The sequence below is a fragment of the Akebia trifoliata genome, chromosome 11 (genome assembly GCF_017979445.1).
Source record: "Akebia trifoliata isolate Shusen 1 chromosome 11, ASM1797944v1, whole genome shotgun sequence".
Classification (NCBI taxonomy): Eukaryota; Viridiplantae; Streptophyta; class Magnoliopsida; order Ranunculales; family Lardizabalaceae; genus Akebia; species Akebia trifoliata.
In genome coordinates this window covers 7361413-7505591 of record NC_141385.1, presented here as the reverse complement: position 1 = coordinate 7505591, position 144179 = coordinate 7361413, and the positions used below count along the sequence as shown (strand labels likewise).

The 144179-nt window shown below is 35.1% G+C and overlaps 7 protein-coding genes across 13 annotated transcripts; 1 reads left to right on the top strand and 6 right to left on the bottom strand.

The window, feature by feature from the left end:
• The first annotated feature begins 1108 nt into the window (after window positions 1-1108).
• Window positions 1109-20912, top strand: ARF6 (auxin response factor 6). Its single transcript, XM_086458472.1, has 14 exons — window positions 1109-2063; window positions 2379-2491; window positions 6016-6114; window positions 6202-6258; window positions 6339-6494; window positions 6585-6669; window positions 14787-14877; window positions 15477-15641; window positions 15715-15837; window positions 17093-17168; window positions 17329-17476; window positions 17667-18856; window positions 19044-19234; window positions 20456-20912. The coding sequence occupies exons 1-14, from the start codon at window positions 2021-2023 to the stop codon at window positions 20640-20642; spliced, it is 2724 nt and encodes a 907-aa protein (XP_086314598.1). The 5' UTR covers window positions 1109-2020; the 3' UTR covers window positions 20643-20912.
• Window positions 20913-38183: 17271 nt separating this feature from the next.
• On the bottom strand, window positions 38184-44603 carry LOC147390668 (Remorin family protein). Of its 2 annotated transcripts, none has more exons than XM_086458764.1 (6): window positions 44389-44603; window positions 43109-43289; window positions 42078-42791; window positions 40572-41031; window positions 40387-40468; window positions 38184-38535 (listed from the first exon to the last, which is right to left on the bottom strand). In XM_086458764.1, exons 1-6 carry the CDS (start codon window positions 44416-44418, stop codon window positions 38329-38331), a joined length of 1674 nt encoding a protein of 557 aa, XP_086314890.1. In that variant the 5' UTR covers window positions 44419-44603; the 3' UTR covers window positions 38184-38328. The 2 variants fall into 2 exon arrangements, with proteins under 2 accessions (XP_086314890.1, XP_086314891.1); XM_086458765.1 differs by having other exon boundaries at window positions 42078-42788; window positions 44389-44600.
• Window positions 44604-55736: 11133 nt separating this feature from the next.
• LOC147390667 (uncharacterized) lies at window positions 55737-60323 on the bottom strand. Its single transcript, XM_086457335.1, has 3 exons — window positions 60052-60323; window positions 57959-58024; window positions 55737-56290 (listed from the first exon to the last, which is right to left on the bottom strand). Exons 1-3 carry the CDS (start codon window positions 60223-60225, stop codon window positions 55757-55759), a joined length of 774 nt encoding a protein of 257 aa, XP_086313461.1. The 5' UTR covers window positions 60226-60323; the 3' UTR covers window positions 55737-55756.
• A 4103-nt stretch (window positions 60324-64426) lies between these two features.
• LOC147390666 (CASP-like protein 1B2) lies at window positions 64427-70261 on the bottom strand. The gene is made up of 3 exons (XM_086458032.1): window positions 66414-70261; window positions 65598-65721; window positions 64427-64965 (listed from the first exon to the last, which is right to left on the bottom strand). The coding sequence occupies exons 1-3, from the start codon at window positions 66650-66652 to the stop codon at window positions 64726-64728; spliced, it is 603 nt and encodes a 200-aa protein (XP_086314158.1). The 5' UTR covers window positions 66653-70261; the 3' UTR covers window positions 64427-64725.
• Window positions 65705-88252, bottom strand: GPS1 (geranyl diphosphate synthase 1). Of its 4 annotated transcripts, none has more exons than XM_086458030.1 (13): window positions 87949-88252; window positions 85393-85485; window positions 79551-79631; window positions 79343-79414; window positions 78392-78523; window positions 77818-77904; window positions 76555-76626; window positions 75667-75752; window positions 74945-75077; window positions 74442-74531; window positions 73196-73294; window positions 71000-71212; window positions 65705-65721 (listed from the first exon to the last, which is right to left on the bottom strand). In XM_086458030.1, exons 1-12 carry the CDS (start codon window positions 88072-88074, stop codon window positions 71033-71035), a joined length of 1251 nt encoding a protein of 416 aa, XP_086314156.1. In that variant the 5' UTR covers window positions 88075-88252; the 3' UTR covers window positions 65705-65721; window positions 71000-71032. The 4 variants fall into 4 exon arrangements, with proteins under 4 accessions (XP_086314156.1, XP_086314155.1, XP_086314154.1 ...); XM_086458029.1 differs by lacking the exon at window positions 65705-65721 and adding an exon at window positions 70399-70621 and having other exon boundaries at window positions 87949-88250; XM_086458028.1 differs by lacking the exon at window positions 65705-65721 and having other exon boundaries at window positions 70639-71212; window positions 87949-88245.
• Window positions 88253-90273: 2021 nt separating this feature from the next.
• LOC147390664 (IAP-like protein 1) lies at window positions 90274-116510 on the bottom strand. Of its 2 annotated transcripts, none has more exons than XM_086458025.1 (8): window positions 116350-116510; window positions 105420-105669; window positions 104660-104783; window positions 98742-99088; window positions 96882-98643; window positions 95667-95914; window positions 93538-93628; window positions 90274-90638 (listed from the first exon to the last, which is right to left on the bottom strand). In XM_086458025.1, the coding sequence occupies exons 1-7, from the start codon at window positions 116436-116438 to the stop codon at window positions 93557-93559; spliced, it is 2892 nt and encodes a 963-aa protein (XP_086314151.1). In that variant the 5' UTR covers window positions 116439-116510; the 3' UTR covers window positions 90274-90638; window positions 93538-93556. The 2 variants fall into 2 exon arrangements, with proteins under 2 accessions (XP_086314151.1, XP_086314148.1); XM_086458022.1 differs by having other exon boundaries at window positions 90274-90590.
• Window positions 116511-121978: 5468 nt separating this feature from the next.
• Window positions 121979-131795, bottom strand: CIPK23 (CBL-interacting protein kinase 23). Of its 2 annotated transcripts, XM_086458026.1 has the most exons (15): window positions 130994-131793; window positions 130293-130355; window positions 129894-129965; window positions 129658-129765; window positions 129484-129564; window positions 129244-129297; window positions 129012-129137; window positions 128448-128537; window positions 128167-128286; window positions 127922-128038; window positions 127251-127367; window positions 123149-123205; window positions 122923-122997; window positions 122688-122763; window positions 121979-122227 (listed from the first exon to the last, which is right to left on the bottom strand). In XM_086458026.1, exons 1-15 carry the CDS (start codon window positions 131162-131164, stop codon window positions 122208-122210), a joined length of 1347 nt encoding a protein of 448 aa, XP_086314152.1. In that variant the 5' UTR covers window positions 131165-131793; the 3' UTR covers window positions 121979-122207. The 2 variants fall into 2 exon arrangements, with proteins under 2 accessions (XP_086314152.1, XP_086314153.1); XM_086458027.1 differs by lacking the exons at window positions 121979-122227; window positions 122688-122763; window positions 122923-122997; window positions 123149-123205 and adding an exon at window positions 124958-125276 and having other exon boundaries at window positions 130994-131795.
• Between the last annotated feature and the right edge of the window lie 12384 nt (window positions 131796-144179).

Genomic DNA, 144179 nt, shown 5'->3' with positions numbered 1-144179 from the left:
TGATTGAGAAGATGAAAAAAAATTGATTTGAGTGAAAAAATATAGGGTTGAATACGTTTAACTTAGACGAGATTTTCGAAATCTCGTCCGAAACGCATCGTTTAACTCGTGATTTATTCATTGTTGTGAGGTCTCGTTTGTCTTGGACGAGATATTGAAAAATCTTGTCCGAGACGTCTCGTTTATCTCACGATATGTGGTTGTCTCAAATTACTTTGTGAGTTGGTTTGGTTCAGTTGTAATATCGAGTTAACTTGGGTGATATGTCTTGGTCTCAGACGAGTTTAAAAACCATGCTTGAGATACCAAGTTTTAAAACCCTGGGGAACGAGAAGCTTATTTTTATCAAAGAATCGCGCCAGTTGTACCCACATTTTTGCTCATCTTACCTACTTATTACTTTCACCCACCTAAAAAAGTGGTGTAGCGCAATCCCATTTTTAGTCATAGGCCCACAATCCCAATTGAATCTCATTCGGTCTCTTCATTTTCTTTCTTCTTTGCATCTAATTAAGTTTTAACTAGGGTTTCAACATGAATTTCGTGATTAAAGAACCACTCTCCTCAAAACTTGCAAAATAGGTTAGCAATGATCGTGGAAACCTCAACTCCTAATTTAAGGGTTATTAGAAAATCTTGACAATGAAAAAAAATGTATACTTCATTCGATAGGTCTATCGAATTCACCAACATAAATTTGATAAGATTCTACTGAATCTACTTTAAAGGACTCAATAGGTTCCTAATCAGTAGGTTTCTATTGAGTCATTTTAGATAGATTTAATATGATCCCATCAAGCTAATGAAAGCTTTTATAAAAAAACATATTTTAAAGAGGGTGTGGTAAGTAATTTCATTATTTATTAGAAAATAATGTTTAAGTGGGTGTAATGAGCAAAAACAAATGGGTGCAAATAGCGCTACCTTTTATAAAATGATGGTTTTAGATCGTTACTTTCCTACAAACTACAACTGGACAAAATTTGAAGATTGAGGATAGTTTCGTAAATATGGGCATATCTGAGGTTGTATGAGAACATCGCCTCCTTTATTTACTTTTATTAAACAGCACGAAAGCAAATCAAATTAGCAAATAAAAACTAGAACCCATAGATCAGTCCTTTTCTCTCTCCTCTCACTCATAAAAACCTAACTCTTTCCTCTCTCCTCTCTCTACATATAAATGCCAGCGAAGAATAATGGCGGTTGCATCGATTGATTGAAATAAGAGAGAGAGAGAGAGCAGCTTACTGCTTACCTCACTGAAGAAAAGCTAGAAAGCAGCTTAAAAGGGAAATTTCAACCCTAAATAGTCTTCAAATGCTATGTAAAATTCTTTATTCTCACCTGAAATTAATTTCTGAAACAGAATTCGTGACCTAATCTTCTCTTTAAGACTGTAATCGAAGAATCTGGAGCTCTTTTGATGTTTCAGTCATGGCGATCTGGAGTATCTGAGGTTCAAGATTGAGTCCTTCTCGTTATGAAGCTCAAGTTTAGGGTTTTCGTGGATTTTGCTTCGTTTATGCTAAAATGAGAGGTTTTTCTGGTCGAACATCGTTGGGAGAAACTTTTGGCTGAGATCTGGATGTTTTGTGTGTCTCTTGAGCTTTAGATTTTGATTTCTGCTTTGATTTAAGATTTTGAGTATTTTGAAATCCTAGGTGCTGTAGAATCGAAGAACTGGAATGTAGAGGTTCTCTTTAGTTGGTGTTTGAAAATTAGGGCTTGATTGAAGATGATCTGGACCTGATGAAGCAGAAAGCTGTCGTCTTCTTTAGCGGAACTGGTTTTGGTTGAATCTCTGAACGAATTTTTACAAATTCGGTGGGTTTTTGAGGTTAAAAAGAGAGGGAAAAGTGAAATTATGGTAGTTTTTGTTCAGAAGGAAATGGTTGGTCTCTGGTTGGTGTGTCTTCTTGCCGATGTTTTGTTCCATTGTTGAGATTAGCTGCAGATTCTGTTCTGGTGTTTGCTCTTCGTGTAAATTTTGGGCGAATTTGTTGTTCAATCTGCGCAAATGAGGCTCTCTTCGTCTGGTTTCGCTCATCAAACACAGGAAGGTGAGCTCACTGTTTACATGCGCCATTGTTTTTTTTTTTTTTTTCTTTTCTCCGGATTTGAATAAGATCTCAACTTTTTCTGTCTTCTTCACTTTATTCTGTTCTTTTGTTAAACTGTCTGTTTCTGAGATTCTGTTCTTTCCACATCTTCAGTTACTTTTATTATTATTTTTTTAGAATAATTGGAGATATTTGGCAACCTTTTACAGTTGCAAGTAATGATTGATAGCAAACAAAAATGGGTTGTTAATCTTATGTACATAAAACTAGGTGTTTTTCTTAATGCAAATTTCTGTTAATTGGGTAAATTTCCAGGGGAGAAGAGATGCCTGAATTCTGAGCTTTGGCATGCATGTGCGGGTCCTCTTGTTTCTTTACCTGCCATCGGAAGCCGAGTAGTTTACTTTCCCCAGGGTCATAGCGAGCAGGTTAGTTCTCATAACACATGTAATCTTCACTAATTGGATAAGATAAATCACTCCTTACGATCTTGTGGGATTTGAGCAGATAAGACTCCATAATGTTTTCCATCATAACAAAAGGAAGTGGTCTAATTCATATGATAATGGGTAATGGTGTTCTTGGTGTGAATTATATGAGAAAATGATGATGGTGTTCAGATCAAGAGTTTTGTTTTTGTGGCCATTAAAAAGGCTAATGGTTATTACAATGACTACTATGGAAGGGACTCATGTTATGCACTTGCTGCTATGGTAAAGACTCCTCAAAGCCATGTGCTGTTGCACATTTTATTTTTAACCAAGATAAATTTTAGTCTTCGTAATTAAAAAAGTGATTTTTATAATTTCTTTTTAATAAGTATACATAAATCACCAAAATGACCCGTTTTGGAGTAATGTTCAATACGGGCCTTTTGATAAAATATTGGAGTAATGCTACAGTAATTACTTTCCCCTGGAATGGACCCTTCCACTCACTACTGCTTCTCTTGTCTTGTATTCTCAATGCCTCTCGTCTCTATCACCTCTCCTCATAAATGAAACCTCTCTCTTTCTCTCTCTCTCTCTCTCTCTCTCTATATATATATATATATATATATATACATATATATATATATCTTTTCTTACTCCCTCTTATACAAAAACCCCAATATAATCGAAAGCCAAATGTTCTAACATTCCAAGGAAAGAACATCTTAAGGACTTGAATATGCTTGTCATATTTTTAATTGATACATCATGGGTGTTATGTGAATCTATAATGAGTAAGTTTTCTATTAAATCTATTCACCAAACTTATTTAAAAAGTCATGATTAAGTCGTGTCTTTTTTCCTTAAACAATTTACTTATGAAATTTTTAATAAGTTTCAACTTTTACGAACTTCATGATTAAATTTTGAACTTCGCAATTTAGTCGGGGAAAAATAGAAGATGACTTTGATGCACTAGTAAGAGGAGATAACCTTGATGAAGATGATCGTAACCATAGTACCAATGAAACACCATTTGATGAGGATGAAGTGGAATTTGTTGATTTTGACCTGTTGGTGGAACTTAACTTGGAGTCATTATTGTATTCTTTTTATATTTTGAACAATAAACATTGAATGTGTCACATACTCGTGGTTACTTTTTGGGGTTGTATGGATGATATCAAAATAGGGTTTGGTGATTTATTATAGTTTAATATGAGAATTGATGATAAAATATGAGAATACCACTTTGCACCACTTAGTAGGAACAATTACACAACCTAATCCTAGCTCGATTCTTTTTCCCGATTTTATTGAATTTTCCCTTTGCCAACTTATTCCCGAACCTCTCATGGAATCATCGTTGCTTCATGGAATCATCGTTGCTTCTTGAAGTATTCTTTGTTATGGCAACTGAAGGTTGATTGCCCAAGATTGTATGTAAATTAATGAAATCCCATAAATCCAATTTTATGTTGATAAAGGAACAATGTTAGCGTTAGCAATAGTATTATCGATGAGGACATATTACTATGGGTAAGTTAGATTTGAACCCACGATCTCAAAGTTGCATTGCAATGTTTCAACCAACTGGGCTATGAATCCAATCCCCAAAGACTAATCGGAGATGATCTCTCTCTCTCTCTCTCTCTCTCTCTCTATATATATATATATATATATATATATATATATAAAACAGGTTGAGTCAAGGGTCAACCGGAACCTAGAGCGTGGCCCCAAGGAATTAATTGCTTCGTGGGGTTTTGAACACTTGACCTACCCTTTTGAGGAGATAATTTCTATATGTTTTATAGAAATTGAATGTTTTTAGAGGATTTCTGTTGTGACACCAACCTTTTCTTTTCTTATGACACTAATTATACGGCAACACCAAATATTTATAAGACCACACTATTCCTCACTCTCTGCTATGGTGTCTATATCCCCCTCTATCTTTCATCTTTCTCCCTCTTTCTATATCTACCTATCTGCCTCTCCCACAAACAATTGAAGCATCACTGAGCACCACATAATGAAGAGGAATTTGTTTTATTTAAAATCCCTATTCTTATCAAAGAGAAGGAACGAGATCCTTTGTTCTAGATTTTTGGGTTGAAGGCCTTAGGTCACATGGGTGGCTGTGATAGTTGGTAACAACGACAATGCTACACTGACCACTGTTGATAGTAGACAGTCATGGCAGTTGGTGATGGTGTCATCCCTCTCCATCTATTTCTCTCTCACCTACGTGCTTTCCAATTTTTTTTTTTGGATCTCTCCTTCTATGCTCACACCTTTCCTTTCTTTATTGTTGTGTTTTTTTTTTCTTTTTCTTTTCTTCCATTGGTTCTTTAAGGAATCCTCAAAGAAGACAACCCTAAGAGATGAAATAATAGAGGAAAAATTCAACAGACCTAACCCTAATCGCCGTCACCGAATTTTTAATTATCCCTCTCCCGCTTTCTGCTTCCCCCTCTTTCTTTTCTCCCTCCTCCTTCCTCTCATTGGTTCTAGCTGCAGAGGATGGGATGTGAGTGATTGAGGAGGAATTCAAAGGTGGCTTCTGTTTGATTACCATTCCAACTACTCCTCTTTCTTCATTTTGTTTTAGAACCCCTTCGCCCTTTTTCTTTATCCTTATCTAGTATATCATATACACTTGCAATTGTTTCGTTTGCCTTTATCGCTATTAGGTGTATTACATGTAATTTCATTAAGGGTGTGTTTGATTACATGGAAAGTCATTTTCCATGGAATTTGAAATCCATGGAAAAATTGAAGTGGAAAATGAGTAGGTTGGAAGCATCAAATTCTATTGTTTGCATTTAAAAAATACCAGGGAAACAAAAAACAGAGAGAGAGAGAGAGAGAGAGAGAGAGAGAGAGAGAGAGAGAGAGAGAGAGAGAGAGAGAGAGAGAGAAGGTGGTCAACAATGGTGACAACAGTGGCGGCGACGATGGTGGTGATGGTGACGACGACGACGGTGAGGTTGAGTGTGATGGTGGAAGTGGGGAAGAAGAAGATATTTTGGGGATGAAAAATTTAGATGAATTTCACTTTCCCACCTATATGGGTGGGAAAGTGAAATCCATGATTTGATGGACTTTTTGATTGGGGTGGAAAATGAATTTCCATGGACATGTGCAATCAAACATATGAAAAATGTCATTTTTCATGGAAATTGATTTTCCACCCTATTTTCCATGTGCAATCAAACATACCCTAAATGGTTTGTTATTAGAAAAAGTGTGGCAATATAAGCTTTCTTCTAATATTATCTTATGGGGCACCTCCCAAGTGGTTCCTCTCTATAACCTTTCAAGGGCTGTTCTCTTCTTCCAGCTCATTGGTATAGTACATTAATTTGTTATTCACTTCCATATTGGTCCTGTATGCATTGAGCAAGTCAAGCTAATGTCTATGTGAAAATCTTTTGGGAGTCGCCTGATGTTTAATCTACGATCTTTTGTTATCAGTGAACTCATATAATTGAGAATTCTCAATGTTTCGTGTGCAGGTAGCTGCATCAACCAACAAGGAAGTTGATGCTCATATACCTAATTACCCAAGCTTACCTCCACAATTGATCTGTCTGCTCCACAATGTGACTATGCATGTAAAGTTGACTCTGTTTAGTTATTATCAGGTTCAAGTTATCTTACAAATCACTCTTTTAAAGTCTCGAAAATCTTTCAACTTTCAGGCAGATGTGGAGACGGATGAAGTATATGCACAAATGACCTTGCAACCATTGAGTCCGGTAGTCTATTTTACCTTGATTGCAGTTATGACTTGCTGGCTGTGTAATTTCATCCCTTTCTAACTAGAACTTTTCTGTAGCAAGAGCAAAAAGATGCTTACCTACCTGCAGAGTTGGGTACCTTGAGCAAACAGCCAACGAATTATTTCTGTAAAACATTGACTGCAAGTGATACAAGTACACATGGAGGATTCTCTGTTCCTCGGCGAGCAGCTGAAAAAGTTTTTCCTCCGTTAGTACGTCATTTTTGCTCATCTGTAACTTCACCCTCCATGTCTAATCTAATCTCCTGTTGTGTAATCTCACATGTTTGTTTATTTTTTCAGGACTTCTCCCAGCAGCCTCCTGCTCAAGAGTTGATTGCTAAGGATCTTCATGACAATGAATGGAAATTCAGGCATATTTTTCGTGGTGAGTGTGTCAAATACCATGTTAGATAATGAGTCTTATTTCAACAAATTTCTGAATGTGCAAACTTCTTTTGTCTGTGAGTTGTTCTACCATAAATATATATCTTTTTTTTTCTTCTCTGGATTGACTATCCCACCTGGCAAGAGCCATTCCTCTTTGCTTTCTTTACAAGGTGGATACCTAATATCGATGTTTAGTAGTCACTTCTTTTTGTTATTGCCAGTTCTAGTGTATGAGTGGAATGGATCCTTGGCCCCTTGTAGGATGGAAACAAACTTAAGACTAAGAAAATCTATGAGTACAACTTATTCCTGTTGACTAAATCCATATTTTTTTAGTTCATTCATTTTTAAATTTTTAGTTAGCTATCTATAAAAAGATATCTTTAACCTGTTAATAATATTCCTAAGACATGCCATATATAAATTCATTTTGTCCTCAGTTTCTTATTTGTTCCCAGATTTTAATTTTTATGTATTTGTCAATGAATAATATGTTCTAATTATAAATAATTGTTAAACTAATAAAATTTAGAGTATACTTGCACTTGAATTTTTTATAAGTTATTTTGTATGCATACTAACTTGCTGAAAACATCAAGTTGCTTGCTCAAGGGTTTTTTTTTTTAATATCTTAAGATAAATTTTAAACATGTCAATATTTTGATCATTTTTTTTATAAATTTTTTATTCATAGCTTCATGGAATTAAATCTGACATACTTCCATCGAACATCCTATGATGTTTTCATTTTCGTGTGAATTAAATGAACTACTAGAATATTTCCATTTTTGAAAATATATTTAAATCATTAATATTATAGATAGTGTGAAAAATGTAATCAGTTAGTAGTACCTCTTACTTACACTTTCTAATTGTAATGCCCCAAGCCCACAACAATACAATATTGTTCGTTTTGAGCCTAAGTCCTCACAGCTTTAAAACACGTTGTAACATGTAAGGTCTAGTGTGTCATTATAGCGTACGTTCTGAACATTCTCCTATCCGATGTGGGACTAGTCGCACTTCTCCCTGTCATTCCATCTTGCAATGTGACGGTTCCACTTTGACGTCGTGGTTTCCGTAGCCCTTTCCATGTCCGACTAGTGGTCCACTGGTGAGGTCATGACAACCTCCCCACCAATTAGGAAGAGTCGTTTTCCGCTCTAATAGCATTTGTCACGATCGAGCTCGTGAACTCGTGATAATTCGTGTTTCAAAGCAAACAAAATGATAAACCTTTCATTGATTACAAACATATGTTTATATACAAGCCTTTACAATAATCTTTCATTATCAACACTCAAGATAAATCTAAAATACTAATCTCATTGAATCATGCATCACTAAGTTTTCTAATCCAAAGTGGGGCCTTCTTTTTCCTCATCATTTACTGACAAAAATTGTCAATAAGCATTGAACTTAGCAAGGCAAAAATAATCATATAGGAATTCTAAGTTTAAGTATAGAAAACATCGAACAACTAATAAATTTTTTGTAATAATTCTTTTTGGTATTTGTGGAAACGTTTTTAAAAGCCTAGTAATCTATTTTTGTTCACGATTTTTATCCTTTTCATTTTACTGTTTTTACACCTGGGCAAAACCACCTACCATCCATAGAATTCGGAGAATTCCTTGACTCAATCGACTATTGGAACGTCTATCCCTCAAAGGAGACATCTATTCCTTCACCGTTTGTTGCTAGTAATCCGTGCCTGGCTTATCCGACTGTTTGGATGTTTATTCCTTAGAGGAGATACCTTTCTCTTCACAGAATTCATCAGTTGATTGACCTACCTTTTATGAGGTTCACTTCCCGAAAGAGTTCACCCCTTAAGTAGATTTTGAAATCGATATATAGTTTTAGCTTTCTTAGATAATTCGGTTTGTATGTCACATTCCACTCTCAAAGAGTCATTTTTTCTTATTTTGAAAATTTTATTCAAATGTTTCTAGATACCATGCCAATGATCATGATGTTCATCACATAGTATAATACAAAAGTATGCAAAAATATAAAAGCATGACATCTTAAATTAACTAGTTAGAATCAAGTTTACAATCACGTTTTGGTTAAAATCAAGTATTGGTGTAAAGATCCTTCATCATATAATTATAATTAACAAGGGGCATCATTCATCCAACAATCTCTTTCATCATAGATCCTTCCATATAGGATAACGACTATTATGAAGCGGATATTGGATGAATCTCCCATTGCAAGTCAAATCATAGATTTTAAAAGACAATAAAAATAAAATTTAAAGAAATCTAATAGAGAGAGTGTGTCCCAATGTCTCACACATAAACTAAAAAGTGATGTATGAAGACCTTGTCGAAATTCATTTACCTTGATTGACTTATCATACTCAACACCCCTTGTACCCTTCTGACTTTGGGATGATCATGCAGTCAAGTGGTTAGGGGCAATCTTAACCACTATTCGGGAGAGGAGTAATTTTTGAGGTGTGTGATAATGGTTTGAAGGGGGTGTAATTAATGATGAAGAGTAAATGGTGGGATAGTCCAATTTGAACTGTCCAAATTGTGACCCTAATCCTCAAGTTCATCTATAGCATTCATGGTTTAAGAAAATCAAGTTCTTTTCATTCTTAAGTTCACTCAACGTTTAGTAGTTCGTATCCCCTTAGTATCCTATTTTTAATGTGAACCCCACACATGCAACCACCTAAGACATCTCTAACTTGGTGATTCAATTTTTAAATACAAAATGGACCCCATAAAATGGGTCCACAAACATAGTTGGAGTTCTATTGACTTATTTTTGAACAAAAAAAAAAAAAAGAAAGATGCGGGTCCCATTTAGGTCTTTATACATGAAATGACCACCTCAAGTTTCTATAGATCATTATTGAAGATAAAGTGGATCTAACAAACGTTTGGAGCTTGCAGCGATCATATTCACATTAAAGGTATGGAGACATTACCTTTAAGGGAATTAAGTTGACGATATTTTTTTTATCACATGAGCCTAAAATACTTGTTCAAACAAAGGGAGCTAAACATACAACAACGGAGATGATGAAATTTTTGAAAGACTATGACTACACATTGCAATACCACCTTGGTAAAGCTAATGTGGTTGTCGATGCTCTAAGTTGTTAGTCCATGAGCTCTGAGTAAGCACAAAAGTAGAGTTGTAGGAAATAGTCAAAGAATTCCAGAATTTGGCATCGATGTTGGTAAGAAGGCAACCAAAAGATCAATAACTAGCATTGAAGTCCTACCCAACTTAGCATAGAAGATATAAGAGGCACAAACCTTGAGCCAGAACTGGAAGTGATAGGGAAGAATCCCCCAACAAATTACGAAATTTCACCAAAAGGTGCCTTCCTGTTTAAAGACAGGATTGCGTACTGAACAACCCAAGATTGAAGGAGGAACTATTGAATGAGGCTCACAAATCACGATACACGGTGCACCTTGGGATTTCTAAAATGCATCACAACTTGAAATGGTCTTACTAGTGGAAGGTTGTGAAGCAGAAAGTTGTCGAATACGTGGCAAAGTGTCTAGTTTGTCAACAGGTTAAGGCAAAACATCAGAGACTTGTAGGGTTGTTGAAACCATTGGCCATACCAGAGTGGAAGTGGGAACATATTACCATGGGCTTCGTAATTGGATAACCGAGGACATAAAGGAATCACAATGCCGACCGATTGACCAAGTCCGCATATTTTTTGGCAATTAAAGAAACAATCACCCTGGAGAACCTTGTGAGAGTATATTCATGAAATAATACGATTGCATGGTATACCTGTCTCTATAGTATCAAATCGCAACGCCAGGTTCACTTCAAGATTTTGGCATTGCTTAAAAGAAGTACTGGGGACTATGTTGAATATAAGCACTACCTTTCATCCATTGTTGGACAAACACTCTAAAAGGATGATACAAACCCTAAAAGATATGTTGTGAGCTTGCATTTTGGATTTCATGGGTAATTGGGATGATCATTTACCCTTGATCGAATTTTCTTACAACAATAGCCACCAAGCTAGTATCTAGATGGCACTTTATGAGGTGCTCTATGGAAGGAGTTATTGCTGGCCCACCTGTTGGATTGAAGCTGAAAAAGGAAAGTTACTCGGACCCAAGCTTGTTTAGATAACAACAGAGAATAAAAAGGTAATTCGAGCAAGGTTACGGGTTTGCTAAGATAGACAAAAGAGTTATGCAGATCGAAAAAAAAGAGATATAGAATTCCAAGTAGGAGAACATGTCTTTCTCAAAATATCTTCCTCAAAAGGGAATTAAGAGATTTGGTAAGAAAGGAAAACTAAGTCCACGATTCATTGGACCTTTTGAAATCTTTGCTCGAGTGGGTGTAGTAACTTATTGTTTGCACTACACCCTGACCTGGATCGAATCCACAATGTTTTCCATATATCTACGCTTCAAAGATATGTAGTAGACCCATCCCATGTAATTCATTATGAACTTGCTCAGATACAAGAGGATTTGTCTTATGAAGAGTAATTGGTTAGGATCCTTGACCGGAAGGAACACAAATTGAGGAACAAAACAATCCCATTAGTTAAGATACCGAGGAACCATCACAGATTTGAAGAAGTTGCATGGACGAGAGGAGTCTGTTAGGTTATCTCACCCTTAAATTTTTGAAAAAACACTTGGTAAGATTTAATTTCGAGAATGAAATTCCCATAAGGAGGGGAGAATGTCGAGACCCGTAATTTTTTTTTTTATATTAAATAAAAATATCAATATTATAGTTATTCAATATTATAACTCTTAGGATAATCTTATGATAAATATCCTAAACCTAAGATTAGAGTTATACAATATTATATATCTTATACCTAAAGATTTATTTTTATAATTAGCCACGTGATGTTATAAAATCATATGTTAATAATAATATTGCATAGAGTAATTAATATTATCATAAAAAGAAATATATTTTTATTAATGAATGAAAATATAATTGTGTTAAAAAATATTTTTGATTGAAGTATAGGTCTTATATACAGAGGTATAATTATATATGTATACATATACGTGCGAATGAATAAATTGACAAATAGGAATGTGGGATCCACTATTATTATTTGATTATATTATGTATTAATGTTAATTAAACCACATGGATATTGGGTGCCACATGTTATAAACATCAAATGATATATGGTTGTGGGATCCATTATTTATAATGCAAGTAAAATTGTGGAAACCGAATCATGTGTGGAACCACATGTGAGATCCATTTTATATTAAATAATAAGCTATAAAAACTTAAGGTGGTCATTCCATATATGAAGACCCAAGTGAAACCCACGATTTTTATTTTGTTCAAAAAAAAGTTACTAGAGCCGAACCATGTTTGTGAACCCATTTATGGGTCCAATTTATATTTAAAAGTTGGGCCACCAAGTTGACGACGTCGTAAGTAGTTGCATGTGTATGGTCTACATTAAAATTTTGATACCAAGGTGGGACGAACCATCAAAGGTTAAGTGAACTTAGGAAAAAAGAGAACTTGGTTCTCTTGAGCCATGAATGCTATATATGAATTTGAGACCACAATTTGGAGTATTCAAATTGGATTCTCCTACCATTTATTCCCTATCATTAATTGTACTTATTCCCAATACTATAAATACCCCCTCAAGCCATTCTCACACACCTCAGAAATCATTCTTCTCTCCTCTCATCTCTCCTAAAATAGCAGTTGGGTTGCCCTTAACCACTCGACTACTCGATTATCCCAAAATTCAAAGATTATGAGGGGTATAGAGTATTGTAGGCCGATCAAGGGAAGTGGATTTCGACAAAGTCTTCATGTATCACTTCCTAGTTTATGTGTTAAGACATTGCGATACACACACACACTCACTTTCTTATCTCTATTCCATTTCTTTATTTTTATTGTTATATCTAGAAAGTCTATGTTTTGGTTTAACAAAGGGAGACTCATCCAATATCCATCTCCCTAGTAGTTGTCATTTTATATTGAAGGGTCTATGATAGAAGGGATTGTCTAATGAACGACGCCTCTTATTAAGTCAAATCGTATGATGATAGGTCCTCGGACCAATACTTAATTCTAACCAAAATGTGATTGCAGATTTGATTCTAACTAATTTATTAATTTAAGATGTTATGCTTCTATGTTCTTTGCATGGTTTTGTGCTATACTATGCGATGAACACCATGATCATTGACATGATATTTTAGAAACATTTGAATAAAATTTTCTAAATAAGGAGAAATACTCTTTGAGAGTGGAATATGACTTGCAAACCGAATTATTTAAGAAAGTGGAAACTATAAATCGGTTTCCAATTCTACTTAAGGAGTGAACTCCTTTGGGAAGAGAATCTCAAAAAAGGTAGGTTGGTCAACTGGTGAACTTAAAAAAGGGACAAATGTCTCTTCTGAGGAATAGGCGTCCTAACAGTCAGATAAGTCAGGTAAGGATTACTGGCAGCATACTATGAAGGAATAGATATCTCTTTTGAGGGATAGGCGTTCTAATAGTCGGCTGAGTCAGGGTTTTTTTTGAGTTTTATGGACAGTAGGAGGTTTTCCTCAGGTGTAAAAATAGTAAAATGGAAAGGATAAAAATCGTATACAAATATAGATAACTAGGCTTTTAAGAACGTTTCCGCAAATTCCAGAAATTTTTATTACGAAATTTTATTAATTGCTTGATTTTTGTTATATACTTAAACTTGAAATTGTTATGTGATTATTTTTTCCTTGTTAAGTTAAATGCTTTTTGACAATTTTTGTCACCAGATGACGAGGAAAATGAAGACCCCACTTTGGATTAGGAGACTCAACGATGTATAGTCCAATGAGATTAGTACTTTAGGTTTATCTTGGATGTTTGTAATGAAATATTATTGTAAAGGCTTGTATATAAATATCTGTTTGTAATCAATGAAAGGGTTTATCGTTTTGTTTGCTCTGAAGTACGAATTATCATGAATTCACGAGTCTGGGTCGTGTCACTAATTGTTAGTGTATTTGAAATGAAATGGGTTAATTATACTTAGAATCTAACTTCTCTAATTAAAATTAGCTGTAACTACATAATATGAATAATAAAATTTTATAATAGTATGATAGGTGTATATGTTGTATGCTAATGTGGTTATGAATTCCTGAGGTTGTAGGGCTCATGTTCTGCTAGTATGCACTTCAATGCCATAATTTTCAACATTTAGATGTGTTAAGTTTGACTCTTAGATACCTACATCAGCATGTAACAAATGCCATCTAATTTGGTCTTCAACATAAGGGTATACTTTCATGCTTTTTAATAATGATTTCCTCAAATATCGTTGAATCTATCCTATGTTTACCATTATTCTATATTTTTTATATGGTTCATCTGGTTATAATCATTAATAGCTTGTCTTGAATAATTTATGTAACAAGGATTCAACACTATGTTCATATCCAACACTATTACGAAACGTCAAACATACCAATGCATAGGAGCTGATTCATTTCATATGTTGAGATATGTATTTTTAAATACATAGTATGTGGAGACAATGATATTTAGATATGCCAAAATATATTGAAATCATTTGAACAATATGTAAATAATTGTTATGTTTTTGTCATTGTCACACATCTGACTTATGAGCACAATACTATGTCTCACAACAAATTCTTAGAGAATGAAATCTCTTAGTACATGTTATATAAGTAATCTGAAATTATCAAGAGTCGTAAGGTATAAAAAAGAGAAGATAAAAATGCCTTTTAGCAGCAAAGGAGGACTAGAATTGTTCATACAGATAGAATCCCTTAAAATATCATTCATCAACATTAAATTGTGAGCTTCAATGACAATGTAATAGAATGCATAACCAATGTCCTTGCTCTACTTTTTCTACGAATCTTTCCCACTTAATTTTTTATTCCTTGATGGGGCTAATCTTTTGAGTAGTTACTTGTCCAATGATGTCAAAGTAGTTTTGATAGCCGTTTTCCTTGCTCTTATTATGTTTCCAAGGAAAATGATTTCTTTTCTCGTGTGGTCTAAAAATTTTTGGAAGACAGTGCAAGGCAAAAAAAGTTATGTATTAATTTTTTCAAGTTGATTTCATTCATAATGCAGGTCAGCCGAAGAGGCATCTTCTCACGACTGGTTGGAGCGTTTTTGTTAGTGCAAAAAGACTTGTTGCAGGCGATTCAGTCCTTTTTATCTGGTAGACACAATCAAAATCCTAATTCCCTTGTTTAATATCTCTACTTAAATTTTACTTTATTTTCCCAAAGGTCTACTTACAGTGACAAAGTGATGGGTAGGAGAGGCTTACCCAGACAGTGCATGTGCCACACATGCTGTATGTTTGGACTGTTGTTCACTGGGTTCCATAGAAGAAATCCCCTAAGCCAAAAACTGACATGATTGGTTGGACTGAAATATATGGTGAATGGCCAACAAAAAGTTCCTACAAATGGCTGAGAACAGTCCTTTTTTATGAGTTTTAGCTAGATCTTTTTTTTTTGGGGAATTGGGACCTATTATTAAATGATTGATTCCTTCTTCTGTGCATAGTGTTTCGTACTATAATGGACGACAGTTTCTACCAGTCCTCCCATCTTGTCCCTGTAGCTTTTTTATTTGATAGTTAATTTTTTTGGTGTTGCCACCGGGTGAGCCTGTTTTTACTGAAACCAGGACTCGGTGATGGTGGGTTATGAACCCAGGTCTATGGTTTGTCCCTGTCACCTAATTGCACTTAAAATTCAACTCTGGCATATTTTTTTGTCGCTTGCACTGAATTATGTTTGCTTTCATCAGGAATGAAAAGAATCAGTTACTCCTGGGTATCCGGCGTGCTAATCGGTCGCAAACTGTGATGCCTTCATCAGTTTTATCGAGTGACAGCATGCACATTGGGCTCCTCGCTGCTGCGGCTCATGCAGCTGCAACGAATAGCCGATTCACAATATTTTATAACCCAAGGTAGAGTTGCACAGTCAAAATAAATATTAAAGATTAAAACATTTTCACGTTTTGATTCTCGTCTTGCTTTCAGGGCCAGTCCATCAGAATTTGTTATACCTCTTGCCAAGTATGCTAAAGCAGTCTATCACACTCGTGTTTCTGTTGGCATGCGCTTCAGGATGCTGTTTGAGACAGAAGAGTCGAGTGTCCGTCGGTAGGTCTCACCTTCATCTCTGCTTTATCCCAATAATTTTTCGACTGGGTGAATCCTCTTCTTCCATTTAGTACTGTCCAACCATTTGTGTGTTTATATACTATCGATCAAATAAAAGAGACTTTGTGAGTGTTTATATGTTTTGCTGTGTTAAAATTGCTGCATGAGCATAATTTGAGGAAGCCATTCGATGATTTTTTTCCATGTGTGGGAAAGGTTTTGGGTGTGGAACCGGTTATTTGATTGTCCCGAGGTTTTAATTTTCATAATTTGGTAAAATATTTCCTTTCCCCAAGTACCGAATAAGAAGGCACTTTTTTTTTCCCGTACAAAATTTCAAATCACTGTTCATTTTGTGAATCTTTTGATGGACAGTATGTTCTCTCGAAATATTGTAATTGCAGTATAGAAATTGCATTATTTCCTTGGAATTTTGTCAGAATTTTTTAAATTCAAGGAAATTGAATTTTTCTACTGTCTGTTCTACTTATACTTAAAAAACATTATTATTTTCATTTGTTTATGTATAATTATAGTCCTTTTTTGGTTCTCAGGCTCTTAGATACCTAAGCCAGCACCATGGAGATTCATTGCTCACCTCTATATGGTGATTTGTTGTAGTTTGACGGCCTTTTCAAGGTTGTTTTGTTTTCTCCTAAAGTTTAACTGAAATTCTTGATATTTCCACCCTTTCCCTGAAAAGAAAAATGCATTACTTCTCCACTAGATTGAAAATTTTCCCACTTTTTTTCTTTCTTTCTCGGGAGGTCGAATGTACCTTGACATGATATTTAGTATTTCCTCAGTAAAAAAATCAGTCTGATCAGACGTTTCTAACCATTGTTGTCAATTTTATTTGATGGCCAGAAAGAATGATTTAAATTATCTGTAAAAGACTGATTTTGGTTTTGCTATCATCTGATCATTTCTCACATAAATGGGAAATTTCTTAGAAATTAAAGAGACATGGAGCTTAGTTCTAAGAAGAGCACTGGGGGGTTATAGCTCATTAGGATGCCTCTTTAGTTTGACACTTGAATGGTGGGTTGCACCCTCCCTGCTTGTGCTCCACTTGCACGACTATCCTGTTGGTAGACCACACTTGCGGTTATCAGAATTCCTTTCTTAGTCGATCTTCATCTGAAGCATTAATGGATTGTGTTACTTTTATTTTTGTTTATTATTATGAAACTACTATCTAAATGATCCACTAGAAGTGTATAGTTTATTCTAACGCAGTTCCATTTGTGTCCAGGTACATGGGTACGATTGCTGGCATAAGTGACATAGATCCTGTTCGTTGGCCAAACTCACATTGGCGCTCTGTGAAGGTCTGTGAAGTGTATACAGTGATTTCTCTGATAAAGTTACTTCAGTAGCATTGTATTTTCACTTGTAGGTTTTGGTCCAGATTTTCTCCTGGTGGGGCCCTCTAATAGAGAAAGTATGAAACCACATTCTCTTAAATTTTGCTTCTATTAATTAATGCAGGTTGGTTGGGATGAGTCTACTGCAGGGGAGAGGCAGCCGAGAGTATCACTTTGGGAGATTGAACCATTAACAACATTCCCTATGTATCCATCTCCATTCCCCCTCAGACTTAAGCGACCATGGCCGCCAGGACTACCCTCACTCCATGGTAATCTTGCTTACTGCTTTAGAGGCTTGGAAGGCAATTTAAGTGTCTCACCCCTAGTCTTTGGGGATATGGCTATGATGCTGAGACTCCTATCTCATATTGAACATCAAATATATTTATTTATTGTTTCAAAAACCTTCTCTGAAAAGAGAGAAAAGGTTTCTTAATCTCTCCCCATTTTCTCACACAGTGGGCAAGGATGATGATCTGGGTGTTAATGCTCCACTGATGTGGCTCCGAGGAGATGGCGGAGACAGGGGGATTCAATCTCTTAATTTCCAGGGAATTGGAGTTGGACCCTGGATGCAGCCAAGGCTTGATGCTTCCCTACTTGGTCTGCAACCTGATATGTACCAAGCGATGGCTGCAGCAGCGTTTCAGGAAATGCGGACCGTGGATCCTTCTAAATTGGCTCCACCATCTCTGCTGCAATTTCAGCAACCCCAGAATGTCTCCAGCGTATCTGCTTTAATGCAGAGGCAGATGTTACCTCAGTCTCAATCACATCATTCTTTTCTTCAAAGCATTCAAGGAAACCAAGCTCAGGCCCAGGCTCAAGCTCAGGCCCTGGCTCAGGCGCAGGCTCAGGCTCAGGCTCAGGCTCAGGCTCAGGCTCAGGCTCAGGCCCAAGCCCAACTTCTTCATCAACAGATGCAGCATCGCCACTCATTCAACGATCAACAACTTCAGCCTCAGCAACACCAGAAATTTTTCGATCAACAACAGATCCCAAATGTTGTTTCTTCCCTGTCTCAGCTTGCCTCAGTGTCTCAGACACAGTCTCCATCTCTACAGACCATCTCTTCATTGTGTCAGCAGCAGAACTTTTCAGATTCCAATGGGACACCAGTAACCACATCTAGTGTGTCTCCCCTACAGAGTCTTTTGGGCTCATTCGCCCAGGACGAAACATCCAACTTGCTTAACTGTCCAAGAAGCAATCCAGTAATCCCTTCTGCAGCTTGGGTACCCAAGCGAGATGCGGTTGAATCTCTCCTCCCTTCTGGAGTGGTCGAACAATTGGTCCCACCACAGACTAACGTGTCTCCACATTCTATCTCATTGCCACCATTTCCCGGTAGAGAATGCTCAGTGGACCAGGAAGGTAGCACAGATCCCCAAAGCCATCTCTTGTTTGGTGTGAATATAGATTCTTCATCGTTACTAATGCAGAATGAGATGTCAAGCCTTAGAGGAGTCGGCAGCGAGTGTGATTCAACAACTATGCCGTTCACTGCTGCTAATTTTCTGAGTACTGCAGATCATGATTTCCCACTTAACCAAAGCATGTCAACTTCCAGTTACTTGGATGAATCTGGTTTTCTGCAGTCTCCGGAGGATGTGGGCCAAGTGAACCCACCAAGCAGAACCTTTGTGAAGGTTAGTAGGATGCACACATGCAAAGGCATTTGTCTCCTCCTCTTTCTTGTTATTAAGTACTCTGCTTTCACACGTGCTTGATGTGGTCTGTTATACAACCTGCTGCTTTGATTCGATGGAAGTTTTTTTTTTATCTTTTATGGATTTATTGTTGTAGTATATTTTTACTGATATGGGTACTTGGCAGGTTCATAAATCAGGGTGTTTTGGGAGGTCACTGGATATCACCAGGTTCAGCAGCTACCATGAGCTGCGTAGTGAGCTCGCTCAAATGTTTGGCCTTGAAGGCCAGTTGGAAGACCCTTTGAGATCAGGCTGGCAGCTTGTATTTGTCGACCGGGAGAATGATGTTCTCCTCCTCGGCGATGACCCCTGGCAGTAAGATCTTAGCTTCTCTCTTTAACTGCCTTTATGCCTTATAACATGGTATCTATGAAGTTATTTGAGGAACCAAAAGTTCCTACCCGTCGATTAGCTTTTCGGTTTTTCTAGTTCTTTGTCCCAAAATATTTGATCATCCAAAAGTGCAACTAATTATTGGTAGGAGTGTATTACAATCTCGAATCTTCAGCAATTGAAATCTTATAGGTGACCATCAAATCAATGCTTGATCGTAAGATAAATCTACAAACAAAGGGTTATGATAGACACAGGCATCCAGCTCATTAGTTACTGAATTGGGCCCCAAATTCAATTCAATAATAAGCAGTCTGGTTTAGAATCTGGGATCCAAGAAAGACCGGATGCAATAAGGGGATCCGATCTGATATGTTTATCATGTCAGTTCTAGATAAACCATGTCCCAATCATGTGGGGACCCAATCCGAAATTATATCATATGCCATATATATCGCTTACCTAATGCATTTGATCTGTGATCTTGACCTGATCCATTTTTGATGGATCTGATTAGGATCCAAAGTTTGAGCTCTGTTTATGATTCAATTCAATAAGTTATCCAAATTGATTATATTATATATTGAATTGGATGTGATCTGATCTGGACCTGATCTGATCGTTACGATTAAGATTTGGATCCAAAAGTTGAGATCCAATTCAACAAAATTATCATTTCGGATGCAAAGCCATCTGAATCTTTTTTAATAAGTTCCAAATCCACTCCAATCCAAACCACTTAGCTCTATGTTGAACTCATCTATACTACGTTAAATGCTTGTAGTATCTCCACATGGACATGAGCTAATTGACCCTTGGCATTTGCACTGACGTTGTCGAAGCAAGAACTTTTGGGTACCGTCCAAAACCCATTGCTAAGCATACTTCTAGTTAGTGTGAAATTCAAATAGCATTTTACTATATCTAACCCTTCCCCCCCCCCCCCCCCCCACACACACACACACACACACACACAAAAAGGGAAAGAAAGAAGAAAGATACATAGCATTTGGGCGATCAAATATCAGGATGGGTGAGGGATTTTAATGCCTTCTGCATTCATTTTTTAAGTAGTTAAAGAGTTACCGACAACAATGATATCTTAATTCGAGTTTTGACATCTTTTGCTACTTGTTAGAAGGATGATAATTTGAAGAGTTACTGGTCTATGCTTTATAATTCATTCCTTGATAATTCTCCCAGGGAGTTTGTAAACAGCGTCTGGTGTATCAAAATAATCTCGCCACAAGAAATGCAGCAGATGGGCAAACCAGAGCTTCTGAACTCAGTTCAGAGTCTTTCCAATGGAAGCTGCGAGAATTATGTGAGCCATCAGGATCCAAGAAATCTAAGCAACGGGATCATGTCTGTAGGCTCGCTCAACTACTGAATGGATAATTAAGAAAGGCCGTCTGTCATCTTCCACCTTTACCTTTTTTCCTTCTCTGTATTATTAGCTTTATCTGATACCTCTTTGTGGGTGGGCGGAAGTAGTGTCTGTCAAGTAAGTCCCGTACAATCCTTATATATATATATATGAGAACTAATTTACTGTAATTTTAATGTGATACGTCTTTTCCATGTACTGTCTATATATATACATGAAAATATTTATTAGAAGACTATGTTAATGAAAGCATTTGGATAATGTTATGATGTATGAACATATGATTGAAGTTTTCAGGAGAAAGGGGATGCAAATTCTGGGTCGGGATCATGTGGGTGGTTATGACTTTTTTTTAAGATAAGAAGTTTGCTGAAGTGACCTCAAGATTGTACCTTACAGCGCACATCCAGACGTGTAAGTGTATATGAACCAAGTGAAAAACATCTATCGTTCATATACACTTTCACGTCAGGATGTGTGATGTGAGGTACAATCTTGGGGTCACTCAGCATGACTCTTAAGACAATTGTCCAAACTCGATTGTTCTTTGTGAGATGTTTGACAATGTTTGGGTTCTCTGGATTTTGTATTTTGCTGGAGTTAGATTGTGTTTTGTCAAAGGAAAATGCTGGAATGACACAAACGGAGATACAAAGGTGACAAAAATGATGTAGTGGCGTGCACATAACCATCGATGCTTTTTACTCGTATCTTGCGGAAAAGTATCTATGGTAATGGGCATGACACCACATCAATTTGTCATCTTTGTGTCTCCGTTTGTGTCACCCCCGCACGACTCTTTGTCAAGCTAATTTAGACACCCAATCTTTTTGGACATTCAATTAGGGGGTTGTTCGAAAGGGGAATCCCTGTAGTCCCCAAGAATTGGATGATACTAATTTGGCTTTTAGACTAATCATCAAAAGCTCCACAAATCAATGACCCGATTGGAAAGTCACCCATTAAGAGGTAGCCTAGATCATTTCTCTATAGAAAATGTGTTTTTCAACTGTAGACAAGATTAAGCTCACAAGCCCATTTTAGAAGCAAAACATCATTCTGAATCTGTTACCTGATTTGTGGGTTCACCTGGTGTCGGGTTCGTAGTTTGCCTCTTTAGAATGAATCCGGTTTGTAGGGGTTGATAGAGATAATTCGTTTCTTGATTTGCTTTGGTGCTTTGGTTCCGAGATTGGTTCGTTAGCTTGGTTCCCTTCAACTATATATAATTCAAGTGTTTAAGTTATATGAGCCAATTATAATAATGCAAATTTCAAGTTAAATAAAAATAAATTAGTATAATATTTCAAATTTTAAATATAAACAATGAAATAAATATAATAAATTGGTTTGGTTCACCACAATAAAAATTTGGTGGTCCGTTATTATTATTATTTTTTGAATCCAATACAAATCTTACCACAAACTGATTCGCTTCGTATCATTTCATGGTTCGGATTAGTAGCAACAAATTGGATAACATAGTTCTGAATTGATCAAGTGCAAAACCCAGAGAAATAAATCAACACATACCTAGCATAGGGTTGAGGGACCTGTTGATTAGCTCTAATCTTCTCTTAGAAAACAAATATTGCAATACCCTTAGAAGAAGTAAAGCTTCATCCTTGGTCGATAAAGAGCAAAAAAACAGAAGTCACAGTAATCACCAAAGAAGAAGAAGCAACACAAACCTCTCTTGTGAGACAAATTGGTTATTAATCATAATTGTGATGAGATGGTTTTTTAGTCAATCATGTATTGTTAGTTGGTTTAGAACTGTTGAAAAATATAGTTTTGCGTGAGCTTGATTTGCTGTTTAAGTTAGTTGATCCAAGAGGATATTTTAGAAGAATATATATGAATATCAAGAGTTAATTCATATTCATTCTATTAAACCTATTGAGAGAAGTTGACTCTTAAAATTGTTTATCTCTTGACTTTTAATTTAGGTGTTGATCTCATTGGGAAGTGAAATTGAATATAAAGCTGAACTAATTGAATAAAATTCAGAATGTCGAGGTCTGAAATTAAGAATTGAATCTAATAGGATAGGAAACTTTCAATTTCTTAATTGTAGTTATCGATTTGTTTAAAGGAAAATATTTTTGTTTTAAAGTAAATTAGTTATTTCAAAATCCATGTTCAATATATGTACTTTGCAAAAAAATAATCCATGCATGTTAGATTAAAATTTTGATATATCAGTGTTGTACTTATGTTATAGTAGATTTTGTTTATACACCTAAACAATCCTGTAAAATGTTTTAATTGTAAAAGTTTTTTTTTGTTGGTAAAATTGATTTTGAATAAAAAAATCAATAATGTTTCTTATTATTAAACTATTTAGAATAATAGAACTTGGTTTTTAGCTAATTGAGCATAATCTATGATTAATCAGGAACTATTTTGATTAACCATTTAGTTTAGAAATAGAAATATTGTTATGAATAAAAAAAGAGATTTTTGAAAGAATTTTAGAATGAAAAATTATTACAAGTTTTTCTATGATTTTAATTAATTAAGCATAAGAGTTATTTTAGATATTTGATTTTCGTGTATCTCATTGTAATTAAAAAAATGATTTTATTCATTTTGCAATGAAAAACTTAAGTTTTGAATTGATAAAAAAATGATTTTCAAAAGAGATTATAGTTCCTTTATAATAAAGTCATACTGAAAATGTGAGAACTTGTGATGTTATTGAGAATGTGATTCTCAATTGAGTGTGTATGTGGAGTGAATATCCAGTGGTGAGATGCTTCGGTGTACGTTGTGTAAATCACAAATGATTTGATCAGAGAATCGTGTAAGACACGAAGAAAAAAAAAGTGAAAATGCTTCAGCTTATCATCGTGTAAGACACAGAAAAAAAGAAAAAAAAGAAACAGAAAGAAATATAAAAAAGAAAAAAAGAAAAAAAGAAAAATAAAAGATGGTGTATTTATGTTAAGTGATAGACTGAGTATTCAAGTCATATATTTTGTTGTTATTTTTTGTTTCATATTTTTGAAAAATAGAACAAATTTTATATTTATAAAAGAGAGAAAAGTTTTCTGTTTTGATAAAACAATGAAAATGTTCTACTCATATATTATTTTAGTGATCTATTAAATGGCTTGTGAAAACCTACAAAGTATAACATGTTGTGTCATTTATGGAGTAATACGTTATTCTAAGATAATAGTTGTGATGTCTGATTTCTTATGTAATATAGGATGCATAAGAATTTAACATCACAATAGGAATCTGAGAATTTTCTTTATACCTTTAATGAAGAACAAGATGTAAAGATAATTGTATAAATGATAAAGTTTTACTGAAGATTACATGCACGCCAAATTGGCATAGACGAAGATGATTAGTCAATGATCATTAATAATGTAGAGTAGTTAGGAAAGAATGACCTGTTTATTTGACTAATTTTTTAAAGCCTTGGTCAACGACTAACTTGAGTCGAAAAATCAATCACCCAAATATGGCAGAGGCTGGTCATAGAATTAGGAACTAACGGTGGAGTTTCACACCAGTGAAGTATTGGATCAATCGTATCTTTACTGAAATATTCACATCAGTCGTGATCCTTAACTCTCTATTATAGTACTTTGTCATTGTGTATTATATTATGAGTTGATTTGTTGTATGTTTCATATTTCAGACTTATGAAAATGTTTTATTTCATAGTTATTGAAATCTTTTAGAAGGATTTATGTTTTAATAAACTTGCATCGTTTACAAATGAATTTGTGTGATTAATTTACATATTAGGACTATGATTTAGAAATATATGTTTTTTGTTAAGTAACTCTCTTTTTACTCACCCTACCAATCATTTCAATTTCAAGAAGTTACAATAATCAATGATCAACTTCATAATTGTTGCACTTTCGAGATCAGTAGGTTTGTGTGTTGTGAGCGTTAGTAGATAGTAAGTCAGTTTATGTTGAGAGAGCATGTTACCATATTCTTGGCAATATGTGCCAATATTTCCTTATGTTATATATAAATAAAAAGAGTTGTGAGATAAGATTGTTGTTTTATTTTTGTATCGCATAACTACATACTTCTGTTACAATATATAATATCATTGTTTGATATTATTGAGTTATATGTATTTAACTCACACTTTGAAATTCTAACACTTAATCAGGAGAATATGTGTTAGGATTTTGGGGCGTGCCAATTACACCAATAAAACACTCTCTAACAATGATAAGGTCAAGAGTTGAAAACATTCAAGTTGATTAGGAAGCATATTGATTTTGCTTCATGCCAGTGACATTCACCTGCAGCTGCTGGTCCTTATACCTTTTCCATCTGGCTACCGTGTCACCCCTAAAACTCTTATAACTTCTTCCAAATGCAATTGATGTGGCTTCATGATGAAAAGCTTTATGCATCGATTTTCATCATCTTTTAACAATAAAGATGAAAATATAAGCTCATCGATAATTGCCCACAGTTTGCTTCCTCCAAAGTGTCAAAATTTTCAAGTAGCTCATCTTTCCTCATATAATATATCAATTCATTATCGGTAATTTTGTGATGTTTATGGAACAAACAATAAAATAAGAAGTATTTTTTCAGGTCTTCTCTTCAACAACCATAGCTCAACTTTATTTGGGAAAAGATTTTTGACATATCAGGATAAATTATAAACCATTTTAGTTGTTCAAGTACAATATCCCACGATTTCTGTTTTTTTATCTCGTAAATGGCATCCAAGATGAAAAATCGCTAAGGGCAAACCATCAATTTTTTTCAACAATTTCCCTAGCCAATATTGTTGAAATATGTAAGTTTTCATCATAATTCACCTTTTTCACAAAAAAAATTCCACGAATATTGCTACGATAACACTTTTGATTCAATCGTTGTTTTTTTTTTTTTTGCTTTTCCATCTAATTACAAGCATTTTGGCATCTCGTTGTATTTAGAACTTTGCAAACCTTATGATTATTTATGTAATTAGGGATGCTTATGTATTTTAAATCCAGTCTCTCCCACAGATTATTCATGATTGCAAAGATCTGATTGGCATAATCCAATCTGCTACTTGTGAAGCTTGTTCTTACCTATTTAGTTTTCGTTGTAACTAGCATTCCCAATTTTTCTGCAATTTCATTTTAAATCTTTTTCAACTTTGGTTCGCAGGAAAATACTTTCACGGCTACCTTCACAACATTATTGAAAATCCCATCGCTTCTTACTCTATTACATACTTGTTTCATCAAGAAGGTCTTGTCGATCCTTCCTATACCATGCATCACAACTACATCAACATTCCATCCTTCAATGCTTGAATGACTTGTTGTATTACAAATTCTTCAATTCAAAAGGAATAATATCTCCGATGAGACCTAGGATGGGAAAGAGTGACACAAAATTATCAATCTCGTCAATTGAATCTTCAAGCAGATGGTACCGATAGTTGTTTCATAGGGTGGTGTTGGACTTGTTATGATCTAGGCAAAGAAACAACCACGAAGATTGAGCTTTTAGAAGAAGAGAAAAAACTTCGGTAGGAGCCCTGATTTTGTGTCACTCCTTCCCATATACAATGACCTACGCCCATAAGAGATACTTGTACTTTTGAATCCAGAGAATCTGTTATGCATGAGGTCGTTCAGGCATTGAAGGATAGGAATATCAATGTAGTCGTAGTGCATGGCATGGAAGGGGTTTGCAAAACCTCCTTGAGGGAAGAAATGCGGAATAGAGTGAGAAATGATGGATTTTTTGATAATGTTGTGAAGGTAGCCGTGAAAGTACACCATCCTATGAACCAAACTTGATAAAGATTCAAGATGAAATTATAGAAAAATTGGGAATACAACTTACAATGAAAAACATAGAAGTTCAAGGTTTACCTTCTATCGGTCATTTACATGATTGCTGTTGATGGTTCACTTGCTCTTCATTATGGGTTTTTGGGTATTTTTGGCCCAAATATAGAAATATAAATTGTGTTACCTCTTGGATAGGTTGTGCTCTGATAAATTTGGAGTCCAATTCAAAACCAATTGGCAATGAGTGGAGAGCCCCAGGAGTTTATAAGGAGAGAGACAAGGCACGTTGTGTCCAATGTCCCCTACACGTGTGGGCATGATTGGGCCAAAGTATGTGAAAATATGAACTAGGTGATGTAGAGGAAAGAAAGGCCCGCTATGATACCATGATAAATTTGAGGGTCTAATTCAAAACCAATTGACAATGAGTGAAGAGGCCTAGGAGTTTATAAGGAGAGAGACAAGGCAATTTGTGCTTGATGTGGGACTAAACTCAATACTGCTCTCAGGTGTAAGATCTAGGAGCTCAACTGTTCACTTGCTGACCCCCACAAATCCAATGCACATTGCATGAAATGCCATAAACAACTGACCAATAACAATATCCAGAAATCTCATAAATAATTTTGGAGATCTATAGATCTCAATATGATTTTTACCTATTAATCTGAGAAAAATTTTAGTGGAAATATGGGGTACTTATAGAAAAAAGGAGGGAGTGCCGCATTTAAAATATTGAAAAAACTTGCTAAATTTAGTTAGATTTACTAAATATGAAATTTTGCAAATCTTACCAAATCAATCGATTCATTTTCATTAGCCGAAAATTACTTGCTAACGCTATCTGGTGTGATTGGTGAGCTACCCACACTTTCTCAACACAATGATTTTGTTGAGAAAATATTTTCTGCAAATATACACACCCTTTGATTAAGTTTCATCTTCAAAGGACTTAAGGTATGAGTCGAAAACCCATCAATCTATTTCGATTGGATTTGCAAATTTGATTGAAAAGTTCTTCAATTTTTTTATTCGTTTGCGGGGAAGACAATCAAATTATTCATTCTCAATAGCTAAATAGGGAGAGAATGGGAAAGGAAATCTTGTCCATGGATGGCATATTAAAGTATCATAGAGGGTAAGGAAGTTTGTTAAACCAATTCGAAGTGAATTAATCTTGCTTATTCTCCACATGGCTTCTCAAAATCATCTACAATAAATTATGTGCCCTCTAATATTTGATGTAACGTGCATAAATTTTCGCATAACTTGGGAATTTACTCGAAAACATTGATTAATGACAGATTATATTATGTTGGGCTTTTGTTCTTAGATAATTTGCACTTTATAGGGTATACTTTCCTATATTTTACAATTAGATAATAACAAACTTTTGGAAAATAGGTTCGTATATAATGCACCATTAACATTTATAAGAAGTAAATTTTCAAAGGTAAATCAAGGAATTTTTCTATAAATTTCGGTAATCCAATTAATAAAATATACACGTTTTAGAAAAATCATGGAATTTGGTCTAGTTCCTTTGGCGAAAGAGAAAGATTCCATTCTTCTTCAACCCACCTCAAGGAAAGCAACTCTACCCTCCCTTTAATTCATCTACACAAGCAAGGTGTCAGTCCTTTTTTTTGTCTTTTTCTTTAGAGAGCTGCTATTGCCACACTAACTTTTACTAATATCACACCAATTCCTATGTAAATCGCCAGAGAATTGCACACCGTTGGTGTGGTGCTAGTAAAAGTTGGTGTGGCAATAGTAACTCTCTTTCTTTATCATGTTTCTTTGGAAAGAGAAAGTAGTTTTGTTCTTTCTACCACTACAAGGAAAGCACATTCTCGTAGGCCAATAATCTTCTTATCCATGATATATAACTAGTAACTTGCTATTCATTTCATATATTTGCAATCTTTTATCAATCAAGAGTGCAGTTTGTGTGTTAGAGGAAGAAGTGATGGATGGTGTTAGTCAAGATGGTGTAGACATTTTTAGAGGATTACCCAAGAAATGCACAGCTTTAATGGAGAAAAAAATCAAGGAAATCCTCAATTACCTGGATTATCGTTATGTTTTGGCTATTACCATCTCAGGATGGAAGCTAGGTTTCAAGGGTAGGGATTTCTGGGCTAATGACAAATGGAGGGTAATGAAGTATGTGGTGAAGAAAGCAATGAAATCCATGCGTTTTCACATCCTAATATGGAAGATCGATCCGGAAAGAAAATATAAGGGAACTAGGAGTCGAAAGACTTTCCAAATGAGAATATATAGCTGAAAATTTGGGGATTGTGATTCCTCCTCCTTCTAATGGCGATGGTGATGTGGTGATGACGATAATGAGAGTATAATCTCTAGTAGAATCCATTCTTGTTTAGAAAAACGTAAACCATAGTTGGCAATTGATGTACACTTTTTGCTTAGGTATTGGTATGTAGAAGGGTTTATTGGGGCTCCCAACTTAGATCTGGAGACGACTACCGAATCAGGGAAGGCCCAAAAAGCTTAAATTTTTAGTACACAGAAAGTGTGCGAGTTCCTGGCTTGGTATTGTCGTTTTTGTAGGTATCTCATCTCTACCTTCCTCCCTCCCTTGTTTGGCCAATAACCTTAAACTTGGAGATGTGTTAATCCTTTACAAGTTCGTAAACTTGGCAGCTTAAGGTTATTGGCCAAACAAGGGAGGAAGTTAGAGATGAGATACCTACTGAACCAATGATGCCAAGAACTCACACACTTTCTATGTACTCAAAATTTAAGTTTTCGTCTTCAAATCTAAGTTGGGAGCTCCAATAAACCCTTATGCATACCAATACCTTAGCAAAAAGTATACATTTTTTCCAAATATGGTTTACATTTTTCTAAACAAGAATGGGTTCTACTGGAGATCATACTTTTATCGTAATCATTGTTATCATCACCATCACCTTCGCCATTGGAAGTAGGAGGAGGAATCACAATTCCCAATTTCTCAGCTATATATTCTCATTTGGAAAGTCTTTCGACTCCTAGTCCTCTTATATTTTCTTTTTGGATCAATCATCCATATTAGGATGTCAAAACGCTTGGATTCCATTGCTTTCTTCACAACATACTTTATTACCCTTCATTTGCCAATATCCCAGAAACCACTACCCTTGAAACCTAGCTTCCATCCTGAGATGGTAATAGTCAAAACATAGCGATCATCCATATAATCGAGGATTTCCTTGATTTTTTTCTCCATTAAAGGTTGTGCATTTCTCAAGGAATCCTTTGAAAATGTCAACAACATCTTGACTAAACACCATCCATCACTTCTTCTTCTTATACACAAACTGCACTCTTGATTGATAAAAGAATGCAAATGTATGTATGTTAATATATTTAATAATGTGTCTTTGTCATTTTTGGTCTTTTTCTATTTCTATGTAACTCATAAATAGGAAGTAAAGGAATAAAGAAAAAGAACTTTTTCTTTTCTACATGGTATCAGAGCACGAGAACATCAAGAGGGATCGAGAATAAGAGAGAAATGCACTCGAAACGAGCCCTAGGGCTATTACCTTCCTTCTCTAGGGCTGTCGCCCAACCCTAGAGTTGTTGCCATCCATGCTCCGTACAGCAAGGGTTGTCACCTTCCATTTTCCAACCAACAGGGGCTGTCACCCTCCATTTTTCAGCCACCAGGGGCTATAGCACTTGAATCTCCAACAAGTTGGAGCTGTTGCCATCGAATTTTTCTACCACATGGATTGTTGCCACCCAGTTTTTAGCTAGTTGGTATGTTGCCACCATCAATAGGGCTATTGTCCTTTATTCTTTGGCCAATAGTAGACTTGTAATTTTTTTTAGGACTGTTTCCTCCTTTAAATCTCTCAAAAGTCAAATCTCCCCTTCTCGAGTTTTGTCGGGTTGATCTGAACCTTTTTTTCTATAGTAGCCCATGTCGCGGTTGTAATAGCCTTAAATGACAGTAAACAATTTTTTTTGTTACCTAGAATAGAGAGTAGAGCCCGCTTTAATGGTTGAGTAGTTGACCAGTGTTTCCAAGTTGTATTTCGTGTGATCTGATTTTTTTTTTTTGTGAATTTTTATATTCTTGAAATCATGTCAAAAGTCATTTCAGGACAGTCTAGTAATAGTGGGTTTGGATTCTCACAAGCCAGAGATGAAAATCCCAATCAACAGATCACCACAGTCAAACCTGATGGCACAAACTATTTGGAATAGGCTCAATCTATAAAGTTGGCTATTCATGGGAGAAGAAAAATTGATTATCTCAATGGGAAAGAGAAACAACCAAATCTTTCAGATCCCAAATATGAACAATGGGACGCTGAAAATTCTTTGGTTATGTCTTGGTTGTTGCACTCAATGCAACCTCATATTATCAGATGATATCTTTTTTGAAAATAGCCCAACAAATTTGGGAATTAGTGCCTTAGACTTATTCCCAAGCCCATAACAATGCTAGGATTTATTAGTTGGAATATAATATATCCCATCTTAAACAGGGGGAGAAGATATTATCATGTTTTTTTTATGAGTTGCACAGTATGTGGGCAGAATTAGATCATTACTTACCTTTTGATTGAAAAAGTTTGAAAGACTATGCACAATTCAACAAGCATGTTGAGACACGCCATATATTCCAGTTTATAGTAGGTATTAATCCCGATTTTGAGATGGTTTGAGTTCAGATTTTGAATAGGAATCATCTTCCTTATTTGAATATAGTTTACTGATATATTCAAAGTGAGGAAAATCAATGTTTGATTATGAGACAGTTGAATAATCTCGTGATTAAGAGATCTAAAATGGTAGCCAATAGATAGGGTGAAGGACATAATTCAGGGATAAGAAATTTGGTAAATCCACACAAGGATTCAATAGTAGAAAGAGACAGAAATGTGTTCATTGTGGCAAGTTTGGTCACATTTGAGCAAAGTGTTGGGACTTGACAGATCATCCTGACTCGTTCCAGCCTAAGAGTCATTCTTCTGCAGCTCATCATGCTTCTAGTGTAGATGTGACAAATGATTCTTGAGTTTTGATATATCGACTCTGGTGGTACATGCACCGTTTTTCAGGTATTGTTTGTCTTTGGGCTCTATTGGATGGTTCTACTACGACTTCTTTCGCACAGACAAGTACCTATGCTTTCGCTCATCATGTTTTCTTATGTCAGTCTATTTCCCAGATTCTTGACTCAAGAACTTCAGATAACATGACAGGTATATTATCTTTATTACGGTTCAATAGCTCTTGTTCAGGTAAAGACAAAATCCGTCTAGCTGATGGTTCTTTATCATCCATAGCCAGTAAAGGAATCATCACAGTTCTCAATAGTTTTCCTTTGTCTAATGTTTTACATATTCTTAATCTTACTACTAATCTTGTGTCTATTAGTAGTGTGACAAAAAATCTAAATTTTTGTGTTACTTTTTTTCATTCTTACTGTATCTTTCAGGACTTGGTGACGAAGAGAGTGATTTGCAGTGGTCGTGAAACAAATGACTTGTATCTTTTCGACATTCCAATATTTCAACATCTTTCACAAACACATGCATCTCGGAGTAGAATTAGGGGGCTTAATAAATCCTAGATAATGCGATGTCATATTCGATTGGGTCATATTTCTTTTCAGTATTTACAACGTTTATTTCCTTTTATGTTTCAATCAATGTCTTTCTCAGAGTTACAGTGTGAAGTCTATCAGTTGTTGAAATATTGTCGCTCATCTTATCCAACTAGTTTGGATAAAAAGAGTTGTGGACATGGGATTTTCAATGTTTTAAAAACATCCCTCCACTTTGGGGTGTTTTGGAGTCGCCACCATTCATTTTCGGAAATGGGTGTGAATGGTCACCCGAATTTGTATTTTTGAAAAAAACATGTCATTTTGACATTTTTTGTTGACTCTCGTTGGATAATGCATGTTTGGTCCAACCTTGATTCAAGGTAAGGGGGTCCATTTATGGAGTAGGGAAGGTGTTAGGCACCCTACTCCATCCACCATAGGTGGTAATCTCGGATTCGGTTTTTTTGGAATAAAGAAAATAAAAATAAAAATAAAAACATTTGATGTGTACCCTCAAGTGTGAGGGGTTTTCGATGTAGGTTCAAATCATAGAGGGCACCCTTATGAAGAAGGGGCCCTTGGGTGATTTAGACCATAGTGGTGTGTGCAAAAATGTGGAAAAGGGGAGAGTAGAAGAGGGGGTTAGAGGGGATGGTCCTTTTGTTGAACCCACCTTGACCCCTTCCTTGACTTCCTTTGACCTTCCTTGACTTCTTCTTCCTTGCTTGATTTCTTTGAGAGAAGTTGGAGAGTTGAGAGTTATGAGATGCAAAGTGAGTTGAGGGTTAAGAGAGAAAGGTTGAGAGAGTGATTTCTTTTTTTATCTTTTTGAGGGTTGGATGTGGGATTTTTCATTAGGGATTGAGAGTTGAGAGTGATGGGGTTTTATAGAGGTTGTGAGTTATTTTGAGGGATAGAATTGGATGAAATAATGAGAAGTGGTAGAATGGTGTGGGGTTTAAGAGAAGGGTGGGTGTAATTTGATGGGGATTGAAGGGTATTTGTGTAAGAAGGTTAAATGGGTAAGTTTTGACCCAAATGGGTTGGATCATACCCAACCCATTTGGGTTGAGTGTTTGGTGAGGTGAGTTTAAGATGGTGGTTGTGATTAAATGATGTTTGATTTGAGAGAATGGGTGATTTTAATGAGGTGGTTGATGATATTTTGGGAGGGTAAGGGAGATGATGACATGTGTAAAAGTGGGTGAAAATGAAGGGTGGAGATGAGTTGATATGAAAGGATGGGTGTTTGATTTGAGAGGATGGGTATAGGTGTAGATTGTAGAGATAGGTTTTGTAGGGAATGATGGGAGTAGATTAGGGGAGGGTGATAGGTTATAAGTGTTTGATTTGAGAGAATGGATAGGATAGGTTAGGGTAGGGTTATGGGTTGAATTAATTTTTGGAGAGAAGTAATGGAGTTGCTTGGTTGATTAGGTGAGGGAGGTGAGATGAGGTGATGACATGTGTCACACCTTGATGATTGTGGTGATTGGTTGTGATGTTGGATTGGGTTGAGTTGGATTTGGGTAATGGATTGGGCTTTAGGTAATGAATTGGGCTTTGGGTTTTGGGCTTTGGTGTTTTGATGGGTAGGGTTAATTTAGATGGGCTTAGGTGATGGGTTTAGTTTGGATTGGGTTGAATAGGCTTAGACTTGGGTTGAGTTTGGTCCGTGGGCCACGTGAAAAGCCTTGGGCCGTTTATTAAAAATAAGATGACAAAATTTATAGGATTTTTGGTAGGTTTGGGCTTCGGAGCCCATTCCGATTTTTGCTATTTTTGGGGCATTTTGCGTCGAGGGCCCGCTCAAATTTGGGTGTCTACAAGAGTTATTCTTCATTTTCTCTTGTGTATTATGATGTTTGGAGACCTTCTCATGTTACATCTTTACTGAGTTTTCATTATTTTGTTACTTTTGTTGATGACTGTAGTAGATGTACATGGGTGTATTTGAGAAAAACTAAATATTATGTTTATTCACGATTCAAAGATCTCCATGCAATGGTCCTACTTAGTATGGCACGAAAATCAAGGTCCTTCAATCAGACAAATGTAGTTAATACTCGTATGGAGGTCTTCAAGAATTTTGAACTGCACAAAGGATCGAACAACAAACCTCATATGTCTCTACTTCCCAACAAACGGTACTATAAAAAACAAAAAATCATCATTTGTTGGAATTAGGGAGGGCCTTGTTAGTTGGAATGCATGTCCCTAAACATTTTTTAGTTTAAAGAGATCCTTTCGGCTTGCTATATCATTAGTCATACTCCCTCAAGTGTCTTGAACTTTAAACCACTTTGACAGCTCTCAGTCCAGATCGTTCTTTGTTTTCTGTGATTCCATGAGTATTTGGATGTACTTGTTTCGCCCATATATTTGTCCTTACATATACTAAACTTGATCATAAGGCTCTGAAGTGTGTATTCCTCGGTTACTCCAATTCCCAAAAGAGTTATAAGTATTATCATCCATCTACTTTTCACCGCTTTGTAACTATGGATATCATATTCTTTGAGGACCAACCTTACTTTACTAGTTCTGACCCTTATCTTATTTAGGGGGAGTGGTTTCTTCCATCCACTAATTGAGAGCCTCTTCTCGAGGTATCATCTTCAATTTCGTTGCTAATTGTTCCCAACTCTACTGTAGAATATGTTCAACCAATGACATCAGGGCATAATCTATTTGGACACACCTACACTAGGAAGGCGAAACAAGCTACTGCAGATGTACCACGTCACACTCTTGAGGAGCCAAGTCATATTCTTAATGTCAATGTTCCGATTGCTCACCGTAAAGGTAAACGTACTTGTACATCACATCCTATTTCTCAGTTTGTTTCATATCATAGTGTGTCTCCTTCTTATCATTCCTTTGTAGCTACGTCATCTTCTATTTCCATAAACTTCAGTGTGAAAGAAGTTCTCTCTAATCCCAAGTGGAAACAAGCCATGAACAAGAAAATGAAAGCCTTAGACAAAAACCATAGTTGGGGATTAGTGTTGTTACCACGAGGGAAGCAATCTATTGGGCACAAATGGGCTTTCAAAGTGAAGTATAAGTCAGATGGTTCCGTTGATAGATACAAGGCTAGGTTAGTTGCCAAAGGCTATGCACAAACTTATGGCATAGACTATCAGGAAACTTTTACTCTAGTTGCAAAGATGAATTACATTCGTGTTCTGCTCTCTTTGACTGCCAACTTCTCTTGGGAACTTTATCAACTGGATGTGAAGAATGCATTCTTGCATGGTAAGTTGTAAGAAGAAATATACATGAATGTTCCTCCGGGAGTTAGATTTCATAATGCTGATGGAAAAGTGTGTTGGTTAAAGAAATCACTCTATGGTCTCAAGCAATCACTGTGAGCATGGTTTCAGAGGTTCAAATTTGTTATGTAGGATGTGGGCTACAAACAGCGTTAAGACTGATCATACATTAACAAGACTATAGTTCCTATAGTCTACGTTGATGATATTGTTATTATAGGGAACTATACCCTTAAGATACATAATTTGAAAAATCTTCTTGGAAAACGATTTGAAGTTAAGGAACTTGGACCCCTCAAATATTTTCTAGGTATTGAGGAAGCTCGCTCCCCAACGGGCATTTTTATTTTTCAATAAAAATATGTGTTGGATCTACTTCAAAATGTTGGAAAACTTGGAGTTAAACCAGTAGACACTCCCATTGAACTAAATCATCAATTGAGAGAAAGTGATGGTGGAGTTTTGGAGGATATTAGTTGTTACTAATTTCTAATTGGAAAATTGATGTACTTATCTCTTACAAGAACAAATATTATATATACAGTGACTGTTGTTAGTTAGTTCATGCATGCTCCTTGTATGATCCATCTCAACGTTGCTTTACGTATTCTTTGATACCTAGAAAGGGATTATTATTTTGGTCACATGGCTATATGAGAGTGGAGGCATCGACTGATGCATATTGGGCAGGTTCGATTACTGATCGATACTCAATGTCGGAGTATTGCACTACGATAGGTGGTAATTTGGTTACTTGACGAAGTAAAAAAAAAACAGTTTGTGGTTGCTTACTCAAGTGCATAAGTTGAGTTCCGGGCAATGGCACTTGGTATATGTAAGTTGAAAGGACTTCAATTGTAACTTTGTGAGCTAGGATGCTCACCTCCCTAGCCATTCCACTTTAACTGTGGTAACAAGGCTGCCATTAATCTAACTCATACTCTGGTACAACATGATCGTACAAAGCATATTGAGATTAATCATCATTTCATCAAGGAGAAGGTTACATCAGGAGAAATCCACACTATCTTCGTACCTATGTCCCAACAATTAGCTGATGTCCTCACTAAAGCTGCGGGTTGTGCTAGTTTTGACCATCTTATTGGCAAGCTAGGCATGTGTGATATCTTCGCACCAACCTAAGGGGGATTGTTAACATATTTAATAATGTGTCTTTGTTCTTTTTGATCTTTTCCTATTTCTATGTATCTCATATAAATAGAAAGTAAATGAATAAAGAAAACAACTTTTTCTTTGGAATTTTTTCTCTTCTTCTCTTTCTCTCCAAAACCCTAGTTTAAACTTCTACAATGAAATGAATAGCAAGTAACGAGTTATATATCACGGACAAGAAGAAAATAGGAAGATTATTGGACTAGGTGAATATGCTTTTCATGCAGTGGCAGAAACAACAAAGGAGAGACACATTGCTGATAAAGCAGGTTATTATGTTTCATGTGCTTATTTCCACTTATAGATCAATAATTTGAAGGACAACTTTATATCCAATCCAGGTATTAGTTCAAATGCTCATTGTTTTCGAGCACCTCAAGGTTCCTATTTTGGGCCACGGTTATGGTTTCCCATATTAGCAACGTTCAAGCACCTTATGGTTTCCAGGCTTGAACAAACCTCTTAGCAAGAAAAGCCCAACCTCTTGAGTTTGAGATTTTTTTGCTTAAGAACAATTTTCTTCTAATGTCTTTCATTCCTTTTTTTTTTCCTAATGGGTATACACCCATTTTTGTAGATATTTTGGAAATGTACTTGGATTTGTAAGTTTTACAAATCTCATACCCATTTTTGTACAATGGGCGTAAAGAAATTCCAGTAAAATCTATGTAGCAGAAACTTAGAGGCATCTAATAACTCTAAACTATAGTCTGGCCAGAATATATCTTGGTCCAAGTAGCAATTATGTACATTATGAATAGCTTTATTGTGGTTAGAAAACCAAACTGAGTGTTGGGGCATGGGCCATTGGAGTCTTAATGCATTGATAAAAGGGGAGAATCATTGCACTTTGAAATAAAAAATTTATATACTTTTATTATATTTCAATAGATTATTTTTGTTTTTACTACTTGTCGAGAGAGGATTAATTTAGTAAAAGCATCTGGACCCCTACATGTGTCCAGAAATTAAAGTAATAAGAGATCAGAACTGATTAATTTCCTCCCAAGTAGTACCTAGGGCACCTAGCTAGTATAAAAGGCAGAGCTCGAAAGTCAGTTTTACCCAACATATAAACCGAGCAAGGTAGACTTCTGAGTGAACTCCGAACCAATTTAAATCCCATATTTTAAGGGAAGATCCCAAGAATAAAGGGAGTCGGTGACGGAGTCCAGAGAATCTTTCCCTTAGTATCCTCTCCTAAAGGTAAGTAATTTTCATTAGAGATCAGAGATCTCAAGGAGATTCCTTATTCAAAGAGGTCTTTGAGAAAGAACTATAAATAAACAAGGAGACTCAAATGGGAGGGGTTTAAAAGATCAGAAAATGCATTACAAAATCAATTACGTAACTGACTTTATCATCGAAGAGTTTTTGACAAGTACCACACCGATATCACCATCACAAGACGAAGGGGACATGAGACAAACCGAAAAAGCTGTGTTGTAAGAGGTAACATGAAATTGCCTCTACATTATTAATGAAAAAAGTTGTTTTTTAATAGATTCCATTAAAATAAAATGTTCGATGGATGTGGAAGATTATCTTGGAGAAAACCCAGTTGTTTTGGATGGTGAACTAAAATAGTTGTGATTTCTAGCTCTGACATTTATTTCATTTGGATCGTTGTTGAGGTTATCGTCACCCTTGTTCTCATCATGTTATAAATAATGTTGGTATGTGGTCTTACTGATCATACTGAGAGCTACTACAAATTCTATCTTCATTTCACGTATACAATTACAAACACGCCTTTGATGAGAATGAAATCCAAAACAGAGTAGAAAAATATTTAAAAGATAAATAATAAAAAAAGGACAAAAATAAATCTGCTTACATTAAAAGGGTGATTTTGATTTCCTTCAGTATTGTTTTAGGTTTTATGATAACCAACTACAACAGATGAAATTGGATGAAGGAAAACGACCAGTTTGGCGAATGTACTCTGCTCGTGCTGCTGTTTTTTCTGCTTCTCGATTCCTTTTAGCCTCTGCAGCAGCTCGCTTTTCTTCTGATCGTTGTCTTGTAATAGCGATTCTCTTCATCTTCTTCTCTTGAGCTTGGGCTCTCATTTGTTCCACTTGGGCCTGAAAGAATTCATGGAATATTTATTGGATCAATTAAAATGTTGGGAACACTCACAAATGGGATATAAGTACTTAAACATGGGTGTGCGCGCGCACACACGCAAGTGCGAACATAAACATGCACATAGATAGATTTACGTGGCTCAACCGAAGTGGATGAAAATTTTCAAAAACAAGAGGAACAAAATCCATTTTTTTATTTTGTTACAAGAAAATTCCATTTCACCCTTCTTCTATTATTTTAGTTTTCTATCTACTCTTCTCCTTTTTATCGAAACCCTTATAAGAAGCCTAATATGGGTTAAATAGTGGTACTTATAGAACAAATATCAGCAGATCTGACCTTATAAAGAACAAACCAAATGACTCACAAATCCTAATAAACTAAGATTTCTGTTAGAAACATACTAAACTCACAAAATTCTCTGAATTTTTTCCAGAAGTTTGGAATAACTCACCGAAAAAGGGATCAGCCAATTAAATCGGTGACACCATCGTCTTCAACCTACATTCTTCTTTTTCTTCCAAAATATGTTAAATATAATTTTGCTTTTCATTTGCAACATAATGACCTTGATTTTCCACCCAAAATCACATTGTTTTCAACTTATAGGGTAAAAAGTTACCCTTCGACCTCCACATTTTATCTTCTTCAAACTTTAAGTTTTAAGAACTAGATAAGAATTTTAGGGAGGCTGACGTGATGGGTTTTTGTTAAGAAACACGAAAACATCTTTTCTATAGCCCCAAAATGTTCTCGAATTTTTTTCTGAAACTTTGCTGGATTTATATGGTTACTATGCTTACACATAACTTGGATCTCCACAGACGACCCCATCATCAGATGTAGAGTACATGATTATTAGCCCTCATAAATTAGAACATTTAAGTAATGACCATTACACCTAAACGTCATTGACAAATAATATACATGAGTTTGGATCTAATCCAATCATCATTTGTGATTTTAATGTGCAATTGCATATAATTTTATCATAAAATTTTAAAAGGGCCTAAATTAAAATGGGATTCAAATCCTTGGATCTTAATATTTATAAAGGTTTTCGTAGTTCATGAGTTAAATGATACATACATAATATTAAAAAAATTTAAATTCTAATAAATAAACCTAACTACTACATTGAACAAAAGTTCTTTCAAATTAAGTAAGTTTGAATCTTTCACCAATAGTCTTATTTATTAATCTTTCAAACTTCACACTAGGACATGAATTTCTTGCAATCTGTATCAGGTGATGTTACATAATTAGTAAAATATATCCATTAAATTTCTTTGTTGAAGTGTTCAAGGTCTGGGCAAAAGAAAATATAGGAGTCTTTATTTTCACATGGAAAGGTGACTTGTAGGATTCAAATTACTTGAATTAAGATTTTATTTTAACCAAATTTTAAATTGAAAGATATTAATATCCATTGTGTTTAGTCAACTTTGATGAATTTTTCAGTGAGATCTTTAATCATTTTAGTAGTCAAAAATACTTTCTTGCAAAACTAATTACCACACACCAAACAGATCCATTGTGAATAACATAGAAAATCAAATTTCTTTATGTCATCCCAAAAATGGGTCAAGCACTTGATCATGACTTTTACTCATTCGAGTTATTTGGTTCCAAAACAACCAAAGCTTTGGTTTCCCTTTTTTACTTGCCCCTAGTTTTAATCAATGTGAGTGTGCTTGGTAAGTTAACTAAGTTCTCCGAATGGGGTGTCAAACATGGTAAGTACTTCACACCAGTTAAATATTTCGTTCTGATCAAGGTAGAAATTCTTAGCACCATGGAACAAATTGAGACTATTTGAATACAAGCAAAAGAAAAAAGTTAAATACCTCTATTCTTCTCAAATCAGCTTCCAATTTTCCTTTTCGTTGACTCTCCCATGCCTGAATTTTGATCTCCTCGCGTTTATATCTGAAAACAAAAAAGGGGGGGGGGGGAGAGAAGCAACTTGGATCAATATTTGATCTTAATGAACAGTTACTAATTTGAAATAGTTCGGGTTACAAGGAGCAACCTGGCTGCATGTCTAGATTTTTCAGCATCCTCCCATGCAGTTGCACGTTTTTCAAATTCAATCCTATCAAGTTTCTCTGTATCAATGGTTTGATTGGTTTCAATTGAAGAAGCATTGTTTTCCTTCTCATCTTTACTCGCCCAAGCGGCGATATTCATCTTCCCAAGCTGAACACCAAGTGCAACAATTTCTCTTCTTGTCTTAAGCTGCATATCTCGTTCGGATAATGTATTCTGATTGCCTTCTTTCCTCCTTTTGTCTGATTCATCATCAGTGCCAAGCTCCAATGGGGTTGAAGCTGGTGCCCCTAATCTAGGGGTCGATGGGATTGAAGAAGTTGGGCTGCGAAGTGGGGTTGTTGCTCCCACGGGAGTTGAAGTTCTTGAAGGCTCTTGGCTTGTGGCGGGGGTCATTTCGGTGCCCATATCTCTCATTGACACAGATCTTACAGAAGGAACAACTGCATGAATTAAGCGCCAAATCCATTTATTAAAATGCAACTTCAGGAATGATGATACAAATTAAATCTATAGTAAGCAATATCAGCCACACTATTGCACGGTGTGAACATTGGGGATGAAAGAAAACTCGTATAAGTATAATTCTGTATCGAAGAATGTAGATGAAAATCTGTATGAGAGAAATGGGTAAAAAAATTTATGTTTATTAAGTATGGAAGACTTACCCATAAGTGGTCTCCTAAGAAAATTTTGTTCCTCCATTCAATTTTGTGATAAATCGTGTATTCTGTTAATTTTAGTGTATGAATGCCCTTTCTTATGTTTAATTCTACACTTAGGTTGGCAGCCGGTGTGAAAACCCCGCCACCTCCTAACATGAATCTTCCATTATCAACCCCTAAATATCAGATTTATGTAGTCAGATGTGTTGCATCAAATGATATTGTCATTCAGACTGCATTTTAAGGCACCCACCGTATTAATAAGGGCACCCATGAACTGTTGAAAACTTTAGTTTTTACTTAAGTTTTACCATGATTAGAGCACCCCACCTATGTCAACATGAAAGGAGACATTTCGACACAGTGGCATGTTGACATGCCTCCAGAAAATTTTCTTGGCCTATCTCAGCATAAGGAAAAAAAAAAGAATCATAGAAATAAATTAAAAGGGTGCCTTTAACACGGGTCTTCGTTCATGAAAAACTGACATTGCACTATGCAAACATGTGGTACATAATATAATAATTAAAACCACCTTGTCTCAAGGCAATGCCTCTGCCAGGTGAAAAACCGAGACTACATAGAATGAGACATTCCAAGACAAGCCAAAAGAATCTGAAACATTGAATTATTCCATGTCAATTTATTTTTTATTTTGGACGAAACATTTCAAGACGGTAAAAGCCTTTAGAATACTGTTTCTTGAACACCATTTAGGCGGAAAACAATGAACATTTGAACTAATACTTGGATTGGATATATAAAGTTGTCTTTCAAATTATTGATCTATAATTGGAAAAAAAAAACACAAGAAACAAAATTACCTGCTTTATCAGCAATGTGCCTCTCCTTACTAAATCCCTGATCATCCACTTCACTCTGATCTCCACCGAGGGGACACAAATCAACTAATCCATTTTTCTCATTTGCTGATGAATCTAAAATCAGAGACATCCCAGGAGGAACAAAGGAGAACTTTTGCACACCTGTTTGTGAGGTGGGGTGAAAAGAACTCATCCTTTTAGTATCTACTACTGGCACACCAAGTGCCTTTTGCTCTGAGCTGGCCGGTTCAGGGGCTGTTCTCTGCAAATTCGTCGTAATAGGTTGTCGGTTAATTTGACTTTGCGAGATGGGTTTCTTAGAAAGATGAGAGTGCGTATGTTGCCTATTAGCTATCCATTTTTCGGCATCGTTCCACTTGGATGGCACGGGTCGAGAAAAATGTCTAACCATCGGATTGTGTAGGAGTCTCTCCCCTTTGTGAAATTCAAAACTAGATGAACTAGCATTACTGTCATAATCAGGATTATCTTCTTCTGAAGCTTTCATGGGATGAACCGTGCTTGAGTTACCGCCACCATTCTTTGAGAAATGCTGAATTTTGACAAAGCCCATATTCCCCAATTCCTTTGGCAATGTATCACAATTCTCATAGCTTTGGCACGAATTAGACACCCCATTTTCAGATGAAGCTTCTAAGTTTGGTGCAGCAACATGAAGGGTTGAAGCATCTTTAGAGTCTTTTAAATTACCTACTAAGATAGATCAATAATGCCTTATTAAGCTTTACTCATGAATTGATTTGGACTAAACAAGAACCCAAAGCTCAATTGAACTGAGTTCACTAAGGTGGGATTAAATTGATTGATTCTTTGAACTCAAATTCAATTAAAAAACTAATAAATTGATTTGGATTTTGGACTGAAAAAGAAATCCAAATTCAATTGAACTGAGTTCGCTAAATTGGATTAAAATTGCTTCTTTAAACTCATTTCAAATTTTCAATGTTAAAAAATTGGGGAAAAAAAGGAAAAAAGAAAGAAGAAGAAAGATATGTGGGAGACATACTGACCTTCCTCAACAAAATCTCCTCCATTGTTGGAAGCTAATAAGCTATTTTTAGCAAACTCTACATCCTCAAGTTTGGATGGAGATGTTCTAGAAGAATTATTATTTGATCCATCCTTTCTTCTGTTATGGTGAGGCCCTCCTATAAGTTTCAGCCTCAATTTGTTTGGAGAAATTATACCTGTCTGCAAAAAGAAAAAAGAAAAAAAAATCAAGAAAACTAGCTCAAATTAAAATGTTTTAACCCCACTCATGAGAACAAAAATCTCTAAATCTCCATATATTTAGAGATTTTTCAGTTCATAAGAACACAAAATCTCTTCATTTGTAATATCTACAAAACCTCATTTCAGACCCCATATAGCAAATACAAAACAAAACCCACCAACAAAAACTTCTTAGAAACACTTCAATGGAAGGAGACCCAATGGCCAAGACTACCAGTAATTAACAACTTCAAAAACATTAGGAAATATGAAATGGGTTTTTGTTTGTTCTTAATTGGATTCAAGATACCAACAAATTAAATCCAACGCAAATCCCAAAACCCACTAACAGAAACTGCTTAGAAATACTTCAAAGGCTGGAGACTAGAAGCCCAATGACTTCAACTAATTAACAGAATCTTGAAACTGCTTACAAACACTTAATGGAAGGAGACCCAATGGCCAAGACTACAAGTAATTAACAGAAACTTTAAAAACATTAGAAACTATGAAATGGATTTTTCTTTGTTCTTAATTGGATACAAGATACCAACAAATTAAATCCAACACAAATCCCAAAATCCACTAACAGAAACTGCTTAGAAATACTTCAAAGACTGGAGACTAGAAGCTCAATGGCAAGACTTCAACTTATTAACTGAAACTTGAAAAACTCTAGAAGATAAGAAATGGGTTTTTGTTTGTTCTTAATTGGATTCAAAATACCAACAAATTAAATCCAACACAAATCACAAAACCCACTAACAGAAACTGCTTGGAAACACTTAATGGAAGGAGACCCAATGGCCAAGACTAGAAGTAATTAACAGAAACTTCAGAAACATTATAAAGTATGAAATGGGTTTTTGTTCGCTCTTAATCGGATTCAAGAGAACAACTTAGCAAACCCAACACAAATCACAAAACCCACTAACAGAACTACTTAGAAATACGTTTAAGGCAGGAACTGGAAGTCCAATGCCAAGAATTTTAAGTAATCAACAAAAACTTGAAAAACTCCAGAAAATAAAAAAATGGGTTTTTGTTTGTTCTTCAATGGATCCAAGTGAAATCTTACCTGAACTTTGTGAATCCTCTCGTACTCCATCTCTCTCTCTCTCTCTCTGTGCGTGTGCGTGTGCGTGCGTGTGTGTGTGTGTGTGGGGGTGGGTGGGTGGGTGTTTCTCTGTAATTGCTCTTGAGAAGAGAAATCTCATAATCTGCCTTGTTATGTAGTAGCAGACAAGATCACATGTGTGAAAGAAGACAAAGGTCGGCGATCTTTTGACCAGCCAGGGCAACAATATCGGCGAGTTTTTTGTTTTCCTCTGCAGATTTTCCAACATGGGTTTTCTGACAAAATCTGATATTTTTATTATTATTTTCATTCAAATTGGAGTCGGTAGCCGTAGATAGAGAGAGACCTGAGACGTACGAGAGAGACTGAAGACTCTACTCCGTCTGATGAGTCAACTGTGATTATAGTGTGACACGTTTTCAAACTTGACATCTTTCTTGACCTTGGTCTTCTCTCATACACTAATACAAATGGGGTCTTCTTAAAGTGTGGTCAAAGAGAACACGTTAAAGTGCCATAAATACACTTTGAAAATTGAATTTCTTATAAAACCACCCTCAAAAGATTTGTTTTGTCAAAACTACCCTCAAATGATTCATTCAAAAAAATAAAAAAAAAACCCTCAAATCCTTATTTCCAAGGTATATTTAATGCAGCAAAACCCATAAAATGACCTAAGGGTATGTTTGATTGCACATGAAAATAAAAATTCATTTTCCATCCCATTCAAAAAGTCCACTAAATCATGGATTTCACTTTCCCACCCGTATGGGTGGGAAAATGAAATCCACCCATATTTTCCATCATCGATTATTCCCTTCCACCATCACTACCATCACCACCACCACCATTACACTAACCTCGTCGTCGTCACCATCGCCATCGTCGTCGACTTCTTCTCCAACCACCTTCTCTCTCTCTCTCTTCTTCTTTTCCTTCTTCTCCATCCCTCACCTCCTCTACGTTCTCCCCCCCATCTTCCTCACTTACCTCCGTCGTCGCCATCGTTGCCGCCTCCACTGTCACCATCGCCGCCGTCGCCACATCCTCCCCCCTCCCTCTTTCTCGTCATCTTCTTCTTCCTCTCCCTCTCCTCTCATCTTCTTCCTCCTTCTCCTCTTCTTCTTTTTTCTTGTATTTTTTTCATGATTTTATCTAAGTGAAATCAAACAATGGAATTTGATTTTCCAACCCTACCTATTTTTCACAACTAATTTTCCATGGATTTCAAATTCCATGGAAAGTGACTTTCCATGCAATCAAACACACCCTAAGTGTTTATTAATTTCAACTTTGTTTTAATCTTAAAGGTGCAACTTGGTCAAATCGAGAATCGAAACCAATCAAATAGATTTGATTTGGTTTGGTTTGGAATAAGTTTTGTTTTCGTCCAAAGGTAACAAAATGTAGAATCCACAAATTTGGTTTGATTCTTAGTTCAAGATTGGTATAGAACCAAATCAAACCGAGAATCAGACCCTTATGAACTGGAACATGAAGGAAGGTACGTGGTGGATGACTGAATATTTGATTGTGTTGAATACTTAGGAGTTAGTATATATAGTAATGACTTACTATATAAAATATTGAGAAAATTACTAAATACAAGGATAGTTTTCTTATTAATTAATTAAATAAATAAAATTTAAAATTTTACAAAAAATAAACTAAAACTTAGGATTGTCCAACGATTTGTAAAAGACTAATGATGATCTAACCCTCTTTTTTTCCTATGCCCCCATCACAAAATAGTAGATCATTTGCCTTGGGATACATAGAATCACAAATCTTTTTTGTGTATCCTGAGATAATTGATATATGATTTTGTGATGGATTGGGGACGTTTGAAAAAAAATAAAGGAACATCAGATTATCAACACTCTTTGTAAAATTGTTGAATTGTCCATTGTTTAAGATTGAATGTTGGAGATGAGCCAAGCTAATCTAACTAACTTAGTAAGACTTCATATCTTACTAAAAGTTGATGAGCTCACCTTGTGGCCTCCAAAAACATAATCTAAAGCCACAAGTTTGTAGAGGAAAAAATCCTCTGAATTTAAAAAAAAAAAAAAATCATCATTGGATTTTTATTTTAAATTTGGGAGTTCCGTGAAAGTTTGGTAGCCGTCCATTTTTAAAACCTTGGATCAAGTACAAAAAATTATTTTTTGAATTCCAATTTTTCCATAAAATCTAGAGAGATGTGGTGTTGGATTGCCAATGTAATAATCCATTTGATTTCAACAATTCTTACTAAGATTTCAAATGTCATTAAGTTTGTAAGGAGAGTGTTTTTTGAAAAATGGCAGACTAAAAATGTTGGATAGTCCAACAATTTTAGAAAATGATGGACAATAAATAATAAATTTAACATTGTCAATCATATAATATTTGGAGTGATACATGTCAATCACACAATAATTCATAAGTGTTCATCTACCTTATAATTGATGCCAAAATATATAAATGTCTAACTTCTTGCTTTGTTTCTATTTATTTTTTTCTTGCTTTCTAGTTTGATATATTAATGAAAAAGTAGTATGATGTTTTAGGGGTAGGGCATATATTCGTTTCAATGAGAACTCTAAAATTTGGAAAACCCATTAGATCCCCAACGTAGAATTCGCGCACTTTTCGTTTGAAAAAATGATGAACTATCTGCGTTGGATTGTCCAACGTCAAATTTTAAATTGTATCTCGAAGAAAACAAATCTATGATTATCTGTGCATGGCCAAGTCAGTTCAATGTTGAATATCTAATGCACGCAGAACATTTGAATATTGTCAAGCTTCGAAGTTGTTAGTGTAATAAATTGGGTAAAGTCCATGAGAATTGATAGCACGACATGGATTCAAAATCCCCTTAAAATACTAATTATTAACGACTAACTTATTTGCTTATATTAAAAAAAAAATGGTCAAACTTCATATTAGATTTCTTCACGATAAGCCAAATTTTCGAATTCATCTATCACCTAATTCCCCTCTCTAAAGGCAAGTGAGACTCTCTTATTGAATAAAAGACAATCTTTTAAAACAACTAGAAACCTAGAATTCAATCAGGCTGAACCCATGGACCACTACCTTTGAAAATGACTTAATTATGATCGATCGACGATGATTTGATTTCGCCATAACTCAGATGTATCATGATTCAAAATTCAAACTCAATTATGTATTTAAAGGAAAAACAAAATAGAATTTAAATAAACTTCAAACACCTTCACAAAGAATCTATGATGATGACGCACCACCGTCACTCTCTCCAAAATTATCTCTATTTCAAGAGAACATTCTTTGAAAATATTTTTATAATTTAATATTTTCTGAAAAATGGAACAATTTTCTTCTTGAGATACTTAGAAGAAGTTCGGAGGAAATATATTTTTTTTAAAAGCTTCTATAGAATGCCACAAATGTCTTACATTTGATTTGACAAATTGTGCTTCTCAGATTTGAAGAAGTTACTTCCGTTAATCTCGGCCATGTTAAAGATAAAAGTGCCAAGTGTCACTAAATTAAATTTCTTACGTCATTAATACAATTCCTCGCTAAGATTTTGCCGATTAATTAGTGAAAGACAAGATTGAAGGAGAGAGGGAACCCATTTATATTATATACCCCCTCTTTGTTTTGGTGAATATTTAAAAAACCCCTATTGTTCCTAAGTAATGACACTCACTCCTTGTCTTCAAGTCCATAAAATGACTTAAATACCCTCATTATCTTTCTCTAATTAAAAAAATCCTTGATTCTTTTTTTAAAAATTAGTTATCTTCAATTTTTTTAGTAAAATATTATACCTTCTTCTTCAACTTTAAAACATGATGAAATTCAAAATATATATATTAATAAGGTAAAAATATTTTCTAATGATAATTAAAGAACTTAAAAATTATAGATTATTTTTTTAAGAAAAATTTTAGGATAGAAAATGGGTAAGATTTTTAAAGAAGCAAAAGGAAATTAATAAAAAAAATAAACAAGAATTATTTACAAGAGATTAAGGTGTGGTCGAATATATAAAAAAATATTTTTATATAGTAAGTAAAGAGTTTGAAAATGATAGATCCGGAAAGAAAAGTCTAAGATTTTTCTTTTATGACAAAAAATTAAAGATGAGGACATTTAAGTCATTTTGAGATCACCTAGGTCAAGTGGCATTTCATGAGTTTAAAAATATAAGGGTGTCTAAAATATTAATCAAAACGTCGAGGGGTATTTAAAAATAATCCCTTTAGTTTTGATTAAAAAGCTGTTAATATTCCTTAATCAGTCAAACGTAGTCCCCAATGCTCTCACCGAAACTTACGTATGTCAGGGCCCAGAATTCTTTAACGTCAAAATCTATCTTTTTGTTTTTTTAGCCCCCCAACCCTATCCATCCATTGTCTCTCTGTAGAACCCCCACACCTATATTTTATTTTAAGTTTTTAACTCGTCTTGCTCGTGTGGACTCAAGCTCGACTCGGTTTCTGAGTTAATTTTAGAACTCGTTAATTCATTGCCAACTTGGATTCGAAACTCAGTTCATTTTAACTTCTGTTTTCAAAAATAAAAAATATATTTTAAATTTTAAAATGGTGAAAATATTCTCAGAACATTTCATTTATTAATAATTGTTCATAGAGCTTATATGAAAAAAATTAGAGCGCTACTATTGCCACACCATTCCTATATAAATCATCAAAAAATTACACACAATTGATGTGGCACTAGTAAAAATTGGTGAGGCCATAGCAACTCTGAAAAAATAGCCATGCTTGAGTGACATTGGATTTACTACAGTTTTTACATTTCTGACGTGGAGATGCGCACATAACCGTAGATGCTATTTCCTCGTGATACAAGTACATACATCCACGGTTATGTGCGCATCACCATGTCAGAAATGTAAAAATCGCAGTAATTCCAATGTCACTCCAGCATTAGTGAAAAAAATTATTAAAACAACTATGTATTTTGTTAAAATTATTGAATCAATCATATATTAATTATTAATTATTAATATGCCAATGGAAAATAAGCAAACGCCCTCATCATCAACCAATAATTTTTAAAAAAAAAAACCTTGATATTTTATTTTCAGAACCGGCCATCTACAACCTCTTCTTCCCCTCAAACCAACCTTCAAATGACCTCATCTTTATCAACCCTTATGAACCAGGTTGGTTCTAGAGTGGTGAACCACAAACTACGAGCCCGAATTTGAACTGATCGAACCCACAACCTACGCAGATTCATGTAGAAAAATTGATGAATTTTGATAGAAATAAATAATTACGAACTTAAATATATGGATTTTGTAATTTAAAAAAAAAATGTATTCCTTGATCAATGACTTGTGCAAAGTACTTGCATGTTTCCATAACACCCCCAAAATTATATGTACTCTTAATTTTCGGTTCAGAAACATGTAATAATAAGGATTTTTTTTTTTTTTGGCTAAATGTAATTGTAAGGATATATTTTAGTACAATTAATTAGTTTCTTTGCTTGTTTAAAAAAATAAACTCATTCGAGTTTTATTTATAAGTGATTGAAATTACTCGATTAGATGGACATTGTACGTGAATTAAGTTTTCTAATTTTAAATCACAATCTTCTAACCCTAATCTACTTCAAAGATTCACCATCTAAAAGAGAAACCCTAATTTTTCATCTCACATAAATTTTCTCCTTTTCAACTCCAATATAATTAGTTCCTCATTAACTTGTTAGTTAACAAGTAATCTTTCCCTTATTTTTAGGGTTGAAACACTATACCCACTCTTTAAAGCTATCATCAATAAAGTTCATTTTTCTTTATTTATTGGCCAAATCCCTATGTAGAGGAAAATATCATTTCTAAAATGTTGATACCTACCCATCCCCTCCCCCACCTCACAATATAGTGTGCAACAATGTCATACACAAAATCATTCGACGACCAACAAATTTGTGACATGTGTATCTCAAAAACCTCGGAACGATCATTCAAATTTATTTCTTTTCATAAGTTTTTCAAGGGATTTATTTCTCTATACACCTGGCATGATGGTCACAAAAGCATCAATTACCTCTATATGAAGCCATTATATTTATGTATAATTATAGCAACTAACATGGTTGGGCACAATAACATTCAACATGTAAAATTATGCTATTGACCCTAAAGGAATTGATTAAATCTCTCCAAGAATGGAATTGGGATGGGTGAAGATACATATCAACAAACCTATCTTGAATTATTGCCTTATTGGCCATTTGGCTAGACAAGAAAAATTGTTTTGGCTCTTATTAATGAGCTAAGGCGTTGCTCTGACGCTCTGTTTTTCAGACTCCTCCCATACGCTCCATAACATGGTAGTTACAGAATCATAAATCTTTTTCTTGTGTATCCCAAAGCAAAAGATCTATGATTTTGTGATCAAGGCATACAGGAGTGTCTGAAAAAAGAGCGTCAGATTATCACGACTCTTCTATTATTTTGTTTTAATTTTGTTTGTGAGTGGTTCTTTGTACATTAGATAAACCTGATAATTAAAGTAACCATATTTTTTTTCCTCTTTTTTTTTTTTTTCAAAAGTAAATAAAAACATATATATTCTTAGTTCAATATCAAGAAGCATAATTATGTTCAAAGTAAAATAGATTAACATGATTTATTTAAGTGACCCCAAATCTTTGGGATTAGAGATTTTGCTATTGTTTGTTTTTAAAAAGGATGATTGATTCTCAATCAAACCTGGATTATTTATTTATCTTCCCATATTGGACACTAGAGTGTCCAACCACCTTAGAAACTAGAAGACTTTTTTTTTTTTCTTTTACAAGAGAGAGAGTTGGAAATAAGAAAATGTACCCACCACAATTTTTAATTCTCTATACGTACATATTAATTAAAGATGGTTGGGTGGGGATGAGGTTTGAACTTTAAACCCTTGAAATGTTGTGGTTGTCATTGGTCCATGTCCGTCATGTATGGCATAACATGCCGTTTGACCATTTGTAATTTCTTTGACCGCATTGCTCTCAGGGTAGTTGACATGGCGTATATATTTGACCTTAATTTCCTCATGGCAAGACCACTCCCAAATTTAAAATGTGTCGATCAGATGGAAGAATATCTTTTATAATTTTTTTAGAATTCTAAAAATTTTATACAGATCATGTTAGGTACCAAAATCAAAGGCATCGAATCTAAGTCCTTAACCACCGCGCTCCACAGTTGATTTCAATGACCATTGTCAATTGGGCAAGGCATTTTTTAGAGTATTTCTCGGGTCTTTTCTCAAGAATTTTTTGCTCGGAGTCTCCTACGTAGTCTTTTCTATGACTTGAACCCGAGACGTGGAATCAAATTTGATATTAAATGTTAGGTTGTTAAAACAATAGTCCAAAAGATTGAACACGAGATGTGGAAATCAAATTTGATATTAGATGTTAGGTTGCTAAAACAATAGGCCAAAAGACCTAGACCTGCTGGAATGTCTTAGATTAAGTTCCTAACCACTTAGGTACAATGATTATTTGGTCCATTGGGCCCAATCTCTATTTACACAATGTGAAAAGGGCCTTATTCGACGTCCCAAGTTTGTGGAATTTCATACAATTTGAGGGGCTTCGACAAACTAAAGCATTAGATTTTTCGTTGTCAAATATATATATTGACAGGCCGAAATCATCAAATTAATGGAGGATAGGAGTCTTGGGTTTTGGTGATATAAAATCACCGTTCTTTTGTTTCATAAGGTTAATGAGTTTTGTCCAAAGATATTTTGGGTAATATCATTTCATTAGTTTATGATAAACAAAAAGGATTCTTAGATAGTAATTGTTCATAAAAGAGATTTCTCTAAAATGAGATTATTTCGTTGTTAGAAAGTGTGAGAAAACATTGAGTCTCTATGCATGTATTTCTTCTTCTCTTGTAAAATCTAAGAGCTCAAGATTCTTTAGGATGATCTTTGCATGATTGCTACTAGATTGTGATAACGGAAGTAAGATCAATTTCTTGTATTTGTTTTGCAACACATTTTTTGGTGTTTAATTGTTGGAATTGATTGATTTAGTGTTAGAAGAAATTAATTTCAATATTTAGTTTTCGTGTGTCGCTTGGGATCTAACTACAACACATGGGAGAAACTTGACGGCTCTAAGCTATCAAATATGGAGAACATAAAAAATGTTAACTACATATATGTGTATAACTTCCCTTTTCTTTTTTCCTTTTTTATTTTTATGACTTTAACATTTTGTATAAAGTTCTATTCAATCTAAATTTCTATTTTTTGATATAATTGGTTTTCATTTTTAATTAAACTTGTACTAAACTCACATGGCTAAACTTTTATTTTTTTAATATTTTCCCAACATTGAAGATATGTGTTGTCGTTGAGAATCTTTGCATCATTCCTATGTTGTCGGTATAAAGAAATACAAAACAATTTTTCTCATATGTGTAAATCTATGCATCATAATTAATATAAAGATGTCTAATAATCATTTCTGTCCGAGAATTTTTGTTCTCCATATGCCATGAAATTAGGACCTCAAAAAAATATTGCAAGATAAGTTGCACAAATGTTTATGTACGGTTCTTTGCAAGATTAAAATGGTAAGAGACTCAAACTTTGTTTGGATTGGAAGAAGTGGAGAGAAGAGAAACTCGGTTTCTCTCCATCATGTTTGGATTGACAAGAGAGAAATTGTGATAGCTTTGAAATTTTAAAATGTCTTAAAAGAGATCTAAAGGCAAAATTAGAATTATAAAATTATTTAAAAGGATTTCTCTCCACTTTTTTTTTTTTTTAAATTTGCCTTTTTTTCCCCCATTTCTCTCTCCCACTTAACAATTCAAATAAGAGAAATGGAAAGAAATTCATTTATTTTCTCTTCTCTTTTCTCCATTTCTCTGAATCCAAACAAAACGTCAAAGTTAGGAAATGAAACTAACTTGGCACCACATTAAATTGGTTGTTATAATGTAGTTTTCATAATAGGATAATCTTAGTATCATTCATTAAAATATTGACTCCAAACTTACATGTAAATGCATTATCGTACAATAATTTGAATACAAAGAGAATGTCTTTAGGAAAGTATTATTGTCAGTGAAGCATAAGTTCTCTCATGTATTTGATCTCTTAAATTTGGGGAGTTTCGTTCTCCTCATGAACATTTATTAATTATTTTGATTTACTGACCACTGATGCAACCCTTGTGCACATGTACAATGAGTGGCTTGAGTAATATAAAGTTATACTTAGACGTCGTGGTTTACATCCTTTTAAAGTTCAACTTTGTCTCCTTCTGAGTTCTCAACTCAGTTGTGTACCATTGTAAATGAGGATGCCGTTTGCAAATCCTATATGAGATTGTAACTTTCTTTTGTCGGTTGGGGGCCCGCTAAATGCCCCCCATTACCTTCCAAAAAAAAAAAAAAGTTATACTTTGACGGGATGAAATGTCAATATCATACGTAATTCATAATTTTTATACTTAGGTTGGACACAAAAACACAAAAATGCGTCACTCTCGGAGATATTTGATAGAATAATTTTACCAAATTCTTCAATAATACATAATATATTAAAAAATATGGACGATTCAATAATTCTTGCAATAATAATGATATTATTAGGATTACAATATTATTATTTTTTTTAGTAAAAAAAAAAAAGAGTGTCCAAAATGATTTATGTTCAAAGTAAGTGATTTTGATTCTGAAGTCAATTGATTGATAGTTGTTTGGTGTTATTGTCAAATTTGAAGCTTGACTTGGTAGAACAACTTTCTATAGTTTTCTTTCATGGGCCCTTTGGTTTTGGCCTTTCTTTCCATCATTGAAACTTCTGCCTTTATGAAAGGGACCTTTTTGAACAACTTTTTAAATTTAAGCTAAAGATGGATGTAGTTCTTGATCAACTTGGAAATTCAAATTCACATTGAAAATTCAAATTCTCAATTATTGTTGTGTGGGGTCATGAACTTGATGATAGATCATGTGCTTGTTGACCATTGACGATAAATACAATAAATATTAAATATTTTAAAACTAATAATTAGATTATTTTCTCAAAAATATTAAATATAATCATTTAATTAACATGTCAACTTTGCTAAGTTGGTTTAATGTTTGTGTGTTGATACCAAGATCTGGGTTCAAAATCTTTCTTCACCATATAATATTATCATGCACTAATCTTTATTGCTTAGCAAATTAATCTGGATCAAGTGTTTAATCCTACTTAGTGGATTTCCTCATTAATTTGCTGATTCGGCGAGGTGGTTATGAGGTTTGAAGCTGTGTCGACTCGGATTTCAATTGAGTGAATCCAACCCAATTGAGTTATTTTCAACTCAACAAGTTTTAAAACGTAGTTGTATTTGTGTAAACCACCTTGCATTGCTGACAAGGCTAAAACTTCATGGGTGCCTCATAGGGATGTACATTGATTGCTGGAATGGAAGGTTCCCATAAATTGAAACCTAAACGAAAATTTCAAGTTCAAGTTCAGATTGGGCTGAAACCCGAGTTCCCAAACCAAAAACGGACCAAGCCCAAGTTTTTTTTTAAAGGTTTTTTGGATCAAGTTCGATTTCAAAATTATTTAAAATCTAATTAATTTTTTTTATTATAAGAAAGCCATTAAAATATCATAAATCACATTAAAATTTCGATGGGGTGGTGCTATAATTCATAATTTTTAAGAGGTGAGGGAAGGAAATTTAATTGTTTTTAAAAACTTGGGTTGGGATTTGGTTCTAAGTTTTGGGTAATATTTCAGTCTGGGTTCGAGTTCAGGTGTAGTTCAGTTTTCTAAACCTAGACTGAAAAAAATCAGTTGGGCTCTACATTGGTTTGGGCTGGAATTGGTTTTGGTTCAGGTTTCGAGTCGGTTTTGGTTTGGATTTCAGGAACGGGTTCAAATGTACCTCGTTATGCAGAATCAAAGTGTCCAAATCCTGGACCAAGTGTGGTCAGACATGATTCATTGAAGCCCACAATCCTAAAAAGAGGTGGCAATGGGCCCTGGGTGGCCAGGCCTTTAGAAAAATTATTTAGCCCAAGTATGGCCCTCTCTATGAGACGAACTTGTGGGAGAGAGAGAGACTGTCAATGGTGGGCCGAACTGAGTTGGAGCCCAGCCCATTGACTACCAAGTTCATTACAATGGTTCACCAATAGAACGATTTAATTATGAAATCCGATCGAACGTGGTTAGACCATTGGTTCGATCCGGTTTGGTTTTTGAAACACTGATAATTTTTAACACAAGTGGCTTATAAGAATTAAGTTGAAGGAAATACTGAATTAGGGTAATTAAATTGACGATATTAAAAATAAATAAATAAACTCAAATACTTCAATTTAATAAAAACTTCAAAACTCAACTCTTTCCATTTTCTGTCCCTCTTCATTCCCATCTCCTTCATTCTCAAGCATAAAAGCATGAGGACAAAAACGTAAATTAACTTTATCATCTTCATCATTACTAACATAAAGAACCCGAAACACATCATACTTAACATTAACATCGAGAGAGAGAGTATCATACAAGTAAGGTTGAATGGTCTTTCTATAATCTGAATCAAGAATCCAAGAGTAACACGAGTGGAGAGACTTCCACACATGTAAACAAGCAACCCTTGGTCTGTTCTGGCACTTGAAACAAACCCCAGAGATGACTCCATCCATCTTTAAGAAACAAGACTTGAAGAGAGCTAAACATGGGTATGAGAGGTTATTAATACTTAAGTAGTCTTCTGAGGTGAGGACTGTTGCATTCATCGAGATAGTATCACCAGTGGAGAATCTAGCGCCTGAGAATCCATCTTTGGATTCTCCTCCATATGCATCGAAGAAGCTGTGGTCTAGTAAGATGGCCATGCTTGATATGTCACTCAACATTGACACCTATGAGACAAGAAATTTAGAGGGTATATATATATATAGCAATTATAGATACTGTAACTAACTTTGCTACTTTAGATAAATTAAGAAATTTTGTGTTCCCTCCCCCCTTAGAGTAATTAGATGGGTAAGTAAAATCAATCCTCCATCATACATGGACTTGTTCGATGAGAAATGAGTCATTTCAAATAGGTTCATTGCTTGGGCCTAGCATACGCCCACAAAAATTGATGATTTATTAAAAATCTACAATTTACGCGTCCATATTTAGTTTCTAACAAAGGTCTTGGACTATCAAATAAATCAATGATACGTATAACAAAAATTATGGGTATATCCCATGAGTGATTTTATTAAGAAATTATTCCATAAGTGAATGAGATTTTGTGATTGTAGGTAGCATTCATTGACTTATGATGTGATTTTATAATAAAACCACTATGATTTTGTACACACCTCGACATCAGCAAAGTGTGAATTGAGGTCAATCTTGTAGTCACTGCAGCTCTATTCTATGATGTTTGTACATATTTTTTTGGTGCGGTAATATCAAAGTCCTGAGATAATAGATAACGGTTCAATGTTAGAGGGCTCTCTCAAGTTGAAGACGGTGATTTTTTTTTTTTTATATATATATATTTTATATAATTGAACTCGAGAGGTTTCTCAAGGGCTTAAAAAGATATATATTTATATAGGGTCAGGTTCGGTAGTCAACGTTAGGGATGCAACGTTTGTCCTATATAGCGTAAAAGGTTCGGATTGAACTGATTTTTTATGAGAATGATCTCTATGATGAGGAGTTCGTCCTCACAAAAAATTAGTTCAATTTGAACCTTCTAACCCCTTCAAAAGTGACTAGAATAGTTGACTGTTGATTTTTTACCAATAATTTGTAAATCACATTTGATAGACTTATAAGTTTTAGACTGTAATGATTTTTAGATCATCCTCGCAAAAAACCAGCTTAATCCAAAACTTTTAAGTCATATAGGGAAAAATTGGCTCTGTAACATTAGTTGCCGAACACCACATATGTATATATATATTCATATAGGTCAGGTTCAACAACCAACACATTTGTCCTATATGGCTTAAAAATATTAGACTGTGCTGACTTTATGTGAGGATGATCTCTATGATGAGGAGATCGTCCTCACAAAAAATCAGCCCAATCTGAAACTTCTAACCCCATCAAAAGTGACTTAAAATTGTGGATCGTTGATTTTTTACCAATAATTTGTCAACCACTTTTGATGGATTTAAAAGTTTCAGTTAGAGCTGATTTTTTGTGAAGATGATCTCCTCACTCTAGAGATGATCCTCACAAAAAATCAGCTCAATTCAAAAATTTTAAGTCATATAGTACAAATGCGTTGGCTCCCTAACTTTGGCGTAGAAGGCCACCCTATAGATAAATAAATAAATAGATTTTGCTGTCAAGGACCAAAAGTAGCTCTTATGTAAAGTTTAAAATAAAAAATGCAAAATGAAACTTTTGTCTTTAATAAATTTGAATTGGATCTTAAATGATGCTTTTTTTTTTTTTTTTTTTAGTTTGTATTGATAAATTGACGTAACTTTGGTTGTTTTCTCTTCAAATTTAAGCCTTCTTTTTCAAGTAAGCATTTCCTTATGGTGGTGAAATTAAGATCATTTTAATGAACTTACAAGAGTGGCATTTAGTAATTGCTTTTTCTCAATTGACCTCTTCATCCATGCTCCATACCATATGATCTGAAAAAAGAAAAAAAAAATGACAAAGAGAGATACAACCATTTAATTTAATTTTCTTTTAAAACAAAATAAATCAAATCAAAATAAAACTACTTAAATGCAACTTGAAAAATTACTATGTTTTGGAATAAAAATTAAGAATTTCCAAAAAAAAAAAAAAAAAATACTAGGGTAAGAAACATAAAAATAAACTATTCAGAACTAGATATAATAATAAATTAAATAAATATTTAGTTTGTGAAATATTTCAACTATATTTCTTTTCTAAAATTTATAAGAAAACTATAAACTATATAAGAACTTTTATGAGTAAGCCAAATTTTCCTTATCATACAACACTTGATACAATTAAATAAATGCCTAAGGTATTGGGCAAATGCTCTCTTTTTTTCATTAGCACCTCATGTCTTTTTCTTCAAAGTCAAAATCAGTGAATGTGAGCCAAATGAAAGAGAGAGGTCATGAGAGAAAAACAAGACGAATAAGAAGAGTTATTTTCTTTGTAGAAGAAGAAAATTTTACGATAGAAGAGAGAATTGATTTATTTGAAGAAGAAAAAGAATAAGAACATAGTTCTACAAGAGAATTGCAAAGTCAACCTAAATTATGCGTTTAGAAGTACGTCCTTGATGTAATTAGAAGGAAAGGATATTTGATTACTACTTCTTATATTGAATAAAATGAAAAGACAATTAGTTGAATTCCTCCTCTCATACAGTAGATAGATGGGATAAACCTCTTTCTTAGCCCAATTAAAATTTTATGATATTTGGGTAGGATCAATTCTGGATGGCTAATTAAGAAGTGATTTTATGGATTCTTTATATTCAATGTGATTATTCTCTTTCATTATTTTCTAATGTACAAGACTTCATGGGGACATTAACATTTTTTCTCATATTAATTTTTCAACAATAATTCTATTCATTTTGTCTTTTAGTGAAAAAGACAAAGATATGTTAGTCTTTTACATAATAAATATTTATTTACAAAATAAATATTTATCTTTTATATAATAAATGTTAAGAACAGTTTAGTCTTTAGATTTAAATTCTTTAATCGCATTAAAAACTTTGACAATCAATGTCAACAGTTCTTATATAAATATGTCTATAATTTTTTATTCATTTATAAAAATATCATTGCATAAACACTAATATAACCTAATATTTTTCACTAAAAGACAAAATTCTCATATTACATTAACTCTCGTAGAGAACCAACTAACTACCACTGCTTCTTCTTCTCGCCTGTCTAGCTCACTATTATATCATTAGAGCAGTACTCATCTCGTTTTGTCATATATGTTTCTATGAGAGTTTATACACCCATCTGTTAAGCTGAGTCCCGAATGTCTAGCTCATCTCAGGCAAGGGTATCATTAAAAAGGTAATATCTCCATGTATGTGATGCAGAATTCCTTAAAAAAAAAAGATCTTGTAAACTTTATGGATTGAAATTGGTTAACACCCCCACCCTCATAATTGATAATGATATAATGCTAAATTAACCTCTCCAAAATATAATATATTATAATTTTCTTTCCTTTTGTGAGAGTTGCTATTGGCACCCCCAATTTTTTCTTATTCGCGTCAATTTAAAAAATAAAAGATAATGATTTAAAAACGTACTGATCTTTACATGAGAATGAAAGAATCTGGGGTAATTAATGACTAAAATATTTCAGAATTTAATAGAAACACACACACACACACACATCAAACATGAGAAAATTAAAACAAGTTTAGGAGACAAATAGACAATCCATCAAACACAAAATCATTATTTAAAATAAATAAAAAATTAACTGAAATGGAAAGGACAAAAAATAGGTCAGCTTTAAAATCAATTCTAAGTAGAAAAATGAAAAAGAAAATCACACTTAAATGCACAAACTACTTCTGATACTAACTGAAACATTCACATAAAAATAAATAAGTATTTAAATGAATCAAGGGCCAGGTTTAAGTACATATATACAAACAGAAAGAAAGAAAGAAAAAAGGTAAAAAAGAAATGGATGGTACCATATTTCCATGGATGCTCTTGAAGATGGAACTGTAAGCACATCCAAGAGTCTCAGCTCCTGAAGAGAAGTGTTTGAGCGCTTCAATGAGATCATCCATTAGAACAACTATTGGTTTGAAAACGAAAAAACTTATTTCCAAATTTCTATTGTTAAACGGCATAAAGCAAGTCATCTTCTTTTTCTTTGTGTGTGTGTGTGTGTGTGTGTGTGTGTGTGTGTGTCTCTATGTGACAGAGAAAGAGAGAGACTGAGGTTTCTTAACTCAAACTGATTTCAGAGATGTGTATTAATCAAATATATTGGAGCTTAACTAATTTAATAAAGAAAGTCGTTTAATTGCCTGGTTTCGGGTCGTCTTTGGCTTCTTTGACTTTTAAAAATAAAATAAAATAAAAATTAATAATAAATTCAAATAATGAGATTCCAGAAGATTAGGTTGTTATATCACCACACCAATAGACTACAGCTACACACCACTCTACAAAATCTCATAATTATTTATTTATTTAATTTATTATTATTACTTTTTTAGAAGTAACAAAACTAAAAACAAACTACTAGAGATACCTCCATATATTTTCAAACTAATGACATACTCCTTGACTTCAGTCTCACATGAGTAAATAAAATCACATACAACCTCTAGATCTATAATTGAAATAAGATTTAGACAAACCAGATTAAATCAAAGTTCACATTAATAATGTCCAATTATTACAAATCACAATAATAAATAGAACCAAAACACAAAATTATAAATAAAATAAAAATCTCTATAGTACTTCACTTCACTCCTTAGTTCTTAATGTCAAATACCATTCCTAAAGGAAGCAAAAAAATAAATAAGATAATTAGTTACAAAAAATATATGGAAGGAAAAATAATTAAAAAATACTTTAAAATAAATAAATATATATAACTAGTATAATTTTTTTATATGTTAATATATAGCACCAGATTCGGGTTGAGATAGTCTAACCCATGCACATCCATCAATTGGGTTGAGTTTGGGCCAACCCGCCCAAGTTGCAGCTCTACTTACAAAACAAAATTCTCTATAGTTGGTGTGTTATAAGTAAAAGTTGATGTGTTAATAGAAACTCTCTTACTTTATAATTTATATTATATAAGTTTCACATCCTCCTGAAAATGAGATACGTTAGATATTTCTTTTACTTTTAAAGACTTAGTCTAACGACCAATCTCAGCCACTCGTTGGACACTAAACAAATGAAAAACATCATAAGACACGTGTGTGGGACCCACAATTCATTCAGACCAACGACTGATCGAAACGGGCTGGACTTTGATAATGTCATCTTTGAACCGTGTGTCCATGACTGACCTTAATGTTGCTTTGGATGGCCCACATCTGTGGTCCTGATAGATTTGATTCTAGAATCCATTTAAGAAAAGTGTTCGAAACCAACTCCTTCAATCATCCGTGAAAGAGCAATCCAACGGACAGAAATAATCAATGATGTTGATTTTTTTGGTGAAGGTCCACCAAGAGACTGGCTTGTCAATGGATCAGATTCAGATCAGATTGTTTCCAAATTAGTACCAATCCATTAAGAAATTTATTAGACCCGAACTGATCCAAACAACCCGACATAGCAATTTTACTCCAAACCCAATCTGATATGATCGGAAACTTCTAACCTTAGTTGACAAGTTGAAGAATCGTAGACCATCCGATTTTTATAAATCACTTTTGATGAGTTTAAAAGTTTTAGTATTGGCTGATTTTTGGTAATGATGATCTTCTCATCATAGAGATCATTCTCACAAAAAATCAATCAAATCCAAAGTTTCTAACCCATACATTGAAAAAATGTTTGGCTCTCTTTAAGACCTTTGAATGCCAACCAAATATAATATACCTCATATATCTAAATAAATATGACATATATATATATATATATATATATATATATATATATCGGAGCGGTTCGACAGCCTTAAAGTTTGCCAAGTTTGGTGTCAAACATTTTTTGTAAATCATTTTTGATGGGATTAGAAGTTTTGGAATAGGCTGATTTTTGGTGAGGATGTTCTCTACGGTGAAGATCATCCTCACAAAAAATCAGTTTATTTTGAAACTTTTAAGCCTAGTTTACAAGTTGAAGAATCGTGGACCGTCCAATTTTTGAAAATGACTTTTGATGGGATTAGAAGTTTTGGAATAGGCTGATTTTTGGTGAGGATGTTCTCTACGGTGAAGATCATCCTTACAAAAAATCAGCTTATTTTGAAACTTTTAAGCCTAGTTTACAAGTTGAAGAATCGTGGACCGTCCAATTTTTGTAAATCACTTTTGATGGGATTAGAAGTTTTGGAATAAGCTGATTTTTGGTGAGGATGATCTCCTCATCATAGAGATCATCCTCACAAAAAATCAGCTCATTCCAAAGCTTCTAACCCATATTTTGAAAAATGTTTGGTACCAAAGTTGGCAAACTTTAGGGCTGCTGAACCGTCCCCTATATATATAGGGAGTAGTTCGGCAGCCTTAAAGTTTGCTAAGTTTTGTGCCAAACATTTTTTGTAAATCATTTTTTATGGGGTTAGAAGTTTTGGAAAATGCTAATTTTTTGTGAGGATGATCTCTACGGTGAAGAGATCGTCATAAAAAAAAAAAATCAGCCCATTTTGAAACTTCTAACCCTAGTTTACAAGTTGAAGAATCATGGACCGTCCAATTTTTGTAAATTCCTTTTGATGGGGTTAGAAGTTTTAGAATAGGCTGATTTTTGGAGAGGATTATCTCGTCATCATAGAGATCATCCTCACAAAAAATCAGCTCATTCCAAAACTTCTAACCCATATTTTGAAAAATGTTTGGCACCAAACTTGGCAAACTTTAGGGTTGATGAACCGTCCCCATATATATAAATTTATTTTTTATTTTTTATGACAAGTGTTACTCGAACTTGAATCCGATTAGTGGGACCGAAAGAACCAAAACCATAGACTGACCCAAGGCATATGGGTCCCATCCCTTGAGCATGTGCAATGCCCGTACAACACACGCACCAAACAAGTGAGGGTGTGCCCTCACGGATGGCCCCGAGGAATTATTGCTCATACTTGGTATCGAACTCATAATCATCGACTTTCATTGCTTATCGATTCAAAATTGCAATTGAACCAATCTGTCGGGGTTAACACATTATCAGATTGGTAGATGGTTGATTTAAAACTGATTCAATAAGTTATCAAATTGGATTCTTATTTGATAGGACCTAAATCTTAATCCAGACCTATAATTATCGAATTAGAATACCTAGTTTGATATTATCATTGACTACCTAATTAAAGTAGTGGGCCACAAATTGGCACTTTGTCATATTAATTGAGGGTAAAATGGTCTTTTACTCCTTGAATTCTAAAGTTTGATTTGGCCTGGTCACACTGCTTTGACCAAGTTTTGTGGTTAATTTCCACTGGAGAAATTTTGATTTTCTGCAGTTGACACGCCTGATACAAGGAGTGCAATTTGGTGCAAAATCAAACCAACCTAGATTGGTTCCACTAAACAAGAACCGGATCGAATTGACCCTAGAATCGGACTAATTCAAACCAAACTATGATTGGTTGGGTTCTTGGGTTGTTAATATCGTAGAAACCCGCTTCCAAACCCTAATCGAAAAATTCACTGAATTTTTTATTAAATTCATTAATCTATTTTGTTTAAATATAAACATATTTTATTCATTGGATTAATTCTTAATGAAAAATATTATTAGATTACATTTATATTTGAATGTTGGAATGTTTTTGACAACTAACGTATACCACCAAGAAATAGTTCGAGCGAAGAAGATTGGGGCCTACAACTCAAGGCCCGCATTCTTTTAATCATCTCTTAATATAAATACTCTAATAATTAATCTTTGGTGTACATTCCCAAACTACGAAATGAATTAATTAAATATAATCATAATTTATTTTATTTTTTATGATGAGGGTTCCAGACCGTAGGTTCGATTAGTAGGGATAAGGTGATTGCCTCTTAGAGTACCATATCTTGCCCCAATCAACCGATACATACAATATCCCACAAACCACATATACCAGATAAGCAAGGATAAATTACTGTGGGTGGCCAATGAGGGGGTTGAACTAAAAAATATAATCATAATTCATTATATGAAAATCAAAATAGGAGGTGTTGATGAATCGTACTAAGGTTGCATGACTTTAGAAAATTAAGCTTATAACCCCAAGGGGGGTGGCTCAATGGCAATTTCAAATCTAATAAGTGATGAGAGTCTGTAGGTTGTGCATTCGATACCTAGAATGAGTAATCTCATTGAGGCCATCCGCAAGGGTGTTCCCTCACTTACCTGATGTGTGTGATGTGAGGGCGTTGCACGTGCCCGGGGGTGGGGTCCCATATTCCTTGGTTCAGATCTTGACTCATCCAGTCCCCCTAGTCGGACGTAAGTCTGGACATTCCCGTTATCAAAGAAAAAAAGAGGCTTATATAGAAAATCTTCAATTACATGTGTCTATATAATCAAACAGTGATCACCCATACCAATTAGAAATCAAAGACATGAAAACAACAACAACAACAACAAAAAAAAAAAAAGAATCCAACAGGATCACACCCATTACATGACAAAGATACAAAGTACACCTTAATACTGAGAGAATGACTGGTGTATCAAGGAGCAACCGAGATGTACGTAGACCTTTTGTGAAGGGCAATGATGGACAATACGTTGATGGCCATCATGAGACCTATCCCGATGATGGCAGCGATGAGGGCCCCAGCACCGCGATCACAGTAGGTCCCAAATGTGTCACAGATCTTGTTCCATCGAGCATGTGAGTTACCATTTTTCCCTAGATCTGCCATGAAAACTGCTGCACCAGTCCCACTAGACACTAGACCAACCGTAGCCTAGTCCAAAAACAGAGGGGACATTATAGTCATTTTAAATATTGGTGGTGTATAATCTGATAATCAAATTCCCATGCTTTTATCACAAACCAAATGATGTTTCTTGATGGGATTTATTGATTTATTAAGGTCTTGGATTGTAGAAAGTTTGGTAATTATTCCTTAGGGGTTTGGATCAGTTAATCAGATAAGATAAGGTGAGTTTCATATAAAAAGATTGGGAATTTTTTTTGTGTGTGTGTGTGGAAAAAATGTACAAATGATGTTTCTTCCCAAAACCTGTTATCCAAAACCTTAGAGATATGAATGTTAAAGAAAATAAAATTTTGAAGGTGAAGGGTAAATTTTGTATCGATTAATTGAAAAATTGTTGAATTCAAGCATTCTTCATGGTTTTATTTTCTTGTTTTAATTTCTATTTTTAATATCATGGAGTCGATTCACAAACTTGTTTGACATAAAAATGGCATCTTAGAGCCTATATGATTATATTTTACTTCTTGAAAACTTTGCTTGTTTTAAAGAACTTTCTATCCAAATTTCAAGTTCAAAGTGAAATTGAAATTTATTCGATTATTGGTATTTAAAAAAAAAAAAAGGAATTTCAAGATAAAAGAAATATAGATTAATACCATATCAAAGAGGGTTATCAGCAAAAGCCTAAGCCCCTTGAAATCAAACTTATTTCCCAACAAATGAGCCACCACCATCAACAAGTTGTGAAAACTTGCCATACTATTGACTATCACAAAGAATCTGCATCAACGACATCAATGTGAGTGAGAATTATATAGAAAAAAATCAGGGTGTGGGGGACTAATAAGAGATCGCCACCTGTATATAGTAAATGAGCACCCCAATGGATTGGATCAATAGAGTAGAGAATCCCAAGAACTGAGGTGGACCAAACTAGGGCAGTCAATCGATCGGGTCAATACCCCAATCCGATAAGGATCTGATTGGACCCACCCAAAACAGCTCCAATGAGTATTGTATCAAATTCTTCTTGGATTAGGTTTTAAATCGGATAATTTTATTAGAATCCAAATTTGATCCAATAACAATCAGATCGGATCAAACCCAATATGATATGCAAAATATAAATAAACTTCATAAATTTAAACAAAATACATATATATATATACTTTCTAACATTTTATAGAATTGGGTCTTTATCGGATCGGGAAATGGTTGATCCAACAAGATTTCATATCGGATTCGATCCAACCTAAATAAGGAGATGGGACCCACATTATTAAACGGCACCAACTAATGTATATGTATACATCATACATGGATACAACCCCCTTTAAATTGCTGATTAGTCTTAACTTCCGTTGGATTATATTGATTGATGATTGGAGGGTTTTAGAAGGAAATATTGATTGATTGATTGAAATTTGAAAGGGTGAAAGGAAAAAAGAAAAAATTTAATTAATTAAGCTTACACAAAAGCTGGTGTGTGTTGAAACTTGGCGACAATAGTGGTGCTTAGTGGGGTGGTTCCAATAGTAGCTACTACCACTGTTTTGGTTTGCTTGTTAAGTGCCATTACAAGTGTAGCTGACACTGTGGCACACAATGCAAGAAGCCTCAAAACCAACACCAAAACCCAACAATAACCTCTACTCTTCTTTGTAGATTCAGACCCAACCATCTCTGCCTTTTCACCACTCTCAGGAGCCATGGATGTATATATGTATTGATGTACAAAGAGAGAGAAATAGAGATAGTAAAAGATGGGTTTAGTGAGGAATGAGTGCTCTTCTTATAAAGCTAATGTGTGTGCATGTTTGAGACAGAGAGAGAGAGAGAGTAGGTGAAGGTGGTAATAGAATGGATCACCAATTACATTTTAAGTCTTACAAGCTTTAGTGTTTTGTTTTGGTGGTTGGGAAAATTTAAAACTCTATAAGCACCATTTTATACTCGGCTTACATTAAGTAAAATGAACCATAGCAGTCTTACGGTTGCTTCCAATAACGAGTCGACTCGGACTATATGATGGAAAATTCACATTGACCATCTCGTACTCTTTCCTTCGAGATCATCTGATCTACCTATTGTTTTAATTTTTAATGATCCTCCCACTCCCAACATAGGGTTGCTTCCAATAACAAAGTATCGACTTCCTCTATTCTCAATACTTTCTCAAGGTTTAAAATGTCGGTTAATGAAAAAATCAATTTGGTATCAGCTGAAATATCTGATGCAAATCTATACGTTTCAATACATACCCATTACATTCCTGTGGGGTCGATGTTTGTTTCCTATGAGTTTTGACTGATGCTGATATGTATCGATTAACACATTCCGATATTTTAAACCCCATGTTGTAACTAGACGTCTGATGATTGGACACGTATTGAGTTGAGTTTGAATATTGACTTCTAATAATAGAGGATTCAGACTTATTAGAGGCTAAAGTTTCACTTAAATGAGTCATTCGAGTTGAATTGGTGCTAAACTCGTTTCACTCAAATCTTAAAACTAGACTGAATTGTGTTGATCTTTTAGATTTAATATTCAAATAAACAAAATTCTAAATTTTAAAGTAAAATATAAACGGTGCTTCCACCCATCATGAAAGTCATGATTGGTGGAAACAAAGAGGATGTAGGTTTGGTAGTTAGTTAAGACATTATCCCAACCCACACTCGATCATCCATTTAGCCTTTTTTTTTATCTAAAAGATTCATCACATCTACGTCTTTTATCTCAAAGAAATTTGTCCTCGTTTTAAAGTAAAACGGATCCCTAGGGAGAATCATACCCTTTTTATAGGATAAAAAAAGGAATTTCATCTGGAATTGGTGACCTAATCTTTTCCCAAAGTAGATGAGAAGAAACTTTTCAAACTTATCTAATCAACCATGGACGATGGAATTAAAAAATTAAATTATTTATTTATGTTTCCCATTAGAGTTTTGTAGATAATTGTACTACCAAGTTTGTTGTGTTAGGTGAATAGAGGAGACAATTTTAGACAGAATCAATGCACCACTAAATGGGTGTACCCCGCATACTAAGTAGCCACCAACTGATACAGTGCTTATTTGTTTTCTTGATATTACAGGGTGTTCTACAGCCTTTGGAATGGGTCTAGTCCCTACTTATGTTACTTGATTTGTGGGTTTATTTAGTTTGAATTTGGGTTCGACGGGCAAGAATGACCCCGATACATAGAGGTAGAAATAGATAAAAAGGTATATGAAGGTTGAAATGATGAGTAGGGTAAAAAAGATGATTAAAAAATCTGAATTTGATGAGGGTATTCGGTCAATTCTCATCAGTCTATTAATATAGACTAAGGTCTAGTGGGCATGTTATCAATTTAAAACTAGGGGGATATCTCAAATATTACTAATATATGGAAGTGGGTGTAAAAAAAATTAGTAAAATGAGACTCACTCAATTTCACTAACCAAGAGCGAACCATACCGCCAACTGGTTTGGTTCAGTTCGTTTCTTTATTTTTATTTGTTTGATAGATAAAATTTTATCAGAAGAGAAAGCAAGGTCAGTCGCGATAACCAACCAAGCAAAAAATAAATACTCAATACTTAATGCATAAACATGATCCCAATTTGCAACAAAATCATCAAATGAATACCCCTAAATTCATCGAAAACTTTGGATCAAAAGAAACTAAAACCAAAAACTGACACAACTAAATGTTGATGATCAAGAGCCTTCCCTTCAAACACTCTAATAGCGATTCAAATCTTTATTAGCGAATCTGGTAACCCTTGTCCCTACAACCCCAAGGAAATTTCCCAATGTACAACTAAGTCAGTGAGGACACCCAATCTCAAACACACGACCAAAGGGAGCAAATCGTTCAATAATTTTACAGCTGGGCCATTCCCTATGGTGGTATGTTGCTTCTTCAATATTTCATATTTGCTGAATATAGTAACATTGTTTTCTTGCATGCTTAAGATGATCCTTGGACACATTGTTCCATTTGGTCGCTAAAAGATCTATTTGACAGATATATCCCTTCAACAATCCAATCAAATCGTGCCATGTGGCACATTAAGATCTCAAATTATTAAAAAAAAAAAAAGACCTTAATTTCTCCTATTTTCAGACAAAATAACTCCATTCTACTCGTTACTTTATTATTTTTTTAACCAATAGTTCCTTCAATTAGAAGGATAAATCAGTGTTGTTCATTCGATCAGAACCTGGAGATTCAAACACTTTTGAATTTGAAGAGTGGATGTTCTAGAACCTCACATCAACCCAATAAAATCAAGCAGAAAAAATATACATTAGGTTGGACATGTGCTTCAATGTAAGATTCTGCTAAAATCGATAATTTCTCTGATTAATTTTACAGATTGGTTATGAGTCTGCCCCCATCAATTTTGGATTTAGATATGAGAGACTACAACATGGAACTCGACAGTTTTGTCCATTAAATTATTAATGTTGTGCTTTTATTTATTTTAATAGTACACTTGAGTCAACAATATAACACAGGTGGTTTGTAAAAATAACTTAAAACATCTGAGAAACAAGATATTTAATGGACAAAACTTTAATACCTGGAAGCACAAGATACTATTCTATTTCACTAACCTCAACATTTCTTGTATTATTAGAAGACCAGTCCGTATTAAATAGAGTATGGGAAAAAGATGTAAGAAACACATTTTAAACTCTCTTTGAGGGTTCATTATATGATGTTAATATATTTAAAAAACAGCAAAGAAAATATAGAACATGATAGAAAAGAAATACAAAACCGACTACATTGGCTCCAAGAAATTTATAATTGGGCAATTCCTAGATTTTAAACCACTCAAGAACCAAAACTAAGTCCACTTCCGATGAGCATTTCAAGAAGAGATGAAGATGTTAAGAATGAGTGGAAAGACTAGGAAAGATTAAATTAGAAATGTACGCATTTGAGTACAGGTCAAAAAAAAAAAAAAACCTCTAACATACAAAAACCTATGAGAAAGTCAGCTGAGATGGTCTGGATAAGTTCAACGAAGGCTGATCACAACCCTGGTTAGAAGAAATATTCAAGTTGGAGGTCTTAAAAGAGTTTAGAGGAATACCCAAAAGAACTTAGATGGAGGCAATGCAAATCGATATGAACTTGCTCTAAATAACAAATGACTTGACTTTGGACAGATACTCCTTGCTTTGGGAAGAAAAATCAAGGGTTTTTGTTAAGGTTCCAATGAGGACATTTTTTACATCATTTTTATTAACCAGTTAGAGAAGACCATGATCAAGAAGGTATATCTTCAGTTTGAAAACATAGGAGGATACCTCAAATATTCACCAAAACATTGAGGGGCATGTCTAAATCACCCTTTCAATTGTGGTTAGATCTAGATACGGGCCATTTTTTAATGAAAAAGCTACCAACTTCATAGGACCGTAAATGACCATTTATATCTTCAATTGTATGCATAGATGGATTATTTATTCATTAATTTTCCCCTAAGATAACATTACAGTAGCTCACTAGCAATCCATATCAAATGCTAATGATGATGTACATGAAAATGGTAACAACGATCATAAAGAGTGGAAAAAAAAACTATCAAATTATTCAGGAAAAACTGTGTTTGTAATGTTTCTCCATGTTTTGATCTCCCCTCATGCAGGCAGAAGGGTGTGCTTGACAAATTTCCTGTGTTAGCAAGCATATTTTTGACCAATTGCATTTTCATTATAATAAAATGCTAAAAGCAAGTTCAAAAACAAGATTGGTGAAGGGTGTCTTCAACATCATCGAAAGTAATTTTCCTTTACTGACAATGAGAAAACTAAATTTTATTCCTACCCCTAATGATCCTACCCTATAGATAGCAAGTAAATGAAAAATAAAAATTTCAGCTAACACGAGATGAGCAATTTCACTTTACACGTAAGAATCTGTGTTTTTAGAATAACTACTGCAAAAAGGAATAAAAAATAAAGGTGGGAGGAAAAGCTGAGGAGTAATTAAAAGAATATGGGCAGGAAATAAATTAGGAAGATAGCCCTTATGGCCAATTTTGATAAATACCTTTTCAATTTGGATGGAAGGATATTGTTTTCGTTACTTCGTTCTTGTAATGACTCTCTGGGTGAGATCCACAAGGGCTCGCCTCGATCTTCGAACGCCCTCATCGTCGCTCTCGGGAAGAGAATCGATTGCTGCAGCAGCAAGGTTGGCGTGCTCAGTAGCTAGTTCTCTTGTCCTTTGTATTCCACGACTCTTCCCAAGGTAGCCAAGTGCCTAGGATTGTAGGACACAATTTAGATACTTAATCTGTTAGAAATGCACATAAGTACATATTTTTACGTTGTTAGCATCCTCCAACACTTTGGTTTTTCGAAAATGCCATTGAAATGCATTTATTAGCGACTTTTAGTGCTAAAAGTAAGGGTGTTACGGTCAGTGTACAATAAATGCTTTTTACAAAGATGCCACTGAGGTTTTTGATATCCACTTAAACATACATCTTACAAAATAGAGGGGCACATCCAACACCCTTAAGCATATTGTGAAGTCATAGAAGCATTCCTCAAATAGACAAGAAGCTACAACACCCATCATTGTACTAAGCTCCCCAAGTCTAAAGTATGATAAGAAGGTCATCACCCTGGGCAACCAACATCCCACTTTAACCATCTAGCTTGGATTTTATGGGCTACATTTTACTCAAACTCTCGGTTCTAATGTATAATAGACCCAAGGTAACACAAATGTTCGCTTCGGGTATTTTCTTATTAGAGTATAATAGGATGCATTATAATAAGGCACATTGTGTTGCACCAAAACATCTTCTCATAAAGATTATGATAGAATTATTTTAGATTGATTTGCTTACACTAAAGTTTGTTTTTATTTAGGATTCTGATATTTCAATATAAACACTAGATTTTGTTTCTTATTTAGGATTCTGATATTTCAATATAAACCCTAACAATGTTAGTGTAATCTCGTCAAAAGAATCAATTGTATTAATTCTTCATGGTATCAAAATCCAATCTTTCTTGAAAAGACAGATCTTGTCACGTCCACCACCTTCCATTGGTGGTAGAAACACCTATTAATTCCAGAGTTTTTGCTGTCAATTTTGTGACAAAATGTGTGAGGGTTTGAACTATGCTCCTACATCGACACAATCCTCTCTCAACCGTCGTTATGCGCTTGAAAGGTAAACATAAGGTTGTGCCAATCCTATCATACCCTAAGACCTCCTTGAACTCAAATTTGGTGACCTGGAGTTTGTGCTTAAATTGTAAATCTATTTTTGTTCCTTCGGTTACCTTTCTGCCCCTCTTGTTGTTCTACCTCCATTTCCTTCATCCTCTCTGATTTCCCAGAGAAATCAATGAAATTTCATATCTTCTGATTTCTGGACTGTTTCGTTGTGGTATGTTGAAAAGTCAAAACATATTGTACAAGACAGAATGACATTTTGAACCATGGTACTTAGTAGGTGAAGGAGAGTTTTGAACCCAGGTCTTGGTATCAACACTTGCATATATGCACAAACATACATGCTTCTCGTGGAAGTTTAAGTTACAGCTCACAAGAATTGAAAAAATAATGTACTCGTTCTACTTCATCAATGTAAACAGGCATACAAACATAACACACCAACGACACTTAAATATATAGATGCATGTACATATAACATTCCTGTACAGAAATTAGACTCTGCTTACTCTGCAGACAAAGGAAAACAGAAATATCCACACATGTTCTTGGAATAACTTCATTGTCTATGCTAGCTTCATTCCATGCATCATGTAACACTAAAATTTATGTCATGCATTGCTTATAGTGAAAATAGAAAAAAAATAAGCACAAAATATCTATTTAAGCTTATTATACATATAACTTCGATGTGGAAGTTAAATTCTCGTTTCAAGAGAGGAAAAAATAAAGAAAGTCCTGTTGGATGGTATTAATTTTGTAGTACAAATACAAATATCATAACACACACAAAAACAACAAAATATGTGGAAACATGCATATAAAAGTCAAATATACAAATTACTAAGCTTACCCTATATGAAGAAGAAAATAGAGGTATCAACACAGAGGTATATGTTTTTTTTTTTTTTTGATAGGTTGAAAAATTTTATAGGTCACAGAGGTATATGTTTATATTTATTATTCCTGACATGTCTGTTTTCATGCATCCTATAAACCATCAACTTCTGTGTCACATATGGCCCATAGTGGAATAGAAAAACATAAACTTACAAGGTCAACATCAGCAGGGTTTTCAAAGCCCCGAACCACAACTGCACGTAATTGAGGGAACTCTTCCATGGCAAACAATATTGGAGCCGTTACTATGCCCTACAAAATGAGAAAAAACAAAAAATTAAGTATATGTTCCTTTTGAGTACATTAACGTTCTATTAAAATTGAGTATAGACTTCCAAAAAATTGAGAATCAGGACTTTCAGTGCCCAAAATGGAGAGCAGGGTAAATCAAAGATAAATAGTTCATGTACAATAGTTATTGTGTGAGCATAAATCTGCACCTAGGGATGATCATTCAATTACCATATAGATTTGTGAATCTCGAGGATCTTCCTTAGACGTAAGGGTACCAGTATTATTCCCAAGGACGATCCCCAAGAAATCATTAGATTAAATCCAGAAGTCTCCCCATGGAAGTCCACGGGATGTCACGGGAATCCTCAAGAAGTAGGAGATAATGAATGAAACTCTACACGCTGACCTGGGAGCAATAGTCAAGAAACATGTGCAAAGCGTGGACAAGTTCAAAATCTAAGAATTTGGTAGAAGATCAATGGATTTGATCGTGATTGAGTTCGAGATGGAAAGAATTCGTGATTATGCCAAATCCGGAAAGAGACCATGATTGAATTCTATCAGGAAACGAATCAAATGAATGTAAAGGAAAGACGCCATTAAAGATGGAAAGCCCATTGGTATAAATAGAGGTAAATACACTCATTTGAGGGTGTAACTGTAGTTCAATAGTTACTCTGAATCTGACTTTGGGAAGTACCACATGTGCTGAATCTCGAGGTGAATGTGTGAATTATTAGACCACAATTATGATTGTATTTAATAGAGTTCCTTAGCAAACTAGCGATTAATAATTAACTAAGAAGTGCAAGGAACAGAACAAAAGAGAGAAAAAATTTAGAAAGTACAAGACATAAGAATTCAAAAGGTCGATGAGTTGACCTGGACTGGAAGTTCCAAGTCAAATAATGGCTTGGCATGCACAACTTTTACCAAGTCCAAAAACTACTTCAAGGACAGTTTATACAAAATCTTGGATGAGAATTTGGAAGTTTCCAAAGAATCTAGTGATTTGTTAAATTTTTCCTACAATTGTTCCTAGCTACTTATTAACTTGTCAAACTACATCCAGTCTTTATTTGACACTGTTTAGTCAACTAACTAGAAGCAAAAGGCAACTTTGAATTGGAATCATTGAAATATAGCAGAGTGAAAGATGGATTACATGGCGAATATCAGATAAGGAACCCTTTCCCAGGGAAGCCGATGTCCCCGTGAAATCAAGTACATCGTCAATCAACTGGTATGCCAAACCCTGTGATGAAAAGAAAAGATGAAAAATAATTACTCACAGAGATTAATGAAATGCTAGCCTATAAGGTGTGAAATGCTCATCTTCTAGCCATATGGACCATCCAATCTCTAGGGCTTCAGTTGGATGGACCATCCAATTTCTAGGGGATCAGTTGGACAGGTCATAACCCAAAGTTTGCACCAAAACAATCTTTAATGTGCTCATTTTGGATGCTCAAAGGAAGGGCAATGGATCACTAGTACAGTCCATAAACAAGGAAACATGGGAGCAGATTGAGAGTTTTGATAAACTTTGAAGTCTTGTTATTTTAACGGATTTGTGTAATTATGGGCACAGTCCACAAGGTCATCATCATCCCACCACCTTCTTTTAATTTATTATATAAATAAAAAGATGACTAGAAAGTAACAAACCAGATTCCGGCCATAATCATAAGCCAGCATTGAGACTTCTGCTGTTTGTCCTGTGAGAATAGCGATAGCCTTGCAGCTGTTTGAAATCAGTGATGCTGTCTTGTAATATGTCTTTTGCAAATAATATTCCATGCTGCAACCACAATCACTCCCATGTTAAGACCAACAAGGTCAGTCTAGGTGTCCAGGTCAAAGCATAAACTACGCAAGCATTCATGTCAAGCCTGATTATGGTGTTTTAACAGGTACTCCATCCCCACCCACGCACGTCTCCACATGGATGGAAGATGGAGAGGAGTGTTGTGTGTGTGCGTGCACACGCTAACGTGTCTGTGGTGTGCACTTAGGGATGGAAAGGGGAGGAGGAACCAGCATAAATTGTCAAGATGCAGATGCCTGGAAATTGCAAGTACTATTAATTACATATTAGAAGATAGTCATTGAGAAGAAGAGAGAGAGATGGATTGTGTGTGCGCACACAATTTCTATTTGTATAACATGGTTTTCTCGAACACCATAGATTATTACCATTAATATAAGTTCATGTATATCTTTCAAAAAAAAAAAACACCAAGAACCTTGCTTCGTTTCTCTTTGCTTCAAGGCAGTCCCGTCCTCTATTAAGATGTTGGTGGGTAATTCAGGTGGGATGGAAGTAATACACTTTAATATTTGTTGCTTAAAAGAAATTAGTACGAGTCTAACATGGTAGAGTAACCTACCTACAGCGCTGCTCAGATGTGGGTGACATTTGCATGGTTTCACCAGTAACAAGATGCTCCACAACTTTTGCAAGTAAGCTTACAACCTGCAGATACACAATGATAATGATGCAGATAATAAATTAAAAAACACCAATTTGAACAAAAGTTTTGTTAGTAACCAATACAGGCAGACCTAAACCAATCTGGAAAAGATTATGGCTTTGAGATTCTACTCTACTAGCATTTTGTTCGGGGGGGGGGGGGGGGGTGCTAAATAGTTCCCACTGGTGTCACATTTCTTGGATAGAACAAAATTACATTTATCAGAAAATATTACCTGCCCAGTTGATTTTTGCTTGTGGTTAGCACCAAAAAGGTGCAAGAGACCATAAAAGAAGAAGCTGCTATTGGCAACCCAACTTTTACTTATTGCACCCCAATTTCTTAAATTATTTATCACCCCAATTAAAAATTAAAACACACCATTCAAAATTACAAAGGTTTGGCTCAAATTATTATCTCAACATTACAAAACATTGTAACAGTCTTCCAAACTAGTAGCTGTTTACAATTATGATTATGCTCATATAAAATCTTCAACCCCAAAAATAGAAATCTAGCACAAAAAAGAAAACGAGAGAAAGCTGCTACTGGCACCCCAACTCTTACTTATTCTCAATCATTTACTTATTTTCTTTATTTTTAATTGGAGAGTAATAAGTAAATGTTGGGGTGCCAATAGCAGCTCTTTAAAAGAAGCATACTGGTCATATGGCTAGGATCATCTTATGGGTTCTATTGTTGGCAAAGAGCCAAAGATCCATTAAGAGGCATGTAACTCTGAAAGATGACCAACATGAGCTGATTATTGGAAATTGGATATGAAAATATTTGATAAAGACTCACCTCTGTGTTTTTTAATGAAGCAAGTGCTACACAAGCTCTAGAAAGCAGAAAATCTCCTGCTAGGACAGCTAGCTGCGTCATAAAATAGATACAAGTTTAGGTACAAAACCAAAACTATGTGTTTACAATCCTAAAAATCAAACCGAAAGATACCTAATATAATTTGTTTGAAGAAATACCAATGAAAGAGATTAAGGACAAGATAAAAACATGTCAGTTTATGTCATCCATGCATCAACAACTTCTATGGATCGCAACAAAATATCCACAGATTATGGAAGTAGAGGTGGAAACCTTCACTGCCTTGACAAAAATGTCTTTCTTGATAAAATCCAATTAACCTTGCTGAAGTTGGGAAAATGGACACAACCCTTGTGAATGCCCTCTCCTAAGAGGCATAAAGGAAATTTTGTGAATTTACTTTCGTATGATCCCATCACGTCAATTTGACAAAGAGAAAGCATTGGACATTCTCAAGACAGAAATGCTCATCCCTAACCCTTTGCCAATTCATGGGGCATTTAGGAGGTGCCTCATGAACCAATATTCACAGATCCAGCAGGAAGATCTTCTAGGTTAAAACCATCCCAATCAGATGATCTTAACCATCCCAATCAATAGATAATTCTCTGGACAGCCACCATTTCTCATCAACAAACCAACAGAATCTGAAGGACTTATTTGATTGTGTGGACAAAAATCTCCCACTTGCGAAGTTAGTAGATGTTGCTCTACTTTGGAAAATGGGCAAATCATGACATGCCATCTCTTTAGAGGCATAAAGGGCATTTTGTGAATTTACTTTTGTATCAGAAAGATATGGTATCATCCTCACCAATAAAAATCTAATTTCTTTTCCTGATTCTACAATGAGAGAAGATTGGACATTCTCAATATGGGAACTCTCCGTACATAAGCAATTAAAGGGAGACTCGTGAAATGACATTTAATGGTACCTAGAAAGAGTATCTTGTAGATCAAAAAGCATCCTGATCAGATGATTTTGACCATCCAAACAATAGATGCGTCTCTCGAAAACTCATCATATCCCTTCAACCATACAAAAAAAAAGTGGGACCAAAAAGTAAATCATGGCATTTGGTTGATTTTTTATCAAGACAATCTTCCAGGTGGGAATAGCACATAGTAGGTCCTGAAATCAGGGGACATGAGAGTTATGATCTCTGTCTCTAAAAAAATTGGGGTTTTCCTGCATATATAGCCGAGCGGTGGTATAATAAGATTAAAATGCATGCAATATACCTTATTTCCCATTACTAAATTTAAGGAACCAATACCACGCCTCGTCTCTGCATCATCTAAAACGTCATCATGAAGAAGGCTTGCCACCTAGCACAACAAAGGGAACAAAATAGTTGAACATTTTTCATAATTAAGTTAGAACAAATAGCATAAGTTAGTCAAGTAAATATAGCATTAGGGCGGGGCCAAACATGAAAGCGTGTCCTCAACTTTGCATGCACCTAATGGTGGACTCAACTATTGGCCAAGAGTCTGAGACCGATTAATAGATACTGGGGACTTCAAAAGAAAACAAAACATCCCATAAAATGTGTCACTAATTGGATAATAAGGATCATTAGTCTTGCTATTTTATATATGACCCATCCCAGAGGTATCCCATCTTCCAATAAATGCAGTCATAGTCCACAAATGCATTTACCTATCGAGGTTGTCCATCAACTAGGCAACGGGAAAGTTCTTCCATTGATGATGCCAGAACCAAATGTTATTTCCTCATTTTATGTCACAGGACCTTTAACTAAATAAAGCCAGAAGCATGCAATGAAAGCAATAGCAAAACTAAAGAACTGACATGGATCATCTCTGTGATCTCAGCAATACATTGTTGTCTTGAACGCAATTCATTTGATAAGGAATCAGTAACACCCTCACTAGCAGAGTTGGGTACTGACATATTCAAAGCTGATGCCATCAACAGCAGAACCTGCATTGACCACACATATCTGTAATTCTTTAAAGGACAAATATAAAATAAAAGATGTAAAAAGGAATTGATATTGTAAGTTAAGTAACACTACTATCATATTTCTCAAAAAAAAAAAAAAAAAACAGGCATGTTGAAAACTGCCGATACACTGATCGTTATATAATGGACCTGTACGGTCTCATCTCATGGCTGAAAACTTTCAGTGTTTGGGTTGTCATCAATTAGAGGGATTGTATTATTTTGGGAAATTAACAACCATTTAGAACAAAGCACAACCAAATATTTATTTTATGAATCGTGCTGGAGTGACCTCAAGATCGTACCTCATATCGCACATCCTGATGTGAAAGTGTATAGGTACCATAGATTCTTTTTCACTCATATCTCAAAGAAAACCGTCTATAGTTCAGGATGTGCGATGTGAGGTACAATCTTGAGGTCACTTCTGCATTATTCTTATTTTATTTATAAGCTATTATAATTCATCAGAAAATCTTTATCCTGAAAACACGAAATAAAAAATAAAGATGACTGAAGGAGAGGATTTTGAGAAGATGATGATGTAAATGAGACCCACACTTCCAGTTACTTGTGTAAAAACACATTGCCCTGATTGTGTAAACATAAAATCCAATGGTCGGAATTTATCTTTGGGATAAGTATCAACGGGACAATTGGTTGAGACATGGTAGGCAAACAGTATCAACCCGGAAATAGGACTATCCTAAATGAAGACTAGAGAGTAAAGTACCCCTTCTATAAACGTTCAACAAACCTCAGCAATTAGCATTATTACCATGGGACAAAATCTCTTACCGTGGGACGAAATCTCTTCCCTTCGACCCCCATCTTAAATAAATACTCAGCGGCTGAAGCAAGCTTAGGGACCTGCACAAAATGAAGCTCTAATTTCTATCGTAAAAGCTATCTTCACTTCACTCGGGAGAAATGTTCTTGCATGAAGTATTTAACTTGATAGATTTATTTTAATAAAGAAAAAAAAAAAAAGTGTCAAATGAAATACCTCAGTAACCACCATCGCTCGCAATCTATTAGCAAGGATCAACAGTTCATCAGCAACAAGGGAAAAGGGGTCCAAATTTTCCTGCAAAACATCATTTCGAGTGTCTAAATAGTATGGAATAGATAAAAGTGGGGCAATGGTAAATCCTAGAGGAAACCGAAATGAGAATCTTAGCAAACCAATAGGAACCAACAAAAGTAATTTTTAGATGGAAAGAAGTTAATAATTTATACTTAATGGTGGTAACTGTTTTATTATGTGCTTGAAATTATAAAGTTCAAGAATCCGTATGAAAATTACTGTTTTAAATCTTAAGTATAAGAGTTACTGACAGAAGCATGTCTCATGTGATAAGTTTAGTAACCTTTAGATAGAGTTTTTTTTTTTTTTTTTTAATTAGTACCTTTAGATAGAGTTTCAATTATGCTATTTAGTATATAGTAATTTAATTGGGGATGACTCTTCTAGGGTGACACAACAGTGTTTGTTACCTTCATAGACAGATTTTAACAGATGGCAGCCAAGTAGTGAGGCCAGTTGAAGCACCTCAGTGTTGAGTTTAGTCCCACATCAGACACTCATTGCCTTGTCTCTCTTCTTATAAGCTCTTGGGCCTCTCCACTCATTGCCAATTGGTTTTGAGTTGGACCCCCAAACTTATCATGGTATTAGAGCAGGCCTTTCTCTCATCCACGTCACCCAGTTCATATCTCCACGTGCTTTGGCCCAGTCCAGCCCACACATGCGGGGTGTGTTGAGTTTAGTCCCACATCGGACAGTCATTGCCTTGTCTCTCTCCTTATAAGCTCCTGGGCCTCTCCACTCATTGCCAATTGGTTTTGAGTTGGACCCCCAAACTTATCACTCAGCACCCTCGAATAATTTTGGATAATTTCTTGTTCTTGATTTGTCTCTGCTTTTGAGAGTTTTCATCTCTTTAGCTCTTCCGGTGTTTAATCTACCCTCGTATTAATATATGGTAAAGTACAATGTTTAAATGTTGTAACGTTTTGGTAGTTCAAAAAAATGAAATGAAACCAAACAATATCAATATGTTCCGAATATTTCTGAAAGTATCAAAACATTCCAAAACGCACATTTGTATTTTTTTTTTTTATATAACTAAAAAAATTACAAATGTGCGTTTTGGTATGTTTTGTATTAATAAAACTATTTTATTCATATGCAAATAAAAAATATTTTTGAAGTGATCAAATGAAAGTTAGAATTAAATATCAAACTTTTCACATCGACACACAATAGAAATGTTCCTAAACAAGCAATGCAGATCTCAAAACATTGCGTTTTAATGCTAGAATTAAAAGTTTTAAGTGATTAAATGAATCTTACAAATGATCTATCACCACATCAAAATGTTTTGGCTTGCTATGGATAACGAGATACATGCACTTTATCAAAATCAGACATGGGAACTTACTCCTCCTTTTAGGAAAACCAATGTTGGTTGTTGTTGGGTGTACAAAGTGAAGTATCAACCGGATGGATCTATTGATCGACTTAAGGCTCGATTGGTGGCTAAAGACTACACTCAGACTTATGGTGTGGATTATTGTGAGACTTTTTCACCTGTTGCTCGACTCAACTCTCTTAGAATTCTTCTGTCTATCGTAGTAAATTCTAACTAGCCACTATACCAACTACATATAAAAAATGCATTTCTTCATCGCAATTCACAGGAGGAAGTGTATATGAATTAGCCCCCAGGTTATGTTGTTGAAGGGAAATAATATAGTTGTGTAAATTGAAGAAAGCATTGTATGAGCTGAAACAGTCTCCGCGTGCTTGATTTGACAAATTTAGCTCGATGGTGCTTCGATATGGGTTTCAGCGTTCTACCTCTGATCATTTTGTATTTACTTTTCATTCCACCTTAGGTACTATTATTCTTATTATTTATGTGGATAACATCATTGTCACTAGCACTGACTTTCTGGGTATTGCTAAGTTGAAGGCTCATTTGAGTACTTAATTCCAAACAAAGGACTTGGACCTTCTTCATTACTTTTTTTGGGATTGAGGTTGCAAGTTCCAAAGAAAGTCTCACTTTGTGCCAACGCAAGTACGTATTGGACTTATTATCTGAGATGGGCACTCTAGGATCTCGTCCAATTGATACTCCCATGGATCTTTCTATTAAGCTTGATGCTAAACAAGGGGAAGTTTTTTAGGACACTTGGAGGTACAGATGGTTGATTGGCAAACTCATCCTAACGTTACTTATGATGTGGGAGTGGTCAGTTAGTTTATGCATGCCCCTCGACAGCCTCATTGAGAAGCAGTCTGTCGTATTCTGCGCTATCTGAAAGGTGCTCCTAGAAAAGGTCTCTTGTACCGTCCTTCCTCTTCCTTGACTATTTTTGGATACTTTGATGTTGATTGAGCTAGGAGCCATTCTAATCGCCAGTCTACCTCTGGTTATTGCACATTTGTTGATGAGAATCTTATTACTTGGCATAGTAAAAAACAAAACATAGTGGCCCACTTTAGTGCTAAAACCGAGTATCATGCAATGGCCCACACTTCTTCTGAGATGTTGTGGGTTCATTCTCTTCTTCGTGACATGGGTGTTGATGCTCCATTACCTATGCTTCGCGACATAGGTATTGATGCCGCAGATGTATAATGACAACTAGGTGGTCATCTTTATCACTAACAACCCTGCATGAGTGCACAAAACACATTGAAGTTGATTGTCACACCCTATGTGAAGTCTAGTGATCAATTAGCTAATTTTCTTACTAAGCCTTTATCTCATGTACTTTTTTCTTCTTTTTGTTCCAAGTTGGGCATATATGATATGTATGCTTTAACATGAGGGGGAGTGTTAAAGAGTTATTTTTTTATTAGGTGGGCCCACATCTTTAATTAAGTATAAGTGAGCCCACATGCTTTTATAATATAAATATATAAGAGGTGGGGTCGAACCTATTTAAGTTCGACCCTCTCTCTCATTTCTTCCTCTCCTTGTTTCTTTTTTCTTTTTTCTCTTGTGGATTGATTCTTAATCTCTAATAGCAACATTAAATGAGATACAAACCATAACTAATTAAATAAGCAGATCATGAAACATTCCATGTCAGAGACTCTACTTTTTAAATATATTCTCTATTTTGCATTAAATACTAAGACACTTTACACCTCAAACTTGAGTATTTTCAATAAATGTGATAGGTCATTTCTAAAGAACACTTAAGTATCTCATAGCAAGCCTATTGTCTAACTCATGAGACACTTGGACCATACAATTGGTAACACCTGCCCCACACAACCTTGTCTATAAATACACAGGTTTGGAGAAAACCAGGACTGAGACATTTTACTCCCACAAGTCAATTCTCACTCAGATCTTCCTCGTCTTTATCTTCTTCTACTATTACTAACTTGATCATCGAAGCTTCATTGGTCGGCACCACATCGATGTCCCAAATCATCGAAAAAGATTAGAATCTTATCGTCTCACAAGAGAAGAAAATCGTAACTAAACTCTTTTGCCTAAGAAGAAGGCCTGAGTCCGTTGGTGAAGAAAGATGAATCTCATCAATTTCTATCACACATTTCGAGGAATGATAATCACCGTCAAAGTTAGCACATGAATCTCTTTGTTTACCTCTGGGGTTTTAGGTCTCCTCGACCGCCTCCTTAATAAAAGCATTTTTATTGATAAAATTAAAAAATTAAAAAATTAAAAATTAACCACAAATGATATACGACAAGGCATCTCATAGACCATAATTACATTTATAGATAATAATCATAATGGTAGATCTTTGATCCACACTCTCCTCGAGATTAATGTGTAGGTGGATTAGATGACCTTCCTTTGATTTGATGGTAGCACTACATCATCCTCTTCATCAATGTATATTTAGGAGGAAAGGTGGACAAGCGTCATATCTTCGGGTTGCTAGCATGAAGAAGAGAAGAAATGAAGGTAAAACACTGGTGTGGTGACTACCAAATGGACTCTCAAGATTAAGTCAGCGATCATTGTGGAAAAAGAAGATGATGATGAACACTGACTATGAGAGCTTGAGACAGTGAATTTTCTAACTTTTATTTTAGATTTGTGTATTAATAGGCAAACTTTGTGGATAGGTGTCATCACTTTTATGGTATAGATGTCCCATAAGCTGGACAATAGGTAGCTGCAAAATACTCGAGTGACTTAGGAATATGAACCTATTGCATTTAATGGAAATACTCAAGTTTGTAATGTAAAGGTCTTAGTATGTAATGCAAACTAAGAAGATATTTCAAAATGCAGGCTGTCTGACATAGAATGTTTCATCCTCTGTTCTTTTGATAAATTCTAATTTATATCTCATTTAATGTTGCAATTTGGGGGCAAAGGGATTTGATCATAAAGAAGCCAGATCTCTCTGATGTTTTATCTTATTCCGTTTCTAAATATAATTATGAGTTATTGTTTGAACTTAACGCGGTATTTTCTATTAAAATGATCAGCGCTTTGAACTTGGTCATATCTTGAAAATATAAAAGAAGGATGTCCTAGACTCTTGCATAATGTCGAGGTGATGTTAATAATGAAGGGGTTGGAGATCCTCCTTAGGGTTAATCTAATGATGTTTTTGTTCGAAGGACCATAGTCGACACTTTTTTATGTAAGATCTCGGTTTCTTTAGATGTTTATGAATGTTGAGCTCAAGGTTGATGATGAATCTCAGTTGCATACAAAAACTGAGTTCAATGCTAGTTGCATTTTTATTCCTTAATTTTGACCGAGCACACATATTTGTACTGTTGTAGATGGTAGATGTCTAGTTGCTATGCATTATACTGAGCTAATATATGATTCATACAGATCTTTATTATCCCGAGGAGACATGTATCTTATTCTACAAGGAGAGAAAAAAATGGTACCCACAAACATCTTATGCATAAAGCCATAAACTACATGAATGCATGCATTGCACATGTAGTACTAGCGGTTGTTAACTAGGTTTGTAGTGAAAGGGCCGGCTTATACATATATTGATCCATCAAATGACTTAAATGGCCTACCCATAGACATTTATTTCTGGTTGTTTTTCTTTTCTTATCTTTCTTTTTTTCTTTTTTCCTTGTGTGTGTGTGTGTGTCTAGAGAGAGGGGAGAGGGGAGGAGGAGAATTTATTTTGGACTTAATGGTTAGAAACAGCAAATCCAGCAACTTCATGACACATTAAATCTATCAAGTAAAGAGTTCAGCTTCCTGCATGTGCAAAAAAATTCTCATGGAAATGTTAACGAAGGAGATGATGAGGAAGCAAACTGATTGGCCAGAAAAGAAGTTCACAGGGTTCTTCACCAGTTGAGGACGGTCTCTAATGCAATTTATCTTATGTAGATTTTTCTCATCATCAATGAGAGAAAAAGAATGATAAAAAAAAAAAAAAGATGCCCAAATACAGATGTGAACACCAAAACGGGCACCAGTAAAGGACACAGAGATACAACACTTCATTTCGTGAATATGGATACAGGTATCACGTCCAATATGCTGTCATCATGCTTTAGTTGTAGTATTTACACTTTCAGTGTGCCAATAGACATTAGCAAATGAAAAATATGCTAGGGAAGTGTCAAGGTAGTATCCAGTTCCAGGATTGGCATTATATCATTCTACTATGGTAAGCGTGTGTTGAAACATTGGGGTATTATAAATAAAGAACATAAAGTTATTTTTTGGATGTGTATGGCTGTATATGCATGTGTGTGTATGTGGTGGGTATACAAAAGGCAAAATATAATTGTACGGATATTATGAAAAACCAGATGGGCAGTCAAACAACCAAATCAGATGATGTATGTCGTGACTAACCTCGACCATCGAGCTTCTCTCATGATGAATTTGATACCTGACGCCACGATATGCACGCAAATCCAAAGAATAAGTTTCTCTGCAACCCAAAACCTACTGATTCATAAAAGTAATCATGAGATCATTATCGACCGTAGCCAGTAAAATATGACAGCAACAGATCTTTGCTACTTAAGATAAATTATACTCAAACAAAAATGATACTGCAGTAGTATAAGAAAATATTAGAGATTTAGTCAGGGCCTACTATAGTAGATTTCTGAGCCCAAAAAATCAACCTTATCATCTTGGCTCAAAAAATCTCATTCCAGTAAGATAACAAGTCAATACATTCAGGTACAGAACATCTCATACTGACACCCTAATTTAATAAATCGAAGCTTTGTGCTTGTAGTATGTAGTCTTTTACAACATACACAAAGGGTAAACAACGAACTTCAGCATAATTAAGCATTTTTGGATATTTAACATATTGTACATTCATATATTTGGGTATCTCAACTTATAGTTTGTCTTGTTCTCTCTTGGTGTCTCGTTCCATCGATCTACTGAGGCATAGAACGAAATAAAGACTTTAAGACTTGATAAAGGGCACCAGAAAAATAGCATTTTTGTCCAGACATGGCCATGAAATTCCAAGAGAACACCATGATGATGAGAATCATTTGAATTGGTCTAGGGGCTAAAACATCTTCTAGGTGGTGACAAATAATTGGATTATATGAATTGAATGACAGATTCATTGATCTTTAGCAAAGATCACACACTACTATCATATACAGCAGCCAACGTTGGGAGCCAAAATTTGTCCTATATGGCTGAAAAGTTTTGGATTGAGCTGATTTTCTGTGAGGATGATCTCTATGGTGAGGAGATCATCCTCACAAAAAATCAGCCCAATCTGAAACTTCTAAATCCATCAAAACTGGTCTACAAATTATCAGTAAAAAATCGACGGTCCACAATTCTAAATTACTTTTGACAGGGTTACAAGTTTCAGATTGGGCTGATTTTTTTGTGAGGATGATCTCATCATAGAGATCATCCTCACAAAAAATCAGCCAAATCCAAAACTTTTAAGCCATATAGGACAAATGCGTTGGCTGCCAAACCTGACCCTATATATATATATATATATACAACAGTAATGGTGTAGAATTTTGGTTTCAATGTCCATTTTGGTTAACCAAAAAATGAAAAATATTTTGAGCGATATAGAAATTAATACATTTTCATGGAAATATTGAGAATTTTCATTGTAATAAAACAAGTTACATTATATGGACTGTGGAAATGAATATCAAGAATGTTGTGCTAAAAGCTGAAGCAAGTATTTGAGAAGACAACTAAAAAACCACTATATTATAAATAGGAGTGAGCATAATCATGAAACATTAACTACATACGCTTTCATATGTGAAAAAGCTGCTTAAATTACAAAACTATTACTACATTCATACATTATATATACTGTTTTTCTTTACTAATGTATCCAGCTAATTAGAACATGAATATATATATATCCTTATGTGAACAAGCTAATACGTATGTACATCGATACAACTACAACAACTAATTAATACATACATACATACATACAAGGGCGGATTTACAGTGGGGGCACTTGCCCCAACTAGAATTTTCAAAGTCTATAGATTAATGAGCTATTGCGACAGATATTAGTAGCGGATAAAAAAGATCCGCCCCTATTGCCCCCACAAAAAAATTTCACTCTTAGTTGCCCCCAAAATATAATTTTTTCACTCTAAGTTGCCCCCACAAAAAAATTTCTACTCTTAGTTGCCCCCACACGGGCGCCTGGCTCCACCCTTGCATACATACATAAATATAAAATTTCCAAGAAGCAATTTATAATTTTTAACAAATTTCTTTTTATTAAAATGTCCAAGGGCACAAGATAAGCATCCAAGAGCTTAACGATTTAAGGGTTATTATCACATCCAATGCCGTTAGATAAGCGATGAATTACGGAGCCTAATGGTATGAGATGAGCACCCAAGAAACAAAATCTTAGCTGAAAAGGGATTGAGGTTTTGCTATAAAATATTATTATTTTTTTTTTAAAAAAAATTAATATAAAAAAAGGCACGATCTTTGACTAGGGTGGTTGCTTATTATATGGGCGATTTACCAATTAATCAACAATTCACCAATTAATCAAAAAATAATCAACAAGGTTTCTTAGTCTTTTTCGGGACCTTTTTTTTCCTAAAAATTCATCATCTTCAACCTTGATTTTTCCTTCTTCCACAATCTTAGTAAACATCATTTTATTTTTTTTCCATTTGTTCTTGAAAGGTGTATTAAAATATTAATGCATGTTATCGTATAAATAAAATAGAAATAAAAACTCAGCTCCCAAAATCATTACTAACAAACAAATGTACTGATCTAAACCTGAAATTTAGTAATAAATCAAAGAGAAATCGAGAATAAAAAGAAGAACATCTAACAAACAAAACAATTATATGTTTCTAAAATTATAAATTGAAACTAGAAGTCATTAATGATCTGGAAAGGAGGCTGTAACTGTACCTTGGAACAAAGAGAAATCGAAGGTGAGTACATCTTCAATGGAGTTGTTGTACTCGAGTACGAGGAAGTCCTCGAGATCATTCGAGCTTTCGAATTTAGATTCCTCAAAACCCATCTCACATACATGTTCTAACGAAGTTCAGAGAGAGAGAGAGAGATTGAGTTCGTTTTTCCAATTTCGAAGGGCGAGACTTGAGAAAGGAGAAATCTACTTCGGCTGTCGTAGGCATCAGACGCGATGAGCGCATTTTAGCACTATTCAATGAATCCCGCGGACGTGAATCGGCCCCGAGACTCGATGGAACCAACTCGTTGAGTTAATGCAGAGATTTATCGAGTCACCTCAGTGTGTCAACGAGTCACTTCGGTGAGTTAGAAACTCCAACAAGTCATCCCACAAAGTATGATACTTTGGAGGAGAGCACCAACAGCATATCCGTGTTATTTATTTAAAAAAAATGATTGATCTCTGCGAGAGACATCTTAATGTCGTGGTGCATACATGCCTATAGATGCACTTCTCTAAGATATGAGTAAAACGTATCTACAAACATATATGTACCACCACGTCAAGGTATCCCCCATGCGTCCCTACCCAAATCACTCTAGCACGACTCTTTAAAAATATGAGACACTGAATTGACATGGAGACGTGCACGTAACCGTTGATGCTTTGCACTCTATCTCTACATTAATTTATGATTTAAAGAGCCATTAGAAATTATTTTCTATTATTATTAATGCATGTCATGCTCAAATATAATATTAATTCTTCCTGAAAAACTATTCAAGCCTAAAATAATTCGTGAAGACCTTGAAATGATGGAGAGACATTCCAATTGTTCTAGGATTGAAACATTAAAAGCTAACAAATGATCGTCTTCTTTTTTTTTTTCATCATCAGTAAACTTGTTTTTTAATGAGTTAAATAACTCAGTGTTGGCAAGATTTGAACCCCAAATTCTGTATCATCAACCAAAAACTTTACCAACTAAACTAGTTGGCACCTACTATAAAAGACAACCTTTCATCGGCATTCCTTCTTTCAAACACCTAAGGCTTGAATTATGGGATTGTAACTGGTCCAAAGCCTAATCTAACGTCTATTAGATTTTCCACTATTTATGGTTGAATAAGATTCTAATTTATACTTTTACACTTTGTTTGAGTTGATAGAAGTTGAGAGAAGAGACTCAATTTCTCTCCGCCGTGTTTGAATTGACAAGAGAGAAATTATGACAAATTTAAAAAATTTAAATGTCTTAAAAGAGATTTAGGGACAAATTTAGAATTATAAAATATTTTAAAAGGGGTTTCTCTACGCTTTTAGAGAAACAAAACTGACCATCCTTGTCTTCTCTCCCCCACTTAATAAATAACAATCCAAATAAGAGAAATAGAGAGAAACTCATTTATTTCCTCTTCTATTCTCACCATTTCTCTCACTCTAAACAGTGTTAAAGTTTTAATTGTTCACGCTGAATTCCCACTTCATCTTATAAAAACACACATACACGTGTATGGGGAAAGGATATGTACAACCGTGAAAAAGAAACTTCAATATTCACACATGACCCGACCGAGTAAATGGAAAATTCACCTCTTAAAATAAAATATGCATCCCAACATCAAATCAAATAACTCTGTTAGATCTAGTATTTACATGAGTAGGATCACGTGCGAACACAGGAGTTCCTTTTCCATGAGACCACGTATCCCAACCCACACATACATAAGCATTCTTATTTGAAACTTTTTTATTTGAGAACTTCTGTTGGCACTCCAAGTAAACCCCAACTTTCTTTTACTTTAGAAAAGAACATCAAGTCTGAATATTTTCTCTTTAATGGAGAGAGGTGAAAGAGAGACGCATGAGATCAACATCAAGAGGCTGGAGTAGATGTTCATCGATTTATGCCTTTTCTATTATCATGTACAAATGAAGAAATTTTTTATCAGGAAACGTTGAATGGTTAATTTTTCATTGGGAAGTGATAAATAATATGTAACTTTGGTGTAACAAGCAAAAGTTGAGGTGCCAAAAGAATTTATTTTTTATTTTTTGTATTTGAAAATAATTTTTTAAATCAAATTCATTTAGGATTGCTTTTCTAAGAAACAGAATTATAGATGACTAGTTTTCTTCAATTTTATTTGGCATGGTATAAGCAAAAGTTGGCGTGCCAATAGAAATTCTCAACAAAAATAAACCTTCCCACGGAGCAAGAGATGGAAAAGTGGTCACTAAAATAAAAAAGTAGCACATTTATCCTCACCAAACACCATATTTAATTTCCTTGGTGTTATAAATAATACAAATGTGTCTACATAAGCTCATATTTTATTAATATAATTGAAGTCTTATTTGTATATATATAGAGTTTTTTCAATAATAAAAAAAAAGGCAGAGTTCTGCAAAAATTCACAATTTATTACAGAAGCCACTAATTGCAACTGTGAAAAGATCTGGCAGTCAAACATTTTGATCAAATAGGGTAAATTATCTTTCCTAATTCAATTCCATAAGAACATATCTTGAATCTCTTAATAACAATAAAAATAAAATTACGCCAGTTTTAACCCCACCGATGGCAACGGCAACTGCAACGATATCCAACCATGTTACCTGATTGATCGCAGACCTGAACATTTGCAAAATGGGTATGGTTTTATCCATGATATTAGAGGTTCTGGCAACATAGTATTAACATTTTGAATGCATTAGTGAAGTAAAAAACATGCAGGATCAGACTAGTGCATATGCAACAAGCAACAATCATAATAGGGCTGAAGTTTCAATACTCTTGTAAATGAAAATTTAGATTTGTCATTTTTCAGAATAGGCAGGGCAAAGAGGAATCCTAGACAAACAAAAAATTAAACTATCTGTTATCAGATCAAATTCCGATCACAAACTAAATGTTACATAGTTGAACATTTCGTGGATTGGACTTCTGGGGTTCAATTGAAAAATTATTCTTTCATGGTTTGTTTTGGTGCTCCTTCACTTAAAACATCACCTATCACAGGCAATCATTCCCTCCAAACTGCTATCACAAGATGATGAGCAAATGGGATGTTTATTAATTTTGGGGCCCATCTTTAATTTTTGAGCACGAATTCATGGGGTATTTGGGAATGGTTCATAGGGAACCCTGTGAAGTGAGTTCAAGTGACTAAGTTGCTTGAGGGCAATGTCACTGGAGGGCGATAATGCAACTAGTGGCTGCTGAGCCAAGGAAGGGGAACACTATCCCTAAGTGCGATAAGCATCATGGTGGGAGGTGAGACCAGTCAAGGGAGCTTCCAACAACAATAAGTTTTTTTTTTTTTTTTTAAGCGAGCTTCTATTGCCATACCAACTTTTACTAACACTTCCCAAGATGTGTGCAATTCTTCCGTGATTTGCAAATAAAATAGGATGACGCTAGCAAAAGTTGGTGTGGCAATAGAATCTATCTAAAAAATGACAGGGATGACCGGCCAAATAATACTCTCCTCCTCCCCCCCCCCCCCCAAAAAAAAAAAAACCCACCCACACAATATATATATATATATATATATATAATAATCTTACAAAGAGAGGACACCAAGATTTTGTCTTAACTTGCATAAGGTGGGAGTTTGGGACAATCTTGATTGTTTGACCATGAGAAAAAACTCCATCATGGAAGTAAGTCAAATGTTCATACTTCTGCTTCCTATAACTTCCTTCTCTCGAAGGAGAACCTTAATTGAAATCCCCCTCCAAAACACCATGATTCATCCCAACAATAGGCCACGTTATGCAAATCCTCCCAAAAGGGAGCTCTCCCCTTTGCAATCAACAAGCTATAGATCCTTGAAAACGCCCAAGCAAAATCCTTCTCCACGCATTTCACAGAGATATTAAAAAGGCCCCAATTAACATATCCAACACCTCCATTGGTCTTTTGAACCAAATGACCACAGTACTCCCCACCAAACCAATCGTTAGGTCACACCAATCAATCGCTCCTCTCCCCCAAAAGTCATGGATTAAACTTGCATCCATGACTCGTAGTTTTGCCTCCTAAAGAACAACCGGGCTTGGGTTCCTCAACCCTATGTCAAATTTCACCATAGTTCTTTTTTGATCTATTCCGCAAACCATTTACATGTCATGAGAGTACTTAACTGTGATTAGTAACTCTTGGACTCCTCCCTCTTCTATACTCACCGGACAACCTAGGTAGATAATCCTTCAAAGCACAATCTAATACCTAAAGTTCCTTTAGCAATTTAGGTTTTTCTTATGACTTCCCTCTGATATTCCAATCCTCTTTTGCCCACCTAACCTCCCTAAAGGCCTTTGAGAATCATCTAAATGAGCTGAAAGTTCCTTTTTTCAAAAACTCTCAACTCAATGACCATTTTAGAGACCCCCTGGTCCAATCTTTCCTAACCTATGCTCCAAATTTCTCTCATTCCCTATGACAATTCTAAATAGGACAACCTTAAAGATAATCCTAGCACTAAGATTTCAAATAGAAAAGGATGGATTTTTCAACCCATTGAGGGATTTTATTGGTTGTTTATTTTATTAGATTCTGTTATATTCTGTTTTGGTGTAACAGGATGTGAGAAATTTGAAGGATTCCATAACTTTTTTGCCACAAACATCAGATGAGACAATAAAGATTGTGATCTATTTCATCAGTGTTCGTTGATGACTTGTGAGTGTAAATAACTGACTCATTACTTCGATTTAATTGTTTTAAATTAGTATTTTATTATTTTTTCTATAGATGCAATTGATAATTATTAAAAAATGTACAAGTTTTATGATATGAGAAGAAACGGCCATTTGTAGTATAGGGTAGTACCATGCTATTCAGTGTTTTAGCTATATGGAAGTATACCGAGAAATTTCATGATTTGCCAAGTCGTGTGTAAATCAAGATTTGTTGATTATGTGTTTCAAATTCAAGTTTTATTTTTAGAAAAGGGAACAGTTAATTCTAGATATGGTAATAAATCTTAAAAGCATCATGTAAAATGTTTTAAATTCAGCATGTTTTTATGCTTAAATTTTATTAAGAGGTCAGTTTATTTCCTAGGTTTCCAATCCCACCACCTTACAGTGCAGATATGCCGCAGCTGATATAGAGTTGACTTCTGCGGTCAAAAGGTAAGTTATGATTTTAGTAGGGAACTTTTCAGAGAAATCAAAGAAAGGAAGACTTACTATTTAACTGGTAAATGTCCACCTACTCTCGTAACATTTACAATACCATCAATTAAATATTTTTAATAGCTGTACCAACCAAATTTTGAGAAAAAAAACATGCTTAATAAGACTGGCATACAAACACCAAGAGAATGTGAGATGATGAGGCAATTCATTTTATGAGGAAAGCTGAGGTATTGGTTTCAAAAATAAATTATATGTATTTGACATCAATTTCTATGCAAGACAACAATTTTCTGTAAAATCATCCCTGCAACAGAGATTGTAACTCGACTTATGTTATACACACTTTCATTTACCACTATTCATAAAATAAATGTTCAATAACACAGGAAGGTATAAAACTTCAATTACTAATAACGGATTAAAATTGAATGTACCTGTTCTTGAGATCAAACCTCAGTGTTTTCCATGACTTTTGCTTACAGAGTGGTGTCCCAAGAGTTTTTGATTGGGATTTAGGTGCTCATCCTGGGAGAAGTATCTCATGTCAGTGTTACGCTTTAAAAGGGGGGAAAAGAACAAAACATATCTCAAAGAAGGAATTTTCAAAGATGAGAATGAGAAGATATTCTATCGTAGAGACAAATATGTCAAGATATATAATACGAAGTCCATAAAATTACGTGTGTGTACTTAAAAGTATAATTACTATTTAAAAATGAGAAATGATGGAATCAGCCTGATGTACATTGACCTCATTACTAATGGGGAAATCAGAGTTCATGGGCGTAACCTATTTGGGCCATATTTTAGTTTTCGGATTTTATTTTATTTTAGTAATTGGGTTTTAGTTATGAGCCTATGTCATTTGTTTTTTAGTCCTATTTGTTTTCAAATCTTATTATTAGATTTTTAGGAATTTGATTTAAGTATGTGTACCATTCACGCCACTTTTACTAAGAATTTATTTGAGGGATCAAAACTTATCTTATTAGATTGGTTTTTGTATCGTTTGCAAGGTTATTCAGTTATATATCCAAAGAGACCAAAATTTTTGTGATTCTTATGAGTTTTGAGAAAGTTACGGCCAAAACACTAATAGGATCAAAGTGAGGAAATACAATAGAATTCTAACCAAGGTACTCTTAATAAGAGCAATCAAACCACTGTTCGACAAATATATGACTTTCCAACAATTTAACTTCTTATTCACCTTCTCAATCACTGGGTCCCACACAGCCTTACTGTTGTAAAGAGTCCAAGAGGTAAACTCAAACGGAAGGGAAAGCATTAACTTCACACCTGCCACCAACAACTCCCCATTGGTAGTAACCAACCCAACCATATATATCTTACTTTTCTACAAATTTAATATAAACCCAAAAACAACCTCATAACAAACATATAAGCAACTGAGAAACCCTATTGGACCAAGAGTCATCAAGAAACACTACTGTATCATCTGCAAACTGGAGATAAGAAATTGATGGCCCTCTTGCTCCAGTCGAAAAGCCTCTCAATGGCTATGGAAATTCATGATCAACACTAAAATTGGACTTGGGACTTGACACTAGGAAACTAGCAAACCGAATCTGCTTAACCAAGTTGTGAGCAAGGTATTAAATTTCTACTTCGATCATCTTGGAAATGGAAATATTTCCTATAAATATTTCGACCAATGTAGAAATCAAAACAATTTTACGCAAATGATAGAAATATTATGAAATTATGGAAGGATAGAAATGTTTAGTAAGTTTTATGGAAAGTGTAGGAAATAATCAAACATACATGAAAACATACTCGTAAGTCATCGAACTATAATAAACAATCATATGAATCATGAAAATGAAGATTAGTGACGTTTGGTTAGACATTGGCATGAGTATCTAAGAGACCGACACTCAAAACAACTATACATTTCTTATAAACAAGAATAATGATATCACATAACTACAACTACTTTAATATGTACTAATTTCTTAAATGAACAAACTTTATGTAGTACATTATCACAATATTATAATCTGTTAAAAAAAATTCATTATATATATAAATACACTCTGATATATCTAACTAATTAGATCATGAATATCGTATGTGAGTATTTATATGAATATTTTGTCAAAATTTACTATCCATCAAAATATTTCCTCAAAAATCTTACATTTTTATATCTAACATCTAATTATTTCGGTCGAAATTCACAATTCCTCGAAATATTTAGCAAAATGATTAGTGATTTCCACCGAAACATATGCATAATGAAACTGTAGGTTAAATTTTGTATCAGACCTTGTGAAAATGGAAATATTTCGATATGTTTCATGGAAATATGTCGAAATTTAATATTACAGTTCTGAATCAATAGGTACTAGTAGAACTTTGATATTGCAACTTCATTTTCTCTCTCTTAACTGCAGTTGTTTTTGCAAGCATAAAGATAAAGAAAACAGAACAATTATGGTATGACGCCTCTAAGTAATATACACAGATCAACAAGTTCAGATATAATTTGAGAATAAAAAGTTTCTTCTTTTAATAGAGTGAATAGTGAAGTCCTAAAAACCTTATATAAAGATGCTGCAGACTCAGACTGCACTGTTTGAGGAAGATGCCCTAACGATTGGAAAGCATCCAAGGCATCTAATGTCAGCTGCCACCCACAAAGAGCTACAGCACCTGCACTGGAACTGGAACCACTACCACAGCCAGCAGCAGCAACATTTCCATTCACCCAAGGACAGAAAAGATTGTGAAGCTTGATTGGATCGAACTCTACAGCTTCTTCGTAGTTGCTTTCTCCATTGGGTGGCCCTGACCAAATTAGTGTTCCAGAAAGTGTCACCAAGTGAGGAAAAAAAAAAGAGCCTCATTTCCAACAAAATATATTAAAATAATTGAGCATGATCACATGGCAGGTCAAAGGGACACATGCCTCATAATTAAAAAGGTAAAAAAAGAAAATGATTCATGTGTATCTCTTGGAGATGAAAGTTGGGAGGGGTGTTAAAATAAAAGGAAAGTTTCTGTTAGAGATCTTTGGAAACAAAAGAACTGCAATCTGACTCAGATCTACAGGTATGGAAAAGAGCCACATAAAATGAGTGGCTTCCACAAAATATATTTTTTCTCTTCGATGTTATTTCTAAGAGCTTTTTATTTATTTTTATTTTTTTCAAACTTCTGAAGAACCGTTTGGTAGGCCTACTTTTTGACAATATGAATTCATAATTTATATGGTCTTTCAAGATTTAACAACATTAAGAAAGCTGATTAATAGGTAGAAAGCCAAAACAATTTATGTAAGAGAGGAAAGAACAAATCTTACTTACCAGCTCGCAAACCAGTAAACTAGTCAATAGAAGAGGTATTAACCCCTTTGCTAGCTTTACGAAATATTTTCCCCTTTAACATGGAGCAGTACTACTATAATAGACATAGATAACTAACCAAGTCAACAACTTGGACCAGTTCGGAAACAAAAAGATCAACCGGTATATGTGAGAATATCCTATAAACAAGTATGACAAGTGTGATAGAGATTTTCCTCTGCATTACATACTTGGGAGAATGAACCTGTTTTAACTCTTATAAGCTAAGATGAGTGGATATTTCAGCACATGCCAAGCTTACCAGTATCCACACAATACGACACAAACTGGCACCAAAAATGGTTACATCTCATAAAGGATAAAATCAAAAAGGGGAGGATAAAGGGAATGAAAGAATGTGAAAATGACATTTTAAACAAAACACAAAACAGTGAAGTAACAGTAGTCACCTATCCCATTTCCAGCCACATAATCCGACTCAATAAACGTGCAATCATCATTAAGGGATGCCTTGCCAGCCTGAGTCACCTCCTCCTTGGAAGCTTCACAACCCGAATGCACCATGGCATTGCAAGAAAGAGAATGATGGGCATTGTTGTCATGAGCTAGTATATGGCTTTGGCTCATCTTCTCACCACTTTCAACTGAGTCAGCCTTAGCTGAACCATCAATTTTCGAGCCACTATCTGCTCTTCCAACAGATCGAGACATCACGTCCTGACTATCACCATGAGGATCCTCTCTATCCATCTCTTCAGGAACAAATTCATCCATTAGCCCAGGATCCGGAGCAGATTCACCTGTTTGTCCTTGATTTTCAGTAACTTCGGCAATCGGTTCAGCTTCCCCAACGACACTATCTCCTCTATGGACAGAAACATCAGTCCCATGGATTTCAGCCTCGTGACTTGCACCCATACCAACACTTCCCCCACTGATACCAAAACTGAAACCACCCCTAGCATGAGCATTCACAGTTTCCGTGTTCAATATCTCCTCTCCATCATTCGTGCTGCTTCCACCGATTTCTCCATCAACTCTTCCAACAGCGGGTTGGAAACAAGTGCTCTGCTGTGCTTGATTACTGTAGTTAAACTCCGATGCATCATTCATGTCAGGGTTCTTATATATAGTTGGAGACGAAAAATGGGCATCATCGAGATTCCCGGGATAATTTTCGACACTTTCCATAGAATCTTCATCTGCACTGTGACATATCGTATCCATTGCAATAACAGAAGATGCTCGTGCCGATTCTCTAGTGGATGGGAGACCAACAACTTGGCTATTTCCTTGTTGGAATGGATCACTTCTGTTAACATCTATATCTAATCCAAAACCCATAGAATGGCTAGGACCAGCACCATATGAATCTCTCCGATATGACGAATGATATGTATCAAAAATATCCGAGTCACGGGCACGCTTCAAAGGCCCAGCTGAATATTGACTGCCATCATTCACCTCATCGCCATCACGATCAATGACGGTTCCTTCTATGCTGTCAGCTTGTTGCATCCTCAACTGTGGCCTGTCAACCGTACTCCCACCTCCTTCAATGTTTCGTTTCCGAGTGCTCGGTCCCCGTGATTCATACGAAGCTGCACGATCACCAACTTCACTGCCTGAAGGTTGCCCAATCCTTAGATCCCTTCCAATAGCTGTATCCTGAATTTGCTTAGGCATCGAATCAATGCCTAATTGAGTCGACTGTAACGTCCCAGCCATAGTAAGATTTAAATCAACACCTGCATTTGACGGTGATTTAACCTCATCTGTTGCTGCTTCGTCACGGCACTCGGTCTGTTCTTTCTCCGCACCATCCGCTGCAACCCAACCACTAATTCCACTTGCGGCACTAACTCCACGTGTCAGTGCCATTTTTTTGCTCGTTTCAGGGGTACCAATATTGCTGGGAGCAAAACGAGCAGGACGAGGAACAGTAAGGAAGTCCCAGATTCTGACAGTAGCACCACATAAGCTACAATCTAACATAGGGGATCTAGACTCACATCTAGACTCTAGAACTGATATTTTTCTCTTTCCAGTTTCTTTTCTAGCTGAAGCAGAAAATGCATTTTTTCCATGTCCAGGATCTTGAGGGCCAAAAGAACATCCATCTCTAGCTGATTGAGCAGAGTGTTCTTCGCAATCTTGAACATTTGGAAGCCATCTTGGTTCCCAACCACACAGACTTATCAATTTTTGGGCCTGAAAAAGGAAGATGGTAGACAAAATGGTACATTAGGAGACAATAAGCAAATGACTGAGCAGAGTACCAATGTAAATAAGAGTTATAAATATTTTACATGAGAGTAACTACACAAAGCCCCTTCTCGGGAGGATTCTAATCCTGCGATGCTCTCTGCCCTAAAACCCGATTCCCCAGCCATGAAAGCTAGTGATTGGGATAGGAAACAGTCAATTTGTGGGCCCCGAGAAATCCGCATCTGACTAATTGCAGATGCTGCTATAACAGGAAGAGATTGAAACTGTAGTAATCCATCACATCGATCTTTAAAACCCCCAATTAGGGCTGATGGGGGGGTTGGAGGGAACTGCACCAAGCTTTCCGCACAGCTATTTCCTTTCCATGGACAAGAGATATTGTGCCCATCATCAAGCTGCTTTGCAAAGGCTTCACTGGCACTAGCAACTTCAATAAAAACAAATGAAAAATAGTCAATGTTAGTAAGCTGATGGAGGTAGAAAGAAATTAGATGTTAATGTACTTGTTTCTACATGGAAGCTACAAAGAAAGATGTCATACATGAAATTCACCACAGCAGAAAAGATATTTTACAAGCTTAAATCACCAAAATTTTAGGGTCTACATATCTATATCATGCAATCGCCATCTAGTCCTGTTAAGAAACTCTACATTAAAATTTGGCCACCACATAGGAGCCATTCAAGTAGGTAACATGGAAATTGCCATTTGAAAACAAAGACAGTATAAGACATATCTCAGGACTTCAGATAATAAGGTAGCTCGGGGTTTACAACATAAAAACCCCAACAAACCCAAAGGAATCACTAACAGATCCAAACCATCCTTAGGATGCTTAAAGTAATACTACCAAGTTATGTTCAGGACAAAGTTAACGACCAAATATGTGTCCCTCAGCAGAATGAAGTGACATAATAAACCATCGTTGTCATAGAAAAAGGAACTACGGGACTCTGTCAAACGAACAATGAAGGCTCTTAACAGAAATCATTTCTTTTTTTTGATAAGTAAATCATTTCCAACCATGATAAAGAGCAACCATTCTAAAGAAATTTGAAAACACCCGCCAAGCTGCACATCAGCTAACTAGGGCCTAAAATGGGACGGATTTTATCTGAAATCCGAGTGATCCAAATCTGACAGCCGCATTCATATCCGGCCTGAGCCTGACCCCCTTTTAAGCCCTATAGCTAACAGCTGCATTCAATGCAACAAGCTCCTTGCAACCACATTTCACAAGGATGACAATTTTATTATCATTATTTTTTTCATGGGAAACAAACCACAGACGCACTCCCATCTGCCCATGAAGTCCTCAAAAAATACAGCAAATTTTTTAAAAGTTTTAAACCAAGAAAAATATGAAACCAAGAACAGGACGATCAGATCTTAAACATGAAGATCTTTATTCTAAAAAATGTGGCGGTTTCTCTCTTTCCATAGGCCCCAATGAATTGCGAAAGGATTGATTGACAACAAAAATCTGAAGCCAACCCCCAACGACATGCACAACTCAAAAAGACTTTTTACCAAGCTTGGTAAGGCAAGAAGAAACTCCAAAAAAGCACTAGGAAGAGACCCCAAACCTCACGGGTCATTGCACAATGGATAAGTGATCACTGATTCCCCAACTTTATTGCACAAACAACAAAAGTTTGGGGTGCACAGGCCTCCACAAATGAGACTATCCAGAGTAAGACATTTGCCCAAAGCCTCAGTCCAAATGAAATAAAATGAATCTTTGACAGAACTTTCGGATCCCAAACCCCACTGTCATAAAGAGCAACCCATCCACTTGCTGCAAATAACGATAAAACTGAAAATAAATCATCTTTCACCATCCAACTCATAATCCAAATTAGACCTTGCTGTGCGGTTCAAAAATCTTGACAGTTCCTCTAATTCCCAATCATTAAATGCCCTTCTAAACCCATAATCACACGAAATCACCCCATCCTGAGAAACCAAAAAGCTCAAGATGGCAAGAACCTTCTTTGAAGTCAATCCAAAAAGAAGTAAGAATTGATCCATAAGAGGACTCTCCCCACACCAAGTATACTCCCAAAATGACGTAGCGGAAGCGTGTAAATCAATAGATTCGATAGGTTGTGTTCAATGGAACACTCAAAATCAATTTGAATCAATAGATTCAATTGATAAACAAGCAATAACTTGAAAGAAAATAAAGCATAAAGATGAAAAGTAATTAAAAGAGAAAAGATAATTGAATTGACTATTAAGTGTTTGAATTTTCGGATTTGGAGCTCTTTATATAGATAACTCTATCATAACAACTTCGAATCCTACTAAAATACCAAAAATTAACATTTCTAATCTATTTATAACATAATACTAACTTTCTAATCCTATTAGAACTCAAATTGGACACTTCTAAGCACTTCTAATTATAACCTAAATAATAAAAACGAATTTAAAACAAATTAGAAACTAACAATGAATTATACTCTTAACATAACTATGAAATAGAAATCCTACTAGAATTAGAAATAGAAATCCTACTAAAACTTTCCAATAGGATGTGACATGCTCTTATTGGGACGATGTCACATATAACCTCATCCTTATATTGCCCAATGCTAAAAGAAAGAGAGCATTAGCTTATCACATTCTTCTTGCACTCCTCGTCCAACCAGCCTATAAAATAAAGTGTAGAGTGTTGTGTTAGTGGGTAGCTTGAGTGCATCAATTGTGCATCAATTATTTGGCTTGAAATTATATTTTCCAAACTTCCACTATCTATGATTAATTGGCACTTCTTGTCTTTATTCAAGATAGTGAGTTGTTTTCCTCGTTCAGTCAAGTCGGCTTTGGAATCCTGATTGGCGTGGGGAGTATCATTCTCATCTTCTAAACGGATTATTTGGTTCTTGACTCCATTTACAATTTGTTGGGGTATCTGGAAAGACCGCAATATTGCATTTTTAAGGGGAAAGTTTCTACAATAGAAGCATTAGTTCTTTCTATTTTGGAGCTCACGTTCTCTTGGAGTAAACTCCACAAGGAATTTAAGGGAGTTTTCTTTGAAGATTTTCTTGTACGATAAGATAGGATTTGTTCGTTGCCTCAAGAGTAACTAGTCGTTTGCGTGTTGTTTGTTTTTAATATTCTTTTGTTATGTCATTATGTCGTTTTTCTTGTTGGTTCTCTTTGTTTTTGGGTTGGTCACCTCGACCCCCCCCCCCCCCCACCACCTCTTTTTTTTAATAAATTTATCTTTATCAATCAAAAATAATAATTAATTGACATAACTTATCTTACACCTTGCATGTAGTCCGAAAAAGACCATGTTGAGTTAAAGGATGAACATGTTGTACTGGCAATAAGTTGCGAATAATACAACTGAGATGTTCACCTTCTTCAAACTTCTCAAATTGGGTTTTCAATTCAGTTTTAGTGATGTCTTTCACCAGCCATGAATATGGCAAAAGTTCTAATACCACTTAACGTAGAGTAAGCGTGTGAATCAATAGATTCGATATGTTGTATTCAATGGAACACCCAAAATCAATTTGAATCAATAGATTCAATTGATAAACAAGCAATAACTTAAAAGAAAATAAAGCATAAAGCTAAAAAGTAATTAAAAGAGAAGATAATTGAATTGATTATTGATTGTTTGAATTTTTGGACTTGGAGTTCTTTCTATAGATAACTCCATTGTAACAACTTAAAATCCTACTAAAATACCAAAAATTAACATTCATAACCTATCTATAACATAATACTAACTTTTTAATCCTATTAGAATTCAAATAGGATACTTCTAAGCACTTCTAATTACAGCCTAAATAATAAAAACGAATTTAAAATAAATTAGAAACTAACAAGGAATTGTACTCCTAACATAACTATGAAATAGAAATCCTACTAGAATTAAAAATAGAAATCATACTAAAACTCTAACTAGGATTGTAGACGTCCTACATCACAAAACCGCACTATGTTAACTTGATTGGGCACGTGTCGGCTTGCAAGAAAGACATTCCTTCTAGCTTATGAATTTTGGTTTCAAATTGTTACCCCAATGGAGTCTAAGGGATTTATAATAAGTAGGATACATGGAATACAAGAAGTAAGACTATTATAGTGGCACGCGTGCGTGTGTGTACACAAAAGGACCAATAAAACTTGATGGAAAACCTTGAAACGACCATTTTAGTTGCCTCAGCTCTATTATGTGTAAGGATGGAGAGCAAGAGGATGTTGTCCAGAGAATTACTATTGGATAGTAAAAGAGGAGACAAGCTTCTAGAGTGCAAATAAACCGATTAATCCCAATCAAATCAAAAGGAAATTTTAGTAATGCAATATGTTTTAAGAAGTTCGATGTTGGGCAATGAAGAAACATGATGGTCATTGCTTGAGCGTAGCAAAGTGAGAATGTTGAGAAGGGTAAGAATTCTAAATCGAATTCCTAAATGTTCCCAAGAATGGGAAGGAATGGTGGCCAAAATCAATCATCAAGTCCCTCGAGAAGGGAATATAGAGAAATCAATAATAAATCCTTAAACTTTCCCAAGAAGATTGGATATAAAGGTCAAAATAGAATCCCTATTTTGATTGTGCCCTAAGGATTAGTTGGGTACTCTAAGAGGCTTGGATACCTCGATTCACACCAAAAAAAGAATCCCTATGCTTCTCAAGTGTTTGGGACGGGGTTAATGACCAAAACTAAATCCCTAAATTCTCATGAAGAAGGGCTAGCGACTAGGATATCCAATAACAAGAATTGATGCTCTTGGAAGTGGGCAATAGACATTGTGCCCACCTTCAAGCTTATTGTGGGTGTAACAAGTTATAAAAAAAAAAATACAAGTCATAGGAGCCATCCATATGGTGTCATTAGATGAAGGCCATGTGGCATGGTAAATAAAGTAGTCCAAAATAAAATTAAATTGGAAAGCTATCTTGGTTGAAATATTAAATTGCAGATTTGTTACTATACGGATAGGTTGATATTATTTTCTATTTAAAGACCCTACTTTACTAGAGAAATAGTGGAGAAAAAATTGCATATGGCAGGTTAGTAAATTGGTTCCCTGGAACGTAGTCATCAACTTGGGCGATGAACCTCAAAAAAATCTTTATTTTCTTCATTCAATTTCTCAATTTATATGCATATTAATGAATATCAAGATCAAAATTTGTGATGGCTGGGAGTAAATCCAAAGGCATCGATCGCCCCACATAGGACACTTCTAAATCCTTTCAAATGTGGTCAATTCTAAAAAAGTGATTGATGCACTTGGATGACTACTGTTTCATAACTCTTGATTTCTGATTTTCAAAAATACCTATCTGTACTTTGGTTGGGGCGAGAGAAATGCCAGGAACAACGTTCAGAATCCATATTGACAAGAAGCAAGACACATTAAATCCTATCTTTTTTACCGCACAATTCTTCATGCTATGTCCGTTGGAGGGGGAGGGGGTTTTATATAGAAACCATTCCACTAATTTTTCTAAGATTCGTATCGAGACAACAAAGATTTTGTATTTAATTTTAAAAGATCTTTTTTAGCATAAAACGACAGTAGGCTTCAAGAACCTTTATTAATCATGGAATAATGAACACTATACTCCAAATTCAATGACATATTTCCAAGGTTTTCGTCTAAAGATCCCAATAAAACTCAAACAAGTAACCTGGAAAAAAAAAAAACGGAATAACCTGAATATTTTGGCTTTACTAATACAACGTAACTTGGAGACTTTTCACTATACAAAATTCTCAAGAACATGGCTAGTGATCATGACTTAACAAGATAGAGTGCTTATAAAACATCTATGTAATTTGATTAAAAAAAATGCGAAAAACAAAAACCATTAAACTATCTTCAAAGATTACACATAAACCCTATAGCAGTGAACCGAAAATACGTAGCAAGATATCTGTGCATGCTAGAGATTGCGGGCACTGACAATAGATTTGTAAAGTATAAAAATAGAATGATTAAGATAAAGACAGGAGCTCACTTTTGGTCGCCGTCGAGGATGATAATAAAGTAAAACTCAGATTTGCACTGCAAGACTCGCATACAATCTTATCAATGTCAACATTCACCCAGCCTCTTCGAGCACAAGCCAATGAACTGGCACCCTGTAAACATCCCTCTCAAATAATAGGAAAAATATAAAAAAGAAAAGAAAAGGTAAAAACAAAAGACTGCAATGAATTATAAAAAGGCAGAAGAAAACAAAAGCTTTTTTCTAGTAAATGACAAGTGTCCAAAGCATCAACAGACCTAAATAGCATGTTATTACTCAGCAAATATATACTGTTATGCATATTGCAGACTGATGGAAAAACATGTATGTGAAATAGATACTCGTGCAACAGAAGTTTACAAGTCTATAATCTTTTTATTATTGATAAGTAAAAATGATTATATTAAAAAGGGAGGTCGAAATGACCAACCCGAGGAAAAGTACAAGCAACCCCACCGCAACAACACTACCCAAACACAAAGCCGACTACCCCACAACGAGATTGCACATCCTATCCGACCTTACAAGAAAGTCTTCAAAGAAGTTTCCCCTAAACTCTTTGAATAACTTACACCAAAAATATAAGATAAAGCCAGCAATGACACAACAATATCCTGAACAGGTAAGTCATTTCCTTCAAAAATTCTATAATCTTATTTGTATAAAATGAATACGAAAATTGTTGTACTAGCACAAATCAATTACTTTAAAAAGTATCAATCGATAGAAACTCAGCTTAGGTCCAAACCTTTGGTTTTCCAGACCAGGTTGATGGATTAAATGTAGCCAGACGCCTAAGTAAATCCCCCCTCTCCCATGGTCTACAAGAAGGTTGCGATGATCCACGAGCAGAACCGCCAGCACTGGTGCTCAAAGAAGTCCTTGGGAGATGAGAACCAACACATGATAGAGAAGCTGCTTTGGAACCCTGTCCATGACCACACCAATCCGCACCACCAACATTTGTAGGAACGGCAGGTGAGGATGCCCCTGCAGAACTGTCCAAAGATGATGTGGATTAGATATGTTGATGATTGTCATCATGCAAAACCATTTGAATGGGTTGAGAGGAAAGCAAAATGCCATAAATATGCTTATAACTCAATTTTAAAATTATTTCCAAAAAGAACTTCAGTCACAATTCAAGAGTAGTGCTTCTCTAAAACCACTTCCGTGTTTTTTAAGGTAAAAAAGTAAAACACCCCAGCACACTTGTACCTATCCACCTCTCTCTCTCAACGAACTCCTCTCATACAGCTTGTACTTCTACATGAACACATCTTTTTGTCTCAAATCTGCCCCCACACTCTCCCCGAACCAGTTCCCTCCTTCTCAACTATGATACACTTGATGGGAATGTGATACAGGATGATGATGGAAGAAGAGAAAATTTGGGGGGTTAGGGAATTTGGTTTAAGATTTTGGGTAAGGATTAATTTTGACGTTTTCTCATCACAATCCCAATGGTCATATGTTGAAACGTAAAATGAAAAATTTTGCAATTATATTTTCAATAGGATACGGGAAAGGGTTAAGAGACTGGCGAAAGGATTAAGGGGTAAGGGAAAAGGGGTGTCAAGAATTCAAGAAAGTTAAAAGAAAATAAAAAAGGAAGAAAAAAAAAAATTAAGATTAAAAGAAAAAGATATGAGATAGTTGGAATCACACCAAGAATGATGGAGAACACACTTCAAGAAACTCCATGAAAGAAATTCTTTATTCATCATCAAAATCTTTATTAAAAAAAAAAATCCTAATCCAATCTATATATAAAGGAAATAAATATAAGATTCCTAATAAAACTAAAATATCAAATAAATAACCTAATTTTCGTAACTTCCTCTCTCCTAAACTTCCAACCACTATAAACTAAAATAAAATGCATTATTAAGTTACCAAATTACCCATAAATATTATACTAACACCATGGGCCAATAAACATGAAAAAAGCCCCAAAAACATAAAAATAAAGCCCTAAAACAAAAAACTAAATAAAATAGAAATCTACTCTTCAAGCTTTGATAACCCCATCAGAATTCTACTGCACTCATTCTTGCATATGCAACTAATGTCAGTTATAGGACCTGCCACCCAATGGCTCTTACCCAGGGGAACTTTTATGCCAGAAAAAAAAAAAGACAGGTTTGATAACAAGAACAATTCAATGTACCACAATTCATTCATCATCCATTTTCTCTTCCAAGAGTCCCTAGCTTCTTTTGACAGCTAGGGCAAGGAAGGGTAATCGGATAAGGTGCAAGTTCCACCCATTACAGGTCTTGTTTCTGAGATAACAATCAAAGTGGATTACAAAAAATTTGAATTTAAGATAGGATAAAAACAAATCGCCATCTATAGTAGTTGAGGAAAAATCTAATAGCTGGTGTGGATGCATGTTGCTGAGGTACTGTTGGAGGCTTTCAATGTCTCGACAGAAAAAGAGGTGAGGAAGTCGGGACTTGATGGTTAGCTGAAGCTAGTAGAAAGATGTGGCACGAAGTGCGAAAAGATGTGTCTACCTCAATAAATATTTAGGCAAAGACTAGAGCCAACGGTAACAAGAAAAAGAGATGGGCGAAGGTGACTGGAAATCTGAGAAGAGTGGCCTCTGATAAGCTTAAATGAGGAGGCAACAAAACCAGCAATCATGAATGCTATTGATTTCCCAACGATCCACACGATTAAATCCGCTACACCAAAAGGTTTTTGGGTAGTAGAAGAATGCAATTTTTGTGAAATTTCATCATCCAACGTCAATTAGGATGATGTTCGTTAAGCCATCTCACTACTATCTACTATAAGGACGAACATTCATCTTGATCCAATGGGGGAGAATTTCAAGGTGTTCATCGTAGTCATAGCACGTGCAATGATTGCAACATATTTTGTGCGGGCATATGCAGTCACATACCACCCCCAAAAATAGTATTTTTTAATAAAGACAACCAAAAATAAAAAATGGGAAATTTCTAGAAAAATTAACAATTATTATAATAATTTCAGAAAAATGTTTTTTCTAATCCTTTTTTTTTCAATTCCGTTACATTTTACTATATTCAGGTTAGAGTTATAGGAATGGGGAGGTAGTAATAGGATATTTATTAGGAAAACACAATTTTTGCCCAAAGGTAAAAATTATGACCATTGGACAAATATTTTAAGAATGTGATGGCATAATGACCTAATTGCATATACCAAGATGTCATAAGCTACTATATGTATAGAAATCATATATGCGATCGCATATTCGCACATCATTCACATTTGACAACATTGGGTGAGAGTAAGTGCCATTCACGGAGCCACGAGAAACAAGTTTCAAAACAAAGCAAGCTTTGGAACAATTTTTAGGCTCAGTTTGTCCCTTCGTTTAGAGGGTCCAAATTTCTATAACTTAGAGAAATAAACTGATGTTTTCTGGAATCAAAGAAAGATATTCAAAAAATAGACAACTCTAATATTGTGACTTGGAATAAATGTCTCTCTTTATAGGAACAAAATAACAATTTATTCCTATGGTTAGGAAAGATTGGTTTGCAATTTTATCAATCAAAAAAAAAAAAAAAAATTATTCCTATGAGGCATCTAGGAACAAGAAGATTTAGTGAAAATATTGACAAATTATTGTGTAGTCTAAGAGTTGGATTGAGAGAACACTTAAAATTAAATTAATTACAAAGCCCTAATTAGGCTTTAAAGGTGATTACATATTCTAATAAGTGGAAAAGACTAAAAAGGTTAGATACAAAGTGGGGATGGGGGACAAGGTTAGATTTTGGGAGGACTTGTGGTGTGGATCTTCATCTCTGTCTACTCAATTTCCATCCCTGTACGCTTGCTCTTTGAAAAAGAATAACTCAGTTAGGCAGTGTCTGATTAGGGATGGGGTCACAAACTCTTGGGATCTGGGATTTAGAAGAAACTTCAACGATTGGGAATTGATGGAGGTTACATCTCTTCTAGGTCTCCTTAATTCATTCCAATGTAGGGAGAATGAGCTGGACAGGAGAGAATGGGTCAAGGCTAAGGACAAGAAATTTTCCGTTAAGTCTTTTCATAGTTGTTTACTCCCGTTTTGTGAGGTTCATTCTTTTCCTTCCGTTATTTGGTCCGCTCTTTCACCTTCCAAGGTGTCCTTTTTTGTTTGGCTTGCCTCTCGGGGTAGAATTCTTACTTTGGATAATTTGATCAGGAGGGGTTGGGCCACTCCAAATTTTTGTTTTCTTTGTTTGAGGGATGGGGAGTCTGTTAATCACATTCTTATCCATTGTTCTTTCTCCCGGGCTATCTAGATGTTCTTTTTCTCCCGGTTCCGGGTGGATTGGGTTCTTCCTTTATCTTTTTTTGATCTGTTGGAGAGTTGGAGTTTGAATATCTTCTCTTCCAGAAAGAGACTTCTCTGGACTATCTTTCCATCGGCTATTGCTTGGGGTCTTTGGAAAGAGCGCAACAACAGGGTATTTCATAGCAAGGAGAGCTCGTTCCACACAGTGACTTTAGAGATTATTGGGCTCCTGTTCCTTTGGTCCAAGATGAACAAAGCGTTTGAGGAAGTGCGCTTTCAAGACTTCTTATTTAATTGGGATTCCATCTGTGACAACTAGTGTCAATCCTTGTATTGTTTCTTTATTTTTGCTTTCTTTCTTTTTTGGTTGATTCTCGTGTGTTGTTTGGGGGCTATCTCAGCCTCCCCCTTTTTCTCTTCTTCATTTATATAATCTTATACTTATCAAAAAAAAAAAAAAAAAAAAAAGACTAAAAAGGACAAAAGACATAAAAAAAACTAATAAATGAAGTTATTCAACACTCCCCCCTCAAGTTGGTGCGTGGATATCGACAACGCCCAACTTGGACAAGACACCTTCAAAGGTAATTTTACTAACACCTTTAGTAAGAATATCGGTAAGTTGTTGAAATGTAGGAACAAAAGGAGTACAAATCTGCCCAGAAACAATCTTCTCTCTAATGATACGTCGATCGATTTCGATATACTTCGTTCTGTCATGCTAAACTGGATTTGCTGCTATGTTAATACTCAACGCGAAGATGACTATGATTACTGAACAAAATACCTCGAGCAGGACATCCCTTAAGATGTCTTAGAATATGATAGACAGCAGTAAGATGAGATGTGCAAAGTGAGTACATAAATTGACTTACAACACTAACAGCATAGGTAATGTCGGGACGAGTCATAGACAAGTAGATTAATTTTCCCACAAGACGCTGATACTGGCCAATATCCGACAAACACTCCCCCTCAGAATCAGCCAACCTATGATTCTACTCAATAAGAGTGTCAGCGAGACGAGAACCAAGTTGACCGGAGTCTCTAAGTAAATCAACAACATATTTATTCTGAGAGATAAAGATACCAAAGTGGGACCGCGCAACCTCAATGCCCAAAAAATAGCGTAGATGCCCAAAGTCCTTAATCTCAAATTAACGTCCAAAGTAAGATTTTACCTCTGTAATGACGTCACAATCATCTCCAGTAAGGATAATATCATTCACATAAACAATTAAAGCGACAGTTTTACCCTAAGAGTGATGCAAGAAAAGGGTATGATCAGCAAAACTCCAATGAAAACCAAACGGATGCATTGCCTTAGTAAAACGCTCAAACCATGCATAAGGAGACTACTTCAATCCATAGAAAGAACGGTGAAGACGATAGACATGTCTAAAAGAAGCAGTTGCAAGAAAACCAAGAGATTGGACCATAGAGACTTCTTCCTAAAGATCACCATTAAGAAATGCACTCTTGACATCTAACTGAAAGAGGGGCCACCCTCTGATAGCAGTAATAAAAAAAAAGAACTCGATGGTGGATCTAGGCAACAGGAGCAAATGTCTCCTGGTAATCAATCTCATAAGTCTAAGTATAACCTTTGACCACCAGACGGGCCTTATAACGAGCAATAGAACCATCAAGATTATGGTTAATAGCAAACACCCAAGAGCATCTCACAACCTTCTTCCCAGGCGAAAAAGAAACTAATTCCCAAGTCTGAGTTTTTTTAAGAACATTCAATTCATCAATCATACCTGCTCGTCACTCAAGATTGGCAATAGCATCTACAACAGTATTAGGAAAAAAAAACAGTGGAAACAAGATAAGAAAAACTCAGATAGGAGGGTGACAGAGCGAAATCAGATACATAATTAGAAATGGGACAAGTACAAATGTGTTTACCCTTGCGAGTGGCGATAGGACGATCATCACAAGGGACAATAGGAGACAAAGCTAGAAGTGAGCTGGTCTGACATAGAAATGATGGTAGTATTGCGTGGCTGCCAAGAGTAAACCTAGAATCGAGGAGGTGACGAATTGACAGTAGATAGAAAAGGAGGAACAGGCATAGGAAAAGGAAATAACAAGAGAGAGGTGTCATCATAAGGGGAATCTAGAGAAAATCACTCAGATTGAATGCCAACTGAGCCAGTATAGTATGAGGTATGCTCAAAAAAAAAGACATCCTGAGAAACGAAACAACTTCAAGAAGAAGGATAATAACAGTGGTATCCTTTCTGGATAGAAGAATAACTCCAAAAAAAATTACATTTTACGGTCTTAAGGTCAAGTTTAATGCAAGTTTGATCAAGAATTTGAACAAAACAGACGCACCCAAACACACACGGAGAAAGTAGAAACAAGGGATGATCCGGATGGAACTGAAGGAAGAGAGTAGCAAACTGAAGAATCCGGGAGGCACTTCGATTAATAAGATAAACAACAGTAAGAACTGCATTAGCCCAATAGGATTGTAGCACGTTCATACCAATAGAGAAGACACGAGCTAACTTCAAAATATGATGATTTTTCCTTTCTGATCGACCATTCTGCTGAGGAGTCTTAATGTTAGGCATTTGATGCTCAATATCAAACTCTAAACAAAGCTTCAATACCTCACTATAAGTATATTCGGTACCATGATCAGAATGGAAAATCTTAACGGTACGACCAAATTAAGTATGAACCATAGCAAGAAATTGCTTGAAAATCTCATATACTTCACTCTTGCGTTTCATAAGATAAACCCAAGTAGTACGATTGTAGTCATCGATGACCAAGAAAAAATAGCGAAAATCAAAAGTAAATGTAACGAGGGAAGGACCCCACACATCAGAGTGAATTAGGTCAAACAGAGCAAGTGCAATAGTATTCATACTAATATGATAAAGAGAACGAACATGTTTAGTTAATTGACAAGTTTCACAAGAAAAATCAAGGGAATTGATATTATTAAATAAAGCAGGAAACATGTGTTTCAAATATCCAAAGGAAATATGACCTAAGCATAAGTGTTAACGCATTACAAATGCCTTCTTAGACTAACTACTACTACTAAGCTGAGAAACAGAATAAGCGATAGGTAAAACAGGTGCGTCCAAGAGATACAAGCCATTCACTTCACGTCCAATGCCAATTATCCTCTTCGACTCCAAATCTTAAAAGACACAATGAGAGAGATGAAAGATGACACTATAACTCAAACTATTGGTAATACTACTAATAGAGATAAGATTAGTAGTAAGTTGAGAAACATGCAGTATATTAGTTAAAAATAAAGAAGGTGTCACAAAAAAATGACAATGATTAACGATAGTAGATAAAAAACCATCAACAAGACGAGCCTTGCGATGACCAAAATAAATACTATAGATTTTGAACAGGGAGAACATATCTGTCATGTTATCTAAGGCACCAGAATCAATGATCCATGGTGAGGAAGTGGTGGAAACACTATGTGCAGATGCAAAGATACCTAAGTGAACGAAAGTAAAAACAGACTGAGATGAAGTCTTCATCTGATTGAATAATTGCCTGAACTTGTCAAGCTCAACCTAAAACATAGATACCGAATCCGAGGAGGTAGTAGCTGAAGGGAGTACTTGATCAGAAGTCGACTAAGAGACAACATGAGCTGAGGATCATTAAGACAATTGACATTGTTGATTAACATGACCATGAAGCGCATAGCAACAAGCCTCCACGTGACTCAACTTTCCACAATGATCACACTTATGTCGCTGACATGTAGGCAGAGATCTACTGGGAGGCTGTGAAGAAGGTATGCAAACAAACATAACAGAGTAATCTCCAAAAGAGTGGGGTAGGACAGCTGTACAATGACTCTCATCAGCTAAGACATAAGAATACGCAGTCTGTAAGGACGGAAAGAGATCCATACCCAATAAATGAACTCTAGCATACTCAAACTTATCTAGGAGATCGGTTAGAAACTGAAAGACTTGATTCTTATCCAAAATCGACACACATAATGCCTCATCAAAAGGGTCATTCCAAGCATAGGACGAGAAATAGAAGATCAACTCTTTCCATCGAACACGTAACTATGATATATAAGTGATAACTGAATAGTCACTTTGCGAAAGACGGAAAATCTCACGCTCTAAATTAAATATTCGAACATTGTTTTGACGTTGCGAGTAAATACTCTTTGCATAATCCCATATCTGATTTGCGGTCTTAAAACACATAAAATCAGCCGCAATGTGTGGTTGCATATATGTAACTAGTCAAGAACAGACCATAGAGTCATTAGCAAACCATTGGAGGTAAGTAGTATCAGTCGGTACAAGTTGTTACTCCACCCTTGTGAGGTAACCGATCTTTCCTTTTCCACCAATAGACATTTCAACCGATCGTACCCAAAGAAGATAATTAGGACCATCTAATTTCAAGATGCTAATTTGAATGCTTGGAAAGTCGATCAAATTAAAGGGAAGACCGTCCAATCCATCACTATTACCGATGATTGAGGAAGAACATGTCTCGGAGGCCATCAAAGAATCAATGTGTTTTGATTTGAAGAGAGTTCAAATCAAAAACTGATCACAACACCCTAAAAGTGATAATACATGATCGTAAGGGGCGTGGAGCGAAATCAAACACTATTGTAGGTGACCAAAGCAATCATTAACTCAATCGTAGGGCACCAAAGAGCAATTATGCCGCTGCCGTAAACTTCAAACAGCAACTTGTTATAACCTTCAAACAACACTATTGTGAGCACAGCCCCCAAACAACACGCTTGCTATGATTGCAACCCCCAAACAGCAATTTGTTGTTTCGCAAGTCAAGTAGGTATTAAAAAAAAAATTAGCGACTGCCTCAATTGTTTAGCAAACAACCGAGGAGCTATTGCCGCAAGTCTCTGTGGATGGTCCAAGAGCCATCGTTTGGCCTAAAAACCTCGTAGGGGTGATGTTTTAATCTAAGACGAGAGGTGTTAAACATGGCTTTAAGAGAGGAACGGGCAATGGAGGTAGGCTCTAATACCAAGTTTGATTAAGATAACACTTAAAATTAAATTAATTACAAGGCCCTAATTAGGCTTTAAAGGTGATTAAATAGTCTAATAAGTGAAAAAGACTAAAAAGGACAAAAGACATAAAAAACTAATAAAATAGAGTTATTCAACAAAAATGAAATAAATAAAAAAATCAACTGCTACAAATCCAAAATGAACAAGTTTCAAAACAAAGCAATCTTTTGTACAAGTTTAGGTTCAGTCCGTCCTTTCGTTTAGAGGGTCCAATTTTCGATACTTGGAGAAAACTAGGTACTTTTTCTCTGTCATTGTTTTGTTTATTTCTACTTTTACAATCACTTAAGTAGGCCCCCGCAAACCTCCATTGTGTATATTTTGCTTCCCTTTAAAATAACATTTTATATCCATGCAAAAAAAAAAAAAAAAAAACAATTCCTACATATACATCCTCACCATGAAAAACATTTGAGTATGACATAAATAGCAAATCATGTAAGAAGTGAGCAAGTCCAACAAAGGCTGTCAAACATTAATGGTGTCAATATGCCAAAGAAGTGATCCAAAATGCATTTCAGAGGGGGTGACGTCAAATGTTTGATGTAACCAGCTATCAAATTCCCACTTGTGAGAGGAGGACGTGTGTAGTGTCTCTGGGGGTAGGGGTTTCAAGGAAAAATGCGAGTGGAAAACAACTTCCATAAGCTTAGAGATGTTAAAAGATGACTCGCACTAAGCTATTTCCATCCCAACAAACATTGTCATATCTACTGACAATACCTGTGGGCGCTAAAATCTTAATGTGAAATGCACCAACACTAGTACAAATGCGCATAAATCTAGAAAATACATATAATCCAAAGCAAATGGAGATAATACGCAAGGAGCTAAGCAAAGACAAATTTGTTGATGTGGTTCATTGTCCTAAATTAAATAACACAGACATCCCCAAATTCCAAAGAGAGTCCAGCCACTATTTTCTAAGTATTAGGCCATCTCCAACCATGACTAATTTTTTTACTTAGATTTGAGTAAAGAATTGACTGTTAGTTTCAACAGATATGAAGCACTCCATTGGCAAACTCAAATTTTTACTCATCTTTTTTTCAAAAATTCCCATCTTCTTCAAAGAGGAGAAGATGACCGTTGACATGAAGCATTCAAGTAAAAGCTTCATTGGATATGACCAGAACATATTTGAGTCCAGTTTTGGTTCTCCCTTCATTTGGGTAAATCAAAAAGTCTACCTTTATTTGATATCAATCTAAGTAATGGAGTAAAGCTCATTTTTAACTTATTTTGACTCAAATTTGATTTTAATTCTTCATTTGAGTAAGGGCTAGAGATGCTCTTACAAGCATTTTTTCATAAACTATGGTCCTTTCGACCTATTTCAAGAGCTCACTCGGATATCTAAACCTCCCATTTACTTTCCCCCAACTCCCACAAAGAAAGAAGGAATAAGGAATTAATTATGTTAGATTCTATTTCATGGACAAATAAATAACTAATAATAAATAAAATGATTAGGCCCAAATCTCCCTACCCTCTCCTTATTTTCTCCCATTTTTCCTCCTATTCGAAGAGAGATGCCCATATTTATATTCCTTCTTGGAACGTCCTCTCACCTTTAACTCATAAATGAAGCGTTATCTTATACTCAATAAGGTTTTGATAGTTTCTTCACGTGCTTGGAGCCTACCCTCCCCTTTAACTCAAAAAGCTAATTAAGATGAAATTCTTATTAGGCAAGCTTTATCTTAATTCTCAATAAGGTTAAAATTGTCTGCTTGTGTTTGAGCCCCTTCGACTCTTTATTTCTCTTTTCCTTTGAGGGAGGAGTTCCTTTATAAATTCTCTTTACTTTCTGATGGAGTATTTCTCCAATTTACTTGCTTAGTTATTAACTATGTCTTTCAGGCACATCTAGAGTAGGAAGGTACGTAGTACAAGCTTCAAGAGACACATTTCTTCCTAGAGATACATGTCAATAACCTCAAGACAATGAAAAATTGTACGAGACCGAGGTAACTCTCCCGAATCATCTCGACATCACTCGTGAACGAATGAGAGACGAAAATGAAATTTAAAACCTTGGCCTGACCAAGATTAATTTCACATTTATCAAATTCGTTAACTAACAAGAAACACGCATCATGCAGCAACGTTACTAAAATTCGTTCCAATTGACCAAAAACAGTATAAAATAATGAAATATTTTCAGTAAAAAAAGCCCCAGTTAGAACATTTTCAGCTAAAAGAAACAAAATCCACGCATAAATCAAACCTAATAAGGAATAATTATTCGGAGTATTGGGGGAAAAAAACCCTAACAAAACCTACTAAGATCAAAATCTAGGGTTTTCAAAAGAGAATTGATACCTCGCACCAGGAGTTGGAGGAGGCGAAGAAGATCGAGCGAGCACTAAGGGATCCACTGTTCCCCCTGAGCTTATAACCTCCTCCCTCATTTTTTTTTTCCTCCCAACGGAACTCTCTTCCCTCCCTCTCTCTCTCTCTAATCTCTATGGCTCTCGCTCTCTACATTTATATCGGGGTAGTCTAGGTCTTTAACTCTAGAATACGCGTGGTGCGCAATACGCGTTATTCGTCTCTAAGGATAACGATGGGAAGTGGGGACCCCTATTAAAGTAGTCATTCTATTGGGTCGGGTGGACGGGTCAAACCCGAGTCCAATATGCCTAATTTGAGGTCCTTGACTTGGTGCACCGAAATATGCCTGATGTCTGAACCGATCTAATCTGAAAATAACGTGAAAAATCAGAATTTTTTATCGGATTCGAATTGAAATCTTATATCTGAAATAATTTTGGATAGGATTTGGATGTACCCAAACTGTTTCGAAAGAAATCCGATCCAAACATATTTTAATAAATTATTTATTATTCTTAATTTCATATATATATAATATTTTAGGGCGTGTTTGGAAATGGGAGTTGGAGTTACAACTCCCACTTTAGAATTTTGATTGGTTGTTTGATTTACCAATTCTATGAAGTTGCAACTCCAAGAAGGTACTCAACTCCTATTTTTCAAAAAAAAATTAGTGAACTCCTATTTTTAAAGGAGTTATAGCTCTCACCTATACAGGTGGGATTTACAACTCCAGGCAAAAATCTTTAATCCCAAAAATCAAGTTGACTCACCTGAGTCATCTAGTATATAAATTAGAACTGTCAATGGATTTGATTGGGTCGGATTTTAAATGAATCGAGCTTTTTAGGCTAAAAAATTTGGCCATAACCCAACCCATTTAAATATCAGGTCAGGCTTAATAAATAAAACATTAATCCAAGCCTGGTCCACTTCCACCAACATTTAAGCCATTTGCTGCCTGAGCTGGGTCCAACCCATTTTCAAAGATACCACAAAGGTAAGGGGATCATTATTAATTTATAATAAGAATATTATATATTGTATTTAATATGGTATAACAAGCACCCATCTAGCCTACATTCAAAACTCAAACCTAACCCTATTATTAAACAGGCTTAGATTGGCCCGTCCTGAAAGTTAAATGGACTTAAAACTAAACCCAAGCCTACTCCATAGCGGGATGGCCTGAATCGACTCAAAACCCAGCTTACTGATAGATTTAATATAAATCATTCAACTCACTTTACATTATTTATGATCTAAATTCCTAAATTCTTATTTAAATAATTATTATTTTTAATCAAATAAGATGATTAGAGTAGATCATAAAATGGGCCGAATTTTATTCGAGATTCGAGTGATTCGAATTTAGCGTATTTGGACCCTTGGAGTAGATCTGAAGAGCAATATGGGCTGATGTCTCTTAACTAGAGTCGGTCTGGGTAAGATACTTATCCATCCTTATATCCGCCAAGACTTGAAGGATATATTTACTATAATAAATCTTTAAATTAATAATCAAAGTTAATTATTATATATATATATTTATAAAACTAAATTAAATTGGCTGAGTCATAGTTGATCTTAATCTTAGCAAAATACAAGAGTGAAGTTTTCTTTCAACTCTTAGGTTAGATTCTTAGATAAACCAGACATTAGAGTTTATTTGAGGAGTTATAACTAACTCCACCAAGTCCAACTCCAACTCCCACTCTAATTCCAACTCCGATTAACTCCCGATTCCTAACACACCCCTATTCGTTTTTGGTTTTCCTCTATATATGTAGTTGAAAAGTAGGTTTTTAAAAAATTTATATGATTTTATATTTTTAAAACTTTTTGAACTTGATAATTTGAAAATAGAGCCATGTAGCAGTAACATTGTGGGAGACGTCATGGGGGATATTTCTAAGGTGGAAGTGTGTAGGAACCATAGACGCTTTTCTCAATGAAAAACATCTATGATTCCTACGCACTTCCATGTCAGAAATGTCCCCCCACAATGTTACTTTAGCGTTATCCTTTAAAATAAGGCATGTGTTTAGATCGAATTTTGGATTAAGGATGAAATGAAACGGATCGGATTCGATTCACATATTCATTAATCTGATCAAATCGGAGCAGTTTGGGTACATGTTTTTAAAAGTTTGGATCGGTATTGGAGTGGTACTTATCCGGTATCAAACCAATCTGTTGCCATCCCTAACTTGGCGACGGGCATGATTAGGTCTACAATGAATCTAATGGAAGTTTGAAATTGGTTCAGGTTGAGCAATTGGGCTACCCATCTAACCAAAGCCAATTATCCATTTATGGTGGGGGCATAAAAGTAAATCCAATGGAAATTTGAGAGGCGACGTTACTAAAGCGGCCATATGTCCTGCGAAAATGACTGAAGCAGCCCTTTTTTATATATATTTTACGAAAATGGCTATATACTTAGTCCATAAATATGGTCAAACTCAGGTTGGATCCAAGTATATTCATACACAGATCCATATAAAATATAAGTCTACACCTGAATCCAGATCCAACTCGGATCATATTGACTTACACCATATCCAAATCGCTCAAATCGAATTGAATTGAATTGCATTTAACATTTGAAACATCCTTAGATTTAGAGAAACAGTTCCTTGATTCAAGTTGAATCGGGTAACGTCAGGTCAACGGAAACTAAAACCATAGGGTGTTGGCCAAAGCATGGGACAGACTTGGAAAAATTTTAAAAGAAAAGAGAAATTTACCAAAATGGTACATAAAAACTGAAAAATTACCAAAATGATGCTCTATTTATCTTAATTTCAAAAATGATAAATTATCATTTTTGAAAATAAGTTATTTTACCAAAATGGTAAAATTTGAAATGATAAGCATTTAATACCAAAAAATGCCCTTTCATTGTTTTTTTATTTATAAAACAGTATACGTATCTTTGGTTTAAATAAACAGATAGAAATATAATTGTTTTAAGACATAGATGTTTCCAGTCAAGATCTAGCCAACTTAAAAAAACACTATAATTTTTTTTATTTTAACATAGTGTACACAAAATAATTATCTAGTTTTCAGAGGCGCCCCTAAAAATATGAGTGCCCTTATAGTTTCTTGGAGTGTCAATAAAATTTTCGTAAAATATATTTCTAAGAATTACAATAAAGATGTTTTTTTAGAGAGAAGATACATTTTCTGTCTTTCAATTTTGAATTATTGTAGGTTTTTGTTTTAAATGCAATTTGTTAATGTTATTTTCTTCCCACTTTCTAAAAAAAAGCGCGCCTCTTCTTAGTTAGAATGGCTCCAATTATCTTCCAATCAATAACTCTAAACCTTTTTTCCGTAACTTTTTTTGCGCTAATCAAAGAGATTATCATTTTCTTAATATTTTTTTATGCAACAACAGCCTCTAATTCTCCAACATATAAATCTTTTTTTCTCGAATCCGTATTTAATGTCCTAATTTCTCCATATAAGTACTATAATTAGTTTTTATAGATACAAATACTTACACTACCTTGGAATCTCCTCTTCTCATGCCCCTAGGTGTGCCAACAACACAACCTTCAGACACCCAAGTCAAACACCTTAGTAAAGGAAAATAATGTAGGGGTGTTTTTGGGAGCAAAAAATGTCTTCTTTGTGTGCATTACCCACATATTTATAGGATTTGAACTTTAGGACCCCCAATCCTCATTCCAAATTCGTCTTTATTCATTTTAGTAGGTTGTTTCGACTAGAAATGTATCTAGTCCTTATTTCTATATTCGTTAAATCCTTCTGTTTTGAGATTTTCTCCTAAGATCGAGGTCTTTTGTATTCGTTTTCGTCACGTTCCTTATTTTTAAGGATTCCAACTTTGACTTCCAATTACCCGAGGTTAGACCCGTTCTAAAAGACACTATCCAACTTATCGAGTTTCCCCTTGTCCCTCAGCTTTGGATATGTTTACTTGGTATTATCTTCCCTTTTTTTATCCCAAGGTGCCATGTGTCATCATCTGATGCTTTACCAAAAATATCCCCCACGGTTATTATAATTGTTTATTAGTTTGATAACATAAAACTCTTATGGTTATGGGAATGCTATATGGCCAAAAATGGAGGGGGTTTAGTGGGAAAAACCTTCTGTTCACAGTCCATATGGAGTAAAAGCATACTGTTTGTTCTGCACAACATTTCATTTGATTGACAAAATGACTTGGTGATATTTCGAAAAGATTAATGATGGAGTGACCTCAGTGGGTGGGGAGACACACGGGGGGACATCATGACGTGGTGGCGTGAGCATGCCCATAAAGGCATTTTCTCCGAAATACGATTAAAATGCATCTACGGACATAAGTGTATCACCACATCAAGGTGTCCTCCGCTGAGGTCACTCTAGCATGACTCTTTCAAAAATCCCGGCCAAGTCACCAGGGATTTTGTATTTTTTTTATTAAAATAATTATTATATTATAATTTAAATATTTATTATCTAAATAAAAAAATAATCCAATGACTAAACATCTTCGGAGTTACCTTACTTTATAAAAAATCAAACCAAGTTAGATAGTTTATCTCGTCCAAGAAAACTTGATCTCGTCCATGAAAGGAGCCGAGATGCCAAGCCGAGATTTGAAACCATGATCCCAACCATTTGTTAATGGAGAGCCTCAAACCTCGACAATGTCCCCAACTTTGAAATCTGAGTATTTGACACTTGAGCAAGACTATCCTCTTAACAATTTAAATCAAAAGTTTTAACTTGCCTCTTCAGACATACTAAATCTTTGTTATTCCCTGCACATGATCTACATAAACTAACCAAGTTCAAATTCAGCAAAATTTCAAAAAAAATCATAAAAAATTCTGAAAAAGTTTCAGGGATCATATGAGTGACGTTTTTGGATTTCTTTCTGAACCCATCATGTTCAACCACCCTACAACTCTATATTGATCTTGAGATTTGAAGGTTCCTGAAGATTAAAAAAAATTAGGTCGAAGGGCAAGAATGTTTCCCTATTTAGGGCTTAATCAATAAATTGTTGATTAATTCATTGATTCCCCTATATAATTGTGTGATCCCTTGAAGAATATTACGAAATTTTTGAAAATTTTGGAGAATTTTGTGACTATGTACAGAAGGTGATTGCCCATATACAATTTCCTGGCTTCTCTTCTTAGATGACTTGTGAAATATTGTAGCACCTGTGATGCTATAAACTAATTTTTTTCTCTGGCACACACTGCGCGGATCCAATCTTTATAGGATCTCACCATTTAGATTCAAATGGATCAGATCAAATCTGATTAGATAATTTTTATATCAAATATAATTTAATATACACCATCATATATCTAAACTAAGTATAGAAACATGAAGTACCATTACAGAAGTATTGGTCAATTAAGTGGGGCTCATCTACTGGAGGAAGACTACATAGGAGACCTAGTACAAACTGCAGAAAACATGACTTCAAAGTTCAACTATCGAAGGCAAGGTTGGTCTTAAAGAAGTGATGTGTGAAGCGGTCAATGTTTCGTATTGGTCTTGGCCGATACCTATATGTATCGACCAATACATTCCGATAAAAACCATATGCTTAGAATGACCTTCCATTGAGACAAACTAGTTCAACAGTAGGATAATTCAAATCCCTCCAATTTTAGAATAGAGATTTCAATGTGCCCAAAAAAAAACATAATGAGATACTCACAATGTAAGTAAGTATTCAATCCCATATAAACGAGTCAAGAACCATCCATGTCACAAACTCCACCAATTTATATCACTAAATAAGAAAATAAAGAAACATAAAGTCTGCAAACCACATCAACATCAACTTTGCAAGGAAACAGCGATCAAGATGACACAGAAGCACCTGCAGAAAAGGAACCCAAGCACTAAAACCAATAATTTAAATGGAGGTGCAAACGGATGTCAACACTCAAAAAAGGCCTTGGCTTGGAAGTCTTTTACATTGTTTGGATGCCATCCATTCTACAAGATCCCAAGGCATCCAACAGTATTATAGAAAGCATTGAAAAAATGGACAACATCCAAGTGGTCGTGTAAAAAACATTGTAACGAATAGTTGTCACCCTCATGGTTTAAAATAGTGGAATGTATCGGTCAATATGAAACATTGATCCCAAAACGTTGAATGTTTCAGGAATGTATCAGGTTTGTATCAAATGAATCAGCTGATACCGTATCAGTTTTTTCATTAACCGAAACGTTCCATCGATACGATATTTTAAACCATGGTCACCCGATCCTAACTTCTGGTCCCCATATGTTGCACACAATATTTTTATTCCAAATTGTAGTTGTATACATACCGTCACTCAGTTCCTTAACTTCCTCTCCCGATTTCCAGACAACATCTTTCAAGCCAGCTGAGATGTTCTTGTAAAACTGAATATTTTTAAGATAAAAAGGAGAATCAGAAGTTCAAGTTGACAAACATGTTAAAAACATGGGTAGGCTCCATCATAACATATAGACTATATGATTTTGGTCATTAATATGATTACACTCCATTAGATCTAATACAGTGAGTGATTGACTCCATACCTTGTGAAATTCCAGAGTGTCACCTCCGGATTTACGGAGCTCAACCATACAAACAGAAGGAGCAACCTCGAAAATCTGCAGAAGGAAAATAGGGGAAAGAACTAACATCTATCGATAAGATTCAAAACAGTGCTATCCAGTTGCACCATTTCTCCAACTAAGCCGTCTTTTGATTTACAACCAACCGTTAATGTTCTGGAGCTAATGATAAAATGTAGAAAAATACCTCTGTTGCAATTGATAAATGACCCTTTCGTCCAGTTTTCTCCCCTTGGAGCTTCATCTGGGATAAGTAACAAAAAATAGCTTCATCAGCAGAGGAATAACAGCTAAACTTCAGAACCAACGATAGAATAGAGGGATGTTTTTTTTACTTTTGTAAGCCTTCCACTTTGACTCAAGGGTCAACTCTCAAGGATCTGTCTAAGATGTATCCAAAAGTAGTGGATCAGTTAAAAGAGGGTGGGGATTCCAAGGTTGTTTTATGAGCCAATAAGGATCAGATGCTTCATGGAGGATATTTGGGTCTCTTTCGAAAAATTTACATTTACTTGAGGGCCTATGGGAGGTTAATAGTATCCACTTCTACAAAAAGCAACCATCATGACAGCCTGTCTCACTGGGTTTTAAAGACATCTTATTTTTGTTTGTTGGTTCGACCATAAGTGAAGTGAGCTAGGTAGCTTCCCAATCTTTATTTTACTAAACTCAACTGCAACCAAGATTCCATGAAGCAATTCTATCTAAAAATGGAACTCCACCACGCAAATTTGACGACTTTGGATTACCCATATGCGAATTCAAGTGAATCATGCTGAGAACCAAGTTGCCTGGGTCAAACCTTGTAACTTGTAGTTTACAAGCAGTTTCTACATTTCCAATGTAGATGTAAAACTAATACTTGGCACGAGATCCTTTTACCCATATGTCGAGAGTGTGTTCTAAAACATTTCCCCTGGAGGAAACTAAACTTTTTCCCTCTCAAGTGAACCATTTTTAACTCAATAATCAACTATCCTTCCTCATCGGTACCTCAAGAAACTCATTTATTCCAACTTCCATTTGGGGTCTCTAGATCTGATTTTAAGCTTTTCAGATCTATTTCATCCCATCTATCATAAGCTATACTCCAGTATTTAAGTTTCAATTTGAAAGGAACATATGGTTAAACTCTAGTATTTAAGAACTACTTCGAATGGGAAATTCTGATTGTGGCACATGTTTTCATCAATCTGAGGCTGCCAAATGTTAGTCCCATACTAGGATGTGTAATACTGTAAATTTGTAGCAATTGAAAGATACAGACACTTGTTTGAGAGTTAAACCTTGAACAGCTTGAAGAAATACATATCATTGCTGGGTTTGTCCTTTTGGTGTGATTTCCTGGCTATCTGCCCAGCAATGTGTGGTGTAACAGTGCCTAAACTACAGATTAATTTGCCTGGTAAGGCTCACTGAGTTGCATTCCATCCAGCTACTCTGGGTTTCATTACTGATAAAATGGATCTTCTTCAGACAATCCCTTTTTTCCTCCCTCTCTTTTACAAAGTCTATCCTTAGAATGTTGCTGGGCCTCTTTGCTATAACCATTTGTAGTGTATCTATAGGATCGGAGTAACTTACAGTTATGTTACCCGGTTCATCAGTTCGCTCGGTTCGAACTCAGAGTTGTGGTTTACCACTCTAGAACAAACCAGTTTATAGAGGTAGGAAGAGAAATCCATTTTTTGGTCCACTAGTTTGGTTCACTTTGGTTCTCTTATATACATAATTCAAGCATGCAAGCAAGTTACAAGTACAACAACAATGCTAAAAAATTTCAAACTTGTATAGGAACAAGATATATCTGATGATCCAAATTTTAAGTGTCAAACATGTAAACAATCATTCAAAAACATAATACATATCGCATATTGAAACTAAAACATAAATCCATACGCAATGTCACTAATGTCATATTAATCAAATTATAACCATCAAATATTATCGATCAAAAAAAAAAAAAATAATCATCAAATATTCAATTTCCAAAAAGCATGAAGGAATCATAAATGTTCATTATTTAGTGGCAGCAAGAAGATGACAAAAAGAATCAAAGAGAGTCTTCATCCCAGTGAAGTCCATCTCATCTTGTTAAGTTTGGCACTTGAATCATCAAATAATGTCTTCTTCTAGTACGAAGAGATGTAATAGAATGTTTCAAGCAAATATGGCGTATTATCATAGCTTGGTTCGCTCAAATGTAATATTGAGTTTGTCGAACCCAATTAAAATTCAGGCAATCACAACAATTGGGTTTGTAAATCTGTTGGTCCATGATTCACTTCATTATTGCAAACTGATTCGGCTTGTACCTGTTCACAATTCGGTATAGGAGGACAGATTTGGTAAATATGGATTAGAGTAACTTTGCACAAATTGTTGGACGATGAGTATGCCCAAATGCAAATGCAGAAATTAGATGGTTGCTATCAATTCATACTAAGAACTCTGCTAGCTAATTAAGTTGATATAAGTGGAATTTTGTTAAATATTGTGAGAGACATGTAATACATCAATTACAAGGGAAGCTACCACAAAGCCTTTTCATCGGCAAAAATGGAGGTGTATCTGATCACTCCACAGTTAGAGGTGGAGTTAGGGCTGCAACCTGGGTGGGTTGGAGGTCAACCCAGGCACAACCCAAGTTGTAGAACCCTCAACCCAATAACCGGGTTAGAGCTCATTAACCCAAGTTCAACCCAAGATTGAGCTTCTAAAATTGGGTTGAGCTCGGGTTAGCCCAAGTTAGGTAATTTTGGGCAGGTTGGACGGGTTGAACAAGCCTAATTTCATTTTGATCAACACATAAATTTTATTTTATATCTTAAATAAGAAATACAATGTAAAAAAACAAAATCACTCAGGTTGAGTTCGGGTTAGCCCGCCCAAGTTGCAGCCCTAGCTGGAGTAGAAGCTCAAAAGAGCATTACCCTTCTTTAACGAAAGAAGATGCAAAAGCTAAGCAAAAATAATGGAGAAGGGAAAATAAATGAGTAAGACTCAAAAGAAGATGCAGACCTAAAAGCAAAGGAAAAGAACATTGAGATATAGGAAAGTCGGCCTCATTTTTCTACTCTACAATGCATCATTGACAGTAAGACTTTTTGGATGCCTTTTATTTTAAATTGAAAGCTAGTTAATGGGCTAGAACCAAGCCGAATGAAAAAAAAAAAAAACGGAAGATAAACTATGCACAACATTTTAGCATGACTTTGGTCCTTCGCTTTCGGCACACAAACAGTTGCATTTAGGTGAATACAGAGGGAGTAAAATAGGACTCATGTACATATGGTTTTTAAAATGGATCTCTGGACCCACATGGAGATGAGAGGAAGGCTGATTTAATGGTTTTAAGAGATTATATGCTCACCATGGAGATCATCATCACAAAAAATAAATCATTCCAAAAATTCTAATCCCCCGGACATCAACTCAAACGTAGTGATGAAATAATGGTGCAGATTATTATAACTATAGATCCCACTTTTATAGGTTTAAATGTCAGAATGGATTGATGTTAGGTGGGTACGATCTCCATAAAAAGGAGATAATCCTCACCGATAATCAGCCTTCGACTCATCTCCAACATGATGAGGAGATTATCCTCGCCAAGTCTCCATGAGTTACAACCCTATACAAAAATGGACTGAGTCACAACTGAAACCAACTCGGCTACGTCTGGAAATAAGAACCAATTCCAAGAGAAACCAAGTTCAGCTGAGTCGTTTTGCATTGGTAAAGTCCTTAAACCTTGTAAGGGAGAAACACAAAGGTGCAACAAAATATGTTAGGAAAGGCTGGAGATACTAATAGGTTGGACTGGCTTGCAACTCCATTTTTTGGGAGGAAAGCTGGAGCTAAGCAGACCTTCCCACCAGAATTTAACTAATAGAGAAAACATTACAAACTGAGGTTTTTTTGTTTTTTTGTTAAGCATAATACAACTAAGGTTTTTACATCCTTGCACATCATTATTGATTATCTTTGAAAAGTACTTAATCAAAGATAGGGTAATAAGCATAAATGATGAATAAGAATATCATGTAACCATGCAGTCAGCTACCTTGTTTCTTTCTCTCAATGTATACTTTATATGCCAAAAATTTAAAGCAATGAAGACTTGTTTGAATCTCTCTAAACATAAGAGTTTCTCTCTAGGGAGGCATATTGGCTTGCAATTTTCTTCTAATATTAAGAACTTTGCTTTTAACTTGTTAAAATATCTAAAGAAATAAAAATACAGTTACAGCAAAATAAAGGTCAGAGGGGTGGGGGAGTTGTTGTACCTTATAGTTATTTTTCTTCACATTGAATCCCAAAGGCAAGGCGGCTTCCTCGATTTTTAAGATTATTTCATTTGCAGGACATTTGGATGTAAATCTTGTTTCTCTTTTAACAAGCCCCTGCTAACCACAGGAATATTAGCTCTCCTATGTATGAGATCAACACAAGAGTTCAGTGATTGTACCAGAGCTAAAGAAGTATGATGAATTTAACAATTATAAATGGATGTGTAACTATTTATTTTAAAATAAATAACACCACAACACTTGATTTTTTGAGTCAACAATACTTTCTTCATGTGAGAAATCACTCAGGTTGTGATATCTTAAAATAAGATATAAACCTGTCAGCATATATGTTGAAATGATGAAACCATTGGATGATAACATACATAGGTGCCTTTGGATAGTAATCAAAGAAAGGATGAAAAGCATAAACAGTATAGATTGGATGGTCAAGATCATCCAGTCAGTCTGATTTTTAACTAGATCACCATCCACCGTATGTTTAAGACTAAAGAACACACATCAGTCTTTAACGAGATCTCCAAGAAGGGACTGTTAATTTATATCTATGAACCTGTTGGGATGTCCGGTTTTCTAGGTTACCATATTGTCACCTCATATCACAAGAAGCTTCAATGAAAGCAAACACAAATATTACCACATCATACCATTTGTTTTTCAAATAGAGTGCTGAGATTGAGACCCTGAGATGTAGAGATGAGCTCGAAGGCATTCATTGTGACTGGCCTTTCTTCTCGCCTCTCAACAACTAAATTTCCAGATTCCTGTACAACAAGAGAAAAAACTTGGTACAAACAGAATCCTTTTTTTTTTTAAACTTTCCACACAAATGTTTGAGAAACAAATTTTCTTAATCAGATAGATAACAATAACAAGAATTGAAAAAGATTACCCCAGAAACATCGAAAACAGCATCCACATCATCAAGAGTAGTGTCTGCTGGTTCAAAGGTGGGAGGTTTATATCCTTTCTTAAACCATTCATTCTCTATGACTTCAGGAATCGCAATACGCTGTTTCAGTCCATCAGAATTAGTAGATTCATGGAATTATAAGTTATGGAACATTTTCATTGATGTGAATTAAGGAGAAAACTCGAACTACAATGTTATTAGTTTGTTATAGCAGGCTGGATGCAAATTCATATCAAAAGACAGTCATGAAAAGGGCATACCGTCGAGGGATTGGGGTCCAGGATCCTTTTGATTAGTTTCTTTGCACTTGTGGAGAACCAGGGAGGACAAGTAAAATCAGCCTTAAAGATCTGCAATCATGTGAACTTCACATAAATCCTCTGCTTAGAAGGCAGGGACAGAAACCTCCCCTATACTTAAATTCAAAACTCCCTTTCCCATGCATACTATAGCAATATTTATACAGACATATGAAGATGGTCTTGTAAATATTCTCCATTTCAGTTTTTTGTAATCCACTAAATATATGACACACATTAGTAATCCACAAAATATTCTATTTGATGTGATAACATACTCACAAGGAGCATTGTTTACCTCACAAATGAACAAAGAAAGTCTCTTTGCATTTGAATCTGACAGTACTAGTTCAGTGACTAGAGTCACTCCTAAACATTAAAACCTTTGTTGTGAGGTGCTTCCTTCATAGACGAAGGATACACCATGAGAATGGATCCACACATTACATAGGGCCATTACATCATTTTGTGAAATATCTAGTGATTAATATACAGCATGTAACTTCATAGACCAAAACGAGTCACCTTTTTATATAGTGCCATCAGGTTGGAATCTTCGAAAGGCAAATAACCTGCCATAAGGACGAAAAGGATTACACCGCATGACCACAGATCTGCCTTGGCTCCATCATAACCCTTGTTGTTTATCACCTGAAGAAAAGGACCCAAAATGAAGAGAAAAAGATTTGGATCTACTGAAAGCAATGTAAACTACTTTCTTATGTAGGAATCCAGATTGCATCCAAAGCTGACATACCTCTGGAGCAACATAATTTGGTGTCCCACATGTCGTATGAAGCAAGCCATCTTCCTGAAAAGTTCATTCTTTCACAATTATTGAATTTCTATAATTGTTCATAAGAGAAGTCAGGGGTTGGAGGTTTGGAATCAAGAAATGAGAATGCACTTCTAAAATATGTTATTACTCCTAAACTTGGATACAGATCAAATACATTATTGAGCATTTAATCAATAAACAGAAAGCCATCACACTTACTCGAACTTGCTGAGGCAGTGCACTTAATCCAAAATCTGAGACTTTAAGAATTCCACTAGAATCAAGAAGTAGATTCTCAGGCTGTGATATGCAAACAGTACATAAAGGATTAAATCTTCTCCAACTTAGACAAGAACCAAAAAGAAGACACTTCATAGCCAAAACTTTTCTCACCTTTAGGTCCCTATGAAAAACACCTCTGCTGTGGCAGTAATCCACGGCATTGATGAGCTGCTGAAAATACTTTCTTGCTTCATCTTCCTTCAACCTCCCATTACTAGCCTGGCACAAAGGAAAAAAAAAAGGCAGCAAACCCATAGAAACATTTGAACAGTGAATTCTTGATCAACGCCATAAAATTTTCAATTGATGAGAAGCAAATTCAGAACTGTAGAAGATCAACATCTTACAATTTTATCAAAGAGTTCACCACCAGTAACAAATTCCAAGACGATGTATATTTTAGTCTTGCTAGCCATTACCTACACCAACAGTACCCATTTTAAGTCACTAAGTGTCCAACATATACTTTAGATTCAAAACATATAATAATAAAATATAAATAGTATCCAGCAATGAGTGTTACTGTGATAAAAAGGTAATAACAAAGCAATATTTCATATTGAGTGTGCAACATGGGTCCACTGAAATGGATAATTATGTATCAGTTATCTGAAAATTCAAATTCAAAATTCCCTAAGTAAGAAAGTCAACGAAAGTGGATTTATCACGATGATGAAATTCAACCATGGTATGAGTCATGCCACCATGGAATAAAGATATAAGAAAGAATTTAGTCACCATCTTACCTCATACATACGTATCACATTAGGGTGCCTGATCAACTTCATTGTTGAGATTTCACGTTTAATCTGTGAAGAAAATACATGAGAACGCCGTTACCACAAAAGGATCTTGATCCAAAGAAGTTAAGTGAAACTATGTGTACAGAAGGTGAAACATGAAACACATAAAAAATGCAACTTTCAGTGCATTGGTAATCCCCAGTTGTTCACAATAACAGCTAATGATTGAAACCAACTTGTATTGAATTTCAAAATTTTAAATTATCTTCCCATAGATCATCAAAATAGATGAATTTATGCATGAAAGAAAGCAATAAGAAAAACAGGAAAAAAAATAACATTTGGTTTTACCACTTTTTCCCATAAATGGGCATCTATAATTGAATTGAAAGATTAACTAGCAATTCACTTCTCTAGTAAGAGAGATCACAAAAAGCATAACAATTAAACAATTAAGATCAATGTGCAAAATCTTGGCTCTAAAATTGATGCCCGATCGACCGAAACATTCAATGTTTCGTATCAGTCATGGACTCATGGTTAGTATAAGCCAATATATTCCGATATTTTGAACCATAGTCTGATCTCCATTAAAAATCTCATTTTTATCTCGTTTTCCCCAAAAATTGGTGATCCAAACATGAGATATCAAACTAATATGTGTTTATTTCATTAACAAAGGAATTAAGGATTGGAGAATTCACCTGACCGATCATCTTATGCTTCAGAAGCTTTTCCTTGTCGAGAATCTTGATCGCAACGTTATCTCCCGTTTCAACATTTCGAGCGAACTTCACCTTAGCGAACGATCCTTCACCAAGTGTCCGACCAATCTCATACTTCCCAATTCGCGTTCTCCCATGAGAAGAAGCCATTATTTCCCTCTAAAACCTTAAAATCAATCTCAAAATCCCTCCTTTCCCCCTCCGATTCTCTGTTTGTCACTCGATTTCTCTCTCTTTGTTAACAGAACTCATCAAGATCTCTTCTTCTTACAAGGTTGCCAAACCTGAGACTTCACCACATTCATATTTCCTGAATTTCTAAGAGAAACAAATAGAGATATCGAAATGTGTAACACTAAACGGCTAAATCTAACCCTAACCCTTCCTTAGCCCTATCTATAGCTTCGAATACTTGAAACAGAGCTAGCGAACCATGAAAAATCGATACTGCTGCGTTAAACCAATAAATCGCAGAGATTGAACATTTTCCATCAAGAGAAATATTCGACGATCAGAAACCTTATAAACATAGAAGAACAAGAGAACTTTTTTTTTATCACATCGATTTTTCCCTAAAATTTACGTCGAAACTTGCGCTAGAAACAACTCAATTTACTATTTCTGGTTCGATCGATCCGAAATCAGATTCTCTTCCTCTCTTTTTTTTTTTTCTTTTTTCTTTCTTCGATCTGAAAAAGTTGCAGATCTCTCTGTCTCTCTCTGAATCTGAGATCTTGAAGTCTGAATCTCAGGAGAAATGATTGAAGGAACCTTGACTATAGATGAATGTTCGTGCATATACGAGAAAAGGAAGCTTTTTTAAAGTTCTAAAACACAGTTTGACTAGGTTCGGACTACGAGCCTTAGGTTAGGCAAAAAGCTATCATTGAATTATTCACATTTCCGAGCCTAATACATGATAGTCTCAAAGCACAGTTTGACTATGTTCGGATTACGAGCCTTAGGTTAGGGAAAAGGCTAACATTGAATTAATCACATTTCCGAGCCTAACACATACTAGTCAACGCCGTCCATTACCAAACCACCCTTTCAATTGTTGCTCAACCAAAGGAATATTCGATTTACTAAAGTCATCAAACTGCCGTACACTTTCCCTCTAAAATGCCACATGGGACGTTATTATTGTAGGGCCCACAGGCAACTTGATTTTAGAGTTTATATTGTCGCACCATCTTTTTATATAAAACACCAATTCATGAAATTAAATATAACTTGTAGGTGTGAGAGGTTAAAAGTTTTTTAACCCTTTAATATCTCTTATCCTCGTCGTGCCTGAAACTGTACATTTATTGCCGCCCCATCTTTTTTTTTAGCCCCGTTCTGATGATTAAGTCAGATGTGATTGTAGCAAAATAACAATAGAAAATACTTAGAATTGCATACATTATTCATAGTTGGCCCCTAATTAATCATAAAGTCTTCTCCCTACTCCTTAAAGATTCTTTTTATATTTGTCCTTATCATTAATTTTATTAGAAGTGTCCTTTGAAAATGGTTAAATGAACATGAAATCATGAGAAACCACATGGAATGGTCGGAATCTCAATCAAGAAAGGGGTTACCTTGAGCGATGATCCAACCATCGACAAATTTGGGTTTGGGTAGACTTTTTTCAAAGAATGAATCACTAATTATTGATCTGGTTATTCAGTTGCAAGGTGAAGATTGGCAAGAACAATTTAGTGAATCTTCAATGGAATAAATTAGGGCATCACCAATATATGAATAAAGTCAAGTTTGAGCGATTGCTAGAAGCAGAATTAAGATTCCAGGAACAACATTACTTTTCATGTTTAGTAATGTATGCGATTACTTTTTGTTGATATATGTGGCTCATATTGAGTGGAACGTATATATAAATAATATAGGCAGATGTGGGCGTGAAGCGGGAGTGGAAAGATGAGAGTTTTGTGTTATGAGTGGAGCGAAGAACGCATAACGTATCGAATGACGGCATCTGCTAAAAACATATGTTTGCTAGGGACGAATTTTGTAGGTTGGGGGTGCGGGGGCAACGCCCCCGCAGTATGGTACATGGGTATTATTGGAATTTTCTAATACCTATTGTACGACTAGGGTTTATTATAAATTCTTATGATGTAACCCTAATTTGATATAGTGAAAATTCAGTTTCTCGTTTTTGTGAATGTAGGCACATCGTTGAACCACGTTAAAAGCTGTGTGTTTATTTCTATTTCTTTCTAGTTTCTCTTTTCGCATTATTCATCATTATTGTCGCACGAAGCACAACGATTGGTATCAGAGCTCAGGTCACGATGTCTGGGATTTCTTCTGTAAAATTCGACATGGTCAAGTTCGATGGATCTGAAAATTTCAGATTATGGCAGATGAGGGTGAAAGATCTGCTAGTGCAACAGGGCATGGTGAAGGCGTTATACGAAAAACAACCGGAAGGGATGGATGACATAAATTAGAAGGAACTGGAAGCAAAAGCTGTGGCAACTATTAGGCTTTATCTGGCTGATGACGTGATGTATCATGTCATGGATGAGGAATCACCGACAGCAGTTTGATCAAAATTGGAAAGTCAGTATATGTCCAAGTGTTGACGAACAAGCTTTATCTTAAGCAGAAATTGTATGGTCTTAAGATGTCAGAAGGCACAGATTTGAATCAGCATATCAACGTATTCAATCAGATCGTCAGTAATTTGAAGCGAGTTGATGTGAAGTTCGACGACAAAGACAAGGCGTTGATGTTACTGAATTCCCTACCTGCTTCTCCTACGTACGAAAATTTGGTTACAACTCTGATGTAGGAGAAAGAAACTCTCGAATTTGAGGAGATCACAAGTGTCCTGTTAGGCTTTAATCTGAGGAAGAAAGTCGGTGATGAGAATTCACAAGGTGAAGGGCTTGTGGTGAAGAGTAATCAGGAACATGGAAGAAATAAGTTCCGGAACGGATCGAGTAACAATAAAGCTCGATCTAAATCCAGGAAAAAGAATGACATACAGTGTTATAAGTGCGGGAAAAAGGGGCACATAAAATGAAAATGTCAAGAGAAAAAGAAGGGGGATACAGAGAATAAAGAGGATTCATTAAAGTCTGCAAATGTAGTGGAAAAAGAAGACTCAGAGAGCGGTGACGGGGATATGCTTTCTGTTTCATCCAGTTCAGATCATCTCATAGATTCTTGGATACTAGATTCGGCATGCTCTTATCACATGACACCCAATAAAGATTGGTTTGACACCAACAGGTTAGTTAATTCTGGTTCTGTTCTAATGGGTAACGATGCTTCGTGCAAAATTGTTGGAATGGGGAATATCAAAATTAAGATGTTTGATGGTGTTGTTAGAACGTTGTGTGATGTTAGACATATACCAGATTTGAGGAAGAATCCGATTTCATTGGGTACTTTAGATTGTAATGGATTTAGTTACAAGTCTGAAAGTGGAGTAATGAAGGTGAGTAAAGGTTTTATGACAGTGATGAAAGGGCAAAAATTAATAGGAAATATTTATAAACTGCTAGGTGCCATAGTTGGATGTGGAGTTGCAGCTGTAGAATCTGAGTCAGATAGCACCGTCTTGTGGCATATACGGTTAGAACATATGGGTAAGCGTGAGATGATGAAACTTCATAAGAAAAAACTATTGAAAGGTATCAAAACATGCAAGCTTGATTTCTGCAGGTATTGTGTTCTTGAAAAACAGAATAAGATGCAATTCAAGATAGCCGCACACAAAACATAGGGGATTCTCGACTATATTCATACAGATGTTTGGGGGCCAGTAATGGTAGCATCACAGGGAGGTCATATGTATTTTGTTATTTTCATTGATGACTGCTTACAAAAAGTTTGGGTGTACTTTATGCAACACAAGTCAGAAATATTTGCCAAGTTTAAGTTGTGGAAAGCTGAAGTAGAAAATCAGACAGGGAGGAAGATCAAATGCCTCAAGCCAGACAATGGTACTGAGTACACAGATACAAAGTTCATGAAATTGTGTGAGTAGCATGGGATCAAGAAGCACTTCACAGTACGCAAGACACCACAACAGAACAGTGTAGCAGGAAGGATGAATAGAACAATAGTTGAAAAAGCAAGGTGTCTCAGGTTGAATGCAAGGCTTGCCAAGAACTTTTGGGCAGAAGCAGTAAATATGGCATGTTTCTTGATTAACAGATCACCTAGGACAACACTAGATGGGAAAGTAGCAAAAAAGGTATGGACAGGGAGTGTAGTAGACTACTCTGGTTTGAGAGTGTTTGGATGTCCAGCCTATGTGCATGTTTCTAGTGAGGAGAGGTCGAAGCTTGATGCAAAATCTAAACAGTATATTTTTCTGGGGTATCAGAAAGGGGTGAAAGATTTCAAGCTTTGGGATCCAAAGGCAAACAAGGTAGTGATTAGTAGAGATGTGGTTTTTGATGAGAAAGTCATATTGCAGTGTACTAAAGAAGAAGAGAAACAAGTGCCAGAAAATTACAACAACTATGAGCACGTGGTGCAGGTAAAGCTAGAAAATGCTCAAAATATAGGGAGCTCTAACTCAGAGGATCAACAGCATCACAGTACAGCTACAGACAGACCCAGACGTACTATTAGGCTACCCACCAGGTATGATTTTGAAGATTTGGTTTCTTATGCACTTATCACTAGTAGCGGGGATCCTACTACCTTTCAGGAGGCATTACATAGCCAAGAGAAAAGTAGATAGATGGATGCTATAGAGGAGGAAATGCAGTCTTTGCATAAGAACCAGACATGGGAGTTGGTGAAGCTTCTAGAGGGGAAAAGGGCAATATGATGCAAATGGGTGTATAAGAAGAAAGAAGCAATTTCAAAAAATGAGGGTGAGAAGTTCAAGGCTCGTCTAGTAGCAAAGAGTTACTCACAGAGGAAAGGGGTTGACTATGATGAGATCTTTTCTCCTGTGGTCAGACACACTTCCATCAGGGTAGTATTGGGTTTGATAACACATTTTGATATGCAGTTGGAACAGATGGATGTCAAGATAGCATTTTTCTATGGTGATTTGGAGGAGCAGATTTATATGGTACAACCAGAAGGGTTTAGTCAACCTAGATAGGAACACTTGGTCTATAAATTGAAGAAATCACTTTATGGGTTAAAGCAGTCTCCGAGACAGTGGTACAAGCGATTTGACTCCTACATGATCCAGATTGGCTACAAGAGATGTGAGTATGATTGTTGTGTTTATGTAAAGAGCCTTGACGATGACTCATATATTTTTCTATTACTCTATGTGGATGATATGTTGATTGCTGCAAAGAGTATGAGTGAGGTCAACAAGTTGAAGACTTTGTTGAGTAGAGAATTTGACATGAAGGATTTGGGTGCGGCTAAGAAGATTCTTGGGATGGAGATTTGCAGGGACAGAGCTTCCAAGAGATTATGGTTATCTCAGTGTAGCTATGTTGAAAGAGTGTTGGAAATGTTCAGCATGGATAATGCAAAACCAATTAGTACACCTTTGGCGAATCATTTTAGATTATCTATAGCTTAGTGCTCGAAGACAGATGATGAAGTGCAAGACATGTCAAAGGTCCCATATGCCAGTGCAGTGGGGTGCTTGATGTATGCTATGGTTTGTACAAGACCAGATTTGGCACAAGCAGTCAGTGTGGTGAGCAAGTTTCTATCAAATCTAGGAAGACAGCATTGGGAGGCAGTCAAGTGAATTTTCAGATACTTGAGGGGTACTATAGACTATGGCATCATGTTTAGCAGATAGCAAGGTGATCCTTCAGTTATGGGATATGTGGATGCAGATTATGCAGGGGATTTGGATGACATGAGGTCTATCACAGGTTATGTATTCACTCTTGTGGGAGGGCCTATTTGTTGGAGGTCTATGATTCAGTCTCTAGTTGCACTATCTACTACTGAATCAGAATATATGACAGTGGCTGAGGCTGCCAAGGAAGTCGTGTGACTTACAGGGTTGGTAAATGAGTTGGGTATTCAGCAAAGCGGAGTTCAGTTGCATTGTGATAGTCAAAGTGCTATTTATTTGGCAAAGAACCAAGTGTATCATGCAAGAACCAAGTACATAGATATGAGGTTTCACAGGATCAGGGAATTAGTTTCTTTTGGTAAACTATTACTTGAGAAAATTCACACTTCTGAGAATGCAGCAGACATGTTGACAAAACATATTACCACATATAAGTTCAAGCATTGCTTGGACTTGATTATGTCTCTAGTTGCTAAATGGGAGACGTCTCAACCTATTGTCCCAGGTGGAATTCCAGGTTATATTTCTTTGTTTTCTCCTAAGGGGTGGATATTCACCAAGGTGGAGATTATTGATATATATGGCTCATATTGAGTGGAACATGTATATAAATAATATAGGCAGATGGCGGCGTGAAGCTGGAATGGAGAGAGGAGAGTTTTGCGTTCCTTGTTCCACTCGGAACGCATAACGTACCGAACGATAACATATGCTAAAAACATATATTTGTTAGGGATGAATTTTGTAAGTTGGAGGTGCGGTGCGGTATGGTACAAGGGTATTATTGGAATTTTCTAATACCTATTGTACAACTAGGGTCTATTATAAATTCTTATGATGTAACCCTAATTTGATATAGTGAAAATTCAGTTTCTCATTTTTGTGGATGTAGGCATATCGCCGAACCACGTTAAAAGCTGTGTGTTTATTTCTATTTCTTTCTAGTATCTCTTTTCGTATTATTCATCATTATTGCCGCACGAAGCACAACACTTTTCATGGTCGGTGATTTATGTGCTTATGTCGATTACTTAATGGAAGGAATGATGATTACTTATTGGAGGATTAATATCGTTCAATCACTGTGATTCAACACTCATGAGATTCAGCTTCAGGTATTTACTTTAAATTTTGATTTGTCAAAAGGTAAATAATTAGGTGCATTGCATGCACATCATTTTTTATGTGCATTGAATCTACTGTTAGTAAAAGTAAATAATATTAAATTTGAAGTTGATTAAGTGGTAAGGTTCATCACATGCGCATTAGTTTTTTTTGTTGTTGTAAAGAAGTGTATCTGGGCCAGCTTGCGCACACCAACTATTCCATCATCCCCGAACAAGGCTTGCTAAATAGGATTTTTAACCCCACGATCCGTGGCCACTGATATTAGCAATCAATGGGAGTCGAACTTGAGACCATAGGGGGAGCACAACCCTTGACCCCAAAGTGCTACCATGCGCATCAGTTTTTGATGTGCATAAGACCATTAGTTTGAAAACATAACATGTATAGGATGGGTTGGATTTGTTACTTGCTTATACATCAATTTAGATGTATCAGACTATTTATTGTTTCACTGGAGAGTTGGATAAAATATTCTGACTTTAAATTAAGAAGTAATATTAAATGTAAAGGTAAACTTAAATTGTGTGGCACACATAAGATTTGATAGGATTTTTTTAGGTGTGTCGACACACATCAATTTTTTGATGTGCATTGAACATCTACTTGGTAAAAGTATTTAGGAAAATAAAAGATAAACTTAGTTCAAATCCAACTTGGTAAGTTGGGTTACTAAATCATTGACTTAACCGAGTCAACTAATATATTGTACCAAGATAATTAAATGTTTTGGGGCTTAATAAGGATTTTGTGTGATCTTGTTTACTTTGTTTGGTTGGCTCGGCATAAAGGTAATGTGGGGGCTAAGTGCAAGCCCAACTCAAACGACTCAAATTTATTTTTTAGGAGTTTGATCAGGTAAAATGTTATAAATTGGGGGCTCAACGTAAGTCAGGTTAGTAGGACAAAATGGTTAATTCGTATTTGGATTCGGGATTACATAAAAAATATATTTTTAAAAGGATGGTATTATAAATTATTTTCCTTGAAGTTTTCAATAAGATAGGAAAAATGTACTTGATCTCCTTTCAATTTTATAAGAAGAATAAAAAATATAATATTAATCCGTGTTATTAAAAAGATTATATTCTATGAATTTTGTGACCTCTGCTTGTTTAAATTTTTAAGGTCAGTTCTATGTGAACATAGCTTCACTCTGATAGAATCGAGTTTCACTCGGAGAGGAGTGAAGCAAATTTTTACAAGGCAAGAAGGTCAATCCTACATGAACTGAGCTTTACTTTGAGGGGATTGAAACAAATTTTTATAAGGTAAGAAGGTCGATTCTACATGAATCGAACTTCATTTTGAGGGGAGTGAAATGAGTTTTTACAAAGCAAGGGCACTGGTTTTTCTATTATTTATCTTAGTCTTGAATCGTTCTGGAATCCAAATTCAATATGGGATTTCGGTCATTTCTTTTATTATTTATCAATTTTTTTTATTGTTTTGGGATCCAAGCTCGATTTAGGACTTCGGTCGATTATTCTATTATTTATCTAAGTCTTGGATCGTTCTGGGATTCAAGTCCGATCTGGGACTTTAGTTGATTCATCTATTATTTATTTAAGTCTTGGATCTTTCTAAGATCCAAGCCCAATCTAGGATTTCGATCAGTTCATCTATTATTTATCGAAGTCTTGGATTGTTTTGGGATCCAAGCCCCATCTGGGATTTCGGTTGGTTCTTTTATCATTTTCAAAATTTTGGCTCATTAAGGAAATCAAGCCTCGGCTTGTGGGTAATTCTATTATTAAAGCATTTTACTTATTATAGGAGCTTGACCAGGTTGAATATCAATTTTGCAAAAAAAAAAAAAAAAAAAAAAGAAAATAAGATCGAGGGATCAATAACCTTACTAGTTCAAAAATCAGAAATAATGCTTACTTAGGTCAGAAGTATTTCTCGAAGATGAATCTTAATACATCAATCTCCATTTTCAAGAGGGGGCTATGTGGATGGATAAAATATTATTCGATTCAGATCTTTCATTTGCACCATCAACATGTATCCCAAGATGGACACGTGATATCATTTGAAGATGACTCTATCTTATTAAGGAAGAATCCCTACTTAAGAGGATTTCCCTTTTTATGTAATTATTAATTTGGATGAGAGGACAATGTGGTCAATTGTAACTTAATTAGAGTTATGACTCTTTTTAAAAAATTTCTATTTAAAGGCCTTGAGGCCATTGTAGAGGGGAGAAAAAACTGAGGAGATCGAGGTGAGGAGGTCATGTAACCATGAGATTTATAATGAAACAACTCCCCGAGTCAATGGAAGTAGGCACGTTTGTCGAATCACATAAAAAACCCTTGTCTTCTCTATCTTTCCATATTTTTTATATTATTTTGTGTATTTAATGATGAAATCATGATCGAGGTTGATTTATCACAAAATTGACCGTCACAATTATGTTATTATCTTTTGCGTGTTAACGTCATGTCAACAAAGTGCATTCAGGTGTTTTCACCAATTTTCACTCTTGGCATGTCACTTACTTTCTACCAAGATGGATGTTAGAGTTAGGAAGCAAGCACTGGTCAATATCGGCATTGAAGATGATAGTTGTCTGAGGTAAAATGAAGATCAAAATCAAAAGAAGGATGATCGATGTAGAGGGGCCAAGAGGGGAAAATTATTTTAAGAGCTTCAAGTACTAGACTTGTATTTTTCAATCATCTTCCTGTACTACCTATATACCAAGAGTATAACTTATGCATCTAGAGAACCAAACTCTTAATTACTTATCTTTTAAGGATTTAGGACATAGATTAATGGATTTTTTATGGATAAATTAATGGATTTTTTATATGAAATTCATGTTCATAATTTATTTGTTTTTTTATTCATTAAAAATATATGATTCTAAGTCGGTTTATAGCATATTCGCAACCCATAGAATTGAATCAAATCGACCTTAGATTTGTTTGGTTTGATTTGGTTCTATGAGTAATTTGGTTTGGTTTTGATTCTTATTTAGTGGAACCGACCTATGTCAATTCGATTCTAATTTGGCCACAATTCGAACCAAGTTTCACCCATAGTAGTACCCTTATGTTTAGGGCTAACGTTAAGTTTCTTCTAGGGTTGCAACTTGGTTCAGTTCAATGCGAAATTGGAGTCAAATTGACATAGGTCGGTTTACTAAATAAGAACTAGAACCAAGCTGAACTAAGATTGATTTGTTTCGGTTCTGTTTTATAGGTTGCCATTATCCTATAAGCTTGATGGAATCAACATATTTTTAATGAAAAATAAACAAATAATAAAAATAAAATTTTATATAACGAGTTACTAATCTCTTAATAAAAAGTCATTAATCTATCCATAAAAAGTCATAAATCTATGTCCTAACTCTTAAAACAATTCATAATAAATTAATATATATTTATTTATTATATAAGAGTTCAATTCTCAATTTGGTTTGGTTCTATGCAAGCCTTGAATTGATAACCAAACCAAGTTGATCGGTTCTCCATTTTCTTAATCCAGATCTGAACCAAAACTTATTCTAAACCGAACCAAACCAGTCCAAAGCTATTGGTTTGGTTCGATTCTCAATTTGAACCGGCCTAAGTTGTAGCCCTAGTTTCTTTAGTTTAAGTAAAAGTAAAAGAAGTGATTTTTGTCTCACAAACTCTTCAATGAGTGCCACATCAAACATAGCAAGGGTAGTTTTATACATTAGGGATGCCATTCAATACACGTGGGTTCATGTGATTGGAGGATCCCCATTTTTTGGGAACTCTGTGAGAGAAAAAAAAATCAAGATAAAAGTTGAACACAAATTTTTTGATTTCACAATGTGAAATAAGTCCATATTCAATGATCCAAGACAGTCAAATTTCATAAAATTCAATAGCCATGGTATCGAATTTTTCTAGTAAAATTTTATTTTTCAACAGGCCGAAACCGATAAATTAATGGAGGATGGGAGAAATTTGATGGCTCTAAGCCATTTAATATGGGAACATAAACAATTTCAATGGCGCAAGGCTGTCAAAATTCATCCACCTTAGCCCATCGATTTTTCTTTTTGAAATTTTCAATTTTCACTACATGAAAAAAGCCCATATTCGATGGTCCAAGGCCGTCGAATTATTTTTTCAATGAGTCGAAACTGTCAAATTGATGGAGGATGGGAGAAATTCTTCGATGGTTCTATGATGTCGAATCTAGGAACATCAAAATTTTGACGGCCATGGGCCGTTGAAATTCGGTTTCTAAAATTCGTGGGCCTTGGCCCGTCGAATTTTCCAATTTTCACGCAGTGTCAGACATACCGTGTCAAATGAATGATTGAGATGAAATATATTTCCTAGGGATTTGAAGAATTGTACATGTTGATCAATTTCATTAGGGAATTTCTTCTCATTGTTGTTCAATGAACACTACATGTTCAACAACAATTAACATTAGAGTTTTCTTAGGTAATTGTAACTTTTGGGTCACTCTGTTGACTGTGGTTTTGATTTTTCCTTATATAAAATGACTATGGATGCACACAATGTCCAACCAATGACTTAGATGGGAAAAGATTCCTAAGGATGGATTTGCAAAAAATACATGTTTGGTTATTTTACCTAGGAAATTCCTATAAAATATCTTTCAATGTTAGTCATTGTTGGAATCTAGAATTTCCTTAGATTCACATATTTGATTATTTGTTTAATGGATTTGACATATTTATTTAATTCGTTATTTATTTTATTATTTAAAATAAATAATAAGTAAGCTTTTTAGAGTGTTGAACCTGAATTAAACCAAAATCAATCCCAGACTGATTTGATTTGATTTGATAATCAAAGAATCTAAAGAAATCCTTTATTTATAATGCAATGGAAGAGTACAAGTATACTAGGTCTTGCATGTGAACGATATCTTATCGATTAGAATGATGTGGGGATGTTGTCAACTGTAAAGATCTAGCTGTCCCAAACATTTCTTAATGAAATATTTGTAAGAGACAGTCTTTATCTAAGGGAAAATTACTTAAGACACTTGTGGGAGAGTTTCTTTCTAAAGAGTTCATAAGTTATGCATGGTAACTTCATAGGATAGTTGGTAAACTTTTTCTTCCTTAATGGTCTCTTATAATTAATAAACTCACCGTTTTTTTTTATTTACTGTAGGGTTCACCATTTTTTATTGTTGTTGAACTAGACATTTTTTTATATTTAGTGTCGAACTCCCACTATCTATTGTTGAGTTCACCACAACATTGGTAAAATCCACCCATTTTCAATTTTTGAGTTTTTTTTATTAAAATATATGAAAAGATTGACTAAAAACTTGATCGATTTTCATCTGAAAATTAAGAAAAAAAAAAGTGAAAAAACCCTAATCTTTTTACATACATCTTCAAAACATTTGAAAAAGATTCTTGAAAATTAATTTTTTCCTTCTTAAATCCTTTTCAACAGAATTAAGTCTCTAAAACTCAATTAAGATGCCAAAAATCCAATTTTTTTATGAAAATGATGAGTTTGAACTGTTAAACTATTCAATCGTGAGAAATGTGGGAGATGAGGTCCATAGACTATTAAAAAAAAGAGAAAAATTTACTAAATAGACTATTAAGAAATCGCCTAAAACTTATGGACTATTAAGAAAAAAGTCCTTCCGCCAAGGTCCTTTAAGTAATTTTCCCTTTATATATCTAATGAATCCAAACCTTGAATTTCGTGGTACACTATTAACACTACAAAATTATAAAGTGAAAGTTAGCTTTTAGGACAACGTTACTCGATGGAAGAAATATATGACTATAGGGGTTAGTACAATTTTCCCAAGGATACTCAATATTTCCATTTCTATGACACTAGAATTTTCCTAATTTTTATATAACTTTATTTCCTTGATAAAGAATAGTTTTGCAAGCAAACAAGAAGTTAGTGGATGGGGTCTACCAAGACACTCACTCTAATAATATAATTCATATATTCAAGTGCAAATAATTTAAACTTATCCAAAACTTCAATAATTTCAACTACATATTTCAATATTATTCTTAGTAAACACCTCTACAAATTCTAACAAGGGAAAAGGACAATAAAAGATTATTCCACCCAAAAAAATAATGTAATATAAAGTTAAAATATTCAATAATTGATGAAAGCGTAAAGAGATGAAACAAAATTTAACTGGTTTGGGTCATGAGACCTATTATTTGATGGGACCACAAAAGAATTTTTTTTATAATTCAAAAGTGTGATCATTCATGTAGCCTATTATTAATTTGATTGGAGCCACATTAAAAAAAATTTAAACTTGGAAGTCTAGTCG

Bases quoted from the DNA above. Each gene is read 5' to 3' on its own strand.
- LOC147390666 (XM_086458032.1), bottom strand. From the start codon at position 66,652: ATGGCTCCTGAGAGTGGTGAAAAGGCAGAGATGGTTGGGTCTGAATCT. The intron at 65,722-66,413 runs GTAAGCTTAATT...TCGTTGATGCAG, and splicing joins CAACACACACCAGCTTTTGT to ATTCTTTGTGATAGTCAATA. The intron at 64,966-65,597 runs GTATTAATCTAT...TTTTTGGACTAG, and splicing joins TGATAACCCTCTTTGATATG to GCTACGGTTGGTCTAGTGTC.
- LOC147390667 (XM_086457335.1), bottom strand. From the start codon at position 60,225: ATGACTTGCTTTATGCCGTTTAACAATAGAAATTTGGAAATAAGTTTT. The intron at 58,025-60,051 runs GTACCATCCATT...TTCTTTTTTCAG, and splicing joins AGAGCATCCATGGAAATATG to ATCATATGGTATGGAGCATG. The intron at 56,291-57,958 runs GTAAGTTCATTA...CTTGTCTCATAG, and splicing joins AATTACTAAATGCCACTCTT to GTGTCAATGTTGAGTGACAT.
- CIPK23 (XM_086458026.1), bottom strand. From the start codon at position 131,164: ATGGCTTCTTCTCATGGGAGAACGCGAATTGGGAAGTATGAGATTGGT. The intron at 128,287-128,447 runs GTATGCCCTTTT...GGACTGAAACAG, and splicing joins TGGACCCCAATCCCTCGACG to CGTATTGCGATTCCTGAAGT. The intron at 122,998-123,148 runs GTATTTTTCTAC...TTCCTTCTGCAG, and splicing joins ATTTATCAATTGCAACAGAG to ATTTTCGAGGTTGCTCCTTC.
- GPS1 (XM_086458030.1), bottom strand. From the start codon at position 88,074: ATGTATGTGAGATGGGTTTTGAGGAATCTAAATTCGAAAGCTCGAATG. The intron at 79,415-79,550 runs GTATTTCATTTG...CATTTTGTGCAG, and splicing joins GAGCGATGGTGGTTACTGAG to GTCCCTAAGCTTGCTTCAGC. The intron at 75,078-75,666 runs GTAGGTTACTCT...TTGTGGTTGCAG, and splicing joins ACATCTGAGCAGCGCTGTAG to CATGGAATATTATTTGCAAA.
- LOC147390668 (XM_086458764.1), bottom strand. From the start codon at position 44,418: ATGGAGTACGAGAGGATTCACAAAGTTCAG. The intron at 43,290-44,388 runs GTAAGATTTCAC...TTCTTTTTGCAG, and splicing joins AGAGGATTCACAAAGTTCAG to ACAGGTATAATTTCTCCAAA. The intron at 40,469-40,571 runs GTTGCTCCTTGT...TTTTGTTTTCAG, and splicing joins AAATCTAGACATGCAGCCAG to ATATAAACGCGAGGAGATCA.
- LOC147390664 (XM_086458025.1), bottom strand. From the start codon at position 116,438: ATGAGGGAGGAGGTTATAAGCTCAGGGGGAACAGTGGATCCCTTAGTG. The intron at 105,670-116,349 runs GTATCAATTCTC...ATCTTTGGACAG, and splicing joins CCTCCAACTCCTGGTGCGAG to TTCTGCAGGGGCATCCTCAC. The intron at 95,915-96,881 runs GTGACTACTGTT...TAATTTGGTCAG, and splicing joins TGTGGCTGGAAATGGGATAG to GGCCACCCAATGGAGAAAGC.
- ARF6 (XM_086458472.1), top strand. From the start codon at position 2,021: ATGAGGCTCTCTTCGTCTGGTTTCGCTCATCAAACACAGGAAG. The intron at 2,492-6,015 runs GTTAGTTCTCAT...TTTCGTGTGCAG, and splicing joins CCCAGGGTCATAGCGAGCAG to GTAGCTGCATCAACCAACAA. The intron at 6,259-6,338 runs GTAGTCTATTTT...ACTTTTCTGTAG, and splicing joins CCTTGCAACCATTGAGTCCG to CAAGAGCAAAAAGATGCTTA.